Below are 143,143 nucleotides of genomic sequence, written 5' to 3' on the forward strand. Positions count from 1 at the left end.
TGGAGAGAGCGTCAATTCGTTATTAAGAATCACTGAAAAGTTTTGCGACACAAGTGGAAGTTTGATGAATAAGGATAAAAGTGTGGGTTTGTGGCATGGCAACTGGGATCACACGCCCAATTCTTTTGGAAATATTCGGTGGCTCACGACACCTAGCCGTTATCTCGGGGTACCACTGGACAGATATAAAGACAGCGAATCGCTTTGGCTTAGCAAGGCGGAGGAACTGCGTGCGACAGCTGAAACATGGGGTGGTCGAGAATTATCGATTTTCTCTCGTTCCGCAATATGTAACGTTTTTCTGGCTGCTAAAATTATGTACCTTTTGCAAGCACTTAGTTGTACGCGTAAAAACATTCAAAAAATCCACAGGATATTTGCCACATTCATCTGGAGATCTACATGGGAGTGCACAGCAAGATCTAATTTGTTTCGTCGAGTTAAGCAAGGAGGGCTTTCTCTGTGTCATCTGTTTCTCAACCAAGTAGTATCACGTTTCATGCTAATAAGAGATCAAAGAGATTCCTTTTTATGTTGTTTATTTCAAAGAATGTTATTACATCATGTGCCTGACTTCTTTGTATCGTCAGAGAGGGGGGAACGATACTCCTTGTCGCCATTCTTCCGCGAAGTTGTGTTGTCCTATCGATTCCTAAGAGCAAGGTTTCCTATGGATTACTTATCTAACGTGAAAAGAAAGCGCCTTATGAAGGACCTAATTCAAAATGTATTCCCTGTCCCCGTTTATTGGTTAATGTTTAAAAAAGCACACGGCCAAGACGTTCTAAAACGAGCTAAAACATGTGGATACCGCCTAACGTAAGGAGACCTTCTTCTTCAAGCTTCATACAGGAACCTTGCCAGTGAAAACGTGGCTGGAGGATAGAGGGATTTATGTACCATGGGGAAGCATGTGTTTCCTGTGTAATCGGCCTGAAACTATTGAACATGTATTCATTGATTGTAATCATGCCATATTCTTTTGGGACATATTGCAGAGGACCTTAAAGATAGAACTATACCTCTTAATCCGCACGGAATTCGCTTTTTGCCCTTTGAATACTCTGTTGCGCATTTGGATGTTATCTTTTTACTGGGTCTCCATTCGGTTTGGCGCAGCATGTTAGCGTATAGACACTGTGATGTTAAAGTTCCATCTATTCATAAGTGTTTCGTGGAAATTGTCAAAGTTCGTGAGGTGTATAAGACGACTGACTGTGATGAAGATGTGATAGCTTTGTTTGATGCCTTAACGCACATGAAACGGATATGATGTGTGCTTGTTAGACGATCTTGACCTGTAGTCAAGAAGGCAATAAAGAAAAAAAAAGTCCGCGTGGCCTAATGGATAAGGCGTCTGACTTCGGATCAGAAGATTGCAGGTTCAAGTCCTGTCGCGGACGAAACCTTTTTTTTTTCGACGTTTCGCTAGCCACAGGCACTCGCGTCCATATTCGAATGTCATTTTTGTGTCAAACAAAAACAGAGAAGAAACAACAATAAAGATCAGCTTTGTCAGCACCCTAGCATGTTGTCCGCGTGGCCAAATGGATAAGGCGTCTGACTTCGGATCAGAAGATTGCAGGTTCGAGTCCTGTCGCGGACGAAACCCTTTTTTTTTTTTTCGACGTTTCGCTAGCCACAGGCAGGCAATAAAGAAAAAGAAAGTCCGCGTGGCCTAATGGATAAGGCGTCTGACTTCGGATCAGAAGATTGCAGGTTCGAGTCCTGTCGCGGACGAAACCTTTTTTTTTTTCGACGTTTCGCTAGCCACAGGCACTCGCGTCCATATTCGAATGTCATTTTTGTTTCAAACAAAAACAAAGAAGAAACAACAACAAAGATCAGCTTTGTCAGCACCGTAGCATGTTGTCCGCGTGGCCTAACGGATAAGGCGTCTGACTTCGGATCAGAAGATTGCAGGTTCGAGTCCTGTCGCGGACGAAACCTTTTTTTTTTTTCGACGTTTCGCTAGCCACAGGCACTCGCGTCCATATTCGAATGTCATTTTTGTTTCAAAAAAAAAAAAAGAAGAAACAACAACAAAGATCAGCTTTGTCAGCACCCTAGCATGTTGCCGCGTGGCCTAATGGATAAGGCGTCTGACTTCGGATCAGAAGATTGCAGGTTCGAGTCCTGTCGTGGACGAAACCTTTTTTTTTTTTTTTTCGACGTTTCGCTAGCCACAGGCACTCGCGTCCATATTCGAATGTCATTTTTGTTTCAAACAAAAAAAAAAAGAAGAAACAACAACAAAAATCAGCTTTGTCAGCAACCTAGCATGTTGTCCGCGTGGCCTGATTCTGCTTCCGGCAGCCGAGCTGATCGGATCGCAGTGTCATGGGCTCCGGCGGAGCGGCGATAGCGGCCACTATGGGCCGCGGAAACAGGAATACGGATGACAAGGATTATCAGTTTATTTTGCCTCAGCTGCCAAAAGGAAAACTCATTAATAACACCGTGTTTTTACACGGAGACGTCAGGGCCAGGCCTTACAAGGTTGAAGATTTTCGGGATGCGCTGACGCCGACGGGCCTGCTGCCCGATGTGGTGAGCCTCGGCGCGTATCAGATAAACCACTTGTGGGCGGTGACCTTCAACGACGGTGCTCCCATGAAACGCCTACTTGCCCTGAAGGAGCTCCAGGTGAAGGGGAGGCGTTGCGTCGTCGTCGACCCGCAGGACCAGCAGGTGAAGCTTAGGCTGCACTGGCTGCTGCACGGGGTGAGCGACGAAGATGTGCGGGCTTCACTGGCAGCATTTGGAAAGGTGGTGGAAGTGAGCCGGGAGCGGTGGCGGGTCCCGGGCATGGCAGACAAGTGCTCAACCACAAGGACAGTGCTACTGAAGTTGAAGAGTGGTCTCATGGTTGAGGACCTTCCACACCAGATCCGCGTGGACGGGGAGCTGGCCCTGGTTGTTGTGCCAGGACGGCCGATGCAGTGCTTGCGCTGCCAAGGCACAGGGCATGTCCGTCGTGAGTGCAAGGTGCCACGTTGCTCCCGCTGTAGACGCTTCGGGCACGTCGAAGCCGACTGTGTTAGGACATATGCCTCTGCGACAGGACCAGCGAAGAGCGAGGTGGTTGCCGAGCACGTCATGGACGCGGCCGAGACGGAGGAGGCCGCTGAAGGTGCCGGCAGCACAGTGGTCCTGGCGACAGCCGGGGGGTCGGCAGCGACAGACACACACAAGTTGTCGGAGGTTCCTCAGCATTCAACCGCACCTGTCATCACCCCGTCAGCAGCTGAACCGGTGCGGGTCGAGCAGGAAGCGCGGCCAGTCGAAGCGGACGAGGCAGCAGAGATCCAAGGAGAGACGTCCGGAAGCGGGGACGACATGAGTGTCACCACGGCCACACTAAAGCGTGCGCGCGACGAGACCGAGGAAATGGACAAGACGTCGACTACAACCAGCGAGGAGCCGCCTGCAAAGACTCCTCAAGGGAGGCGGTTCACGCTGAGACCCGAACCGAAAATCCCAACTGACAAGAGACCGGCGGACAAGACAAAGCAAAAGAATGCCGGCAAGCAGGATGGTCCTGGAGGCGGCTAGCCATAGGCTAGACGTGAAAGGTAAGCGCCATGCTCCGGGCCTACTCCTTAGAGCGTAGAAGTCACAATGGCATCGTTTCCATCACTCAGCATAGCAACGCTGAACGTGAGAGGGTTGGCGGCTAGGCGTAGGCAAAGTCAGCTCCTACGGTTGGTCACCGACCAAGATATCGACGTCCTAGCCGTCCAGGAAACTAAGGTTGACGGGGAGGAGGAGACCGGGAGCATGGTGCGTCGTTTCACTGACAGATACTATGCAGTCGTGAGCCATGCGTTAGGGACGTCCGCGGGATGTGTTCTTTTTGTAAAAAAATTGCAAGGCCTTCTTGTTCAAAGTGTATATTCATGTCAGTCAGGAAGAGTTGTGTATTGTGATTTTGTGTTTTGTGAAACTGAATTCCGAGTAATTGGCATATACGCGCCGAATGGTGTAGAAGAGCGTACCCTTTTTTTTTCGAATCTTTTCCAGTGGACGAAATGTGATAAGCGGGTTGTGTTGTTAGGGGATTTCAATTGTGTTTTAAGTGCACGGGATAGAGTTAACAATATGGGCATTCGCGACAAAAGCAGTGACGTGTTGTATAAGTTAATTAGCGAGAATGACCTGGACGATGTGTACGAATGTGTTGAAGCGGACCGCGAAGTGATGTACACGAGATTTCAAGGCACTAGCCATGCGCGGTTAGACCGCATGTACTTATCGCTAGACATTATACCATTGTGTCGCGGTTACACGGTTGTGCCAGTGTCTTTCTCGGATCATTGCTTGGTTGTATGTCGCTTAGGTATGAAGAAACAGAGTAAGGCTTTTAACTGGGATTCATGGAAACTGAACGCAATGTTATTAAAAGATGAACCATTTTTAGAAGCAGTGCACGAGACCATTAATGAAGTGCTTATGGAAAAAACGGAAACTGTAGCAGAGAAATGGGAGTGTTTAAAGCAAAAGGTGAAAATGAAAGCGATAGACAGATCAAGCACGCTAAAATTCGAAGCGCAAAAAAAAGAAAGAAGTCTGAAGAAAACACTGCAGCAGCTGATAGCCCTAGAAAGTCGGGAGCCTGGGACTTGTAAAGACGAGGTGCGCAGTGTCAAGGAAAAATTAGAACAGTATGACAGAGAGCGTTACCAAGGCGCCTGTGTTCGCGCTCGAGCAAGTGATCTTGCCGCGGGTGAGACGCCCACTAAAAGGGCGCTTTGTCTCGAAAAAGCGCAAGGACGCCGAAACCATATCGATAAGGTCTATTGCAACGGGACTCTCGCGAGCGACAATGAAATCATCGAACGGGCCTTTTTTGCGTATTATCAGTCACTATTTGCAGTTCGAAAAGCGAATGTACAGGGTTTTAAAGAAGAGTTTCTTAAGCGCATGCCGCGGCTTAGTGACGACACAAAAAAGCTTTTAGAAGGCAAAATAACGGAAGGCGAAGTGGAACGCGCGATTGGTCATCTGAACCCTGGAAAGTCACCAGGACCCGATGGCCTAACCGCTGCGTGGTATAAGACGTTTAGAACAGAACTGTCCCCGGGGTTAGCTGAGCTGTTCAATGAGGCGTACGAACGGAAACTCTGCCGCCCTCCTTTAGCAAAGCGCATACGATATTAATTCCTAAAACGGACGAAGGGGAAAAACTTAAACTGGTGACAGCGTATAGGCCCATATCGCTGACCAATGTTGATTACAAGATTTTTATGAAGGTTCTGGCAGCGCGACTTCAAGGTGTCATTAAAGAAATTGTTGGAGAGCACCAAACTTGTGGGATCAAAGGCAGAACTATTAGCTCAAACATTCACAAGATGCGGTGTGTGCTAGAGTGTTGTGACGAGGAGTTACTTGGCGTTGCTGTGCTCCAGATAGACCTGGAGAAAGCTTTTGATTGTGTTGCGCATGATATTTTGTTTGTCATCTTAGATCATATTAATGTTGGTTCCATCATCAAGGAGGGAGTGGCCTTGGCGTACCAGAACTGCACAACACGTTTAATTGTTAATAAGTCTTTGGGGGCCCCCATTCACGTAATGCGTTCTGTGCGTCAAGGCTGCCCCCTCAGTCCACTTTTGTTTTGTATTTACATCGAAGCGATGTGTTTAGCTATAACTGAAAACGAAAAAATACGTGGCTTCAGCTTGGCGGCAGTGGAAGTTAAGCTGCTGGCATATGCAGATGACATTGCGGTGTGTTGTACGAACAAAGAAAGTGTAGAGGAAACGATAAGTGTTGTGGAACATTTTTGTAGCGTCACAGGGAGTCGCGTAAACTGGGGGAAATCCCTTGGGCTTTGGCACGGAAGGTGGCCTTCAAAGCCGGACCATTTTGCGAATGTGCACTGGACGGAAACACCGACAAAGTACCTCGGTGTTCCCCTTGAATGTTATAACGGCAGCGAGGAGTATTGGTCGCGTCAAACAAAAGAGACGAAGGAAAAAGCAGACAGGTGGAATGGCATGAACCTGTCTGTTTTTGCTAGGGCTACTGTGTGCAACATGTTTTTTATCACTAAACTGTGGTATGTAATGCAGGTGCTACATTGTTCAAGGATCAACGTGCAAAGGCTGCACAGAGTATTCGCAGTGTTTATATGGGGCTCTGAATGGGAAAGGTGCAGACGGACCAATTTGTTCAGGCGCGTGAAGGACGGGGGTCTCGGTTTGGCGCACCTATTTGTGAGACAATTAGTAAATAGATTTTTTGTTTTTCCGTGACGTCAGGGATCCGTTTTTGCGTACGGTATGCCAGCTCAGGTTAGGCAGTGCCTTACCAGATCTTGTTGTCACTACGGATAGCCGGCCCGTGACGTTGCGTGGCTATCTCAAGGAAGTGGTAGACAGTGTACGTTTTTTATCTGTTCGTTTTTCTTTGGATTATCTAGCAAGTGTTAGAAGAAAAGAATTGTACAAAGATGTCTGTGATATGGTTTTGCCAGTACCATTGTACAGGGCCATATACCGTGGAAGACCGGGACAAAATGTACTGAAGCGGGTGAGAAACATGCAGGTACCTACAGGGGTGAAAACATTTTTCTTTAAGTTACACACAGGAACACTATCAGTAAAGACTTTCACAGAGGAACGGGGCTTTTTTACACCATGGGGGTCACACTGCTTGATATGTAAGAAACCAGAAACAATAGACCATGTTTTCTTGCATTGTTGGGAAGGGGTACATTTTTGGGACATTTTGCAGAGGACAATAAAGAAGGATTTTCCACTGGATCCCCATGGGATAAGGTATCTCGCAGTAAAGAATGATGAGGGGGTCCCATTTTATGTAGTGATGTTGACCGGTCTCCACTGCATATGGCGTGCGCGAATGGCCGGATACCACTTCGACCCGGATGCAAAACCAGCAGCAATTTATTTCAGGCAAAGCATGTCTGCATTCATTGAGTGTAGTAAAATACAGGATATTGAGCCAGAATGGTTGTCAAGGTTTGAACCTCTGGCAACCCTTAAGTATTTTTAAGAGAACATCAGTCCAAATGGGACTGATGGCAATGCTTGTTCCTTTTCCATTGTATTGTATTATGTGAGTGTGATATGACTGCCCTGTACAATGTCCAAGCCAGGCAATAAATAAATAAAAAAAAAAGTCCGCGTGGCCTAATGGATAAGGCGTCTGACTTCGGATCAGAAGATTGCAGGTTCGAGTCCTGTCGCGGACGAAACCTTTTTTTTTTTTCGACGTTTCGCTAGCCACAGGCACTCGCGTCCATATTCGAATGTCATTTTTGTTTCAAACAAAAACAAAGAAGAAACAACAACAAAGATCAGCTTTGTCATCACCCTAGCATGTTGTCCGCGTGGCCTAATGGATAAGGCGTCTGACTTCGGATCAGAAGATAGCAGGTTCGAGTCCTATCGCGGACGAAACCTTTTTTTTTCGACGTTTCGCTAGCCACAGGCACTCGCGTCCATATTCGAATGTCATTTTTGTTTCAAACAAACAAAAAAAAAGAAACAACAACAAAAATCAGCTTTGTCAGCAACATAGCATGTTGTCCGCGTGGCCTAATGGATAAGGCGTCTGACTTCGGATCAGAAGATTGCAGGTTCGAGTCCTGTCGCGGACGAAACCTTTTTTTTTTTTTTTTTTTTCGACGTTTCGCTAGCCACAGGCACTCGCGTCCATATTCGAATGTCATTTTTGTTTCAAACAAACAAAAAAAGAAGAAACAACAACAAAGATCAGCTTTGTCAGCACCCTAGCATGTTGTCCGCGTGGCCTAATGGATAAGGCGTCTGACTTCGGATCAGAAGATTGCAGGAGAAGCCGCATCGAACGGCTGTGCTCGGAAATGCTCTCTGCTGGGAACAGCGTATCGGCCACAGGCCGAGGATGATCAACCCCGTTTCTTGACGAAGATTCAAGCTACAAAGTCGTCCTGCCTCGTCTACCAACCGGTAACGATGTTTTGAATTCCGTTTTCCTTCATGCCGACTTGAGTGGTAGACCGTATCGTGCCCCAGACTTCCGTGACGCGCTGCTCGAAGTGGTGACCACTGCAGGCATCATAGGTGTGGGACAATACCAAATGAGCCACGTATGGATGGTTACGTGTTCAAGCAGCGCGGCGAAACAGAAACTTGTCACCCGTGGTGAGCTCCGTGTAAAAGGGCGGAAGTGCATGGTGATAGACCCGGAGACCAAGAACATTCAGCTAAAGCTTCTATGGCTTCCACCTCATCTGGAATCACGGCGTGTGGAAGAGGCGTTCCAAGCTTACGGTGTGGTGAAGTCCGTTGACAGAGAGGCATGGAGATGTGCTGGTATGCAACACTGGATGACAACAAATAGGGATGTTGCCTTGGAGCTCAAGGACACCATCACTGTGAGCTCAATACCGCATATTATGTCTATCTACGGTCACCAGTGCCTAGTACTTATTCCCGGTAGGCCTCCGCTGTGTCTTCGTTGCAAGCGAGTGGGGCATGTCCGTCGACAATGCAAAACACCGAGGTGCATGCAGTGCCATCGATTCGGTCATTCGTCGGATGCCTGCGTGTCGACTTACGCCAGCAAGCTTCGTTCTGGCCAATCTAGCGCAGAAGAGCCGCATCTGGACCATCTCATGGATGCTACTGAGGTAGTTGATGCGACAGGAGAAGCAACGGGAGAAGCAGTAGGTGGCATAAAGGAAGATCAACACTTGTCCATGGAAGTCATGCCCAGCAGCCACAATAACTCTGCTAAAGACATCAGCGCAGACATCAGCGATGAGATTACTGCAGGGGAACACTCCCTGGAAGAACTTAAAAAGCCTCCTGATAACGAGGGAGAAGAAGAGGCAATGGATAGCAGCCAGACCAGGAAACGTCCGGCACCGCTCAGCGACGAAGCAAGAACAACAAGTGCGTCAGACGCAACAGAGCAAATGTCCTCTTGTGGCCCACGTGTCGTCTCGTTTGGGGACCGAGGATCGCGCCGCCTATGCCAGCGTCCTCAAGAAAGTGCTGCTAAAAAGTGCAAAGGAGGTAAAGCCACAGGTGCCCTGTGGCTAAAGGCGACCAACAAAAGCTTTAAGTGAGCAAAATGGCTACCGCACTTACCTTCCCTACGTGTGTAGCGACACTCAACGTACGTGGCTTGAGAAATGTTAGGCGTCAGTGGCAGTTACGCCACGTGCTTGAGCAGTATAACATTGACGTTGCTGCAGTGCAAGAGTCTAAGATTTCGTCTGCTAATGATGCCGACCTTGCACTCGAAATTTTACGAGATTATTATGTATACATAAGCCAAGCACGTGGTGCTTCCGCTGGATGTTTTTTATTAGTAAGAAAGCGGTTAAATCACACTTTAATGTCGGCACATGTGGATGGGGAAGGCCGCATTATTTGTTGTGACCTCTCTTTTCATTCCCATAATTGGAGGTTTGTCTGTGTCTATGCTCCCTCGAAAGTAAACGAGAGGAAGGCTTTTTTCCTCTCCTTAGCTTCGCTGCTGAACACTGACAGAAATTTGATATTGTTGGGAGACTTTAATTGTGTTTGTGACACTAGAGATCATTCATATATAACGAATCGTCATGATGCAAGTGCGGCTTTACTGCAGCAATTACTGAATGACCACAATCTAATAGATGTGGGAGCACATGCGCCCTCCTCGGTAACGTTCACGCACTTTCAGGGTGTCTCACACGCTCGACTAGACCGTGTGTATGTATCTATAAACCTATGGTCTCACATTCATAACTATGCTGTAAAGCCCATATTTTTTACAGACCATTGCTTAGTAGCCGTTTCACGGGGTCCCCAAAAATTTCGTAAGGCTCCTTCAAACTGGGAACTATGGAAGCTTAACGTACAGCTCTTGCGTGAGGAAAGTTTCGAAAAAATAGTCAACGAATTGCTACGTGAGGTAACACAATGTCGACAGCTGCCAATTTTTGCTCAGTGGGAAATGTTCAAAGAGAAAGTTAAGTATGAGGCAATTGGTATTTCATGCGAGTTGACCCATAGAAAAACTGCTTAAAAACGTTATCTTTATGATTTACTTCATAAGCTCCATGCATTTGAAAGTCAAGAGCCGGGATTGTACGTTGATGAGATAAATTCGGTTCGAGCACAGATACAAAAACATGATGCAGAAGTATATAGAGGAGCAATGGTTCGTTCACGTGTTACTCGCTTCACTGATGAGGAACCCACAAAAAGCGCTCATGGGGATGAAAAGCGGTATGCACTTTCTAAACAGATATTGCAAATTGAATCGCGTGGTTCTATTTGCACAGAGACATGTCAAATAAGAGCCGCATTCGAAAAGTATTATAAAAAACTATTTACCGCGGCTGAGCTTCGGGATGATTATGAAGAAAAAGCTGACCACTTTATTGCGCTTGTGCCACCCTTACAAGAGGACGACAGACTTAGTGTTGATGGGCCCATCACTAGGGAAGAAATAAGGTTTGCAATAAGCACGTTGCAGAAAAACAAAACTCCTGGCCCAGATGGCCTTAGTGCGGAATTTTACATAAAATTTCAAGAACTTCTGGTTCCTTTTCTTGAGCAACTTTTTAAGGAGGCCTATGAACGTGGTGAGCTTTCTCCTTCTTTCTATCAGGGCCATACAACATTAATACCAAAAAGTACTGACACTGAAGCGTTAAAGAGAGTTAACGGATATAGGCCTATATCATTATGTAACGTTGATTACAAAATATTTGCGAAATTGCTGATAAATCGCCTGCAGACAGTGATCACTAGATGCGTAGGTGACCACCAAACATGTGGAATTCGAGGCCGCTCTATACAAACAAATATCCATATAGCGCGGTCAGTCCTTGAATGTATCGATGGTAGTATGGACCAAGTAGCCCTTCTTCAAATAGACCTCGCTAAAGCCTTTGACAATTTACAGCATGCTTTCCTGTACAGGCTCCTAAGACATCTGCAGTTGGGTGACGTACTGTACAATGGCATTTCACTCTGTTATAAAAAGTGCACTACAAGGCTCATTGTAAACCGCACACTTTCGGATATAATAGAGTTAAATTCATCCGTACGTCAGGGGTGTCCGCTCTCGCCTTTGCTCTTTGCAATATACCTGGAACCGCTATGTTTAAGTGTGCTTCTAAATTCTAGCATTACAGGATACCGATATGAGGCTGAGGAAATTAAAGTTCTAGCTTATGAGGACGACATCGCCTTCTTTTGCATCGATAAACCTAGTGTTCAAGAAGCAGTAAACACTACTTTACGCTTCTGTGAAATCGCTGGAGCCAGTATAAATTTTGATAAAAGCAGAGGATTCTGGCTGGGAATGTGGACACAAACTCCCTCAGTGTTCTCAAATATCCATTGGAATGCGACTGCTTTGCGGTATCTTGGTGTGCCTCTTGATAACTATCGTAACAGCGGCCCACATTGGACGTCCGCGATAACTAATATCCGTCGAAAGGTGTCAACATGACACGGCCGAGACCTTTCCATTTTTTCAAGAGCTAAAGCGTGCAATATATTTCTTGCATCAAAGCTTGTCTATGTTTTGCAGGTATTGCACTGCTCTCGTGTGCACATTCAAGCATTTCACAGGATATTTGCTTGTTTTATTTGGGGCTCTTCATGGGAACGCATGAGAAGAGACAACCTTTTTCTGCCACTTGAGAAGGGCGGCCTCAGTCTGGTGCATTTGTTTGTGCGACAGTTGGTGTTGCGATTTTTTTATCTCAAAGACGTCTGTCACCCATTTCTTTTGGCAGTTCTTCGAAACCGTCTGAGTTATCATCTTCCTTTTCTTTATGTCACGACAAATGTTGCCAAGGAATCGCAGTTGTCGGGCTTCTTAAAAGAAATACTGTCAACTTTTTGAAAACCAGATTTACATTAGAGTATTTATATAATATAGACAGAACAACGCTAACCGCTGCACTTGTGAATAACCTTTTCCCAGAACCTGTATACCGGCTGCCATATTTGCTTTTGCCTGGTCATGATGTATTATTCCGTGTACGTAGAATGTGCATATCGCCAGCAGCGAAAACGTTTTTCTTTAAACTGCACACATCCACTCTACCAATGAAGAAATGGCTCAATGAAAAAGCAATATATGTGCCTTGGACTGTAAATTGTCGACTCTGTCACCAACTTGAGACGATAGAGCATTGTTTTATCCATTGTCGTGACGAATTTTATTTCTGGGACATTCTAAAGAGAACAATCAGAAAAGACCTTCCTATCACAACTCATGGTATTCGGTTCCTCCCTTTCAAAAAGAGCCCCACCAATAATACACCGTATGATTTATTTATGTTATTAGGACGTTATGCGCTATGGAAAAGTCGCATGATCGACAGGCACGCCGAGCCACCACGATCGACGAGGTCTGTCTTCCGAGAAGAAGCTGCTCAAGTGTGCAGTGTTGTTGAGACTTTTGAGCCCGTTCCGGAGTGGCTTGCACTTCTGGACGCTTGTGTGTGTTTGCCTGACTTTTGAACAGCCTCTCACTGTAGGCAACAATGTGGGTGTTCTGCATGTTAAGATAATTCTAATGTGACGAAGTATGTAGTGTGTGGTGCCTGGTGGGCGACCGATGGCGGCGCTGCGAACGGCGCCTGTATGACGTCAGAGCGGGGATTCGCGCGCTTTCGTCTGCTACGTAGGCCCAGCGCCGTGTTGAAACCACCGTTGTGGTATCTCAACAAAAAAAGCAGTTCAATTGGTTATCTCGCATATGGTGGCTATTGACGCTGTTCGAACAACCGTGGGACTGCTTTTAACGTTCATTTAGAACTACAGCTCTTTGTTTCTTAGAGCTGCGGCCGCTTGTCTGTGCGGCGAGCGCTGCGCAATGGTGAAGTACTGCTCTGTGCCTCAGTGTACTTCGTCCGCTCGTGAAAACGGCGTTAGCTTTCTCAACTACCCTAAGGATCTGAAGCTGAAGAAGGGGTGGATTGTCAAGCTCAGAACGGGGATGCGCCCCACACCTTCATCGACAGTGTGCAGCAAGCACTTCGCGGACAGTGACTTCTGCTACCCACCGTACGCGCCACTCTTAGGTAAGCTTGTGACCATGTCTAAGCGCCTCGCCAATATTTAAGCCGTTTATTACACGCAGGCTATAAGCATAGGCGACTTAACCAGGTGCGGTGCCGTCCCACAACCTGCCGCGAAGGCCCCTAGACAAGGAGCCGACGACGCGGCCTCCGAATCGCCTCGCACGTAAGCGCGCCTCGTGAGCTCAGCTGAGCGGCGCAGGATATTTGAGACTACGGCTGCATTTGGATGGTGTACATACGTATTTTACTTATGAAGGCAAGCGCGCGCCTAGCGGACTGCTTATTATAAAGTCATAAATGAAACCTGTTGCCGCTGTTTAGTGCACATTCTCTAAAAGTTTTCACCTGAGGCAGTGCAGTCACATTTAAAAGCGGAGCTCTTTAAGCTTTTCGTTAGACTGCGTGGCGTGAAACTGGACCCAGCATGCCTGTGACACGTTAATCTCTGTGACCCTGTGCGTGGTATAATCAACAATTAACTATTTGTTATATTCTAATGCCCATGCGACGGCCCTGTGCGGTATTAATATGAACTACGACGTAATATCGTTCTCACTGAACCAACATTACGGGGCAAACTGCGATCATGGGCATCGGCAAGGGGGTGTGCAACAAGGCGGCATTTGCGCACTTGTTTACAGGACGAGAGCTGCGACGGTGATGCGATCTCCTTTGACAGCCTCGACCGCGCATTCAACAACGTGGCCTGCATCGTACACCGCCTCGCCCTCGATGAGGCACCGTGACCTTTCACAGGCTTTATCTACATACTTGTAGATGCTGGAGAACGGCACGCTTACTGAAAAATCGGAAAAAAAACACCAATCTAATTAGTATCGTACGGCGGAAACAAGATAACGAGCGAGAACACTCACACATAGTTTCACTTTCTTACCAGCAATGCGGTTGGTGGCATCGGCGCACTCGTCGGCCATCTGGGTGATTTCCTGGCCCCGTCGATTGGGCCGCAACTGAAACAAGTTCAAGATTACACTCGAAAACATTTCTTACAGGTGTTAGTTGACCGTCGCGAGGCTGTTCGTTCGACAAAGTTCCCGCCTGAAGCAGACGATCCGCATACAGGAGCAGCGGCTGCTGCAGCGCGGTTGAAAGCGGAGTCCCCGCTCTGACGTCACACGCGAGAGGGCGCCACTCCAAGATCTCCAGGCCAATAACGGGTCATCTTTCTATGAATTAAAGAAAACAAAAAAGTCCGCGTGGCCTAATGGATAAGGCGTCCTACTTCGGATCAGAAGATTGCAGGTTCGAGTCCTGTCGCGGATGAAACCTTTTTTTTTTCGACGTTTCGCTAGCCACAGGCACTCGCGTCCATATTCGAATGTCATTTTTGTTTCAAACAAAAAAAAAAGAAGAAACAACAACAAAAATCAGCTTTGTCAGCACCCTAGCATGTTGCCGCGTGGCCTAATGGATAAGGCGTCTGACTTCGGATCAGAAGATTGCAGGTTCGAGTCCTGTCGTGGACGAAACCTTTTTTTTTTTTTTCGACGTTTCGCTAGCCACAGGCAGGCAATAAAGAAAAAAAAAAGTCCGCGTGGCCTAATGGATAAGGCGTCTGACTTCGGATCAGAAGATTGCAGGTTCGAGTCCTGTCGCGGACGAAACCTTTTTTTTTTTTTTTTCGACGTTTCGCTAGCCACAGGCACTCGCGTCCATATTCGAATGTCATTTTTGTTTCAAACAAAAAAAAAAAAGAAGAAACAACAACAAAGATCAGCTTTGTCAGCACCCTAGCATGTTGTCCGCGTGGCCTTTATTATTTATTATTAATAATAAAGGCCACGCGGACAACATGCTAGGGTGCTGACAAAGCTGATCTTTGTTGTTGTTTCTTCTTCTTTTTTTTTTTTTTTTTTTTTAATGGATAAGGCGTCTGACTTCGGATCAGAAGATTGCAGGTTCGAGTCCAGTCGCGGATGAAACCTTTTTTTTTTTCGACGTTTCGCTAGCCACAGGCACTCGCGTCCATATTCGAATGTCATTTTTGTTTCAAACAAAAAAAAAAAGAAGAAACAACAACAAAGATCAGCTTTGTCAGCACCCTAGCATGTTGTCCGCGTGGCCTAATGGATAAGGCGTCTGACTTCGGATCAGAAGATTGCAGGTTCGAGTCCTGTCGCGGACGAAACCTTCTTTTTTTCGACGTTTCGCTAGCCGCAGGCACTCGCGTCCATATTCGAATGTCATTTTTGTTTCAAACAAAAAAAAAAGAAAACAACAAAGATCAGCTTTGTCAGCACCCTAGCATGTTGTCCGCGTGGCCCATTCTGCTTCCGGCAGCCGTGCTGAACGGATCGCAGGGTCATGGGCTCCGGCGGAGCGGCGATAGCGCCCAGTCTTAGCCGCGGAAACAGGAACGGGGATAACGAATACCAGTTTATTTTGCCGCAACTGCCAAAAGGACGACTTGTTATCAACACCGTGTTTTTACACGGTGATGTACTATCGTGAGCAATATGAGCTCGAACACGCGAGCGCGTGGCGAATAGCCTCGAACCCTACATCGGCTGATTCGCAGCGGCTAGTGCCGGAAACAAAGTGGAAAGCGCTCCGCGCTTCCGCTAGCTGTTGACACTCCCGCCTCAATATCGTTGCTGCAAAAACAGCAGCTTATAACGTGTCAGTGACCGCTAGCGGTGATACGAATTCACACCAACGCGCACAGCCACAACCAATGACCCATCAGCTATGTAGCTCCTGAGATATCGGCGGTGATGTAGCCTGCCGTGATGCACTGGCCATGGTTGTATTATATCTAGGTGGTGTTGGATGAGCATATTGATACGCCTCTTTTATTTATTGATGTTTTTCGTGCAATAATTTTTTTTGCGTTTTCATTGCTAGCAGCCGATAGCACGCAGTCAGCTGCCGTTTCGCACCAACGCTATCGAAGCGGGTGTGCCAACAGTCAGCGGAAAAGCGTCCCTGCTTTCCCCTCCGGTTTCGGCAGCGCCATCCACGTATCGCGCTATCTCGGTTTTGAGGCTATCCGCCACGCGCTCGCGTGTTCGAGCTCATATTGCTCACGATAGTACGAGCGAGGCCATACAAGATCGAAGATTTCAGGGACGCATTGACGCCAACGGTCCTGCTGCCGGATGTGGTAAGCCTCGGTGTGTACCAGGTTAACCACGTGTGGGCGGTGACATTGAACGATGCCGCTCCCACGAAACGCCTGCTCGCCTTGAAGGAGCTGCAGGTGAAGGGGCGGCGCTGCGTCGTCGTCGACCCACAGGACCAGCAGGTGCGGCTGCGAATACACTGGCTGCTTTACGGGGTGAGCGACGAAGAAGTACGGACGGCGCTTTCGGCTTTCGGCAAGGTGGTGGAGGTGAGCCGTGAGCGGCGGCGTGTCCCGGGCATGTCAGACAAGTGTTCGACCACAAGAACAGCCCTCCTGAAGCTGAAAAGCGGCGTCAAGGTCGAAGACCTTCCGCACCAGATCAGGATCGATGGAGAACTGGCCTTGCTGGTTGTGCCTGGTCGGCCGATGCAATGCTTGCGCTGCCAAGGCACAGGGCACGTCCGCCGAGAGAGCAAGGTCCCCCGTTGCTCACGCTGCAAACGCTTCGGACACGTCGAGGCCGATTGCGTTAGAACTTACGCCAGTGCAATGGGGCCAGCGATGAACGAGGTGATCGCTGAGCATGTCATGGACGCGGCCGAGGCAGAGGGCGCCGCCAAAGGGGTCGGAAGCCCAGTGGTCCCTGTGACTACTGGAGGGGCGGCGCCGGCAGACACACCCAAGGTTCCGGAGGCTCTCCAGCATTTGACTACACCGGCCAGCGCCCCGTCAGCGGTCGGGCCTGAGCGGGTCGAGACGGACGTGGTTCCAGTGGGGGCAGCCGAAACAACGGAGGGTCAGGGAGAGACGGCGGCGGACAGCGAGGACGAGATGTGCGTGACCAGCGCCACGCTAAAGCGTCCACTCGACGACTCGGGGGAGCTGGACGGGGCGTCGTCCACCAACAGCCAGGAGCCGCCTGCGAAGGCGCCGCAAGGGAGGCGGCTTAGTCTCAAACATAAGCCGAAAGTCCCTACCGACAGGAGACTGGCGGACAAGGCAAAAGAAAACAGCGCCGGGAAGCAGGATGGTCCTGGAGGCGGCTAGCCGCGGGCTGGTCGTGAAAGGTAAGCACCATGCTCCGGGCCTACTCCTTTAGCGAATAAGTCACCATGGCATTGACCCCGCCATTCAGCATAGCTACGCTTAACGTCAGAAGGTTGGCGGCTAGGCGTAGGCAAAGTCAGCTCTTGCGGTTGCTCACAGACCAAGACATAGACGTCCTAGCCGTCCAGGAAACTAAGGTAGACGGAGAGGAGGAGACCGGGAGCATGGTGCGCCGTTTCACTGACCGATATTACGCGGTCGTAAGCCATGCGATAGGAACGTCCGCGGGTTGTGTTCTTTTTGTGAAAAAATTCCAAAGCCTTCTTGTGCAAAGTGTTTTTTCATGCCAGTCAGGCAGAATTGTTTGTGACTGTTTATTGTGCCACTGAATTCAGAGTAGTATGCGTATACGCACCGAATAGTGTAGAAGAGCGTGCTCAGTTTTTTTCCTAACCTGTTTCAGTGGACAAAGTGTGATAAGAGGATGGTTTTGTTAGGGGATTTCAACTGTGTTTTAAGTGCTCTCGATAGTCAATAGCACTGGCGTTCGTGACAAAAGCAGTGACGTGCTAGGCAAATTAATAAACGAAAATGACTTGGATGACGTGTATGAATGTGTCGTAGTAAATCGCGAAGTGATGTACACGCGATTTCAAGGCAATAGCCATGCGCGTTTAGACCGCATATACCTATCCTTAGATATTTTGCCTATGTGTCACGATTTTTCGGTTGAGCCAGTGTCGTTTTCAGACCACTGTATGGTTGTGTGTCGCATAGGCATGAAGAAACAGCGTAAGGCTTTCAACTGGGATTTATGGAAACTGAACGAATTGTTATTAAAAGATGAACCATTTTTAGAAGCAGTGCACGAGACCATTAATGAAGTGCTTATGGAAAAAAGCAGAGAAATGGGAGTGTTTAAAGCAGAAGGTGAAAATGAAAGCGCTAGACAGATCGAACACGCTAAAATTCGAAGCGCAAATAAAAGAAAGAAGTCTGAAGAAAACACTGCAGCAGCTGATAGCCCTAGAAAGTCGGGAATCTGGGACTTGTAAAGACGAGGTGCGCAGTGTCAAGGAAAAATTAGAACTGCATGACAGAGAGCGTTATCAAGGCGCCTGGGTTCGCGCTCGAGCAAATGATCTTGTCGCGGGGGAGACGCCCACAAAAAGGGCGCTTTGTCTCGAAAAAGCGCAAGGACGCCGAAACCACATCGATAAGGTCTATTGCAACGGGAGTCTCGCGAGCGACAATGAAACCATCGAACGGGCTTTTTTTGCGCATTATCAGTCACTTTTTGCAGTTCGAAAAGCAAATCTACATGGGTCTAAAGAAGAGTTTCTTAAGCGCATGCCGCGGCTTAGTGACGTCACAGAAAAGCTTTTAGAAGGCAAAATAACGGAAGGCGAAGTGGAACGCGCGATTGGTCATTTGAACCCCGGAAAGTCACCGGGAACCGATGGCCTAACCGCTACGTGGTATAAGACGTTTAGAACAGAACTGTCCCCGGGGTTAGCTGAGCTGTTCAATGAGGCGTACGAACGGAAAACTCTGCCGCCCTCCTTTAGCAAAGCGCATACGATATTAATTCCTAAAACGGACGAAGGGGAAAAACTTAAAGGAGTACTGACACGATTTTGAAGTGCAGCAAAACGGACGTTTTTGGTTTCCTTGGCATGTAGCGTTAACGCTCTCCCCAGACCGCATCCGGGAAACACGTATAAATATTAAGTTTGATTTTAAAGTTTCATCTCCCAGCACCTGCAAGGCAGCTTCACCGCATGGAGAGCCCTATGACGTTTCAAGTCAGCTCACTTGGTTTGCGAAGTCTGGGTTCTGCATGCAGCCTAAATCACAGAAATCGCTGTCGGAGGCACTGGACGACAGTTCACTCATCATGAACCACGTTCGACTGACAGCAAAGGACAGCAGGTGCATATTTCGTGGGTTGCAGTCTGCCCGTGACGTCACGGGCAGACTTGACACGTCACTATGAAGCCGCCCTCTCGAAACCGAAACTGCTGGTTGAAAGAAGCGGTATTAAAAATATGTGCAATGCATCCCCAGGCACCACGACACTCTTTTTGGGGTTCTCGACACTCGTGCTTTCATTTAGAGGAACAACCCGAAAAATTTTAAAATTCATGTCAGTACTCCTTTAAACTGGTGACATCGTATAGGCCCATATCGCTGACCAATATTGACAAGATTTTTATGAAGGTTCTGGCAGCGCGACTTAAAGGTGTCATTAAAGAAATTGTTGGAGAGCACCAAACCTGTCCATGGAATCAAAGGCAGAACTATTAGCTCAAACATTCACAAGATGCGGTGTGTGCTAGAGTGTTGTGACGAGGATTTACTTGGCGTTGCTGTGCTCCAGATAGACCTGGAGAAAGCTTTTTATTGTGTTGCGCATGATATTTTGTTTGCCATCTTAGATCATATTAATGTTGGTTCCATCATCAAGGAGGGCCTTGGCGTACCAGAACTGCACAACACGTTTAATTGTTAACAAGTCTTTGGGGGCCCCCATTCACGTAATGCGTTCTGTGCGTCAAGGCCGCCCCCTCAGTCCACTTTTGTTTTGTATTTCCATCGAAGCGATGTGTTTAGCTATAACTGAAAACGAAAAAATACGTGGCTTCAGCTTGGCGGCAGTGGAAGTTAAGCTGCTGGCATATGCAGATGACATTGCGGTGTGTTGTACGAACAAAGAAAGTGTAGAGGAAACGATAAGTGTTGTGAAACATTTTTAGCGTCACAGGGAGCCGCGTAAACGGGGGGAAATCTCTTGGGCTTTGGCACGGAAGGTGGCCTTCAAAGCCCGACCATTTTGCGAATGTGCACTGGACGGAAACACCGACAAGGTACCTCAGTGTTCCCCTTGAATGTTATAACGGCAGCGAGGAGTGTTGGTCGCGTGAAACAAAAGAGACGAAGGAAAAGGCAGACAGGTGGAAAGGCTGTCTGTTTTTGCTAGGGCTACTGCAAGGTCGATTCAAATAGGTCGCGAAGCTTCGGGCGAAAAACGGTTCAGAACCTATTGCCAACGACACCAGCAAGGGGAGTTATCGGTGCTGCGATTGAAGCGCGACTATGTTTGGAGAGAACAAACACTAATAGTGAAAAACCAAGTTTTATTGTACACGTAAAGCAATCTTTGTTTTACAAATTACATTTATTTCCCGAACAATAGTATGTAGGTGCAATGTGCCAAGAATGTACGACAGTGTTTAATTCTTACGAAACAACCTTTTTCTTAGCGCCCCCTGAAGAGAGGCGCACGTCATTATCATTTAGTGCAGCCCTTGCGGTGCATGGAAAGGCGCGCTCGTAAGTTCGTCTGCGGCGACACGCCCCCTCAGGTGTTCTGGTGTTTCGCACTTGCATGCGTTCTGTGAATATTGTGGTGAGAATTTGATTTTGGTGTGCGCGAAGTTGCGAGGTGCGTTTCATCGTTGGTGAACGTGTTGGCTACGGTGTTCAACGGACAACGGCACGAGGCGGCTAACATTTAACGCCGAACGCTTTCCTCGGTACTCGCGGAAACGATGTGGTGTTCCAAGGATGCAGTAGCAACACGCGTACGCCTGGCGAGCCCTCTCTTCTAGATAAGACACCGGGGCAATGGTTCGGAGTAGTGAGCTTGCTGGATTTTCATGGATCAGTATTCCTGCTGCCCGGTTTCCTTCGTGAACACGCGGTGCCTACTATATTTCCTGTTATCGGTGAGCAGATCGCTAAGTTATCTGTCGCGCTACAATCACTACAATTCGCATGTCTTGATACGTTACACGTAAGGGTAATTTATCGGAACAAAAGGGAAAACATAGTGCACGTAGTGTACGCACCTTTTGTACTTATTATGACATTTGTTGCTCATTGTGTAGGGTGTGTTAAAGCGTTATTGTGACCATTGAATAAAACTGAAATATCATTATTTTGGCGTGACTAGGCGTCATTTTTTCTTACTGAAGCACACATGCAATGCGCTCTTTAAGTTCCCTGCGCATGTGGGAAGCAAATATGCAACGCTGCTACCTACATTATTCACGTTGCGGAAGATGATACGAACGCAGAATAAAAGCTCAAAGAATAAGGTTTCCTGGTAAAACCAAGGCGAATTGCACGACGGTACGCTTAAACACCGCTGTTTAGTCACGGGTCGATATTAGTTCAGCTAGCGTTTGCTTCAAGCGCATTCGCCAAGGCTCGCCGTAGCGCGAGTCCTTAGCGATCAGGGGCCTAAGAAAAATATTTTGAGGTCAAATTTCGCGCTAGTGCCAACAAAATGATGTCACTTTTTTACCGAATATTGCGTCACATCCGCTTTATTTTTTGTTCCGCCGGAAGTGTTCCCTCCTCACACAGATGGCGCCAAGCCCCATGATAGGATATTCTAGCACATGATTCTAGCCACCCTACCCATGAGCAGCTGATGAGCAGACATTTTCTGAACGTATGGGCTTCTATGGAAGCTTCGCTACCATTTAAATTTACCTTGGCTACTCTATGCAACATGTTTTTTATCACTAAACTGTGGTATATAATGCAGGTGCTACATAGTTCAAGGATCAACGTGCAAAGGCTGCACAGAGTGTTCGCAGTTTTTATATGGGGCTCTGAATGGGAAAGGTGCAGACGGACCAATTTGTTCAGGCGCGTGAAGGACGGGGGTCTCGGTTTGGCGCACCTATTTGTGAGACAATTAGTAAATAGATTTTTGTTTTTCCGTGACGTCAGGGATCCGTTTTTGCGTACGGTATGCCAGCTCATGTTAGGCAGTGCCTCACCAGATCTTGTTGTCAGTACGGATAGCCGGCCCGTGACGTTGCGTGGCTATCTTAAGGAAGTGGTAGACAGTGTACGTTTTTTATCTGTTCGTTTTTCGTTGGATTATCTAGCAAGTGTTAGAAGAAAAGAATTGTACAAAGATGTATGTGATATGGTTTTGCCAGTACCATTGTACAGGGCCATATACAGTGGAAGACCGGGACAAAATGTACTGAAGCGGGTGAGAAACATGCAGGTACCTACAGGGGTGAAAACATTTTTCTTTAAGTTACACACAGGAACACTATCAGTAAAGACTTTCACAGAGGAACGGGGCTTTTTTACACCATGGGGGTCACACTGCTTGATATGTAAGAAACCAGAAACAATAGACCATGTTTTTTTGCATTGTTGGGAAGGGGTACATTTTTGGGACATTTTGCAGAGGACAACAAGAAAGATTTTCCACTGGATCCACACGGGATAAGGTATCTCGCAGTAACGAATGATGAGGGGGTCCCATTTCATGTAGTGATGTTGACCGGTCTCCACAGTATATGGCGTGCGCGAATGGCCGGATACCACTTCGACCCGGATGCAAAGCCAGCAGTAATTTATTTCAGGCAAAGCATGTCTGCTTTCATTGAGTGTAGCAAAATACAGGAGATCGAGCCAGAATGGTTGTCAAGGTTTGAACCTCTGGCAACCCTTAAGTATTTTTAAGAGGACAACATCAGTCCAAATAGGACTGATGGCAATGCTTGTTCGTTTTTATTGTATTATGTGAGTGTGCAATGATTGCCCTGTACAATGTCCAAGCCAGGAAAAAAAAAAAAAAGAAAACTTGTCCGCGTGGCCTAATGGATAAGGCGTCTGACTTCGGATTAGAAGATGGCAGGTTCGAGTCCTGTCTCGGACGAAATCCTTTTTTTTTTTCGATGTTTCGCTAGCCACAGGCGTTCGCGTCCATATTCGAGTGCCATTTTTGTTTCAGACAAAAAGAAAAAGAAACAACGACAAAGATCACCTATCTTAGCACTCCTGCAACTTGTCCGCGTGGCCTAATGGATAAGGCGTCTGACTTCGGGTCAGAATATTGCAGGTTCGAGTCCTGTCGCGGACGAAATATTTTTTTTCTTTGACGTTTCGCTAGCCACAGCCCTTCGCGTCCATATTCGAATGACATTTTTTGTGTCAAACAAAAAGAAAAAAGAAACAACAACAAAGATCAACTATGTCTGCACCCTAGCCTGTTGTTCGCGTGGCCTATTGGATAAGGCATCTGACTTCGGATCAGAAGCTGTGTTCGAGTTCTGTCGCGGACGAAATCTTTTTTTTTTCGACGTTTCGCTAGCCACAGGCATTCGCGTCCATATTCTGATCCCATTTTTGTTTCAAACAAAAAGAAAAAGAAACAACGACAAAGATCACCTATGTCGGCAACCCAGCAACGCAACGCAACGCAACGCAAGAGCTGTGAAAGCGGCCGACGCTGGCTGCGGTTTCTCGTGCACATCGCTGCCCAAGGACTGCCGTTTAATTCTGCCACCGTTGCCATTAGGTGAAGGACTCAGACGCACACTAGTCCTTCACTGCGACATTGCAGGGCATCCGTACGGAATTAATGACTTCCGAAAGCCGCTCAAGGACCTCGGCATCATTCAACAGGTGAGCGGTATAGGAGCGTACCAGATGTCGCATGTCTGGTTTCTCAATATGAAGACAGATGAGGCCAAGAATACGCTTCTGGACGCTGGCCTACTCGCTGTGAAAGACCGGCCTTGCCTCGTCGTGGATCCAGTGAGGCAAGAGGTTCGCCTCAAGCTACACTGGGTAGCCTTTGACGTCAACGCAGAGGCCATACGGCGTGCCCTCCGGGAGTACGGTGAAGTTAGAGAAGACATCAGCGACAAGTGGAGGGATGAGGATTTCGAAGGGGTCGAGTCTACTACCCGATTCGTCCGGCGTTTACTGAGGGAAGGTGTTACCACTGATCGTATACCAAACCAGATGCGGCTCGGCAGCGGCACGGCGTTAGTGGTCGTGCCGGGACGGCCACCGTTGCACGGCCGCTCGATCTCGCCCCTTTGGTGCGGCCTGCCGATTCGTCTCTCGAACAAAAGAGCGCATGTGAAAGGAGAAGTTGACCGACTAGGCCACGACGGGAGGTGAGGGCGTTGCATATTGGCGAGGTAATCGCCCTTGAAGCTACGCACCGCGTCGCGCGAAGGTGTAATGCCACTATTACGCGAATAAATGCGCTCAGTATACCTTTATAAATAAAATACACATTTAGTTCACACTGAAGTCGGAGTCGCTATACCGTTTAATAATCCACAATAGCATTATTATCGCAATACTGAGTTGCCGTACGAGAGAGAGCAAGACGAGGATCATGTGGCTCCTTGTTGCCTCAATCGGACAGCTAAAACTGGCCGCGTGCATCCAATTTAGCGCATGTATCAAGAACAGTCTAAGAATTAATTGTTGGGCTAGTTAGTCGTTGATAACGGGCTCAGACATACCACCGCAAGCATATTATACAATGCTTCACTTCTTACACAACGCCGGTCTAACGACGCACATCTACTGGACATGTGGCGTTTTTTTTTTGTTTTTTTGAAGAGACAAGTCCACTTTAACTGAAACTGAGGAAAAGGCTGTTTTATGCTACTGACAATATCGTCGGGCTTGCACCAACAATGTTTCGCCAGTGTGCTCATGTTACTGAATTCCTCAAATCTATACTGCGGCTAAAATCCACTTGCCCACTATCGTCGGTATTCAGGGGTAAATTTAGATTTGGCTCTTATAGATTGGAACATTTCATTTGTGCTTGAATTAGCTCGTAAAATAAGGCTAAATCGCACCGAATCAACTATATAGCAATATTTAGCGACAAAATTATTGCTGTCTTTGTGCTTCCGTCGGTGCCGTCCTTTCTTGCACCGGCGTAATGGCGATGACTAGACTTGTAGATCAAGTGTTGCTTCCAGGCAAAAGGCGCACCATTCTGGACTCATAAGTTCTGGCAGCGTTTTCTTGTTCTTGGCATCTCTCCTTCTCCTTCTTCTTAGCTCGTTTGATGCCGCACCAGTTCGGATCACTTCTGCTTCAAGGAATAGATCGGTGCCCAATATACTTATGCATTGCTCGTCATTTGTCACGTGTTGCTGTTCTTCGTGGTTTTTGTCGCATACATTTTCGTATTCTTCACAATAAACTCCGTTGGAAGTTAGCGCTCGTCTTTGTGTGTGTCTTCTTATAGTCCTCAGTTCGCGCTATAGCAATCATCATGACATACCAACTAGCCCAAGCCGCCACCCCTCTAAACCAATATCTTCATTTCAGTTGTCATCTATTTCCAATGTACCGTCTTGGAGTGAAGGAGTGAAAAAAGGACATGATACTGTAGCGCAAAACTCGAAAAAGAAACACTAAGAGGCAGAAAGAAGTAGGAAAGTCGGCCTCTTACTCATCATATTAGAGTTTTGCCCAACATCATGTCCTTGAGTAACTACCAACTCACCCAAGAGAAACCAAATTGGAACGAACGCACAATAGCAATGAAACTCGAATACTAATGAAACAGATTGGATGCTGCCATGTTGATCGTTTTGGTCACAATTGCTGACGCAGAGTTGGCTTAATTGGTCTGACTCAGTTTGATTCATAAAGGTGCAGGATATGGCTCATTTTTTATTCGGAACTGCCTTTTTGAGTTCACGTTACGATGAAGAATTGCCCCATTTTGATTACAATTGTTTTAAAAGTGAAAGATACTGAGGCTCGCTTCACACTCCCGTGAAATTTAGCACAGACTTGGTTTCTGGAGTTTGCTCTTAAAAAAAAAAAGAAATGTCATACATATGTATACAAAATATTATGCCTTAAAAGTGTATGTCGCAATGAAAAAAAAAAAAGAAAGAAGCTTGTCGAAGACAAGTGTTATTCATAAGCTACCCGATTCTTGGCCAATCACCCTGAGTGGGTGTGAGCCAGCAGTACAGGATCTACATCTACAACTGTTAATCAGCAGGAAAGGGATCCTAATATATATCCTTTCTTCATGCATGCGCGTACGAGAATAAAGAAACACGTGTACATTAGAGGTGGTTGCGCATAAATTCAAATTAGGAGTCCAACAACGCTAGGCGAATTATTAGTGAGCCATCTGTATGTCGCTTTGCAGGACCCCTAGTTTGATTATATGCGTAAACGCCTCTGATGTATACGTGGTACATTATTCCTTTATGCGCATGCGTGACGAAATAATATATATGAGGAACCCGTCCCTGCTAATAAACAATTGCGAGTAACGCTTGTCTTCGTCTTGTTTCCTGCGTTCGTCGTTTTATTCCTTGCGATAATATGTCTCAGCCAGTCATCTGCCTCTATTCCAGCTAAAGTTACTGCAGCCTATTCACGAGAGGGTCTCAAGTGAAGCATGACAAAACAACGAGAAGAACCACATGAAACTGCCCGCGCAGATATCTCACTGTGGCCGAAGGGAGCTTTGCGAAAAACCCCCGCGTCGCCGATAGCGAGCGCCATAGCCGAAGCAGCGGGCTGAAAAGAAATTACAACATCTCCCGCTAAAGGGGACCATGAGGCGATGCGAAGCCGGAGCACTTGCACTATCGCGTTGCGTTGGCGATCGTTTCGCATGCTAGCAACGCTTGCATGCGAAATGGGCATGCTACCGACCTCGCGTCATGTCTTCCCTTTAGCCTGGCCGTTAATTCTCACAGGGCGAATGGGGAACGCGGTCGACAGGCGCGCGAGAGGGGGGAGCGTAGGAGGGGACACGCATGCGCTGGCGCTCATCGTGGCGTTGCGCAGGAGAGAATGAGGCGCGCGAGAGGGGGGGAACGTAGGTGAGGATAGGAGTTGGAGGAGGATGCGCATGCGCAGTAAGGGTGTTCACGCCGCACACCACCACCACCGGATTGAACTCGGCCATAAGATTCTTCGCATCTAAAACTACCGCTTTCACAGGCGGAGAGGAGCATTCGGCGGGCCGCACCAAAGGGGGGAGATCGAGCGGCCGTGGCCGTTGTTGATTGTGCCTGCGTTGCCGGAACACCGGACACATTCGACGAGACTGCAGGGTGCCCAGGTGCGCGGGATGCCGTGCATTTGGACATGAGCAGACGGATTGTGCTCGTTCGTACACCCGCGCTGCGGGCCGTGGAACAACTTTCTCTAATCAAGATGGCGACTATTCGATTTGCGACGCTTAATGTACGCGGTCTTTCTGCCAAACGGCGACAAAACCAACTGTATCGCCTGGTCATAGAACAAGATCTAGACATGGTCGCAATTCAGGAAACTAAAGTAGAAAGTGAAGACCAAGTTCAAGAGCGAAAGGAATTTTTCGAAAAACTTGATGTGTATTTAGAATGTGAACGTAAGCTCATTTTGGCGGGAGATTTCAATTGTGTGCGTTCGGGATGTGACAAGACCAGTTCGAGGCCGTACAATGACGCTAGCACTTCTTTTTTAATCGATGTTTTAGCGAAGGTTCAACTGGAAGACGTGGGCGAGTGTCTTTGCTTTGGAAAAGGCGTCATGTTTACCCACTTTCAGCGTACGAGCCATGCTAGACTTGACATAGTATACGTGTCAGCTGAAGTAGTCCCTTCGTGTCACGATTACAAAGTCCCACCTGTTTCGTTTAGTGACCACTGTGTGGTTTCGTTCTGCATGGGGAAACAAAAAAGGAATAACAAACCCTTTTGTTGGGAGCTTTGGAAATTTAATGTGAATTTACTGAAAGACGAAGTGTTTGACAACTTCTTTGTAGAGGCTATAGAAAACGTTGCGAAAAGAAACTTAGAAGGTTGAGGGCAGAAGTGGGAAATGTTTAAGCAGACCATTAAAATGAAAGCACTCGAGAGAGCCACTATCGTGAGACATGCTGAAAAAGAGCGCGAGTTCCTTCTGCGTGAAAACTTGCAGCAATTGGTAGCAGAGGAATGTGCGCACGCAGGTACCTTATTAGAGGACATAAAGAACGGTAAACAAAAGCTTGAGTTAATTGACCAAGAACGATACCGGGGAGCAATGATTAGAGCTCGAGCTGAACACTTAAGCGCAGGCGAGACGCCAACAATACGAGCTCTGGGAGCCGAAAAGAAATACGCTTCAAAAAATGAAATAAGAGCAATAGAATATAAAGGAACGTTATACACTAGCAATGAGGCAATAGCCGGCATCTTTTTCGAATATTACAAAGATTCATTTTCGTTTTGTAACGCAGAAGCTGACCTGTTTAAGAGTGAGTACATTTCATTGATGCCAAGGCTGGACGACGAAAGAAAGGAAATTTTAAAAATGCCTATAACAGAGGGAGAAATTAGAAACGCGATTGATAGTTTAAATAATGGCAAGTCTCCGGGATCGGATGGCTTAAAGGGGTCATGAACCACTTTTCCAAGTAATAATCTAATGGCCTCAGTATCGGAGTGTACTGCCTCCTGAATCGATTGCCGCAAAAATTTCTCGAATCCGTCAAGAATCAGCGGAGTTACGGGGGTTTGGCGCACGCTCCCAGCGCTTTCTCTCTTTTCTCGTGCCGACGAGCGCACTGGAAGCTAGACAGGGAGGGATGGCATGGGGGAAAGAAGTTGCGCCAGCGCGTGTCATGAAACGCGATCGCTCTCCCGCTGTGATTCGCTTGCGCGAGTGCGGCTACCGTGTACTGAGGAGTGCGGCGCCGGCAAGTGGTGGCACCCCGCGGCAAGAAGCGCGTCTGATCCGAACGCCGCTCTCGATTTACGTCGGCTATCGGCCAATAAGCATGCTATGTCTCTTGCGACGTACAGCGGACAGACGCCCCGCCCACCGACGAGAGTGAGAACCGGCCTCTGTTTGAAAAGAGGGTGCCTGGGGAAACGGCAACTTCGCGCTCCGCTTGTGGCCATTACGCGGCGCGCACGACTGTAATATTTGGCAGAGCAGTTCATAGCCGTGTCAGCTTTCCGCAGGATGTGTTTTTTCAATCAGCCCAAGGGGTGCTTCATGACCCCTTTAAGTGCTTCAGTGTACAAGGCATTCAAAGACGTGATCGCGCCTTTTTTGGCGGAGGTATTTATTGACGCTTTTGAAAATAAACGTTTAACGCCATCCTTCTTGTCAGCTCACACGGTTTTAATACCAAAAACAGAAGATCCGATGTAATTACAAAGTGTGACGGCATATAGACCAATTAGCTTAACTAATGTAGACTATGAGATATTAATGAAGGTATTGGCAAAGAGATTACAGACGGCTATGAAGGAACTGGTTGGCCCCCACCAATAATAATAACTAACATACACAAAGTACACAAAATAATAACTAACATACACAAAGCACGATCAATCCTTGAGTGCTGTGACGCGATGAATCTCAATGTTGCCATGTTGCAAATTGACCTTGAGAAAGCATTTGACCGTGTGCCACATGACCTGCTCATTTCAATACTCGAGAATGTGAACGTAGGCAGTTTGATATGCGATGGAGTGCGAATGGCTTACACAGGATGCACAACAAGACTGGTTATAAATAAATCAGTGGGTGAGCGTATACCGGTGCTTCGATCAGTAAGACAGGGATGCCCACTATCGCCCCTACTATTCGCTATTTTTATTGAGCCATTCTGTTTAAGCGTAATTAAGAACACCTCGATACGCGGATTTAATTTACATAAGGCCGAGGTTAGCTTTCTTGCTTACGCTGATGACATCGCAGTTTTCTGTACCAGTTATGACAGTGTAATGCATGCCGTCGATGCGGTGAAAGGTTTCTGTCAAGTAAGCGGTAGCGCCGTAAATTGGCATAAATGTCTTTTTGGTTTTTGGCATGGGGAATGGGACGTCACACCAAGGTATTTTATGAATATTCAGTGGCAAGAAATGCCAGCAAAGTATTTAGGAGTGCTGCTGGAGAACTGCAGTGACAGCGAGTCATATTGGAAAAAAAGAAACAAAGGTGTTACGAGATAAGACAGATAAATGGAAGGGTTGGGGTATGTCAATATTCGCGCGGGCCACAACGTGCAACTTGTTTCTGGTAAGCAAGCTATGGTACGTAATGCAAGTGTTACATTGCAGTAGAATAAACGTGCAAAAAATACACAGAGTATTTGCGGTCTTCATTTGGAGCTCTGTCTGGGAAAAATTAAGTCGCACGAATCTTTTCAGGAAAGTACGAGATGGAGGGCTTGGTTTAGCTCATACGTACATACGTCAACTAGTTAATCGTTTTCTTTTCCTTCGTGATTCAGATGACCCTTTTCTGAGGACAGCGATACAACTGAGGCTGTGTAGAGTCTTACCGGGTTTCATAGTTTCGTCACAAAGTGTGCAAGGACCCATAAGGGGCTATCTTAAAGAAGTTGTTTCATCATTCCATTTCTTGTCAGTGCGTTTTTCGTTTGAATACTTGACGGAGCTGTCACGTAGAAAATTGTATAAAGACCTTGTGGATGTTTTATTGCCTGTGCCGTTGTACCGTGAGCTATTTTCTGCAGGCCCAGGCCAAGATGTACTTAAACGCGCGAAAAGAATGCTCGTAGCGCCAGGAGTTAAAACGTTTTTCTTTAAATTGCACACCGGCACTTTTCCAGTTAAAACATGGTTGAAAGATGAAGGATTATTTGTACCATGGGGCCCAGATTGTTTCCTATGCAAAAAACCGGAGACCATTGAACACGTTTTCATAGACTGCTGGAGTGGGGTGTTTTTCTGGGATATATTACAAAGAACTCTAAAAAAGAAGTTACCGTTAAATTCACATGGAATCCGGTTTCTCTCCGTTCAAAATGAAGATGGCGTACCTTACGACCTTACTATGATCCTGGGCCTGCATAGTATATGGCAAACCCGAACGCCCTTTCACATTGCCGATGTGGAAGTCAGACCAGTTCGCGATTACTTCCGCGAATGTGTGTCTCGTCTTGTCGAAATGCAGAAAGTGCAGATGGATGTATCGGAGTGGGTTCCCAGAGTGGAGTCGTTGTTGCACATGCCAATGTTTTAACATGCAGTCAGCTAACAGGTGATGGTGTATCATTGTGCTGTTCCCTGGTTTACGATTAGTGTGTGAAAATACTTGTGTGAGGCAATAAACCAAAGAAAAGTCTGCGTGGCTTATGGATGAGGCGTCTGACTTCGGCTCAGAAGACTGCAGGTTCGAGTCCTGTCGCGGACGAAATAATTTTTTTTTCGACGTTTCGCTAGCCACAGGCATTCGCGTCCATATTCGAATGCCATTTTTGTTTCAAAAAGAAAAAGAAATAACAACAAAGATCAGATATGTCAGCACTCTAGCCTGTTGTCCGCGTGGCCTAATGGATAAGGCGTCTAACTTCGGATCAGAAGATTGCAGATTCGAGTCCTGTCACGGACGAAGTCGTTTTTTTATGTATGCGGATTTATGGCAAAGTATTAAACGGGTGGCCACGTCGGAGGAAGACCGCATAGCTTGCGTTTGCAGAAAATAAATAAAAACAAAAGCGGTAGTTTGTGCGTGAATGGACAGAAAAATCTTCAATCTGCGTCGCTTTTAGTCCTTTTGACGCGTTTTAATATTTTTTAAATGTAACATCTCACACTGTTACGCGGCAGTGAATGCCTGATTACTTCGTTTCATGTTGCTGTTCCTTGTTCTCTTTCAGGGTTCATTATTTTGCTTGTCTGTGTACCCCCGCGTTCTCGTTCACGCGAACATGTGCGAAATAAAATTTCAGCAAGAAACGTAAGGGGTGATCAGTTTTAGTTACTGAACTCCCGCGTAGTTTCCCCAGTAATACCCAACCAGTATGAACATAGGCGTGCGCACACAGGGGGGGGGGGGCAATCACCTAAGAGGGGGGGCTCAAAATCTGCCCCGTACATTGACCCTTCCAGTCACCTAAGAAAGGGGGGGGGGCGCGCACAATCTACCCCATACATTGACTTAGTAGGGTGGGGGGCGCTCCGATGAACCTTTGCCCCCCCCCCCCTGATGGGGAACCCTGCGCACGCCTATGAGTATGAAGCGGAGTGTGAAACGTATACGGTGACACACTCTGGTTTAGGAGTAAGAACGAGCCTTGTGCCTGGGAGTGTATGATGGATATAATATACCACGGAAAATGAAATCTCAAAAGTAAAATGATCTTTACTCGTGTGTGAACACATGACCCCGCAGCTGTAATATGATATGTTATTAGGTAGCAGCTGCAATTACTGCATCTAATCAATCTCCAAAATTGACCGGCCGCGTCATCGCTGGCTAATTACCCCGGCGTTTAATTGTCGCCGCTTGCAGAGGTAGGAAAACCGGCTGCACTTAATGTTCAACGCAGAGCAGTAGATGAAGGGAAAAAATAATGTCGAAGGTGTGCCTGTCTTGAGAAGCAATGTTCAGTCGTAAACCATTTACGCTTGTCTGAGTCATAATGGTGGGGCACTTCCTCTTTCAGAGGACGACAATCAGAGCAAAACGGCTCGACTGGCCATTAGACCTTTTCTCTTCGCACTCACAGCAGTGGGGAAAAGTTTGATTTGTAAAACGCGAAATAACTGCAAGAACATTAGGGAACTAGGAAAAAGTAATTTATTATTATTAGGGTTTTACGTCCCAAAACCACAATATGATTATGAGGGACGCCGTAGTGGAGGGCTTCGGAAATTTCGACCACCTGGGTTTCTTTAACGTGCACGTAAATCTAAGTACACGGGCCTCTAGCATTTTCGCGTTCATCAAAAATGCGGCCGCCGCGGCCGGGATTCGATCCCGCAACTTTCGGGTCAGCAGTCGAGCATAATAACCACTATAGACAACCACGGCGGGTGTCGGCAAAAGTAAGTGGTGTGCATGACGGGCTGTGGCCGCCCTAACAGCGCTGTCGGCGACGACGTTTGAATATATACCTGTATTTCTTCGACGACAGGCTGTCATTGGAGGTGGACGTAAAGGAACGGCGCGTCCCGGCGAACTATTTTTGTCTCGTGTTGTAATGTTTTCGAAGACGCTTCCACGGCCTATTCTACCTGCATTCTTCAACGGGGCACGATGCGCGACCTCTTACAAAACCTGTATGGGCCGATCCCGAAGGCAGTGCAGTGTAACAGAGTCTCACCAAGTCAAACGTCTTCAACTACGACATTTGCTTACATACTACCCGCAATCTTTAGCACCAACTAATGTTGCTTAAGATTGGGCCATTCGACGTTGTAAAAGCAACGTTACTTTCATTAACTGCCAGTGCACTGATTGAGGTTATCTTCTAATTTTTATTTGCAATTTGCAGGTTTGCGGCTTATTATTTGCAGGTTTGCGACTGTAGTCACGCGAGTGAAAAATCCAGCAGCGATCAGCGATTGAGCCAAAGCATTCGCTTTGCGACCAAAGCTGCCATGTGCGACCACTTACACCTGCGACTAACCTTGTCGCGCGACCGGTGCTAGTTGCAGGTGTAAACGAGCCACTGCCGTATCGGTGTGTGGTACCAAGTTCGTTTCATCGGCGTCATCTTCTAACTATCGGAGATGCATGACGTTGCATTAACGAGAAAATTATTGAACATAAGATGCCGTTAACCGGAGGATCACTGACGTATCATTCGTTGCATTGTCACAATTGTAAATGCACGCATATATGAGAGGACTGCGCAGTTTTATAGCGCTACAAGAACGAAAAAACGAGTTAAATGGTTGCGGTTTGACATATCAATAGTAGTGGAAATGCACGCGTTAACCAGCCTTCGATTAACTTGCATACAAAATAAATAAATGCCTAAGCAGTGACCTCTCGCGCAGACCAACACGCGTGCCTGAACCACGGGTGCCGCTGCCATACTTTGGCATGCGCAGACGAGTTTCGTCTCCGAGGCCGAACCACATGCAGCGTTCTTGCCAGCGTTTCGTTCCCCGGCGTCACTCGGCGTCGACGCTACAGACGACGGTGGCCGAAACTTCCACCTCAGGATGGTCCAGACATCACTGGCGTCAGCGTCGGCGCCGGAAACAGTTCGATAGACGCCGAACCAATCAGCGTGCGGCTGGCAGCGAGTTCCGCTACGTAACGGCGTCGTCGCTGCTGCCAAAATGGCTGCCGCCCGCCTCGGATCTATTAAGTCGTCGCCGTGCACTTGTGTGGCCCGTAAGTTCTCAACTGATGCTTGTATTTGACTTAGCTTGTTCCCTAGAATCTTCGACAGCAAAGCGTTCGTGGTATCTTTGAAGTGATTCCAGAAGTCATACACAAGCTCATCGGTAGGCTTGGCAGGAATGAGTGTATTGGCTGAATACGTGGTCTCAGAGATGTGCGACAACTTCGAGCTCAGAGGCCATATATTACGAGTTTGTGGTTCTTAATGCCAATAGCTGGCGCTACAAGTCAAATAAAGGAAAATAATCCTTTCGGCGGCACTGTGACTCGTATTTTGCACTAAAAAACTGCAAATGAGACATAAAAGCTATAGTCAGGAATATATCTTGTTGATACATTGACGGAAACTGCACACTGCTTTGCGAGGTGCCAGGTTCATTCCCTTTGGTCACAATGCACTTTAAGAACTGTGACTCTCTTTTTATGCATGTGAGAGTCATATGTGTAGCACTCCCTTTAGAGAGGCACGTTAACCCTTTTTAGGAAAGTCGCGGAACGCACGACTTTCCAAAAGAGAGTCAATGCACGACTCTCCTAAAGAGCGTCAACTTGCCTCTCTAAAGGAAGTGCTACACATGTGACTCTTACACGAAAAAATAGAGAGTCAAAGGACACCTGTTTTTTTCTTAGAGTGTACGGCGCTGGGCTGGCGCTGGCCTCAGCACTTATCATGTGGTCGCAGCGTTTATGTGGCGACGCCACGATGCGCAACGCCAGAAAACGCCGGCAAAAACACTGCATGTGGTTCGGCCTTTAGGCCAGCGTGTGCCCCTTCTGTTGATATTAAGCGTTCGTGTTGTCTGGTTGTTTGATGACTGCGTCTGCACTCGTTACATTTTTCCTGATTACTGCCCTGACGAAGGAAAGTCACCTTGTAGAAACGCTGGTTCCAGCGGCATTTTCTGTTCAGTGACTTCTCGTCACAGTGGTTTACACACCATCATTTCCCCTACTTTTTCCATAAGACCGCACAGAGAGATAGAGAGGAGCTCTCAATCTACTGCCCCAACGACTTGGTGTGTGCTGACGTCGGCGTGGCTGCCACGTTCGCGTACTAGCACGGTTCCCCCGCCACGGTAGTCCAGAGGTTGTGGCGCTCGACTGCTGACCCAAAGGTTGCGGAATCGAATCCCGGCCGCGGTGCCTGCATTTTCGATGGAGGCGAAAATGTTTGAGGCCGGCCGTGTACTTAGATTTAGGTGCACGTTAAAGAACCCCAGGTGGTCGAAATTTCCGGAGCCCTCAACTACGGCGTCCCTCACGATCACATCGTGATTTTGGGACGTTAAACCCCAGATATTATTATTATTTACCAGCACGATTCATCACGTGCAACCTATATGTACGCGTCAGAGTTATCTCAGTTTTCCACAGGTACGCGCCATGTGAATCACCTACCATGTTGAACAAAACCGCTGCTTTACAAACCCTTCAACGCAGGGCCAAAATATGTTGACAAAAATTCATGTACGTACTTACGCATAATAAAGTAAATATTAACGCTACACTACATATCCAGCTTACAGAGGCGTCCCGCTCGACACAGGCATAAACAAGTGCTCGCTGAATACTGCGCGGATTGTTGGCAAAATTTATTTCTACCACTGACTATAAGAATATGGAATGACCTTCCCCTAAGCATACCATAATACATTGCTGACCCAGTTTTTTATATTCAGCTGAAAGCGAAACACGCGCACTGTATGATAGATAATTGGAATTCGATCGACGGGACCGAAAGAAAACAAAAAAGACGCCAGGCCTGCGCAGAAAGCGCAGCACAGTCACAGCGAAAGCTGGAAGAGTGACATTTCTAGAGCCCGTTGTAAAATCTCTTGGGGCTACTAATACATGTACACTGCTAGTTACCCACTACGCCATAAATCATAATTTTGGAAAGTTGGGAAGCACCCTTTACGCCTTTATTCGTCATTCTGCGGAGAAGCCAGGTACCCGCTACACGTCTGTAAGGCTGTTAGGCCGCATCAACGAGGTGCACATAATGCATTATGTGCACTTCGTTGATGCGGCCATGGGCGTGCGCACAGAGGGGGCAGGGGGGGGGGGGGGGCTTTTCACCTAAGAGGGGGGAGGCGCAATGTCAGTCCCACACATTTAAATAATAAGGAGGGGGCGCTGCGACTCGGGGAGGGGGGCGCAATGTCAGCGCCATACATTGACATAATTGGGAGGGGGGAGTGCTGCGATGAACCTTCGCCCCCCCTCCCCTGAATGGGAACCCTGCGCACGCCTATGGATGCGGCGGCTGATGACGATGAAAAATTATTGCTGAGCCCCTTGTAATGGGGATAGTATTGTTTTATTTATACTTAACTGATCCATAGGAGGGAACCCTACAGGCTTGTTCACTCGTTTGTTTATATGATCTTTTTTTTGCTATTTTGTTGTTCCGCTTTATTTTTTTTTTCACCCGCACTTGAGGAGTCACACTATGCATTTTTGTTTTACGGTCTAACACCCCTGTTCTAAAATTCTTACAGCCTCGTGTTGTAATGAATTTTTCTCCTCTGGGAAATCTTTCGAGCTATAATTTATGGCTTATTACTCTGTTTACATTTACATCGTTAAATAACGCCTGCTTTCTCTATCATTGTATTGATTTGTTGTTGCATTAGCATATAGCACAGGTAGTACTAGTTGTATAATTACTAATCTACTGTGTATGTGCACCTGCTAAAATCCCTTTGAGGTTCGCAGTGTATTCAAGTGAGTGAGTGAGTGAGTGAGTGAGTGAGTGAGTGAGTGAGTGAGTGAGTGAGTGAGTGAGTGAGTGAGTGAGTGAGTGAGTGAGTGAGTGAGTGAGTGAGTGAGTGAGTGAGTCAGTCAGTCAGTCAGTGAGTGAGTGGGCCAGTCAGTCAGTCAGTCAGTCAGTCAGCCCGTGAGCGAGTGAATAAGCAAGCAAGCAAGCAAGTATGCGAGTGAGTGAGTAGGTAGGTGAGTAAGTAAGTGAATGAGTGAGTGAGTGAGTGCTGGGTGAGTGAGCGGCAAAGTCCGTCCGAGAATGAGAAAGTAAGGAAGTGAGTCCGTGAGTGAGTGGATAGGTGAGTAAATGAATGAGTGAGGGAGGGAGGTCGGTCCTCACTGTCTGGCATGCGTAATCATGCGAACGGCAACTAAACTTTGCAGTTCGATATCTCGAAGCATTAATGCGGTAGAAGGATTCTGCCAAATGAAACTGCGTAGAAATACGACGGCGTCCAACCGTACTAAAAACATGCCTGCTTATACTAAAAGGCTAATTATTCATTTTTAGCTAATTAAGTCACATCAATAATTACCAGCTCATTCTGTGTCCCACTGGGCGCATGCATAACCTTACTGTAGAGGTAGTCTCCACGTACACCTAAGCGCCTAATTAAAAAAAAAAAACTGTCGACTTAACTTTGATCACCTTGTACATAGCTGCCGTGGTGGTTTAGTCGCTACGGCTTTGTGTTGCTATGCTTGAGGGCGCGAGTTCTTTTCCCGCAATAGTGACAGTGCCTTGATGAGGGTGCAACGCAAAATCGCCCGTGCACATGTGTTTAGGTGACCGTTAGGGAACCTGAGACGGGCGTTCATCCGGAGACATTCCACTACAGAAGGCTTGATAATCACATCATGGTTCTCGCAGGTAATAAACTGCAATAATTTAAGTTAAAACTAGTCGCTTTCTTTTCATGCACCCAGCAGCCGTGTTTGGGCCGTCGACCGCCCATATCCGAAGTGCGCTACACGTCTCTTCTCGTGGTGAGCCGTTTTGTCTTATTTGGTGACCATAGTTTCGTTTTGTCTCCCACACTGGGTGAATAAGGATGATGTTACACTCTTTTACACTTAAGCAATAATTTCGAACCTTCGGGAATCTTATCGTCCCACGATTAAAAATCTAAGCCTCCTTCTTAAAGAAAGATGGTTGAACGAGAAGTTTTCTCCCATACAGACGGGATCAAAGTCCAAAGCAAACGACCACGCAACAAACCCAAGAAATGCTGAGCGACCCGATGCGATGCATATGTGATTTGATTGAAGTAAGATGACAGACTGGGTGAGTTGGTTGAAATGCATGGTAATTGAACCATAGCACAAAAGACGCGACCAAGAAAGAGAAGCCCCGAGAAAAAGAATACATCTACAGCGTTCGATGTGTCTTCTCTTTCTTGGTCCCGTATTTTGCACTGTTCTTCAAGTAACGTGATTTGATTCTTTAGGATTGTATTTTTTGAATGTTGAATTTGAATGAAGACACATTTCGTTAAGTTTCATAGCCTTTATATTAGATCATGTAGCCGTTGATTACACGCACACACTTTCACGGACGACTGTACACTTGCACAGTATTGCCTTGTGATCACTGCGGTAGACACGTCAGAGGCTCTGCCATCGTAACGTGACCAACTCCCAACGAGGTCAACGGCAACCTACCTTCCTTTAACACTATGCGAACGGTTACGCGTATACCCTCCGATGCCCGGAGGTCTACCCACGCTGAACGTCGTGGAGGAGCGACTGGTTGTGCCTCGACTGTCGTTCATGTGCATCCGGCGCCTGACTCACAGTCGTGGTCAGTACGGCATCAAGGGACAGATCGTCCATCATTCACACACACGCACGGACATACATGAACGGCCGTCGAGGCGCAACCAGTCGTTCCTCCATGGCGTTCAGCTTGGATAAGCCTTCGGGCATCGGAGGGTACACGTAACCATTCGCGTTGCTGATTTGCAATAATATGTGTCCATGTGCTTCGAGTTATCGATGAATGCGCCCTCGCGCTGCCCATTGCTAGCTTCCTGTTTAGCTCAATTAGTATATAGCGACCGCCCCGTAATGGCGCTGGTCCCGGGTTTGCTCCCCGGACCAGGAAAAATTTTTCGGTGACTATAGGAAGCTTCCTTTCTGAGAAATCCGTATAGATTTCCTTATGGCTTCGTGCTACTAACGGGTGGTTGTTAATTTCCCTTTTATATATGTGACTGTTCTTACAAACTTACACAGAGGGCTAAGTAAGCTATTCAATGCGTTGCCAGCGCTTGCCGTTCTTTGGCAACATTGTGCGTTCACCGGAAACGTACCCTAGAAAACTTCCTGTTTACCTTGTTTTAGCGTGGTTTTAGTCTGCGTTGCTGGCCGCGGCTGTTGTGTTTCGATGTTTTATGCGCATAGAACTATTCCGATGAAGTGCTCGCGACTCGGACACTGCTGTGTGGCGGTGCCAGGATGCAGTCTGCGATTCTGAACTAATTTGCTATCCCAAGTAAAAATGCAACTGTTTCCCGACAGATGAAGGCAGAAAGAGCGCCTGGATTGCAGCGATCAGGCGAGAAACCTGCATGCCAACAAAGAGCGCGTATAGATTTGTTCTGCCCATTTCATCAAAGGGAAGTAAAGCTCAACGCATCGCTACTCTATGGCACACAGGCGATGCACAGACGTTAGTCGAAGGTCCTTAATTACAAGGAACACATCGGAAGCCGTCGTCTTTCACCGACGACAGAAAACTGCGCTGACGCCTGAAGTGGAGAGCAAAACGTGAAACCTGGCTGACGCCGAAGATCCATCGTAAAGGCATTTCTTGTAGTAGGAGCCTCATCAGTTATGTGTACTGTTCGAAGCAACATTCGGGACACCAAAGCAGCCGCGCTCGACATGAATCGCCGCACAGTGTACGTCGCGGTGTCCACGTTTTGTTGCCAATTGCAGTGTACGCCGTTGCATTTGCTTTTTATGAGATCGACACCTGCGAGTGGGTTCGCATCGGTGCGAGCAAATTACTCATATGTTGCCACCAATGCACATCGTCACACTCTAGATAATTTATCTTTCGGTGTGAGCGTGGACTGTAGATGTAGGCCGGTTAACTTGAAAGTTTGGTTCACGAATAGTGTACTCGTGAGTAAACCATAGTAGTTCGCCTGACTCAGCCGCACCTGACGTCATCACATGATGAGTACGTTTTATATTATCTCAGTAACACCGAACACTTTGGATCGCGATCGATTCAGATTAGCGCCGATCTCTATCAAAAGTTCCCGGTGTGACACAGGCGCAGTAATAGGCGTTTCATCGTGATGTGGTGTGCCTAGACCAAACTACATATATATGTCCACGGATGTGACAGGCGACAGGTTTTTAGCCCCCAGTCGAAAAGCTGAATTAACACAACTTCCCTATCCAGCGGATCAAGCAACTGTTCTCGCCACTGCAGTTTCTGCTTGTACCTTTCCCGTGCGACGTCGTCGAGCCCCTTCATGTAGTCGTTAGACATCGCTCTAAACACATCTGAAGGAATGCGCCAGAAATAATAGCGCAACATACTGAAACACACCAGGCAAACACCGCCGCGACTGTTGAAAAATATTACCGGAAGTGCCACACCGGAAGCCTTCTTGGGCAGACCTTTCGGCGCATGCCAGTTTGTTTACAAACAGCGAAACCGTCTATAGTGGTTGACTAGCGAGTGACTTCACTCGCATGGTGTAGGACTTCCTATATGATGCCGTGCCCTCAGGCGTTCATTCAAATGCAAAGAATTCCTAAATACCTTCTCATATGTTTATTTTCGAGGTATTCTGCATTTATGCGTAATAATTACACGACATGAGCGCTCTGCGCTGGCCAAAACATCACCACCAGCGCTGAAGCTGACGTCAGCGAACAGGTGCTCACTAGCGCCACACAACTTATACATTCTGTCCCTAGCGGCAGAAGGAATGAACTAGCACATGCGTGCTGGAGAGGAGACATCCGTCAAGATCGGGAGTTCCAGTAGGTCGTGAGAAAAACCGCATGTGCGGTGTTCCGCCCACTTGTCAGGATGGCCGAGTGGTCTAAGGCGCCAGATTTAAGCTCTGGTCCTCGAAAGAGGGCGTGGGTTCGAACCCCACTTCTGACAATTTTTTTTTTCTTACTTTTTTTCCACATGTGCCTGCAATAGCTTCAATTTCTTCGATTAAGCAGTAAATTGAAATATCCGTGATTTAATAAAATTGTGGATGTTTTTTCTTTCTGCTCTTTCTTTCTCTTTCTCGCTCTTTTCATTTTTATTTCTCTTTCGTTCCTTTCTTTCTCTTTATGTCTCTCTTTGTCTTTCTATATATTTCTATCTCTCTCTCTCTTTCTGTCTTTCTATCTCTTCATGTCTTTATTTCCATTATTTCTCTCTCTCTCTCTCTCTCTCTATATATATATATATATATATATATATATATATATATATATATATATATATATATATATTGTCGCGGTGCAACGCGGACAAACGAGAAGGACAACTTGCGACAGAGAAGGAGCGTGTTGAAATCAGCTGAACAGAAAAACGTCTTCCTTGTCTTTCCCACCGAAAGCTACTGTCTCACTAGCCGGAGTCTGTGAAGCCTCACCATCGTCATCGTCGTTTATGTTTAAACACGTGTCACTTGCCTCTCCTTAACAGAGCATCGGCCCGATGCTAAACCAGAACCACCGTTTTACGGAAGCGCACAGTCAGTCGGTGGCATAGGGCTTCATGCGTACCACATGCACGAGTTCTGGCCGGTGCTGGCGACGCCTTGTGCAATAGGGACTGTCGGAGACGACCTCGTAGGTTACGTCACTCAGCTGTCGCGATACACGATATGGCCCGAAGTAACGCCTTAACAGTTTCTCGGACAGTCCACGTTTTCGTATGGGCGTCCAAACCCACACTCGGTCGCCGGTTGCGTAGGTTACTATTCTGCGGTGGGCATTATAGCGGCCTGCATCGTAGTCTTGTTGCTGGCGGGTTCGCAAGCGTGCGAGCTGCCTAGCTTCTTCCGCGCGTTGAGTAAACACGTCGGCGTCCGTGTCGACGTCGTCCCATTCGTGTAGTAACATCGCATCCAACATCGTCCGTACCTCCCGTCCGTGAACGAGGCTGAATGGAGTCATGCGAGTCGTTTCTTGTTTAGCTGTATTGTATGCGAACGTGATATAGGGCAAGATTTCGTCCAATTTTTATGTTGGGCATCCACGTACATCGAAAGCATGTCCTCAATAGTCTTGTTTAAGCGCTCTGTTAATCCGTTCGTTTGCGGGTGGTAGGCAGTTGTCTTACGATGAGTCGTGCCACCTAACATCAAGACATGGTCTAAAAGAGCTGCCGTAAATGCGGTTCCGCGGTCTGTAATCACGACGGCTGGGGCACCATGTCGCAGTACACCATTCTCTATGAAAAATCTCGCAACTTCCGCCGCTGTACTTCTTTGGATTGCCTTTGTTTCGGCGTACCGGGTCAGATAATCCGTTGCGACGATAACCCAGCGGTTCCCTGCAGTAGAAGTAGGAAGTCGACCCAAAATATCCATTCCGATGTGGGCAAATGGTGTTCGTGGGACTTGAACAGGTTGCAGCAGGCCGGCCGGTTTCGTCGGAGGCGACTTGCGTCGCTGGCAGTCGAGGCAAGTACGAATGTGGTGCTTCACGGCTGTGGTGAGCCTTGGCCAGTAGTATCCTTGCCGAACTCTTGCCAATGTGCGTGTGTAGCCTAAGTGACCAGAAGTCACCTGGTTGTGACATGCTTGAAGCACTTCAGTACGAAGGTTTGCAGGAATGACGAGCAAATAGGGAGGTCCGATCGACGAGAAGTTTTTGTAAAGGACGCTGTTCCGTAAACAAAACGACGGCAATACTCGTGCAAAAACTCTGGGTGCATTCTGAGATTGTCCGTCTAAGTAATTAATTAAACCAAGCAACTCAGGGTCGTCACGTTGTTGTTGGGCGATCGTGGACGTGTCGAGGACACCAAGGAATGCAGTTTCATCCTCATCGGGTAGAGAAGCCGACTGTATTGGTGATCGGGACAGGCAGTCGGCGTCCATGTGTCGCTTCCCCGACTTGTGTACGACCGTCAGGGGCGTAGCCAAGGGGGGGGGGGGGGGGGGGGGGGTTGGGGGGGTTCAACGCCCCCCCCCCCCCCCCCCGATATTTTTTAGTTTTGCTTGCGTATATAGGCATGTACACATACAAACGCACGCACGAACAGACATAAAGTATGGCTGAACCCCCCCCCGAAAAAAATTTCTGGCTACGCCCCTGACGACCGTCATATCAAATTCTTGCAGCCTCAGACTCCAACGCGCTAATCGACCGGTGGGATCTTTAAGATTAGTCAACCAACAGAGTGAATGATGGTCGCTAATAACTTTGAAGGGGCGGCCATACAAATACGGGCGAAATTTCATAACTGCCCATACCACGGCGAGGCATTCTTTCTCTGTTGTTGAATAATTAGCCTCTGCGCGTGTTAGCGTTCTGCTTGCGTAGGCGATGACTCTTTCCGTGTCCTCTTGCCGCTGCACTAGCACAGCTCCCAGACCCACATTGCTAGCGTCTGTGTGAAGCATCGTGGGGGCTTCCTCGTCGAAGTGGGCAAGCACGGGGGGTGTTTGAAGACGTTGGCGCAGATCATTAAACGCAGCTTCCTGTTCGTCATTCCACTGAAAGGCGACGTCGTCCCTCGTGAGCCGAGTTAAACGTGACGCAATGCGTGCGAAGTCTGCGATAAACCGCCGATAATAGGCACAAAGGCCCAGGAAGCGCCTGACAGCCTTCTGATCGGACGGTACCGGGAACTGTGCAACGGAGGCAATTTTTTCAGGATCGGGCCGAACGCCTGCGTGGCTGACGACATGACCAAGAAATTGTAGCTCTTCAAAACAAAAGTGACATTTCTCTGGCTTTAACGTCAGGCCCGCGGACCTTATGGCTCGTAAAACAACTTCCAGTCTCTTGAGGTGCTCGTCAAAAGTTGCGGAAAAGACAATGACGTCGTCAAGATAAACCAAGCAGGTTTTCCACTTCAACCCCGAAAGGACGGTGTCCATGAGCCTTTGAAAGGTAGCGGGCGCTGAACACAAACCGAATGGCAAGACTTTAAATTCGTATAAACCATCTGGTGTCACAAAAGCGGTTTTCTCCCGGTCTCTTGGATCTACCTCGATTTGCCAATATCCGCTCCTCAAGTCCATTGAAGAAAAGTAGCGAGCGTGTCGAAGTCTGTCAAGCGAGTCATCGACACGTGGAAGCGGGTACACATCTTTCTTGGTCACTTGATTCAGCTTCCTGTAGTCCACGCAAAAACGCAGGGTGCCGTCCTTTTTCTTGACTAGGACTACAGGTGATGCCCAGGGGCTCTGTGATGGCTGAATCACGTCATCTTCAAGTATTTTCGCTACTTGTTGCTGTATCACTTCGCGTTCCTTGAGAGCCACACGATAGGGATTCTGGTGAATAGGTCTCGCCGTGTCTTCGGTAATTATTCGATGCATCGTTAGCGGCGTACGGCCAACTCGTGATGTCGATGAAAAGCAGTCCTGGAATTCGGCTAGCAGCTCAAGAAGTCTCTTTCGTTCGTCCTTTGGCAAGGTAGTACCAACGTCAAGAACGGGTGCCGATTCTTGTTTAGGCGCTTCGTCCAGTATCGATAAACAGCCTTGGACTTCTACAATATTGTCAAAGTAAGCGACGGCTGTGCCCTTAGGAAGGTGCCGGCGCTCAGCACTAAAGTTGGTGAGGAGCAAGTTCGTGCGTCCAGCAGTGACAATGACAATACTTCGCGCAACTGAAATGCCATGGCTAAAGAGCAGCGAGCTAATTTGGTCTGCAATGCCTTCGCCGTCGAACGGTGCGTCCCCTGCCACCGAAACAAGAGTGCATGACCGTGGCGGGATGACCACATCATCATCAGTTAGACGCAGAGGTTCATGTGTCGCCCCTGAACAATCGACTAAACCAGGGCTGTTGCGAAACGTTATTAAACTGTCCGGGATGTTGATGACGGCGCCATATTCTCTCAAGAAATCCATCCCAATAATTAGGTCTTTGCAACATGAGGCGAGAACAACGAACGCCGCCACGAAAGAAGAACCACCGATGTTGATTCTCGCTGTACACCTTCCGATAGGCATCAGTCACTGGCCTCCTGCGGTCCTTAGGTGAGGTCCCGTCCACGGCGTCTTTACTTTCTTGAGGCGTACGGCGAGGTCTTCACTTATAATAGAAAAGTCGGCACCGGTGTCAACTAATGCGGTCACTTGTTGTCCGTCCACGAGAACGGCAAGGTCTGCGGTCACAGTTTCGTCGTTACGTCGTGTCGGCTTTACGGCGTCCTGTGGTGAGAGTAATGGGGGCTTTTTTTCGTCGTCTTGACGGCCTGCAACCTTACCGCCAGAGGTCGCCGCCTTCAGTTTCCCCGGCGTGGGCTGGGTGACCTCCTTCCTCGGACGTCAGCAAAAGTGCGGCGGTGTGATGAAGGCGAGTGGGCAAGAGACGGAGAGCGTGGTCGATGTCCCAAACCCGGCTGGTAACCAGGCATGCTCTCGTCGTCATTGGTACGTCGGTCGTCAAAATGGGGTCGAGGCGCTGGAGGTCCTTGAGAACCAGTGTCGTCGCGGCGCGATACGTAGTCGTCGTTGGCGCGTCGACTGTCAGACCAGGGCCTCAGAGGGCGAAACGAATCGACGCGGTGCCAGCAATGACGGGAAATATGGCCCACACCTCCGCAGTTAAAACAAAGTGGACGCCTATCTACGGTGCGCCAGGCGTCTGTTTTGCGAAGCTGTGTGCGTCGCAACGGCTCCTCTTGTGAAGAAGGCCATGGCATGCCAGCGGATGGCTGGTCGTATGGCGGCAGGACGGCAGGTCGCCTCGATGTGTCCTCCTGCGGTGGTGGCCAAGGAATGGCTGCAGTTGGCTGGCGGTACGACGGTGGAACGGGTGGTGGGCGTCGAAGGGCGGCGGCGTAGCTCATGGGACGCTGATCTTGAGGAGTATCAGCCGTCGAGAATGCTTGGCGGATTTCGTCGCGGACGATTTCAACGACAGACGCTGTGGGCGCTTCCATTACCGGAGTCCGCAACTTCTGCAGTTCCTCGCGAACAATCTCCCTGATCAAGTCACGCAAGGAGCTATGATTGTCAAACGTCATGGCGGCGGCATGAAGTTGGGCGCTGCTGGATAAGCGGTCGTACTGTCGGCATCGTTGGTGAAGTGCCCGCTCGATAGCCGTAGCCTCCTTGATAAAGTCCGCCACGGTGCTTGGCGGGTTGCGCAGAAGTCCGGCGAACAACTGCTCTTTTACGCCGCGCATGAGGTAGCGCAACTTCTTATCATCGGTCATATGGGGGTCAGCTCTACGAAAGAGACGGGCCATGTCCTCAGCGAGCATCGCGACTGTTTCATTGGGTTTTTAAACCCGTAACTCCAGTAGTTGCTGGGCGCGGTCCCGTCGATCGACATTGGCGAAGGTGTCAATCATCTGCTGTTGAAAGTCGCGCCATGTTGACAGAGTGCCTTCGCGGTTTTCATACCAAGTACGAGCGCTGTCGTCAAGGTAGAAATAGGCGCGGGAGAGCTTTTGCTCAGTAGACCACTGGTTGATCTTGGCAACACGTTCATAGTGCTCAAGCCAGTCTTCAACGTCTTCGTGTGCGCCACCACCAAAGCGATCAGGCACCAGTGGTTGAAAAAGCGTTACCTGAGATGGGTTGGGAGGAACGCTGGCTTGGAGTACCTGTTGCGGGCTGGCGTTGGCCATTGGTAGAGGTAGGCGGCGCCTTGTGGAGGGTTCCGGCGAAGGGGTGAGCTCGGGAGCAAGGCCGCGCAGCCGACGACTAAAGCGATGCACGGGAGTTGCGATAGGTGCGTCCGGGCTGGATGAACGACTCCCAGTGGGAGTGTGGAGCATCAGGCAGGGTTGTGGTCCAGCACCTCCACCAGTGTCGCGGTGCAACGCGGACAAACGAGAAGGACAACTTGCGACAGAGAAGGAGCGTGTTGAAATCAGATGAACAGAAAAACGTCTTCCTCGTCTTTCCCACCGAAAGCTACTGTCCCACTAGCCGGAGTCTGTGAAACCTCACCATCGTCATCGTCGTTTATGTTTAAACACGTGTCAATATATATATATATATATATATATATATATATATATATATATATATATATATATATATCTTTCTATAGCTTTCTCTATCTCTTTCTCTTAGTGAACCAGTCGTGAGTAGTGGGATTCGCCAATTTCTGTGGCACGTACCCGTTCATGACGACGATAGTTTTCTGGTAGGCCGCACAAATTACGGCTAGCTGTCAGAAAAGTCACAGTTTTGCCTCAAGGGCGAAGCAATGAATGCGATAGCAAGAAATTGGAATGTCACAGGAAGAACGGCAAGCAGCTAGAAACTTTCTGCGCGCTGCTCAAGCACAAATAACGCAGGAAGAGAAAACGCGCAAGGCGAGTGTGAACTAACAGTCCCAGCTCGACACTTGTAGCGCGCTGCTCAATACAGAAAAAAGGACACACGAAAAAAACGCACAGGTATAGACAAGATGAGAGCTAACTGTCACAGTTGTTACTTCAACTAGCCCCTATTTTTGGCTCTTCTATCTAGCAACTCACTCCCTTCACAAACGCGGCCGCTGCAGCGAGCAAAGTGACCTTCGTGCGGTCTATAGCTTCAACGCAAACATTGCGGTGACAGCACAAGACGTACAAAACTCCCCCTCAAGAGATAAGCGCGCGAGCACGGTCGGCCACGCCCTGTTTGTCAAAGTACAAGTCGGAGGCGCACATCCCAACTCCGGCGAAACACTAGAGAGTTTCAGAATTGGGGAACCAAGAAATCTGCAAGCTGCCAGGACGCATGTGCAGAACGCAAGCCACTCTCGGACTCTTGCGCTCGCGTTGTCCCAAGACCCTGCAGCGCCTTCCTTTGGGCGGCGAACAAAAACGGAGAGTGCGCGAGCTAAAGAGAAAAAAAATAAAGACGGCGCTTGGCAGTGGCACGTGAAGCCCCGGCTCGCGTTCCCCGCGGGCGTCGATTCTGGTCACTAAGATAAAACTTCATTTGGGTCTAGTTGGTACATATTGCTGAGGCTAAAATTACAGCACAAACGCACATCTTTGTCCTTCTTACTTCTTCTTTACTTCTTTGTCCCTGCACCCATCTGAATATTATTTCATGTCTTCGCGTATTTAATACACTATCATCCTTGTTAACGTTTTGGTTTAGAGTTATTGTGTGCGCATGGGCAGTAAGGCTGCCTTGGGCTTACATATATGCGTTGGCATATGAAAGAGTAAAGCAGTTGTTAGTCAGCGCTTGTGTCGTACGTTTCTTTTCTTCGTCGGTGTCTTGTGCGTTCGCGCTGTAATTTTAGCCTCAGGATTCTGGTCACAGTGTAAGAAATATACTGTGATTCGGGTACAGCCGTCTCGTTTCTTCCTTCCTGTGGCATAAGCCTACAAGGGCAAAAGCGTTCACTTGCTCGTGCCACCACGGGACGCTCTTCTTTCCCTGGCGGACTCCACGAGTGGCGCGGCGCTACAAGCCCAAAATGGAGAACTAGCGAGCGTTGCCAGCGATACGACGCAAACGCAGCGCGGGCAACGATGCAGCATGGCCCGCGTTTCCCATAATTTTAATTTCACGACGTGTGGCGTCCCGTGCGTTTCACCCAACGCCGCATGCATTTGTATTCTACCGTTGGTATCTTGGGGAACGAATGACGCATGGCGTAATTGTCAAAGCAGCGTGCTGCGGAGCGAGAGGTCGCAGGTGCGAATCCCCGGTCGCGTACTTCGTAATTTATATATATATATTTATATTTATATATATACGGGACATGACGGCGACGTCGACAATCCGCTGCTGAGAGTGTCCGTATAATTGCTTTCTAAAAAAATTCGGCAGATCACGCGTACCGTGGGAATCGATGTTATGCGAAGCATGCGCAGGAAGGTGACTGTGTCACATTTTTTTCACATTGAGCGAAACGTTACGGAACCACGCTGGAGAATTGTGCAAATGGTATACGCACACACATCTTTTGAAGAGCTACACATGTGTTACATAACCAGTTCAGGCCCGTAGCCAGGAATTTTTTTCGGGGGGGGGGCGGCACTTGCTGAAAACCTTGACTATTTGAGAAAAACACCTTTTTATTATTTATATTTTTGGTAAAAGCACCTAATTAACCAAAATTTCGGGGGGGGGGCTACCCCCCCCCCCCGGCTACGGGCCTGTACCAGTTGTTTACTTTTGCTTAACGATGCCAACAGCAACATAGGTGTTACCAACACCAGACGCAGTAAGCTGATATGTAGTGCTTATATTCTTCAATACTGGATAGCACGAATTCGAATAGGACAATGAAGGAACACAGATGCACAGCACAGGCGCTACTCGCAACTAAGCTTTATTCAGAAAAGTTTACCTAGATATATTATCATATATACAGAGCCGAGTGGCACGCGCAGGCGCACTGCACGTACGTTACAGTCACAGTTGCAGTTAGAGTTGGGTTACACTTGTTATGCTTATACTTATCAGTTATGACGGAGAACGCACGAACGTTTCACGAACCCGTGTGCATGTGTGGAAGGGGTTCTTGGCAGTTCTTGAATAAGGTCATCATCACCGTGATCAGTGAGCACCAGCAGCTGGACAGGACTTGTTATCGGATCCGTTTGTGATCGCGGCTGCGAACGGTCTAAGTGTACTGAAGTGCGAGGTATAGTAGAGCTGGCGGAAATCGCGGATGGCTTTTACGAAGAAATGATCTATGATGCCTCCTGTCCTGGACGAGGCACTGACCTGTCCACATCCAAGCCGTCTTTCATGCCGTCTAAGAGCCAGGCGTTGTTGGATTTTGATAAATAAATGCTGAAGTCACCGGTAATCATGAGAGACATGGTCCTCTCGGCAGAGTTATTGCAGGAAGCATTGACCCCGGTTTTTGCGTAATCCACGTGGTCGACGTTGCGGACCACGTGGACGAGTGGATGGTAGCCCAGCGTCTTCCAGGGGTGCCCTGTCTTCAGCTCCCAAACTTTCCTTGCGTCGACCGCTGTGGTGTAGAGGTTACGGTGCTCGGCTACTGACCCGAAGGACGCGGGTTCGATCCTGGCTGCTGCGGTCGCATTTCGATGGAGGCGAAATAGTAGAGGCCCGTGTACTGTGCGATGTCAGTGACGTTAAAGAATACCAGATGGCCAAACTTTCCGGCGCCCTTCACTACGGCGTCTCTCATAATCATAGCGTTGTTTTGGGACGTAAAAGCCCAACAATATTACTATTATTATCACTTTCCTTCCGTGTCAATGTGTATGTTCGGGGTTACTGCGTTGATTGAGACTCTGTTATAGCCAGGCCCGTAGCGAGGAATTTTTTTCGGGGAGGGGGCCCACTTGCTAAAATCCTTGACTATTTGAGAAAAACGCCTATTTTCATTATTTATTTTCGGTAAAACACCATGTATCATAAAAATTTCAAAGGAGGGGGGCGCCCCCCCCCCCCTCCCCTGGCTACGGGCCGGTTAGAGCCTGTGGCACATACCCGCATAGTATGAGATCTCTGCGGGTATGTACCGCACATGACTGGGAGAAAGGGTTTCATGACGCACGCGACAGGTATTTTGCCTTATTCATGTCATCACCAGTGAATCGTGTTCGTCATACACTCATCCTGTGCTGTGCAAATTTTGGTATATTACAATCTATGGAGACGACCGGGACAGTGCCCAGACGTAGGCGGATAGATAGATAGATAGATAGATAGATAGATAGATAGATAGATAGATAGATAGATAGATAGATAGATAGATAGATAGATAGATAGATAGATAGATAGATAGATAGATAGATAGATAGATTGAAACGCCCAAAGTGCCTGAGGTTCGCTAAGAAATGCTTCGCATTTAATAAAAATATCCTGACGTGCTCTATATGGATCAGAACAAGACTGCATATACATATACATATACATATACATATACATATACCGCACATGACGGTGACAGAGACGGTAAAAATCCACCGAGGGTGTCCACATGCTTGCTATCGCAGTAAAAACAAACATAGGCTCTACGCGTCTCGAATTGGTGAGTATTGTTCTGATCCCCATAGAGCACGTCAGGATATTTTTTCCAATCCGCCAAGCTCGGTATTATCGAAGATTACTGAATTAACTTTTTAAATACTAACTTTAGCGAGAAATCTTCAATACAAAATTTCTAGCGCTTGTTCAGAAACATCGGATTTTTTAATCTGGGCCAAGATAACTCCCCTGCCTAACCTTCTCACAGCCTTTCTTTAAAGGGACCGACAACTGATTTTTCTCGACCCATTTTTTTACGGTGCGACAGAAAGCTCACCCTTCGCAGTGTTTGTAGCTGCAGTAGTTAATCACAAAAGCACGTAGTTATCTTACAAGCAGTATTTTTCGATCTGAAAGGATCTGAAAGCAACGCTGAGAATTGATAGCGATGCCGGCAGCTCTTCTCGCGATTTGTGAAAGCTACCGTTGTTCTGCTTTCGCAGGAGTTCCTGTAACTATGCTTAACCACCTTTATTTATAGCTTTTCAACTATTTTTGAAAATAACGAGCTGTTACAATGAGATGATGTGGCATTATACACCTTCCCTGTATTTGTACCACGTTGTGTGCGCATGCGTCCAAGGTTGCCTGCGCCTGTGTCATGGGTGGCTTGTCCCTGCGTCGCTACTTTCTAGATGCACGAGTCAACAGGGTCTCTGAACGAAATATTTTTCGTTTCAGTTTTAGTTTCGTTCCGCCACAAAAAGTTCCGTTCTGTTTCTGTTCCGGAACGAAAAAAAATGTTCCGTAACGGTTCGTAACAGTTTTTCTTTTTATCCAAATATTTGAAGTTATGGTAACCATAAAAAAACATTGGATTTGTGATATAGTTACTTGCCCTCCTCTTAACTAAGAAAGATGGGCAAGGGTAAATTCTTCCCACGTTCTTCAGAGAAGCGGAAGTAACCGTACCACGACTTCCTACAAACTAGCACAAACCAGTATACACTCAAAGTCATAGTATTTATTATCTCAAAAGTCAATTACGACTTTTTTTAGCGGGATCAATGCTTTGTGTCAAGGGAGTGAGCACGATCTCAGAAGCAGCACGTCATTGAGTGTACTCTCTGATGTGCGAGACCGCTGTTCTGATTTTAAAAAAAAGTCACAGTTTCGCCGCAAGGGCGAAGCAATGAATGCGATAGCATGAAATCGAAATGTCACACGAAGAACCCAAAGCAGCTCGATACTTGCAGCGTGCCGCTGAAGCACAAAGAAGGACGCCCTAAATGAACGCACATGCATGCACAGGGCAGGCGTGAACTAACAACTGTCACAGTTGTTACGTCTATGTGCCACAAGGTAATATGTTGGGCGAGTTGGTTTCTAGCTTCCATATTTTACAGCGCAAGACGACAACACAGTAAGGAACACAAGACACACGGAGCGCTGACTGACAACTGATATTTTATTGAAACCAGCCCGTCATTTATACCACTGGTGGCGAGGAGAAACGGGCAAGAAACATGCACGGAAGAGACATTAGTGCCGGGAGAAAATAGACATGCATCAAACTTCACAATCAAGATATTTGATTTCTTTTTGGGACAATGCTACTGAGGGTGCGCTTATACACTTATCTTGCAACTTCGCTATCACATGTGCCTCCTGTATTTCTCTTGTTAGAGCATCACGATGCTTGCCTATTACTTTGCTGTCTCTGTACATCGGTTCACATGGTTCGCTGTCATTTTCGTCAGATCGACAATCTCTGCAGTGTTTGGCAACGTGACCACAAGTGGCTACGCGTGCGACATTGTCATGGTGCTCTTTGAGTCTTTGGTTTATGCATCGTCCGGTTTGTCCCACGTACTCTTTCCCATAGAGTTTCCTAAAATGACCTAGAGGGAACTCTGGCGCTGCGATCGTTCAGCCACCATGGGAATGATGGGTAGTACACGGATTTGCCTAGTCTTCGTGCTTGTGGGCTTCGAACGCACTTGTGGCTTTGTTTATTGCTATGTTTTGGCTTTCTTTCGGATAAAAGAATGGATCGTTGTGAACTTCGTGACCAGATTTGAATCGGTGAGCCTAAAGAAGTTAAAGTGGTGAAGTGAAACTGCTGACTTTTGCTCAACCTCGTTTTGCGACAAAGCGGATGCAGGCCACGCGGAGCCAAACGGAGCCGAAAGAACGAAGTTTAGACAAATCCGTGTACTACCCATGATTCCCATGCTGGCTGAAGCGCGATGCATTGCAGCTCCCATAGACACTAGCGCCAGAGTTCCCTCTAGTAAGTATTGTAGGAAACTCTATGCTCTTTCCCACACGATAACGGCAGGGAATAAATTACACCTTTCTTGCACTCGACAAACTGCTTGACATGCCTGACTGTACATCCACGTGATTCTCCATTCCTACGGTCAACCTTTTTGCACATGCCAGCCAATTTTTTGGGAGCCGAGAAGACGACTTCCACACCCGCGCGTTTTCCAATTCTCTTGAGGTTGTGTGATACCTGATGGAGGTAGGGCATGACAACAACTTTTTTTCTTTTTTCTCTCAGTTGGATTGGCTCGCTGCCATCGTGAGTTCTAAGGCTATGCTTCAGTTTCTGTGCAACAGCGACCATAGGCTCGGAAGGGTAGCTAGCTTCCGTGAGGCGACTGACTTGTTCCTTAAGGCTTTGTTGCATAGTGTGTTCACAACACTTCTTTAAAACATTATTAAAAACAGAATGAATAATGGCTCTTTTAACAAGTTTCGAATGGACTGAAGCGTAAGGGAGGATGGGTTTTTGAGCTCGGGGTTCGTAAGACCAGCATACATGAGAGGGTGTGAAGTGAAGTGAAAGGTCTAAAAATCTAATGGTGTCATGAACTGGTGTTTCATGTGTTAGAACCAATGGTTGAAGGTGCTCAAGAAAGATGGGGTGAACATTTGAAAACAGCCCCTCAAACTTGAGGTTGTCACAGTGTAAAAATACAAAATGATCGTCAACAAACCTGAAAGTGCGGCACACATCTAGCCTTTCCAAATGGCCTTGCAACCTTTTCTCCTCGCCACCAGTGGTATAAAAGACTGGCTGGTTTCAATAAAATATCAGTTGTCAGTCAGCGCTCCGTGTGTCTTGTGTTCCTTACTGTGTTGTCGTCTTGCGCTGTAAAATATGGACGCCTATGTGCTTGAGCAACACGCTGCAAGTGTCGACAATGGAGAATCAGACGCTCGCTTGCTTGTTTGCTTGCTTGCTTGCTTGCTTGCTTGCTTGCTTGCTTGTTTGACCCTTAATTCTTGGCTCTTAACCACTACGGTGGATTGGCCATGAAACCGGCGGTTAATATAAGTGGGGAAATTTAGGATTTAGACGCTCTGAGATATTTCTTCTTCTTTTAAACTGCGGTGCGTGGAGTGACGCTCTGCGTCGCCTACCACAGGGGGCGTCTGATGCAAGGTGTGCCCTGTGTTCTTTGTCTTTTTTTTGCTTCCACATCCCGAGTGGGTACAGAAAATGGCCATGTTGTCGTGCGCGTCTCAAGGGCGGTATTCGAAATGAAAGAAAATTAGGAGCGCTGCGTCAGCAAGTGTCAACAATGGAGACTCAAACGCTCTTAGATATTTATTTTTCTTTTTAAACTGTGCGGCGTGGAGTTACCCCCTGCGTCTCCAGCCACACGGGGGCGTCTGATGCAAGGTGTTCCCGGTGTTCTTTCTTTTTTTTTTTCCTTCCACATCACGAGTGGATACAGAAAAGGGCCACTTTGTCGTGCGCGACTCAAGGGCAGTTTTCAAATTAAAAGAAAATTAGGAGTGTTGCGTGACAGAAAACACGCTCTCGCTCCTCCGAGATGTGCTTACCACCAGCTGTACATGATGTATATAAATAGCTCGCCGTTATTTCGCCGGCGCATCCATGGCGTGTATCTGAGTTGCATAACGCAGCGCGCTGGGTAGCGAAGTTTGTTGCAGCAAAACTTCTTTGCAGACTAGTTGGTTCATACTTGTAAACTCGCCCTTACTGCGCAACCAGCAGGAAAGAAGAAGGGAGACAGAAAAGAGCGCAGACTACCAACTGTTTATTCTCAGTTCACGAAGCCAATATATAGGCATGCCACGCTGCGTTGTAAAAAGATTAGAGTAAAAAGATTAGAGTTGTAAAAAGATTAAATAGTAAAGAGATAAAGTAGAGATGTACACCCCGTGATTATGTGACAACAAAAAAAACGTGGCGCTCGGTAAAAATGAGGTGTTTTTTTTCACAGCTCTGTCCACGGTGCAGTGTTGTAAGTGAATCTTGGTGTTGTGCGCATCGTGATGGCGCAGCGTGGCATGCCTATATATTGGCTTCGTGAACTGAGAATAAACAGTTGGTAGTCTGCGCTCTTTCCTGTCTCCCTTCTTCTTTCCTGCTGGTTGCGCAGTAAGGGCGAGTTTACGGGTAGCGAAGGGTTGCTGGTTCGAATCGGCAGTCGGGTACTTCCAATTTTTTTCTTCTGCTTTATTTTTCTTTGTGCCTTATATATATATATATATATATATATATATATATATATATATATATATATATATATATCCGGGACATGACGGCGTCGACAGACGGCGACGGCAAAACTCAGCCGAGAGTGTCCATATAATTGCTATCGCAATAAAATCGCCAGGCCTGCGCATAACACGCAGCACAGTCACAGCGAAAGCTGAAAGAGCGGCCTTTCTAGAGCTCGTTGTAGACTCTCTTCGGGCAATTAATACAAGTGCACATGAAAGGTACCCACTACGCCATAAATCATTTTTCTGAAGTAGCGAGCACCCACTATGCACCCACTAATTTTTCTGAAGTGGCGAGCACCCACTATGCCATCTTTCGTCATTCTTCGGAGAATCGTGGTACCCGCTACACATCTGTGAGGCATGATGTGCACTTTGTGCTGTGGCTGATGACGATGAAGAATTATGGCTGAGCCCTTTGTAACGGCTTGAAAGCATTCAATGACTGACTCGTTGCGCAAGTCACATTGTGTGACGCCAGGTTGTTATTTTACTCTTCTGCCGCGCTATATTAGACATATGTTAACTGTTAACACGATTCCTTGCCCGACATGACGCCTGTATAGAGTATTTTTGCGAATGAGTTACAAGCACCAGCGTGGGATTGTGGTTGAATACGTGACTGCCACGCAGAGGGCCCGCGGGTTCAAATCCCATTCGATCCTGGGTATTTTTTCTTATTTTATTTTTGTTTTTATTCCGCGCGATAGCGGTTACGGACACCGGTGGCGGCGGCGACGGCAGACAACTACGGCGCCAAAATCGGCTTTTGTTGTGATCTCATAACAGCTTTCGCTGTAACGAACTTCAGTGCCGACAATGCCCTCCCCGCGCTGGCCTGCGTGACAGGCGCGCAAAAGTCCACTTGCGTTATTATAAATATCTCTGGTTGCCACTGTTTTCGTTTTTAGCACAATTTCAACATATCTTTGCTTTGGAATTCCTGCCTGAGGTACGCGCTATGTACCCTGAGATATGCATAATTGCTCACGTTGCATGACCTCAGTTGTTCCGGATTGAAAGTGTTCTCGTGAACCGAAAAACGTCCCCTCCCCTTCTCTCTCCTCTCCTACGCTGCCCCCCTCTCGCCCGCCTGTCGACCGCGTTCCCCGCTCGCCCTGTGAGAATTAACGGCCAGGCTAGATGGAAGATACGACGCGCGTAGCGTCCCTCTTCCCGTTCCACGATGCGAGGTCGGTAGCATGCCCAACGAACGCCAATGGAACGCGATCGTGCAAGTGCTCCGGCTTCGCATCGCCTCATGGTCCCCTTTTATTTTATTCACCCGCTCTTGAGGAGTCACACTATGCATTTTTGTTTTACGGTCTAACACCCCTGTTCTAAAATTCTTACAGCCTCGTGTTGTAATGAATTTTTCTCCTCTGGGAAATCTTTTGAGCTATAATTTATGGCTTATTACTCTGTTTACATTTACATCGTTAAATTCACTATCATTGTATTGATTTGTTGTTGCATTAGCATATAGCACAGGTAGTACCAGTTGTATAATTACTAATCTACTGTGTATGCACACCTGTTAAGATCCCTTTGAGGTTCGCAGTGTATTCAAGTGAGTGAGTGAGTGAGTGAGTGAGTGAGTGAGTGAGTGAGTGAGTGAGTGAGTGAGTGAGTGAGTGAGTGAGTGAGTGAGTGAGTGAGTGAGTGAGTGAGTGAGTGAGTGAGTGAGTGAGTTAGTGAGTGAGTGAGTGAGTGAGTGAATCAGTCAGTCAGTCAGTCAGTCAGTCAGTCAGTCAGTCAGTCAGTCAGTCAGTCAGTCAGTCAGTCAGTCAGTCAGTCAGTCAGTCAGTCAGTCCGTGAGCGAGTGAGTAAGCAAGCAAGCAAGCATGCGATTTAGTGAGTGAGTTATTGCGTAAGTGAGTGAGTGAGTGAGTGAGTGAGTGAGTGAGTGAGTGAGTGAGTGAGTGAGTGAGTGGGTCAGTCAGTCAGTCAGTCAGTCAGTCAGTCAGTCAGTCAGTCAGTCAGTCAGTCAGTCAGTCAGTCAGTCCGTGAGCGAGTGAGTAAGCAAGCAAGCAAGCATGCGATTTAGTGAGTGAGTTATTGCGTAAGTGAGTGAGTGAGTGAGTGAGTGAGTGAGTGAGTGAGTGAGTGAGTGAGTGAGTGAGTGAGTGAGTGAGTGGGTCAGTCAGTCAGTCAGTCAGTCAGTCAGTCAGTCAGTCAGTCAGTCAGTCAGTCAGTCAGTCCGTGAGCGAGTGAGTAAGCAAGCAAGCAAGCATGCGATTTAGTGAGTGAGTTATTGCGTAAGTGAGTGAGTGAGTGAGTGAGTGAGTGAGTGTGAGTGAGTGAGTGAGTGAGTGAGTGAGTGAGTGAGTGAGTGAGTGAGTGAGTGAGTGAGTGAGTGGGTCAGTCAGTCAGTCAGTCAGTCAGTCAGTCAGTCAGTCAGTCAGTCAGTCAGTCAGTCAGTCAGTCAGTCAGTCAGTCAGTCAGTCAGTCAGTCAGTCAGCCCGTGAGCGAGTGAATAAGCAAGCAAGCAAGCAAGTATGCGAGTGAGTGAGTAGGTAGGTGAGTAAGTAAGTGAATGAGTGAGTGAGTGAGTGCTGGGTGAGTGAGCGGCAAAGTCCGTCCGAGAATGAGAAAGTAAGGAAGTGAGTCCGTGAGTGAGTGGATAGGTAAGTGAGTAAATGAATGAGTGAGGGAGGGAGGTCGGTCCTCACTGTCTGGCATGCGTAATCATGCGAACGGCAACTAAACTTTGCAGTTCGATATCTCGAAGCATTAATGCGGTAGAAGGATTCTGCCAAATGAAACTGCGTAGAAACACGACGGCGTCCAACCGTACTAAAAACATGCCTGCTTATACTAAAAGGCTAATTATTCATTTTTAGCTAATTAAGTCACATCAATAATTACCAGCTCATTCTGTGTCCCACTGGGCGCATGCATAACCTTACTGTAGAGGTAGTCTCCACGTACACCTAAGCGCCTAATTAAAAAAAAATCACAGCATATCCACGGGGTGAATGATGATGAGTGGGGCGAAGCTACGGAGGGAATCATCTGTAAACCGTGAAACTCTTCCGTGAAATGCGCCCAGTACATAATATAAAGAGTGTGAAACATCGTGTGTATATTAAACATCAAACTTTTATTGTACTGTTGGTTTACGTGGTCCCTTCATTATCACTTGTGATCGGTGAAATGCAAGGAAGAAGTCCGCTCCCGAGCGAAAGAGCGCCAAGAGCGACCGCATTCCCCGCTCGCCCTGTGCGAATTAAAGGCGAGGCTAGAGGGAAGACAGGACGCGCGTTCCACGACGCGACGTCGGTAGCATGCCCAACGAAAGCCAACGGAACGCGATCGTGCAAGTGCTCCGGCTTCGCATCGCCTCATGGTTCCATTTAGCGTCCCAAAACCAAACATATTGCTCAAGGTGTGCCTTGCGTTTTTCGTAGAAATAATTTCTTTATCATGTACATTAAGACGAAAAGTTGAAAGCTCACTAGAGTGTATCGCCCGCAAAGTATGTCTTTTAGTGTGATTTAACTCTCGTACGGCAGGGTCCTCGCGCCGTTGCCGGTCCACCTCGCCCGTTGACGATCGGGCGAGGTGGCTAAATACAACTACTACTACTACACTTTAAGAAAAACATCTGGCGTTCTTTCGTTCTGCTTTTACAAAACATCTGGCGTCTTTCGTTGGTTTATTTCATCAATCAACGGCGTTTTGAACAAAATTTTATTGTTTAATCACGCACAGGAGAAATCTCACCAGGCACTACCTTGGAGGTAAACAATGGCTGCTAATGGCAATGAGAGACAGAAGAAGTCGGCTTTTAGCTAACACTTACACTTCTACTTCTACTAACGTTTCCTACTGGAACATGCCAATGGCTACTAATGGGGAATGAGAGACAGAAGAATTCGGCTTTTAGTTAACGCGCACGCTGCGAATTTTTTATTGTTCAACAACGCACAGGAGAAATCTCCCACCGGCACCACCTTGGAGGTCAAAGCGTAAGACTTGTTACTCACTACTACGATCACGACGACTACGAGGGACGAACGGGTGCCGCCTTAAGGAGCTTCGCCCCTAAAAAAAACTGTCGACTTAACTTTGATCACCTTGTACATAGCTGCCGTGGTGGTTTAGTCGCTACGGCTTTGTGTTGCTATGCTTGAGGGCGCGAGTTCTTTTCCCTCAATAGTGACAGTGCCTTGATGAGGGTGCAACGCAAAATCGCCCGTGCACATGTGTTTAGGTGACCGTTAGGGAACCTGAGACGGGCGTTCATCCGGAGACATTCCACTACAGAAGGCGTGATAATCACATCATGGTTCTCGCAGGTAATAAACTGCAATAATTTAAGTTAAAACTGGTCGCTTTCTTTTCATGCACCCAGCAGCCGTGTTTGGGCCGTCGACCGCCCATATCCGAAGTGCGCTACACGTCTCTTCTCGTGGTGAGCCGTTTTGTCTCTTTTGGTGACCATAGTTTCGTTTTGATTGTCTCCCACACTGGGTGAATAAGGATGATGTTACACTCTTTTACACTTAAGCAATAATTTCGAACCTTCGGGAATCTTATCGTCCCACGATTAAAAATCTAAGCCTCCTTCTTAAAGAAAGATGGTTGAACGAGAAGTTTTCTCCCATGCAGACGGGATCAAAGTCCAAAGCAAACGACCACGCAACGAACCCAAGAAATGCTGAGCGACCCGATGCGATGCATATGTGATTTGATTGAAGTAAGATGACAGACTGGGCGAGTTGGTTGAAATGCATGGTAATTGAACCATAGCACAAAAGACGCGACCAAGAAAGAGAAGCCCCGAGAAAAAGAATACATCTCCAGCGTTCGATGTGTCTTCTCTTTCTTGGTCCCGTCTTTTGCACTGTTCTTCAAGTAACGTGATTTGATTGTTTAGGATTGTATTTTTTGAATGTTGAATTTGAATGAAGACACATTTCGTTAAGTTTCATAGCCTTTATATTAGATCATGTAGCCGTTGATTACACGCACACACTTTCACGGACGACTGTACACTTGCACAGTATTGCCTTGTGATCACTGCGGTAGACACGTCAGAGGCTCTGCCATCGTAACGTGACCAACTCCCAACGAGGTCAACGGCAACCTACCTTCCTTTAACACTATGCGAACGGTTACGTGTATACCCTCCGATGCCCGAAGGTCTACCCACTGTTGCGACCGTGTATTTTGGATCAATCCCACTGCTGACTCCAGTTGTCGAGCCGGTGTATTTGAATCCGTCCCTTCTCGGCAACCAGGCTGTTGCTACGAGAGGGCAGCGTCGTACCCGGACTCCGTTTGGTAGCGTAGTCGAGTCTCCGGGTTGAGGAACTGATGCTAGCAAGATGGAAAAACAATAGCAAGTTTACTAGCACTTTTTGAAGACTCAATTTACATCGTGACAAGGTCAGAGTTCAACGACGAGCGAATTGGATGAGCCTGTTACCGAGGGCTCAGAGCCCCATTTCTCACTCAGCACCGTCGTTTTAACCCCTCAGTTTGGCTCCTCCCTCTTGAGGACCGCCAATCACACACACGACACCTCCCACCATGGCACAGTCTATTTCACTGTCGCGGAGGGGTCATGGCACACTTGATGCGGCAAGAGTCCGGCGGTTGACGGCACGCAGGTGGGGAGAAGCAGGATAACAGGTTCCTCGTGCTTGCCCATGCAGATCTTTTCCCGACGGCAGCAAAAGGGTAGCGGAGACTCCCGTCCAAACTAAAGTCCCTAGATTTATATCTAGGGACTTTAGTCCAAACATACCCGTCAGGTGGCTTCGGCAGCGTACCAAGCCAAGTCCAGGTGGTCCATTGTCTCTGGCTTTGCCGTCCCAGACTTTTGAGGCCGAGATTCTGTCCATTGTTGGTCACTCGCCGTCACAGGAATTCCGTTTCTCACAGGAATTCCGTTTCGTGGAAGGATGCAGGTGTTCTAGCAGTGTGAGAACGCCTCGTCCGCCGATTCTCATGGCCAGTGCTTCGCCACCGACTGCCGGTCATAACACCACGCTGAACGTCGTGGAGGAGCGACTGGTTGTGCCTCGACTGTCGTTCATGTGCATCCGGCGCCTGACTCACAGTCGCGGTCAGTACGGCATCAAGGGACAGATCGTCCATCATTCACACACACGCACGAACATACATGAACGGCCGTCGAGGCGCAACCAGTCGTTCCTCCATGGCGTTCAGCTTGGATAAGCCTTCAGGCATCGGAGGGTACACGTAACCATTCGCGTTGCTGATTTGCAATAATATGTGTCCATGTGCTTCGAGTTATCGATGAATGCGCCCTCGCGCTGCCCATTGCTAGCTTCCTGTTTAGCTCAATTAGTATATAGCGACCGCCCCGTAATGGCGCTGGTCCCGGGTTTGCTCCCCGGACCAGGAAAAATTTTTCGGTGACTATAGGAAGCTTCCTTTCTGAGAAATCCGTATAGATTTCCTTATGGCTTCGTGCTACTAACGGGTGGTTGTTAATTTTCCTTTTATATATGTGACTGTTCTTACAAACTTACACAGAGGGCTAAGTAAGCTATTCAATGCGTTGCCAGCGCTTGCCGTTCTTTGGCAACATTGTGCGTTCACCGGAAACGTACCCTAGAAAACTTCCTGTTTACCTTGTTTTAGCGTGGTTTTAGTCTGCGTTGCTGGCCGCGGCTGTTGTGTTTCGATGTTTTCTGCGCATAGAACTATTCCGATGAAGTGCTCGCGACTCGGACACTGCTGTGTGGCGGTGCCAGGATGCAGTCTGCGATTCTGAACTAATTTGCTATCCCAAGTAAAAATGCAACTGTTTCCCGACAGATGAAGGCAGAAAGAGCGCCTGGATTGCAGCGATCAGGCGAGAAACCTGGATGCCAACAAAGAGCGCGTATAGATTTGTTCTGCCCATTTCATCAAAGGGAAGTAAAGCTCAACGCATCGCTACTCTATGGCACACAGGCGATGCACAGACGTTAGTCGAAGGTCCTTAATTACAAGGAACACATGGGAAGCCGTCGTCTTTCACCGACGACAGAAAACTGCGCTGACGCCTGAAGTGGAGAGCAAAACGTGAAACCTGGCTGACGCCGAAGATCCATCGTAAAGGCATTTCTTGTAGTAGGAGCCTCATCAGTTATGTGTACTGTTCGAAGCAACATTCGGGACACCAAAGCAGCCGCGCTCGACATGAATCGCCGCACAGTGTACGTCGCGGTGTCCACGTTTTGTTGCCAATTGCAGTGTACGCCGTTGCATTTGCTTTTTATGAGATCGACACCTGCGAGTGGGGTCGCATCGGTGCGAGCAAATTACTCATATGTTGCCACCAATGCACATCGTCACACTCTAGATAATTTATCTTTCGGTGTGAGCGTGGACTGTAGATGTAGGCCGGTTAACTTGAAAGTTTGGTTCACGAATAGTGTACGCGTGAGTAAACCATAGTAGTTCGCCTGACTCAGCCGCACCTGACGTCATCACATGATGAGTACGTTTTAAATTATCTCAGTAACACCGAACACTTTGGATCGCGATCGATTCAGATTGGCGCCGATCTCTATCAAAAGTTCCCGGTGTGACACAGGCGCAGTAATAGGCGTTTCATCGTGATGTGGTGTGCCTAGACCAAACTACATACATATGTCCACGGATGTGACAGGCGACAGGTTTTTAGCTCCAGTCGAAAAGCTGAATTAACACAACTTCCCTATCCAGCGGATCAAGCAACTGTTCTCGCCACTGCAGTTTGTGCTTGTACCTTTCCCGTGCGACGTCGTCGAGCCCCTTCATGTATTCGCTAGACATCGCTCTAAACACATCTGAAGGAATGCGCGAGAAATAATAGCGCAACATACTGAAACACACCAGGCAAACACCGCCGCGACTGTTGAAAAATATTACCGGAAGTGCCACACCGGAAGCCTTCTTGGGCAGACCTTTCGGCGCATGCCAGTTTGTTTACAAACAGCGAAACCGTCTATAGTGGTTGACTAGCGAGTGACTTCACTCGCATGGTGTAGGACTTCCTATATGATGCCGTGCCCTCAGGCGTTCATTCAAATGCAAAGAATTCCTAAATCCCTTCTCATATGTTTATTTTCGAGGTATTCTGCATTTATGCGTAATAATTACACGACATGAGCGCTCTGCGCTGGCCGAAACATCACCACCAGCGCTGAAGCTGACGTCCGCGAACAGGTGCTCACTAGCGCCACACCGCTTATACATTCCGTCCCTAGCGGCAGAAGGAATGAACTAGCACATGCGGGCTGGAGAGGAGACATCCGTCAAGATCGGGAGTTCCAGTAGGTCGTGAGAAAAACCGCATGTGCGGTGTTCCGCCCACTTGTCAGGATGGCCGAGTGGTCTAAGGCGCCAGATTTAAGCTCTGGTCCTCGAAAGAGGGCGTGGGTTCGAACCCCACTTCTGACAACTTCTTTTTTTTTTCTTACACTTTTTTCCACATGTGCCTGCAATAGCTTCAAGTTCTTCGATTAAGCAGTAAATTGAAATATCCGTGATTTAATAAAATTGTGGATGTTTTGAAATAGTTATTCGCAATTTATGGAGATTGCCGATATTGACGTTAAAATATGGAGCACTCCATGAACATGATATCATAATAATTAAGTTATTATTCCGTTATACAGGGTGTTTCAACTAACTAGCACCAACTATTAAAAATGGCGAAGCTTGCACTAAGTCGCGCAAGGCTTGAAACAGCGAAACCGGCCGATTCTGATGTCTAATCTGGTTCCTTCTAGGTCGTTTCTAGGCTTTAGCTAGGTTAGTCACGACATATGTCCAAACCCTAGAACCGAGCGTTCGCACCTCTCGTAGATCTGCGGGCACGTCGTCGTTGGCGCAGGGCTTCCATCGCTTCGGGCTCTTCTCGCAGCCGCCGTTGCCTTTCCCGTTCCCTAGTATGGCAGCTTCGCACTAGCCGCGCCAAGCCTGAACGAAGAGCGCAGCTGGGGTGGCCTTCTTTTTTCCTCATTATTTTTTCTTTCTTTCTTCTCTTTCTTTCTCTTTGTTTCTTGTATCTCTATTTTGTATCTGTTTCTTTCTATTTCTTACTTTCTATTTTTTTCTCTTTCTCGTTCTTTTCATTTTTATTTCTCTTTCGTTCCTTTCTTTCTCTTTACGTCTCTCTTTGTCTTTCTATATATTTCTATCTCTCTCTCTCTCTTTCTGTCTTTCTATCTCTTCATGTCTCTCTCTCTCTCTCTCTCTCTCTCTCTCTCTATATATATATATATATATATATATATATATATATATATATATATAATATATATATATCTTTCTATAGCTTTCTCTATCTCTTTCTCTTAGTGAACCAGTCGTGAGTAGTGGGATTCGCCAATTTCTGTGGCACGTACCCGTTCAATACGACGATAGTTTTCTGGTAGGCCGCACAAATTACGGCTAGCTGTCAGAAAAGTCACAGTTTTGCCTCAAGGGCGAAGCAATGAATGCGATAGCAAGAAATTGGAATGTCACAGGAAGAACGGCAAGCAGCTAGAAACTTTTTGCGCGCTGCTCAAGCACAAATGACGCAAGAAGAGAAAACACGCAAGGCGAGCGTGAACTAACTGTCCCCAGCTCGACATTTGCAGCGCGCTGCTCAAACACAAAAAAGGACACACGAAAAAAACGCACAGGTATACACAAGACGAGAGCTAACTGTGACAGCAGTTACTTCAACTAGCCCCTGTTTTTGGCTCTTCTAGCTAGCAACTCACTCCTTTCGCAAACGTGGCCGCTGCAGCGAGCAAAATGACCTTCGTGCGGTCTATAGCTTCTACGCAAACTTTGCGGTGACAGCACAAGACGTACAAAACTCCCCCTCAAGAGATAAGCGCGCGAGCACGGTCGGTCACGCCCTGTATGTCAAAGTACAAGTCGGAGGCGCACATCCGAACTTCGGCGAAACACTAGAGAGTTTCAGAATTAGGGAACCAAGAAATTTGCGAGCTGCCACGACGCATGTGCAGAACGAAAGCCATTCTCGGACTCTTGCGCTCGCGTTGTCCCAAGACCCTGCAGCGCCTTCCTTTGGGTGGCGAACAAAAACGGAGAGCGCGCGAGCTCAAGAGAAAAAAATAAAGACGGCGCTTGGCTGTAGCACGTGAAGCCCCGGCTCGCGTTTCCCGCGGGCGTCGATTCTGGTCACTAAGATAAAATTTCATTTGGGTCTAGTTGGTACATATTGCTAAGGCTAAAATTACAGCACAAACGCACATCTTTGTCCTTCTTACTTCTTTACTTCTTTGTCCCTGCACCCATCTGAATATGATTTCATGTCTTCGCGTATCTAATACACTATCATCCTTCCTTATGCTTGGCTTTATTAGATGATACCATGCTTAGCTAGGCTTAATTAGGTTCGGCTGTACTTACCGTGGCTTAACTAGGTTCATCTAAGCTTAACATGGCTTAACGCGGCACAGGCAAGTTGGGCTGAGTTTTCTGGTGATGCCGTGTGGCGTCAGCAGAAAACCTAATCAATTATGCTTGACTTTACTACGTTAGATGATGTTCGCTATGCTTAGTTAGGCTAATTGACTAGTGCGAAAAGCGATGCGCGCCATTCGCTCGAGCCGGCCCCGTCGCAGCCGCTACGGAAAACAACGGCACAGATGCGATAGAGCAAAGCAAGCGACACCCAGTTGATGTTTTGTCTACGAGCGCTGTCACCACGTCAGACAAAGCGAGATGAGAGGCCACCTGATATGACGGGGCGCGCATGCGCACCGCTGCTTCTGTTGTGCTCTCGACAGCAGTCGCCGGGTCGGCAGATGGCGCGGCGATGCATTTTGGCACGCGATCCCGTGGTCCGTATGCTTATGCTCACGCCTTACATGGTGTATATAAATAGCTCGCCGTTATTTCGCCGGCGCATACATGGCGTGTGGCTGAGTTGTATAACGCAGCGCGCTGGGGAGCGAGGGGTTGCTGCTGCGAATCCGCGGTCGGGTACTTCCGAATTTTTTCTTCTGCCTTATTTTTCTTTGTGCCTTATATATGTATGTATATATATATATATATATATATATATATATATATATATATATATATATATATATATATATATCCGGGACACGACGGCGTCGACAGACGACGAAGGCAAAAATCAGCCGAGACTGTCCATATAATTGCTGTCGCAATAAAATCGCCAGGCCTGCGCCTAACATGCAGCACAGTCACAGCGAAAGCTGAAAGAGCGGCCTTTCTAGAGCTCATTGTAGACTCTCTTGGGGCAACTAATACAAGTACACATGAAAGGTACCCACTACGCCATAAATCATCGGAATTTTTCTGAAGTAGCGAAGCACCCACTATGCCATTTTTCGTCATTCTTCGGAGAATCGTGGTACCCGCTCGACATCTGTGAGGCATGGTGTGCACTTCGTGCTGTGGCTGATGACGATGAAGAATTATGGCTGAGCCCTTTGTAACGGCTTGAAAGCATTCAACGATTGACTCGTTGCGCAATTCACATTGTGTGACGCCATGTTGTTATTTTACTCTCTGCCGCGCTATATTAGATATATGTTAACACGATTCCTCGCCCGACATGACGCCTGTATAGAGTATTTTTGCGAAGTTACAAGCACCAGCGTGGGATTGTGGTGGAATACGTTACTGCCACGCAGAGGGCCCGGGTTCAAATCCCATTCGATCCTGGGTATTTTTTCTTATTTTATTTTTTTTCTTATTCCGCGCGATAGCGGTTACGGACACCGGTGGTGGCGGCGGTGGCGGCGGCAGACAACTACGGCGCCAAAATCGGCTTTTGTTGTGATCTCATAACAGCTTTCGCTGTAACGAACTTTAGTGCCGACAATGCCCTCTCCGCGCTGGCCTGCGTGACAGGCGCGCAAAAGTCGACTTGCGTTATTATAAGTATCTCTGGTTGCCACTGTTTTCGTTTTTAGCACGATTTCAACATATCTTCGCTTTGGAATTCCTGCCTGAGGTACGCGCTATGTACCCTGAGATATGCATGATTGCTCACGCTGCATGACCTCAGTTGTTCCGGATTGAAAGTTTTCTCGTGAACCGAAAAACGATTTTAAAAATGTTGGTTTCGCTCCGGAACGAAATAATAAATTGTTTCGGTTACGTTTTCGTTCCGGTCAAAAATGTCGTTTTTTTCGTTTTTGGTGTTCACTCCGTTCCGACACACTGCGAGCAAAGCCAAGACATCGAAAACGTCACTACGCATATGGGCGGCCGTGCCGAGTAGCAGCGCGCGTCATTTCTAAGACGAAGTGTAGGTAGCAAGACTATGTCGCTCCAAAATCTTAGCGATCTGGAAACTGCGTGCACGGTTGCATGAGCACGTTGAAAAGTTGGTCAAGACGCGCTGACGAGCATGGGATCATTACGTCATGCGAAGGCAGCGCCACTTTAATGCATACTACTAACGCAGGCCTATATGTACATTTTTATGGAGTAACACCTTTTAATATAAAGAAACGAGCAATATTTCAATACTAACAAAAATATCGCATACCACGTACAGCAATCAACGGTCACGTCGCTGGGTTCATCGGATCGTTCATGTTTTTGCCGCCAAAGGCGCCACAGGTCATTTCTCGCGACTTTCAATTAAGAAATTAAAATATAAATCCATCTCACGAAAAAAAACAAGGTTGGTTTGAGTCAATGCGACGGACAATCTTTCCATCAGTGGAGTCATCTCATTTCATGTTCTGGGCAGTTGTCGGTCCCTTTAAAGCGCACGAAATAAATAAAACTACCACGGGACTGCCGCCTAACACGCAGCGCTTTTATTGCCCTCAAATGTAAGTTGAACGAATTATCAAAGACTGCTCCGCACACAGAGGGCAAGTAATAGCAGGGGCGTACCGTCTAAAAAAAATATTCGATGAAAAAGCTGCCATCACGCGTGAATCTTTTATCTCCTTTCTTCATCACGCTGTCATCCTCGCCACCTCCATCGTGTTTCTTCATTGGTGCGAAAATAAAAGAAAAATGCCTACGCTGCATGCCTAGCTCAGAAAGGTAACAGCCGATTCGTTTAAAAAGATCGTCCAGGGGATTTCCCCGGTGAGTATAAGTATGGCGGAGAGAGCAACCGAGGGAGAGCTAGTACTTGAGAATTTCAACTGGAAAAAGGCCGAAGGAAAAATTCCAAAGCGCACTGCCTCGGGTTTAGATGGGGTTACCGTTAGCCTCATTAACGAACTAGGACATAACACTAAAGAAGCACTGCTGAAAGCCGTAGAAAAGTGCTTACAGGAGAGGGAAATACCAACAAGCCCGCATCGCTACCCTCGGAAATACCAGAGTTGGCGAAAAAGTAGAATGAACTTAATCTCTCTATAAAGGCAAGGGAGAAAAGAATAAGATCCGCTCAGATAGACCACTAACCATTGCATCGGTACTACACGGCGATGCAGGCAGCAAAAATAAAGATAGAAACGTGGATAGACCGTAACAATATTTTGGGAGAACTTCACAATTGATTTCGAGTCGACAGGCGGTTAGACAATAACCTGTTTGTTCTTACTCAGTGTGTAGAAATATCTAAAATAGAAAATAGGCCCTTGCACGTGCCTTTCCTGGCATCACTGGGGCGTACGACGACGTTAATCAGGAAATTTTGTGGGATATATTGAAAGGAATGGACATAAGCGACGACTGTGTACAGCTTTTGAGGGAGATATACCGATAAAATACAGTTTGCATAGAATGGGAAGGAATGAGTAGCAAAGAGAACGTTGATATTAGCAAGGGGCTCAGACAGGGATGTCCTTTGTCCGCGCTGTTGTTCATGCTGTACATGGTGAGGATGGAAAAAGCACAACATTGGTTTTAATCTGGCACACAAACAGGGCGGCGTGATGATTGAGCAGAAGCTTCCAGGTTAATTTTATACGGACGATATTGTCTTATTTGCGGACAGTCGAGATGATATACAGCTGCTGGTGGACATATGCGGAAGGGAAGGTGAAGCTCTTGGACTAGGATTTAGTGTATCGAAGTGTGGATTGATGGTATTCAATGATCCCTGTGATCAGACGGTGTCAATACAGGGCCAAGAAATACCGAGGGTAAGCGAATACAAGTACCTCAGAGTATGGGTAAATGAGGGTGACAGGTACATGGAGCTACAGGAAAAAGCCTCGGCAGCAAATGGAAAGAGGAATGCTGCAATAATGAAGCACAGAGTGTTTTGGGGATACTATAGGTACGAGGTGCTTCATGGTCTGTGCAAAGGTATAATGGTTCCGGGGCTTACTTTTAGGAACTCAGTGGTGTGCATGAGGTCGGAGGTGCAATCAGGAATGGATGTAAATCAAAGGACTGTGGGACGCGTCGCGTTGGGTGCTCACGGGAAGACGACAAATGAGGCTGTAAAGGGCGATATGGGATGGGCAGGTTTTGAGGCGAGGGAGGCTCAGAGCAAAATAAGGTTCGAAGAAAGGCTAAGGAATATGAAGGAGAGTAGATGGGCAGAGAAGGTGTTCCGTTATTTGTATAGGAAGAGCGTGGACACACAGTGGAGAAAAAGAACTAGGAGGCTCACTAGTAAATATACGGCTGGTAGTGTAAGCAATATGTCAACAAAGAGCGTTAAGCGAAAAGTCAGAGCGGCGGAGAGGATTTACTGGACGGCAGCTACAGAGAAAAAAAGCGGCTCTCAGTAACTACCGAAAGGGCAAAAACGAAATAAGGAGGGAGGGATTAAACGATAACTTCGAGGGGAAGCGCTTTACTGTTTGAAGCAAGGTCGGGTTGCCTTAGAACATGTAGTTATAAAGCGGGATTCAGTAAAAAAGAAGAACAATGCACATGCTGTGGGGAAGATAAGGAAACGGCGGAGCATGTTCTGATTGAATGTGGAGATAGCCACCCAGGTGTACGTTTGGGCACGCGCCTACATGACACCTTGGGTTTTAGAGACAATGGAAAACTGGACACACCCGCGATTGAAATAAGTAAGAGACGGTTAGAGTATTGGTGGCAGAAAATTAGAGAGAAAGGACAAAAATAAACATTGGAAAAAATAAGGTCATTCTGCCGTAAAAGGCCGAGAGCTGGGCTGAGAATTTACGTTTTTTTTTTCCTGTAGTAAGACAGATTTAATCGAGGTAGAGGCATTAGGCCAACATTAAAAAAAAAAAAAGTTCTTTATTCTATTTTTCGAGCCTGGTGGCACACTTGTCACCGACCCGTTATGAAGGGGACGCTCATAGCATCCATCCTCGCGCGTGATTACACTAAAAGCTTCTTCAGCGCGGGCTGGAACGAAAGAGAGTGAAAGCGCTTAAAGCGTGCGACAAATCCCTGTAGCTCCGCTCGTACACTCTTAATCGGGTCCTGGTTAAATGCCGGCTATATCCAGGAAACCCGAAGAAAAATGTCCCGTTTCCTGGCTATATCTAGCACCTTAAGCTGGACCTGATTAAGAGCGTACTTGACGGTTCCTAAAATTTTTTGTGGCAGTCGTTTCGCGAGAGAATAAACTCCTTGAATGAAGTCATTCGATGATTACTTGAAAAAAGTGTTGCATGGCCCCTTCAACAGCCCCAATTGCGGTTAGGTCATCGACAGGGCTACTGGTGTCCACAAATGCGCCTTGTAAACAAAATAAATTATACTAGCTCGAAGCAGACAAATCGCTTATAGGCAAGCTTATAAAGCAGGCATCGTTTTGAAGAATTTGTCTGCTCTCAATGAATGGCACCACGAGGGGAAGAAAACGCAACAGGCGACTCTTCAAAGAAACTGCGATATGTCCTCTAAAGCAGCGTAGACTGGCGCGACAAACTTAAACCCGAATAAAAACCTTATAAGTATACTGTATTATAATCAAAAGAAAGGCGGTAGACCAACTTAACATCCTTGTAAAAGGAAGAAGACGTTACAAACTACCGTAAAGAACAATTCTTTCGCTGCAATACAGCCAACAAAACACGACTGGGGGTATGTGCAACGTTGACCGAAGGTGCTTGCAAAGTTGGAACAGAGTACACGTTGCATCTATACTACATAAGATATATATGAAATATAAGAAAAAACAATGAGTGTCCCTATATTCTTGCCTCATGCAGCATCGTTAACCACTGGATCTGCCTCCATAAGCGTTCCTAAAGTATGTAGGCCCGCGTTCTCAGACACTGACAAGCTCGCCCTATATTGGAGTGCACCTCTCTACCACAGCCTTTCTAAGAAGCACAATACAATAGTAACCCAGTGCCATAGGGTTGCGTGCGAACCAGCTTACACGACAAGACAGGGTACAACAACGGAACGGCGTAATAGGATATAGTTCGCTGCAGGAAAAAAAAATGCAAAAGGCATCAACCGTGCGAACATTGAATCATTCATGCCGCGATACGGAGGAAAGCCGTTACGCAGCTGCTCCTTCGTCATGCGACGCGGGGAAGAGATTATTTGGCCTTCGGTGAGTGATGGCTTTCGCGATGTGCGAGCTTCCTTCCCCGCTGAATAGAAAAAAAAAAGAACAATTCCGAGATCAGCGACACTTTTCCGCCTTTATAATGACACGCCGCAACTTCCGGTAGCCGACTCGACACCGTTTCATTTATTATGGCGCCAAATACGGACGCCGGCGGTGAGTGCGTGCTCCTCCGTGCCTCGTATAGATGGGGCCACGCCGAGAAAGGAGAAAGAGGGAACGCCCAGAAAAGGGGTTCAGAGATGCACCCGTTCCTGAAGTTCCGAGCCGCGAAGGCGACGACAGAAAAGGAAAATAATATTAATAAAATAAAATAAAGCGCAACGCAGAAGTATAGCGTATAATTGAGAAGAGTTCTGCATTCCCCTCGCATCTTTCTCGCCTAGCGCACAAGCGCCCGACGCTGGAAGCCGCATTCCCGAGTTTGTCGAACCGGGCATCAAAATAGGACCGACCCAGTTCTGGCGGCGCGGGCTGGGCTGGGCTGAACGTTTGCTCGAAGGCAGCAACCGACGACGCCGAAACGACAGTCGGCGACCAAACGAACGAACGCGCTCTCCGCACCCTCCGACGACCCGGTCGGCGGCCTTACCCGCAACGTGCGTTTCTGGGCGCCTTTTTTTTTTTTTTTTTTTTCGCGCTCTCATCGCGAGCGCAAGAGAGCGGCGCCGAGGACCCCTCGCGCGACGCTGCGCGTACACACGCCGTTTGTAGGCCACGCCGGAGGAGAAGCGCGCGCCGGACAAACGCGGCGTCTTCTTTTTCTTTTTCCAGACACCGGCCGACCGACGCGCGGAGGCCGGTGTGAGCTTGTTCTCGGCCAAGACGGCCACCGCGAAGACCTCCGGCAGTTGCAGCCTCCGCGCCCACGTGGTGAGTCCGAGGGGAAGCGAGCCCCGGGTGGCCAGGCCAGGTGGGTTCCGGCGTCCGCCTCAGTTCTTTCTTTTCTTTTTTTTTCGCGTTTGAAGGTGTTATTGAAAAGCCCGCGGTGCGGCGAGCCCACTGCGATCCATACCTATTGAAAGGCGCAGTCTAAATATGACCTCGGCAAGCGTTGACGTTCGATTTTAAAAACTCGCCTGCGCTTAAACATTCTTAGCTATATGGTAGACCAGCTGTTTATGCATGTCTCTATGGTAACGGCGCACAAAAGTATCTTAACACGGACCGACAGAATGATATCTACTGTGTCCGTGTTGAGAGGTTTTGGTGAACCGTCGTCATATGGATTCCGAGGTGTGTCGGATGTGAGTCCCTCACGTTTTCTCATACCGTAGCTTCAAGTGCTGGCTGATATTTTAGTGGATAGCACGTATATTTCTATAAAAATTAGTGCGCATTTTGCTTAACCGACGAAAAAAAAAATGCCCACTACCTTACGCTTACGTACTTATCTTTAACAGTGGATCACTCTGTAGCTTGTTGTGAAGCGCTTTTCTACGTTAAAATAACGCATGCGAAGTGAGCCACGAAGTCGTACTAATTAACGGCGATTGTACGCTTCGCTTCGTGTTGTTCGTTGTCGTGGTCCCAATACGCGCCGTGTATACGCGTTCAACTGTCAACGCACCTCTTCGAGTATCAGTCTCAAAACAATATAGAGGAAGCTTCTCTCTTTTCATTGCTCGTTGTGGAGAACTCAAAAGGTGTGCTAATCTCAATTACCACGCCTCTTGAATGACCTTTCAAAGGTGCCTGCATGCTCCACACCTGGTATCTTATATGCGAGCTCATTCTCATAAGCTCGTCTCTTTCTCATAAGCTCGTTTTGTTCTAAATAGCTCCGACAGGTTGGCCAAAAATTATGGTTCACATTATTTCATACATAGCTGACCCACCAACGGTGTAACAAAACGCTAGTGTGATTTTATATTTGTTTCTTCATGTGCGCCTGAACAGCGTCCGACTGATGACTTTGCGAGCGCATTTCTGATGCTTGTTGCAAAGTGTCGGCATGTTCTGAAGTGAATAGCAGAGAAATGATTCCTTTTTTTTTTTCCACCTTGCTTTCCACGAAATGTTTTGACAAAATAAAGGAAGACATTGGGGAGGGTATAGCCAATAGCTTTCGTTAGGTTGTTGGTCATTTAGACACATATATGTTTCCACCTGCAACGTCTTTTGCTCGCCTTGAAATGCTCATGATATCATGTTGTCGAGAAGAAAAGCGCATTAGCCTGGCGAAACAAGTTATTGGTTCCCACGCTATGTTAAGTTCAACGCGTATGGTATACTCCGTGAAAAATTTATATATGTATTCGTGTGATAAAAAATAAGATTCAAATATTTGATAAAATTAGGCAGTGACAAGCACCTGAAATCCAGCGCTGTTATGCGGCCACGAGGTCACACTAGGATACGACGATTCTCAATATCAACCCGCTAATCAAATGAAATCGATTAATGAACATTTTAGCGACTGCAGTAAAGGGGCATGCTTGTAATATACAAATTCAGAGGCAGTCGTATTCCAACAGAACTGCGTTCGGTAGAATTCTCGTAGCGCGCCCATCTTCTGAGACATGTGCCCGCATATTTTCATCTGACGTCGTAATCATAGCAATAATTGCTGGGGTTTTACATCCCAGAACCATGATGTGATCATGAGAGGTGCAGTAATGCAGCGCTCCGGAAATTTCGACCACCTGGTGTCTTTAACGGGCGCCTAAACCTAAGTAGACGGGCCTCTTGCATTTCGCCTCCATCGAAATGCGGCCGCCGCGGCAGGGATTCGATCCCGTGACCTTCGGGTCAGCAGTCGAGCTTCATATATCCCACGTCGTACCACACATGCAAAACTGTGACGGTTAGTTGGCAAAGCTTCCGCCCGGTGTGATGAGGCTGTTGCGTGAGGTATGACGACGGGGCACCGCCACATGTGAACACTGTAAACGACGTCTTCAGTTTGCGTACTTAAATAACGCCCGAACTTTTTCCCGGCAAAACGGGATATTGGAGAACCGGGAATCGCTCGTAAAAGGCGTAACCACAGAGTCCCTGCTTGATTTTACCAGTTGATAGCGAAAGGAGAGCAGTTACCAGCTTTACCTATATTATATGCCTCTCCCCCATCGTCAGACAACGCCAGGCGCAACGGCCGTGTCATGCCGATCCTGTCGGTCTTGCACGCTCAATACGAATCGAGCTGAAAATTCGCAGGTTGATATCTCGGAAACGAGGGCACGCTAGAATAATCCTCTTAAAATGGAATTGCGTAGGAATACAGCTGCCTCTAAGTTTCCAAACAAAGCAAACGCGCCCGCTTATGCGGCGGTCACTGGAAAGTTTATTAATTGGTTGCGATTACTTAGGCGAATGACGGTGACAACTAAAATCTCCCCCTTGTGTACCCTTGGCCGCATAACTCCTGTGCAGAGGTAGACTTTACGCGCCTTTCGGTTTTAGTATTAAGAGAGCAGTGAAGAAGAATTTTGATCACTATATAAATCGATACATAACCGTATCATCGTGTTGTAAACATGCGTAAGAAGAATAAAGCTAGGTGCCTTCTCGCAGCAGGACGAAGTAACAACAGCGGTATAGTGGCGGCCAAGTGAAGACCAACCTTGCGCACTGCTTTTAAACACACGACCTAGCAATCCTATTCGCTAGGTCATGTGAAACGGTACATTGCAACAGAGCTGCTGACAGCGTCCTTGACGCGTGACAGTTGCATGGATGCCTTTTTCGCACGGATGTCTATCTGCTTGGTTCTGTCGTTAGTCATGTATAAGCACTAGGAACACTATACGGCGTTGGCAATGCTTTCGCAGCAAGTATATAAAGAAATGTGTCCGAAAATCCTGAAAAATAAGGCAAATGACATATTTACTCGCTGCCTTCATAATTACTTTTTCTGTAGCGGCAGACGTCTTAAGATGACAAGACACATCAATAACGGCAGTAATTAAAGAAATTAAATTATTTAAAATTTTCAATTAGCGGATTCAGGCGGTCGGGTAAAATGGGAGTACCACAGCCTTTCCTGCGAAGAGCCCTTTAAGGCTTTTGAAATTTATAGAAAGCGGCTGCTGGTAATTTTAACAGCAGAGCGTAGAAAGATGACTCATTTCCGCCGTCGAAACAGAAACCAAAGTGCGGAAGAGCGCAGCTGCCACATTTTACGAGACGCCCAGAAGAAGCGAGCGTCGTTATGTCGACCATAGATGGACCTCGCTTCGTGTGTATGCGGGCTGCGCTTGGGATTATAGCACGTACGTTAACGAATGTAGAAGAACTAACACCGCTGTATTCGTGTCCTGAACAGTGGCGTCATTCTGGTCGTCTGCTAGTTGCGCTCAATGGCGCTTCGGTTTCGGTTGCGCCGGTGAATCTGGTCGAATTTCATTGCTCCGAAAAAATGACCAGATACCGCTCTTTCGAAATCTCAAACCAGCAGGGAAGACTTCAATTCGCCCGTTCGACCCGACCGCGTGTCTCCACTGATTAAAAAGTGAATTAATTTAATTTCTTCAACTACTGTCGTAATTGATGTCTCCAGTCATCTTAATGTGCTTTCAGCTGCAGAAGAAGTAATTATGAAGGCAGCAAGTACATATTCCACTTCCCTTATTTTTTACGCTTTTTCGGGTACATTTTTCGAAACGTCCTGCACAGGGCGTTGAAGCTATTTTTAGCCATGGTTTTATTTTTTGTTATTGTTATTGAAATGCGTCTTTAGAGGAGTACCGGCTACTCCGAGTTGCTCAGTAAATGATATAGAAAGAAAGAAAAATGTCACAATATATGGCACCCAGAGGAACACTAGATGAGTAACACAACAAAATCCAACAGTTGATAAATCACAAAGCTTTGTGCACGAGTGCTGTTATAAAAAAGTACGCATATTGATATAAAAAGTCAAATAATTTTTATGGTCTAATGGCCTATAATGCACAGCAGAACACGCAATACAAAAAATACACAGAAGGTAAAACGCGTGAACATGACATAACGCAATTTTTCTTCAAAACAAAACATCTACATTACTCGATTCGCTTTTAGGATAAATTAAAATTTAATATTTTCATAAAATACTTGTCTTTTCTGAACAGCTTTTCTGAAGGTCCATGTTGGCAGTAGACCAAGTAGTTTTTTAGGGTGAATGGCCTTCTATCTAAATGTAACCATTCTTCTCAAAATATACTTCGTGGTGAGTCATGTTTCGTTCACTCAAGGAGGAGTTGATGTACATCTTCGTCTGGGCGGACACAAGAACGCTGCAGACTAAAAGCATGTTTTATCCTCTATATATGAAGTATCGCGTGGATGCTGTATTCAAAGCAGCAGGTGTCGCAATGATGTTTCAAACTTTCTTTTTCTTTTTTTCGTTGATATTCGACAGGGCTGATAGTTGTATATCTAGGTCTGTAAAGAATAACTCCGAACTCTTAAATTGTTGATCAAACCAGATGCTTTTACTGAGACACCGTACATATGTTTACTAACTCTCGTGTCTTAAAATTAAGCTTGGCTAAGCGTAGCTGGGACACATATAGTGCTAACTGGGAGTGATATCAAAACAGCTCTCGCGGTGAAATGAAACTATAAAATAAAAGTGGTCTCGTTCGACATGCGCGGACCAGTTTCGTTATCTTGGTAAAAAGGTAGGCGTCTTCCGGCTTCTGTTCCTGGTGCATAGTCAGAGGATATGTCGTAGGTCGCAGTAATCCCTCCTTTTTTTTCGGCAAGCATCACACACAAACCAGCGGAGCACTGCATGTCTAGACTACGCATCTCCTCCCTTTCTAAAGTGCAGCCTCGAAAGATACCTGGTTTTCTTCGGTATTACGTCAAACCATCTTGATTGTATATAGAGGGCAGCGAATGAAACGGAAGAAGAACAAAACTATCTTCATCGCACGTCCCCAACACCGACACAGTTTTACAATATCTATTACGAACAGGCGCACTTTGTTCTGCCCCAACCTACTCTTAGAAACAGCGAGGTAATGCTATTACACCAGTGCCATCTTTTTGGGAACCTTTTTATTTCTTCCGTCCATTGTGTTGCATCATACCGACTTCTGCTTTGTCGAAAAAAAAAGAAAGAAAACACAGCCACTGGCGCGTTTCCTTGTGCACGGAAATAGGGCGCCCCGTAATAGACTATCGGCCGACAAAAAAAGAAAAAGTAAGTCAGGAAAGGCACACGGCGGTTATGCACGACTTTCCGAGCGTCCTCGAGGCGCGGTGCATTGCATAGCGTTCGCCACCACCCAGAAAAAAATTTACGCGACCAATAAATGCCGGGGCCAGAAGGGGGGGGGGGGTAGTGATTTGGGGAGAGGGTAGGGAGGAGAGCATGCAGCAAAGAAGGGAGCCCCAGGTGCCAATACGCTTCGACTAAGGTAATTGCTTCAGTTAAACGAAAAAATCGGCTTGTTAAGTGGCATTCCTTCAGTGAATCCTCTGGACCGGTAACCAAAGACACACAAACACACAAAAAAGGAATTTACGTATTATTGCATGCAATTCGAGCCACTTGTGATTTCACCTGATTGTAGAATATGGGGAAGATAGCCCACAACTCAATACCTGCAGCGTGGGCCTATGTCAGTTTCTCTGGAATTCCCACGGGCCGCATTTTAGTAAAAAAAGCATTTCATGTTTTTCCAGCGGAGATGACTGTATATGCTATCATCGCAATCGTTGTTGACTTTGAGGACGTCTTGTAACGAAAGCCGTAAAAGGCTTCAGAGCCGTAAAACAAGGTGTGCCCGCAGACGCAATGCCTCCGACGAGGGAAGCAAGTTTCGTAGCATCGTGAACTCTGTTCGCGTATTTGTTCACATCAAAGATTTTATAAAATCTATGGAAACGCTTCTACGTGCCTCTGAGCTCCAGCGAAGTTTCACTATGGGGGTTTTGTCTTAGGTGTCATTAAGAAAAAATCTTAAAAACATGGTCACTATATGTTTGTCATCTTCGAGTAAACTCAGGCGCTGCTGGAAATGCGTCAAAAGATTCACGGGTGTTCGAAAGGTCAAAAAGGTCCAACGTTGTGCGTTTTCTTCTTTTTTTCTCTTCACAAATGCGATCATTGATGTTTCAATGCAAAAGTGTTACCTGAAACTAGAGCTCCGCGAAGAATAAAAGGAAAGGCCATGACCACTACAGAGAGTAAAACCTTGCGCCTTTTGTCGTTATAAGAGATGAAAAGTGACTTTCCCCGCTTAAATACCAAGTGCGTAGACAGGGGGGGGGGGGGGGAGTTCAACCCCCCCCTAAGATATTCAATTTTGCTTGCGTATATGTACACGAACACATACACACTCACGCACGAACATACATAAAGTATAGTTAAACGCCACCCCCCACCCCCCCCACCCCCACCCCGAAAAAATTTCTGGCTACGTCCCTGTTAAATACCGATGTTGCGAGTCCGCACTGCTTTGGCCTGCACTGATTTGTCACTTAGTTTTGTTTAAATATTTTCATAAATAGCGGCGTTAAAGTTTTTCAGATTTTCCAAACGGCATCGAGCCTGTGTTGATATAAGACTCAACAATTTATCGCGACTCAATATGTGAGCAAGTACTTGCGAACATTAATAATTGGCAAGCTCCTTAATAAAACAAACGTGCATTCGCAAGCGCTGCCGGCGGTCGCCGTCCAATCGGAACATGCAACAGGGAAAATCGGGTTCAATTACACGGACACTACTATGGTGTCGTCGCTGGTATACAGCTTGACGTGTGCGTTCGATTTACAACGAAAAACGAAAGATCGCACAGTTTCGTTCTTTTTCGCGTTCGCTTTAACTTAATCGAGACCACAAAAATGGCCGATTCGTCACGTGTGTCGGTCGTGTTTTGCGAAGGAAAAAATGTTTTTTTTTTCTTGTTATATGACCATTGTACGAATTACAGCTCAGTGCACCATCGAATACGCAAGAAAAAGGAGTCATTTTACTCTTTCTGGTGACTCCTAATTTGTCCCATAATAGCCTCTCTAAAAAACTACGCGTGAAATCTTTTTCGCGATCATTGTGCTCTCATCGGATAGCCGATGGGAAGAGATTTCACGCGTATCTTCATATACAGTCATATATGTGGCAAATATGGACTCACCAGAAAGAGTAACAAGTACTCTTTGTTTTTTCTTATAGTGAAGAAATTATCCGCGCAGCTAGTGTGCCATTAAAAATCCCATTCCGAGCTGTATAGGCTACGCAGCCCTGGCCTATGGCGACGATACCATTCAGTATATTTCAACAGCGCGCATAGCGTATCGCTTGCCGCACCGTTTGCCGTAACGCCGCGAACTTTCCGGGGAGAGAATTGTCGTTTAAGAAATTATAATAAAATAATAAATTAAAGGAAGTTTTCGCAGATCAATGTCGCTTACACAAGTTATGTGTAGATAAAAGGCAGCGAAAACAAATCAGCGAGTTTTTACACCCTTTTTGAAACACCCTACTATCTCATGGCCTCGATTGCATGCAGTAGCAATTGGTGAAAACTTGTTCAAGCGCGGTTCTGACAGCCTGTTCTTTAGCGGCGGCTTCAGCGCCAGAGCCGTTGGGGCACAACATTGTCAGGCTTTGCCGCCACAGCCATTAAACTTCATTGCTAACCTCCCCCTAAACGTGTCGCTGTAAGAAAGAAAAAAAAAGCTTCTATAGCTTTATTTGCGAATATAGGTTGTATATGTGCCGCTGGAGACGCCATATCCCAAAGAGTGGTTTTATCGCCGGTTGTTCTATAGAGTTAGCAGAAGCAGGGGTAGGTAGATTCCAGAATCCATCTATGAGCTCCAATACTTCCTATTGCTGTAATTAAGTTCGGCATAAAAAAGTAGGTCTTTGAATTTTCCGCTCCCGTTATGTACGACGTCGCGAACGAAAGCATTTGGTACAGGGGTGATAAAGAGAAAACGGGATTATCGCCAAGCACGAGGATATTTCCTATTAACTGGTACGGCAAACTTGGACGCACTGCGTTCGAGGAGGCAAAAGAAAAAAAAAGGCACGCGCAGGTTCAAAAACTGAGTCTCCATGGGAACGCAAAGAGGTGCCGGCAACAAATTTCCATGATATTGGAAGATATTGGAATGACAAAGTGATAACAGCGGTAAAGCAGTCATGGGCGCCCGTTGAAATATTGAGACATAAACGTGATCTCATTCTTTCTACTGAACCAGTAACTCAAAGATGACAGCGTTACGACTTGTAACAACAGCTACGAGGACGTACTCACCTGTTCACTGCCGTAGTCGAACCGAAGCAAGGTGTGGGACCGAGCTAGTTGTTATTCCTTGACAATGAACACAGCGCGACAATTGTTTCTTACCTTTCTAACAGTCTTTTTTTTTCCAGTCATTTCCGTCATTTCTCCGCTGTCGCGCTGTGATCATCATCATCGATGATCAGCATGAAAAAAGACACTGGACAAATATAGCTTTGCGGCTCGTAAAGGTTTGAATTTCCTGCATGTCCCAGCAGCCCTCAGTGAATAGAACGAGACTATAGTTGGTCACAACCTAAGATGAAATACACGCGCCGCCCCCAGAACTGCGACGCGCCCGCCACCATTAATGTGCGCAAGTATTTTTTTTCGCTGAAAATAGTAGGCATAATTAAAATTTAGTCGTCCCTACTTAAAATATTATCTTTCCCCGACTAGTGCTGTCGGAATTTTAGGTGAAATTTGTCAGAAAGATTTTTTTTTACCGAAAGCGAGCCGCACGCACATGTGTCTTTATGGAAAAATCACCTACCTGCAATACGTAAAAGGTGCTTGACGTCACGAAAATGAGCAAATACAATTGGTTGGAACATCTATGCAAATATCCTCTGGGTGAGACATTTAACCTTAGGTTGTTCACATTCGACTTTCATGTTTCGGGCGTCGATCTTGTTAAGCTGGCCGTCCTATATACAGTAAAACCTCGGTGATACGATCACGGCTCGTACGATTTTCTGGGTGATACGAATTTTTCTGTGGTCCCGGCCAAGGCCCATTAGCCTGCAATGTATTTGAGTACGGTTGTTGCGAACCGATTTGCACCCCGCAACGTTTGATACGACAACAGGGTAGCTGCTTGGGCTGGTTGGTACTGCATTCTTTAAAGGAACCCTTTTTTGTGCGCAAAACGTTTGAGGAAAAAACTGGAGTGCGCTCTGTCCTATCTCCAGTTTTTTCCTCAAACGTTTTGCGCACAAAAAAGGGTTCCTTTAAAGAGTTTGATACGAACGTACGCAGCGCACAGGTACGAACAGGTGCGGCCCGCGCTGTCGCGGAAGACGCGGCAGTCACGCGCGGGCGCGGGCAGGCGCGACCATCAACGTTGCGTCGTTGCCTCCGAGATAGTGCGCGCGAATATTGGAGGCCTTTAGGCGCCTTCGCGTTTAGGTTACAGATGACGTTGTCGTCGCGCTTTCTTTTTTTTTTTTCGACGCGTTGACGCGTGCTCCTGTGCTGGAGGCAGCAGCGTCTTTGTACTGTGTTAACACGTGCCTGCCACGTCGATGCAAGCCATGTCCCCGCAATCAGACGTGCTATGAAACAAGACTGAAACTTGGGCTGCGCGTCCGCCATGAAGTCCCACTAAAGGTGGACGAAGACCCCAAGAGACGAAGCGGACGCTCTTGAAGGAGCTTGGCCTCCATCTATCGTGTGCAAAGCGCTTCTTAAGTCACTTTCGCCGCAGTACTTTGGTGTCATGCAGAAAAGCGTAGTAAGATCAGGAAGGGGCTACTAGCGGTCTCGGGGCACAACACATCTGGTTCATTAATTACACACGCGCGCGTGCACCTTATATACGAGTACAAGTATGATAGTTGTCGTTTAAAAACTTTACTGGCAACCATTCAGAGCTGTTCATGACGTCGCTGCGGCCCTGAAAAACACTGAATCAAAAGGTATGCCAACTTTCTTTTGTCGCATACTAATTTTATATGTTTTCTGGTGATACGAATTTCAGATGATACGAATATTTTTGGTAGCCCAGCGAGATTCGTATCACCGAGGTTTCACTGTATGTGTTCCTTTATTGGTCATACGTGTTCATTGCAGCCTTTTCTCTTTGCGAGATAAGTATTCATAATTGCAGACACTAATGCCAATATGCCGCCCTGCATCCAGATAAACCGTTGCCATGGCGGCTACGTATGCCAGCATGCTCAAGTTCTGCCTACTAACAGCCATTCTTATTGCTGGATCGAGGTCGGGTAAGTGCTCTCCACGTTCCGTTTCCGCCGCCGTGATCATTATTATTTGTCTCGCACCTTCACTCGTCTGCAGAAGAATCGGACAAAGAAGACGCAAGTGCCCACAAGTACAACATTCGCCTGGCCAACGGGACCAGCTTCGAAATTACCACGCATGGCTTTCAAGAGTTCTCAAAGGTACCGTAGCTGCTCTCGAAGCTTGGCGCTCTGTAGGTGACGCCAAGCGTATACGTGTCTCACAGGTTCAGTACGTGTAGCTCATGAAACGATGCATCCAACAGACAGTCATTTAGCTTTAGATAGAACTCCAGAAAAAAAAAGCATAATTTCTGTAGATTGCGCAATCGCGTAATAGTCGACTGCCACACCGATTTTGTTGTTTCTTAACAATTTTCCTTTTTTCTCTCGTGTGGTCATTTTGTGTCAATCAATTTAACCATAACCCGTTGTCATGATTATTGAATTCCTTGCAGGCGCATGCGTAGTTGAAGTCTGTATTGAGTCGTGTCGGCAGTAAATTTTCCATTTTATTGTCAGCGCTTGTGATGTCTGTACCTCTTCCTTCGTCTTCGTTTTCAGCGCGCAGTTATTATTGGCAGTAAACCAACGGACGCATGCATTTCGCCTACGGTTCATAACAGAGGCTTGTCGAATGATAACAAAATCCTCTTCTGTGTCGTCACAGTTCTATTTTTGCCTGCAGAGGCTGTTTCCACTCATATTTCGTTTTACGCGAAATTATCATTCCAGAGAAGTAGGCCGCAGTTCGTAATTTGTTTGGTGGGGTCCTGATAGAAGAGTCGCTTAAAGTATTCACAAAGTGAACAGATCAGTTAAAAGTAATGCCACCTGAAGATGTTAGCTACTGCTATACGTGAGATATGAAGTTTTGAAAGGGCCTCCATTCTCTTTGTCTCTCGTTCGTCATACCGTTGACCATTTTGCGGCTTTGACCAAGTGCGGCCATTTCTTTACATGGAACAGGGCCATTTCCAATATAAGTTTCGGTTGATACATGCAAAAAACGACGTTAAACCTGGTATTATAACGGGTAAACTCTTGACGTCTGTCCAGTGATGCGCTTGTTCGAAGTCTTATCCGTATCTCTGCCGCCGCTGCTAGGACGCGACTCATTGGCATCTTCAAAGAGTCATCCTCAGTGCCTCACGTAGCAGACGAAACACCTGCAGCATTAAAACTCTTCAGTGATAACGTCCGAAGGGTCTGCACAATGTACCACGCGAAACCTAGCTGTTCACACTTTGTTCCTCAATCCAGGAAAGGGGCGCGGCCCTTAGTTGACTATGTGACGTACTTGCTCAGTTCAGTTTATTGCTTTAAAGCAGGGTTGCCGTTGGACAGATTTGAAAAAGAGCCAAAACTCAAGCTGAAAGTACCCAAAGTAGCCACCTCAGTTAATCTTAGCGCCACATTTATAGCCAAATAGAACAAAAGCGATATTATGAATAGAGTTTTTATTATCGAACAATAAACAATATAATTTTGCATAAGTCAGAACGTAGAATAAAGAGCACAATATATTTTCCCTCTTGCTTGGCCACAGGCAAGTTGCAAATAAATTGATAAATTATTTTAAGTTCAGGTCGCCTGCAGTCTGTTTGTCTACAATAGGGAGAGTTCTTGCCAAAGTAATCTTGGGCCAACGACTCAGTCGGAACATTAAAAAAGCTGAAGCTGTTTTTCCTTGAAGCCGTAGAACGAAGTACAAGGCCGGCTTCAAGTAGTGAAATCTGGTTGAAGATGAACAGCCATTTTGTTGCGTATAACTCTTTTTTGTCAAGTTCACACGCGAACAAGCGCTATGAATCAGCATTAAAAACTGGTGCGCAGCGTCAGCAGTGTGCTATAGCCACGCGCTTGCATGCGCGCAACTTCGTCACTGCAGCTTTAGTCCTGCCGCGTGTTGGGTACCTCGATGAGCAGCAGCCCGCTCGTGAGGGCAGGACATGCGCGCGCATCGGTTAACACGACAGAAAAGCTTGGAGACGACGGCTACGCTTTAGGGTTTCTTTCTAGTTTATCTTCAAATAATAAAAAAATGGCTCCAGTTTAGCAGTTAGAAGTAGCCAGAAAGTAGCCATAGAGCCAACATGAAATTTTCATCGCCAGACAGGGTTGTGAAGCAGCCAATTTGGCACAAATTAGCCACCAGCGGCCACCCGGCCTTAAAGGCCCACATTGTAAATGGAGAGAATGTGGACCTTTTAGGTTGGGGTTGCCGTTACTCTGTGAAATGCTTGCGTCACTCCAATACGAAGATCGTGAACATTCACTAACACGTTCTGTTTGCTTTTTTTTTTTCTCTCCTCTATACGCAGTGCCTACAGCGTGGAGCAACAAAGGTGAATAGCTGCTTCTATTGACGTGCTTCCAATTGAAGTTTCCGAGGCGCAATGGTATCAATGTATATGTCAACCTCTTTCTGCAGGGCAACAACTCCGTAGAAATTGTCAAGTTCAACAAGGTAAGCTTCGTTGATTTGCTTCTGCTGACAACAGGCTTGAAACTACATGCAATTTTACGTTTTAATGCCTTGCTCGCCCTCTTTAAAAGTGCGGTTCTGGAAGCTAGAGTGGGCAGCAAAAGTGTGAAGTGAAGCCTGCTTTAAATTTCGAAGCCTCTCGAAGGTACATGGCTGGCCCCCAACCCTTCGCTCCTGTATGCAGACACCATGTGGTCTGTACCTACATAATTTTTACAACAGAGCTCTTAAGCTCGAGGTTTGCCGCGTGTCGTAGATGGAAAATCATCATCATCATGAACAGGCACGTGCTCAATCACTGCCCAAGCACTCTGTACTGATGGTGAACAAGAGAAGCTGAAACGTGCGGCGCCTAATCGGTATTTGCGCGCCCCGCCACGGTGGTTTAGTGGTTATGGCACTCGACTGCTGACCCGAAGGTCGCGGGATCGAATCCCGGCCACGGCGGCTGCATGTTCGATGGAGGCGAAAATGTTTGAGGCCCGTGTACTCAGATTTAGGTGTACATTAAAGAACCCCAGGTGGTCTACATTTCCGAAGCCCTCCCCTACGGCGTCTCTCATGATCATATTGCGGTTTTGGGACGTTAAACCCGAGATATTATTATAATCGGTGTTTGCCTACCGTGGGTTCCCTTGTTAATTTTAAGCGGATCAATGTGGTGAGTAGTGGGATATGCCGAATTTCTGTGGCACATACGAGCTATAGGAGTTTGACAGCAGAGCTGTTAAGGTCGATGTCTACCGTGCGTCGTACATCGAAAATTACCATCATCAGGAACCGGCACGCGCTCGCTCTCTCCGTCCTCTTCTTCTTCGTTCCCGGAGCACGTGCATGAATTTGTCCGGCGTGGGATGTAGTAACTCTGATGGGTGAGAGAACGAGTACAGAGAGAGAGGGAGAGAGAAAGATAGAAAGAGAGAAATTCTTGGCGAGGCCAGATTCGACCCCGCATCCCTACCATCCGATGACGAGCGTCGTAACCACACAGCCATCCAGGCACGCTAGCAGAGCACAGCATAACCTTGTGTAGTATAGCATAGCAAGGAGGTGGCAAAGGGATGCGAGGGTGTGGAGGAGGGAAAGGAGGAGGGGAGAACGAGCATATACATAGAGAGAAACAGAAAGAGAAATAGGTGTAAAGAAAGGGAAGAAAAAGTGAACAAGAAGGCGAGAGAACGACTGCAGAGAGAGAGAGAGAAAGGGAAGACAGGCAGAAAAACATAGAAAGACAGAGAAACAAATAGACGTAGAGAGAAAGAAAAAGACACAGACTAAAAAAGGCAAAAAAGAGAGCATGCATAGCCATTCAAAGTATAGAATAGCAAGGGGTGGGAAAGACACAGGTCAGAGGGCAAAAGCCTAGCCAAACCAGGACCATCCAGGTGCCCACCAGCTCTTGTGTGACCATCGCTGCGCGACTCAGTGGAAGCTGCGCTATTTTTTTTTAGTGTTTTCGACGTTAACGGCTGTCATTGTAAACGTGCCCGTTATGCCAAGCGATAGAGGGTACGACGTTGGGCTGGGTGGTGTTGCATAGTTTGAAGTGAACGACAGCGCGTAAAACAAGGACGAAGAGAAGACGAACGACACCAGCGCTGATATAGGGGATGTTATTTTGTATAGTAATTATGACGTAAATGTGAAGAAAGTGGATGAAAAAGCTTGCCGCCGGCAGGGACCGAGTGACGCCAGCAGGCAGGAAAAGGATGTTCCACACTCGCCGTCATGGCTTATAGCGGCGCTTACTAACACTCCGAGGATTGAATGCACATATACTATACGCCATAAAGTGGACGGGAGAACGACCGCCGCCGTAGCTCAGCGGTATGGCATCGGACGCGTTATTTGAAGGTCGCAGGTTCGGTTCGTGGCGGTGGCAAGTTATCTCTTCGTCCACTCTACTTTCTTGATATTTACATCATAATTATTACAAAATAACACCCCCTATACATTCGCTGGGTTTCTTGCCTGTTGGTTCTAATTAATGTTGTGCCTAGCAAAGAAAAACGAGCCCTTAAAATGCCCCTTCTTTCGTTTATTCACCAGCGCGGATGTCTTTCGTGCTGTCATCGCCCTTGTTTTACGCGCTGTCGTTCACTTCAAACTATGCCAAGCGAGCTGAAAAAAAAAAAAAAAACGCGCTGCAATGATCTAAACAACATGCGCAATGAAATGGATTATTCAGGAGACTATACTTCAATACTAGCGCACGCGTACTGATTACGCCAACATTAATATGCCTTTTTACCTTGGAATCAGTTTGTAAGCTCTTCTATAGAAAGATACAATTTGGTGCTGTACCTGATGCGCTGAGATGTCAGATGTTCACTGGTTGGTTCACTGTGCAGAAATTTAAACAGTGAAATAGGCACCGTATAAATGTAATTTACAAACTTTGTCATAAAAAGTAACCACCATATAGTATAACACCACTTATTTTCCTTTTATGGGGCCGCCTGTGGGCGAAAGTGGCGCTTTCCAATTAACATCTACGTGCCTGTATTCCACGAAAGGGTATCTTCGAACGCTATTAATGCCGAAGGCCTTAAATGGTGCGGCTTCTGTGACTATAATAAAAACTAAAGAATAACATGCGACCTACTAAATTCAGCCTTCATTCTGCGCAAACTATACCAAGTTAGCTTCCCAACTCTGACCGATAGCCTAATCATCGTTCATGGCATCGCCTGTTATTGTTTCGATCGCAGTGCGCTAGGGACCTGTACGACCGCGTCCAGTCGAATATCACAGATCACCTGCGCATCAGAGACGTCGGTGAGCTGGGGCCTGCGTTGCGAAACCTGTCTTCGCTTCACCGGCTGAACGGCAACATCGTCAAGAACCTCGAAGCTTTGCAAAACAGCTTCCAGAGGCTGCGCCTGCCACCTTCCGGTGGCGCGTCAGGCATCGAACCCTTGCAGCGAACACTGCAGTCGGCCAGCGAAGCCTTCCGCAACATGTCCAAGTCGGTGACGTCGGGCGCCGCTCTGCAGACAGTGGTGCATAACTTCAACCGAACGTTGCAAACATTCAACAGCATCGCCACGGCAGGCGTGAATGCCATGACCCCCACGGCCAATCAGCTCGTGCATCGCTTCCAGGTTGGTGACACGAATGTTGTAATGCTGATCGGAGAGGTCATACGGATTTGCTGGCCGAAAGAAACACTTGCAGATACGATGAATCATAAACATCATAACATGATCACAAAGTGCGTGCATGTATGGGAATTGTTTCTGTATAACTTTTTGTTATGCGCTCACTATATGCGCCCGACGTCAGCAGTAATTTCTAGTTTGCAGAAATATGGGTATATATGGCAGATGTAACAAGCCTTGGAATCAAGCAAAATTTTAGCGAACGTCTTATAAAGAACTGTCTGCCATATGCAGCGTAGGGCCTGCTAACTAGGACCAATTTAATTTAAAAAAAAGTGCAACGAGGTACGAAGATGCGATCAATGGCATTGTATAGGCTCGTGCATACTGGCAAGCGGGTTTACTTATCACCGCTTAGATAAGTAGCCAATATATATTACTTAAACATTTAATTACTATCATAATTGCGGCAATTCCTACATGAAATTCTGTGTTGCATTTTCAAAAACTAGCGCCCAAAAGATGACGCGGCCCGCTACATGATTCCTGATTACTTTTTCTGCGTTTCGAGCTTGTAGGTGCAAAAGGCGATGAGACATGGAGACGAGTGCTTCGAGAGCTAGCTTCTCAACCTCGCAACAGCGAACGCTGCTGTCTCGCGTGCGCGACAGCAGCGCTCGCTCGCTTCGCGTCTTTGCCTTTTATGTGACAAATTGAAAACGCATAAACAAGCGTGTTATAAGTATTAACGAGGATGGATATACAAGAACTTACCTGAGAGTTACGCACTCGCATGATCCTTAGCATATAGCTATATAGCTATAGCTGCGGACGCAAAGCAGCGTGATGTAGTCGCTGCAGCTCGGATACATACCGGCAAACTAGAAAGGTTAGTGCTATTTAGCTTCAACAATTAGGTAGCACTTATTGCATTTTGCTTATTTCGAGCGGACAATAACGCTTTATTGCTTGCCGTTGTGCATCTATATATACTTGTGATGTATGGTTTCATACTTGCATTCCTCTTCCAAGCAAATTACCACTGTGGTATCATCTCACATTAATTAGATTCCTTTATCGCTTTCTCTTGCCGCACAAGTAATGTCAATATATTCAACGCTTCGATGAAAGTATTAGTCGTCAGGCAATCAGCTGCTTTCGTGAGCATAATTTGTGCATACGTATGCCTCACTATGGAAAAATTGGGGCTGAATTCAGCAGACTTCTTTTTCATAAATGCTCTTTTTTTTCTCGCGTTAGATTGCCGGCTTCGCTGTCCAGCATTGTGATCGGCTTAAATATTGTCTTGCGAACATTATTAGCTTAACCCGTTTTTGTGAATACGGGCCTGGTGCATAGTATAGGGTGCGAAGAAAGTGAATGCAAAATAGGAGGCGCAGTACACTGGAAAGGAAGGCGATAGCTAAGGTTGCTAAGTCCTGGAACATTGGATCTGTCGGTCTCTTCAAGCCTTCATCTTTCTTTGAGCTCCTGTCTCGCGTAGATTCCTGTTTTAGGGTTGATATAATCGACTTAATGCCTTCCCCTGGTCACACGCAGGAAGACTTGAAGAACATCCAAAACGTCACCCGGTCGTTGCCCAGGACTGACGTGGCGCGGCTCACGGAGCAGACGAGGGGCAACCTGACCTTGCTGGTGCGCAACCTGACCGGGGCTCTGCCTATGCTCATGCGAAGGATGGCCACACAGGGAGCCGAGAGCACGCGGCCACTGAGGGAATTTGTGACCGCGCTATCACACAATCTCAGGAATGCCTCGTTGGCTCTCTCAAACAGTGGAAACGCGAGTGGAAACTCCACTGGCAGCACCCTCCCAACGGCCAGTCACGACCTCCTGCAGGCGTACGACGGCTTCCAGTTGGCCGTCAACAACGGAATGCTCGCGATGTCCGACTTGGTGCGCGGATCGCTGAAGCTCGTCAACCCGGCCAACTGGCACGTTGGCCGCGTCGGGCTTGGCGCCGGAGATGGACAAACGCCACAAGCTGGCATCAACAAGTTCATCGGGCAGCTCTTCAGGAGGAGAGGCTAGGCGTGTGTAGCATAGTTTCAGGTGTTTACATTTTTTTCTCACGTGACGTAGGTGGGGACCACGAATTGCGAAGTCGAAGCCAGCTGCCATGCCCGGAATCATCAAGTTCATTCGCCAGCTTCGTCAGACAGAAGCTGACTTTGTGTTCGTACAGTTAATCTGTAGCCATTTCATCGGGAAGACACGTGTCGGTATACAGGGAGACGTAAACGCAACGATGTAGGCACCTAAACGCTGCCGTTGGGAAGAACTTGGGTGCGTGCGTTCCTTCTGGAGCTTTTGTGACAGGATGTACAGTGCTAACATTATCGACGGAGTATGTTCTTGTCGCTTGAGAGCGCACTTTTCGTTGCTTTTTTAATTTTATTATGTAAGTGAGGATTCTAATGAAAATTAATTGGGGACCAGAAATAAGGCGCCGAGGAATTTGAAAGATGCCTTTGTCAACGAACGTTTGTACGATATGTGAATACTCTCGAAACGAGTCTCCTCACGGTAGGTGCGGGCTCGACACCTGATAAAAGGCCATAATATCGGACAATTATTTGAGGGAAGTGCACTCGTTACCATAATAACATAAGCGTATGGGTGGCACTGCCAGCCACGGTACATTTGTTTAGTTTTATGCAAACACTCCCCAACACTAGAACGTCTTGCCTTATGGACATCTCTAAGACTAATTTCGGTCTCCAAGGCCAAGAAAAAGCTACATGTGCTTTTGCTACATGAAGCGCACTGGCGTACAACGCTTCATTTTGAATATATATATGTAAATAAACACTGAAGCACATAAACTATGCTCATATATGTAGGTTTATCTTCACGCAGACGGGATATATTTATGAGGTAAGTTTAGTCTAGTTCTGTATACATTTTGTCCCAGGGCGGATGAAGTTGCGTCCGCAAGCCTTCTGTTGCACGCCTGTACTTTTAGCAGTCTGCATATGCCAATAAGCGTGTTGAAGTGCGTCCCACATGGCGCATTATCCTAAGATTTTTCTGTTCTCGTGACGTTACGAAACATAGTAACACTTGTAAAGGCGTTTACTGACGGCTGGATTGACGGCGACGATGCACAACGGTCACGACGGAGCGCAGACTCTCACGAGCACGAGCACGAGGGGCGTGCTCCCCGAGAAGAGGCGAAGAGGGCGACCCACTAGAAGGCGCTGGAGAGGACGGCCCATTACAACGTTCCAATGCTTCTCTACAATTACCCCGGGTACGAAAAGGGAGCCGTCTGGCGACCTAGCAGCTGGTCACTATGAGCGGGTCATGGTAGGGCTTGAGGCGCTCCACGTTGACAATGTCGCGCCCTCGACGGCGCATGTCGGAAGATGGGTCGATGGGTTCAATCAGGTAGTTGACCGGGGATGTGCGTTCGACGACACGGTAGGGGCCTTCGTATTTGGGCAGCAGTTTGGAAGAGAGGCCAGTTGCAGTGGTAGGGACCGAGAGCCATACGAGTGATCCAGGTAGGTACGTGGGTGCAGAAGTGTTGGTCTCACCGCGGATGCTTTTCTGCCGCTCTTGGTCCTGCGTAGTAAAGGTCTTCGCAAGCTCGCGACACTCCTCGGCAAGTCTGGCTGTGGCAGAGATAGGCGCACACTCAGATCGATCCGGCTTGTATGGAAGGATTGTGTCGATTGTGTGCGACGGGTGCCTGCCGTACAATAGGAAAAATGGTGAGAAACCAGTGGTGCTTTGAGGGGCGGTATTATAGGCGTAGGTGACGAAAGGTAGAATGGAATCCCAACTTGTGTGATCGGCGGCGACATACATCGAGAGCATGTCGCCGAGCGTGCGGTTAAAGCGTTCCGTGAGCCCATTCGTCTGCGGGTGGTAAGCAGTAGTTTTGCGGTGAACAACGTTGCACTCTTTGAGGATGGCTTCGACGACTTCCGACAGGAAGACACGGCCTCGATCGCTGTGCAGCTCCTGGGGTGGACCGTGGCGCAGCATGAACCGGCGGAGCAAAAAGGAGGCTACATCGCGCGCTGTAGCCGCTGGGAGGGCGGCAGTTTCGGCGTATCGCGTAAGGTGGTCTACAGCGACGATGGCCCAGCGGTTACCAGCCGAAGTCAGAGGGAGTGGCCCATACAAATCGATGCCAACGCGCCCAAACGGCCGGTCAGGGCAAGGTAAAGGTTGCAGACCTGCTGGTGACTGGTGCGTTGAAGTTTTGCGGCGCTGACAATCGATGCAGGAGCGAACGAACTTCTGCACGTAGCGGTACATGCCTCGCCAAAAGTACCGTTGGCGAATGCGGTGGTATGTTTTCGATACCCCAGAGTGCGCACACTGCGGATCAGCGTGGAGCGATTCGCATATTTCAGAACGCAGACTGCGGGGTATTACTAGTAGCCACTGGCGGCCGTCGGCGTTGTAATTGCGTCGGTGGAGGAGGTCGTCGCGAATGGCGAAATGGTGGGCTTGACGACGCAACGCGCGAGTGGATGGTGTTGCCGAAGGATCAGTGAGCAAATCTAGCAGTGAAGCGATCCATTGATCCTTGCGCTGTTCGGTAGCGATAGTGTGAATGTCGATGGAAGAAACGGCATTGTGATACATTGAGCTGTGGGTATTGTCGTCAGGCAAGGGGGAGCGCGAGAGTGCGTCGGCGTCTAGAGTCACTGCAAAAATTTCAGAGTATCGCATCTGTTTTCCGCGCGCCGCCGCCGACGCGATTGGCTTACTCGCATCACGTGACCTCTCGCCGCCATATCCCTTCCAAGCGCTTTGGGTGCAGGCGCGTTCAATGCAGAGCGTGGCCGGACATTTAGCATTACCACGGTTCGCAGAAGTACTTCGTCGCTTTTTGAAACGCGTCATGCAGGTGCAGACGGGCGTAAGCAGACATTTTTTTCGGGGGGGGGGGGGGGGGGGCACGGGCCAGGTGTGCCACCCCCTGGCTACGCCACTGCATGCAGATGCCAGAAGAGAGTAGCTCACCATCAATCGAACGTGACTGGTGAGCTACTCTGGGAATCTCGTTTGCCGTGTGGAAAAATTAATGTCAAAAGAGCGCCGTTTACGTGGCTGCATAGTTGGCCTGAACGAATTCGCCCCCCTCGAATAACACTCCTTCCTGCAGTGAACTACACTAACTTTGCTGGAAAAGATCTTATGCGACAGGATACTTCACCTTTTCGGTTCGCTGTGGTCAGCGATATTGAAAACTACATACCTTTCTATTTGCTCGGCTGTTTAATCTCCATCTGTTGAACAGATTACGCATGCTATCCGAGTTATAAGCGTGTCGCGCACGAGAGCGAAAACGAAGATTTATTAAAATAATAACTGTTTACTGGTATACCTTGAAGGCAATTGTGGCATGATCTTTGGCATTGCACAAAACAGAAGCGTGGAACTCTGTTGATAAACTTGGTATAAGGCAATGTTATCAAGCGTACTTTTACATTTGTTGCAAAAAAATGCTGCGAATGCTGCATTGCACCGAGCGTACCCTTAAAATACTGTATAGTTGGTGAGAAATGGTCACAGCAAAAAAAAAAAAAAAAGCAGATCACACGCATTGAGGGAGTCGACTTTATGCGAGCTCTAGCTCTATATATATACATACTGTGTTGCAGTAGCATGCGCTTTAAAAACTTCGGGATGTTCTATTTCTGATCAAAAGAAGATAAAGCACCGTGCCGAGGAAGTTTTAATAAGAGTGCATTATGAAAAAAAAAGTGCAGCAATGCAGAAACCGAACCCCAGCTGTTTACGCGCTGGCAACGCCAAAAAAAGAACTGTTTGTCGGAACACAGCAAAATATTTGCAAATTCATTGCAACGTTGGGAATATTAAGGAGACAAGAAATAGGAAATGAAACAATAAAACTTTGACTTGGGCGAGTTGGTACATACTCGGATAAATGCAGCGCGACTTGGACGAAGACAGGAGACACATAAAACACAGACGAGCGCCGACTTACAACTGAGTTTATTTGCACTTCGACAGGCCTTTTTGTATGCACAAACCCAGCCTGTATGTGCAAACCCAGCCTGTATGTACAGGCTGCATTTATGCATACAAAAAGGCCTGTCGAAGTGCAAATAAACTCAGTTGTAAGTCGGCGCTCGTCTGTGTTTTATGTGTCTCCTGTCTTCGTCCAAGTCGCGCTGCATTTATCCGAGTAGGAAATGAAACAATTAAGTAGTGATGTCAATAATTTTTGATGATCATTATCTACGTATCGTAAGATAAGATGCACCTTACCTACCGCACGCCGATTCGCCCGTGCGTTCGGCTGCTGGCGTTCCGAATCAAGACGTCGCGCACAACTTCCAATTACCGTACACACACAACTTCTACAACATATATATCAACCAGATGAACAGCAAGCACGGTGCGCAAGCAAGCTATGCGTCAGCGATCAGTCGAAGGACGCAATGTTGAATGTTCTCGATGTTGTTCGATAACGTTCTCGAGTGCAGTGAACCTGAACACCGACTGCAAAGCTAGCGCAAACAGTCAAGATTCACCAAATGTCGAAGTAGATGGCATCTCGCACGATGTCACTGCGCTAATGCAACTATGTTTACAGATCCGGACCTAGCGAACACGCCCGGGCGTGACACGAAGAGACCGATGAAGCCATGAAGAGAGTTCGCGAGCACATATGGCAACATTCGCCGTACGTTTCATTAGTTACACCGCTAACCACGCAGTCGATCCATACCTGTCGATGACTCGAAATCACTTCTAATATCCTCTTGAAGAAACACACACATATAATGCCGTTCTGCCGAGCGTAACACGGCGCTGAGGCTAAAAGATCGGTCACTTCTCAACACACGCTAGCAACGCGCCGGACGGTCTGGAAGGGAAGTGGCCGCGGCCGCCCAATGTTGCCCGTGTGCAGCCTACCTTTGCGGTACTCTGATTTTCCAGTGACTCTATCGGCGTCAGCATGCTGGCGACCGTTGCGGTACAGCACGCGGATATCGTAGTCCTGTAGGCGAAGTGCCCAGCGGGCGAGGCGGCCTGATGGATCCTTCAATGATGACAACCAGCAGAGTGCATGGTGGTCGGTGATGAGATCAAATGGGCGACCATACAAATAAGGTCGGAACTTCGTAAGGGCCCAGATGATCGCCAGGCATTCCTTTTCGGTGACGGTGTAATTGGTCTCGGCTTTGGTGAGCGTACGACTTGCATATGCCACGACATATTCAGGGAACCCTGGTTTGCGCTGCGCAAGGACAGCGCCAAGGCCAACACCGCTGGCGTCTGTGTGTACCTCTGTAGGGGCCGTAGGGTCGTAGTGGCGTAGTATGGGAGGCGAGGTCAACAGACGACGGAGCTTCGCGAAAGCGTCGTCGCACTCTGACGACCATGAATTGAGGGACCCGTTACTTCCGAGGAGCTTCTTCAGCGGCGATATGACAGTCGCGAAGTTTCGAATGAAGCGCCGAAAGTAGGAACATAGTCCTACGAAACAGCGCAGTTCTTTGACAGACTTAGGTTTGGGGAACTCGGTCACGGCCCGAAGCTTGGCTGGATCGGGAAGAATACCGTCCTTGGACACGACGTAACCGAGTATTGTCAGCTGCCGTGCTGCAAATCGGCACTTCTTTAGATTCAGTTGTAGACCGGCGTCGCTCAAACGCGTCAAAACGTGCCGCAGGCGTTGAAGATGCGTGGAGAAGTCCGGAGCGAAAACAACGACGTCGTCGAGGTAGCACAAGCACGTGTGCCATTTCAGGTTACGCAGAACAGTATCCATCATGCGCTCAAAGGTGGCGGGCGCATTACACAGCCCAAACGGCATGACGTTGAATTCGTACAAGCCGTCGGGCGTGACAAAGGCGGTCTTCGGTCGAGCGTCACCAGCCATGGGTACTTGCCAGTACCCTGAGCGCAAATCGAGAGATGAAAAGTAGGGGTGTGCGAATATTTGACTTTCGAATTCGAATCGAATAGTAACTAATCGAATAATTCGATTCGCCTTTCGGATAGCTAGTATTCGAAGTTTCGAATAATTCGACTGGTCGAATATCTAAAACGCGACAAAGGCCAATGGTGCAACTCGGTTAGGGAGTGGTGGCTAAAACTAATGCTAACGTCATCACAGCAGGCCTTTCGTTAAATCTTTCACCGGCATCCTGGTTCAAAAGCGAGGACATGCTGTTCTTAAAGGACAATATGTCATTTCCGCACGTAGAAAAACATGAGAAAACTGTCAAGCCCTTCACAACTTGGTTCCCGAAACGAAGGCACGGACTTCTTGTGTAGTTTGGTCGCGTATTCCGCAAACACCGTAAAACGTCCTGACTTTGGCATGCGAAACCCTCGGTCATTGGCTTTGCATGTAACCATTTGTTCACGCTGGGCAGTCACCACTGCCGCACCGAATCACTGGTTGAGGAACTGTCATCGTTCTGGCACTCAGTTAAAACGTAGGGACCGCCAAGCCGAGCCGGGTGGCGCGGGGTCTCCCCTGCGTCTTCTCTGGACCCCAATAAAGTTTGCATCATCATCATCATCATTATCATCATCATCATCATCGGTTAAAACGTTGCTGTGAATGGGCACCCGAAGATTTTTTGGCCTGGAGCGCCCATGGCGATGAAGCACAACATAACAGTTGTCAGATGAACCGTATTGCACTAACATGGGGGAAAAAACTAGCTACCGTACCCCCCTCTCTTAGTCGTTAGGTTAGGAGTGGCGCTGCTGACCGGAATGGCGGCTCTTCCATCAACATCATTGCGTGCCTATAAAAGCTGAAACAAATGCCACACCGGAACAAATGCGTGATAAAACTGTCGGCACGCCGTAGCGTCCGTGATTTTTCTTTTGTCTTGCCGTAACTGGCAGAACACAATTTGTATAAATATAGTATTCGATATTCGATATGTTTGGCCACTATTCGGCACTATTCGATTCGAATTCGATTCGAGGTTAAATTTCACTATTCGCACACCCCTAATGAAAAGAATTCTGCTCCTTGCAGGCTGTCAATCGCGTCGTCTATTCGCGGTAGTGGATACACGTCCTTACGAGTGATCTCGTTGAGTCGTCGGTAGTCCACACAGAACCGCACAGAACCGTCCTTCTTCGCAACAAGAACGACAGGAGACGCCCAGGGGCTGTTAGAAGGTCGAATAACATCTCGTCGAAGCATGTCGTCGACTTGCTCGTTGATTACACGGCGTTCTGTGGGAGATACGCGATATGGACGTTGACGCAGTGGCGGCTGGTCGCCAGTGTCGATGCGATGCGTAACGGCCGACGTGCGGCCGAGAGAAGTTTGAGCGACATCGAAAGAAGAGCGAAATTCGTCCAACAGGCCCAGAAGCTGGGAACGCTGGACCGGTGTAAGGTCGTCAGCAATGGAGGAACCAAAGACATCAGCGGGTGATGAACCAGACGTCGAAACAGCGCCGAGCGTAGTGGAACTGTGGCAGTGCATTTCATCTGGTTCGTCCATAACTTGTGCGTCTTCGAGGGGTTCCACGCTGCCGAGACATTCCCCTCGGACCAACATAACACTGTACGGAGATGGGTTGATAACAAAAATTGACGTACTGCCCTGAGTGACTTGCACGGTCGCGAAAGGCACCAGCATGCCTTTCCTCGTGCAAACACGGTCAGACGGCGAGAGAAGTGCAACGGTGTCGGAGAGACTGGCGCAGTACACTGACACCGCCGTCGACGAGTTTGCAGGCACCTTGGTGTCGTCTTTGACAAGTACCTTGCCCGCAGCCGATCGACTGTCTGCCGGCGCCAATTCAGAGAATGGTGAGAGCTCTATTTCGGCTGGTGCGCAATGAATGACGGCGTCGTGGCGGGACAGAAAATCCCATCCTAGGATGACGTCGTGAGAGCAGGCAGGAATTACGATCAATTCGACGGCGTATTCCTGAATAATGACGCGAGCTGTGCACACCGCTGTTGGGTGAATACATTGGGCGCTGGCAGTACGGAGGGAGAGCCCGGAAAGCGGCGTCGTCACTTTTCGCAGTAGTCGGCTAAACTTGGCGTCCATAACAGATACGGCGGCTCCAGTGTCGATAAGGGCAGATGCGCGAACACTGTCCACAAACACGTCAATCACGTTCGAGGGGCTTCGCTGAGGGCTTTCACAGTTCGATAGCGTCGCAGCCCTTGCCTCGTGGACTGCGACGACTAGTTTTCCTGGTCGCGTGAGCCCGTACGTGGCCACATCCGCGACAGTGAGCGACGTCGTGGAGATGGTGAACGGCGGGTAGATGGTGCGGGGCGGGACGTCGGTGACATAGGCGGCGCTTGGTCATAATAAGGGCTGCTTGATGAGCTGGTGAGGGTTGATGCGACCCGAGGCGGCTGCACGCGATTGCAGTAGCGTGCGACGTGACCGGCGCAACCGCAGGCAAAGCAAATGGCGCGGTTGTCGGAAGTGCGCCAGCGGTTCGCGGGTCCCATCCATGTCGCAGAACGGGATGGACGAGGCGGCTGCTGATATGAGTGCATTGTGGGCAGCAGTCGGGGCCTGGGGACGACGTCGGCGTATGTAGGCGGCACAGCCGCGTCGAAGGCCTGTGGTCCGACGACGGCTTCGGCGTAACTCCGCGGGCAAGCCACAGGAATCGCTGGGGGCGGCCTGGCTACAGCTTGCGCGTAGCTTAGTGGCGCAGGCACTAGAGGCGGATGGTGGTATTCGGGAATGACCTCCGCGATTTCTTGCTGAATCGCTCGGCGGAGAGGAGGCAGAAGTGTAGTTGGCGGCTGGTCAACATGCTGCGGTGGAGTGAAAGCCAGTAGAGAGACCTGGCGGGCGATTTCCTCACGCATGAACGACTTGATTTCGGCGAGCAAGGTGGAGTGGTCAGGAATTGCCGACAAGCCTGCGAGATCAGCATCGCGTGATGGCGGTCGACGGGTCATCAAGCGCTGCCGGCGCAGCTCCTCGTAGCTTTGGCACAGGGTAATGACCTCTGCCACTGTGCGAGGGTTTTTGGCCAGCAGCATGGTGAACAGAACATTCCTGATTCTGTCAGACTCCGACATGCTCGCGTCGGCTTTCTTGCACAGGTCAAGGATGTCTTCGATGTAGCTCGTGAACGATTCCCCTGCCTGCTGAGCTCGTTCACGTAAGCGCTGTTCGGCTTGAAGCTTACGAACGGCAGGGCGGCCAAACACGTTGACGATGGCGGTCTTGAAATCGGACCACGTCGGGAAGTCGGATGTATGGTTGTTGTACCACATGCCTGCCACACCCGCGAGGTAGAAAACCAAGTTGGTCAGCTTGCCTGCTTCGTCCCATTTATTGGGAACACTCACCCGTTCGTAAATCGCGAGCCAGTCCTCCACGTCAGTGCCATCCGCGCCGGTGAAAACAGGAGGGTCGCGGATACGGGGGACACCGGGACAAGCGGCCGCGGCTGGAGGCGGCGTTTGCTGAGCGGCGTCTTGCGGCATGGTAGATGGCACGGTACGGGATCGGAGCTCCAGGGGCATCGAATGGAGACCGAAGTTGTGGTGACGGTACAGCACTCTCCACCACTTTGTAAAGGCGTTTATTGACGGCTGGATTGACGGCGACGATGCACAACGGTCACGACGGAGCGCAGACTCTCACGAGCACGAGCACGAGCACGAGGGGCGTGCTCCCCGAGAAGAGGCGAAGAGGGCGACCCACTAGAAGGCGCTGGAGAGGACGGCCCATTACAACGTTCCAATGCTTCTCTACACACATATAAATAATAATAATAATAATAATAATAATAATAATAATAATAATAATAATAACAATAATAATAATAATAATAATAATAATAATAATAATAATAGTTGGGGTTTAACATCCCAAAACCATGATATTATTATGAGGGACGCCGTAGTCAAGGGCTCCGGAAATTTCGACCACCTGGGGCTCTTTAATGTGCACCTAAATCGACGACGAGCTTCAAACATTTTCGCCTCCATCGAAAATGCGGCTGCCGCGGCCGGGATTGGATACCGCGACCTTCGGGTTAGCAGTCGAGCACCATACCAACTACACCCAAATGGCGGGTATAACACTAAATAAGGCCATCACTCTAAAAAACTTAACAGAGTACCTGTCACTCTCTTTGGGGGAGTATTTTCTTGTCCCATATTTAACTCCCGCTTACTGAGTAAATCAACTCTTTGTGAGGCAGAGTATAGTAATGCACGCAGACTGGGTTATAATACTCCACCTCAACAGAGAAATAGAACTCTTGCTGAAACAGAGTAGCAGGACCCCTACGAAGAGAGTAGTAGTACACTTCCAGAAAGAATAGCAGAACTCTTTCAAGAATAGCAGCATTACTCTTCTAAGAGTTGTGATACTCTCCCGCAAGTAGTAGGAGGGCTCCTCCACAGGAGTACTGGTACTCTTCCAAGGAGAGTAGTGCTCTCTCGCAGGAGTACTTACATTCCCACAAGAACAGTACGAGAATTCGTGAACACGGGGTGTCGCTATGCAGCCGACGTTTCGACAAGCGGACTTGTCTTCTTCAAGGCTCCAACCTAGAAGGGGACAATTCCGCTTGTCGAAACGTCGGCTGCATAGCGACACCCCGTGTTCACGAATTCTCATCTTTTCAAGCTTCCACCTTCCCCTGAACTTCTGCCTCTTACGAGAACAGTAGTAGTACTCTTCTTCAAAGTCTGATAACACAGTTTTGCTTGAGCACTAGTATTCTTTCAACGAGAGTAGTGATACTCCTCCAGATGAGTATTGTGATCTTTTTTAGGAGAGTAGTGATGCCCTTCCACCAGAGCACTGGTACTCTTCCAAGAGAGTGTGCAGTACCATTCTTTGAGAGCACACGTACGACAGGAAAAGACTTCCTTCCCACATCAGTTCCAGCATTGCTTTAGAGTTCTAATGCTCCCGAACAGTTGTATCACTGCACCTAAACAACTTATGAATCCTCTCAAACGCGCCATTCTTAACAAGATAATGGCAGTGTCGCAGCCCTGAAGCAAAGAATCACGCTAATTTCCCTGCAAAATCTCCTTAACAGGGAAGTTCCAGCAAACCATCTTGTGCTGGGGTTGCGATTTACTTTATGGTAGCAGGGTTGCTGACATTAAAGAGTTTCTCCACGAAAGTTAAATTTTTTACTAGGGACAGAATTTCAATCGTGGCTCTGATAAAGAAATATCTTGATACTTGAATATGGCATATCCATCTGCTAAGCTTCTATGAATTGAGTGCAGGTGACGTCATTAAAAGTTGTTTAGCTAGAGCAAAATAAAAATATTTCCAACTTTCTATTGAAGAATATACATGATAAAAAAAGAAATCGAAATATGCTTCTAGCCCAATAAAAGCTACAAGATAGACAGATTACGCTTTCGTGTGCGTCAAAGAAACGAAGTTGGAAACGTTTTGACAGGTGTGATGGATGATCAATGTTAAAGGGACCGTGACTAAAGGCAAATAACATTTCATGTTAGGGTGAAATGTCAAGGCTTGAGAATGTCTAAGACAACAACACTGTACACACCACCACTTTAGTAATCAAGAAGTTAAGCCGAAACAAATGCCAGTGCGCTATATTCTAAAAGATCGAACGGGCCCTCGCCAAAAATCGTGACATGTCCTTTCCAGCGTCACAACAAACAAATGCCGTGCTCTTTACTAGATACATGTGTGCTTGATCAAGAGTTGCCATCGCCTGCTGTCCCCTTGATGCCGCCTCATCGAGACTGATCAGGAGAAAGAGTATAACTGCGCTTTACTCATGCCACAAGAGCATATGGACATTCCACTCTTTCTGAGGAAGATGGAGTGTAAAGCACATTTCGCTCTCTCTTTTCACACAAAGTGAACAGTGCATTTCATTCCATCTGTTGTTTTGCGAGAGTAAACAAAAAAGAAAACGCCCTGAAGAGTAACTGGGTACATTTACTTCTGCGATACCCTCCCCAGTTTTAGAGTGATGGCGTCCTTGAAAAGTTATCTGCACAACTGTATTCTGTCGAACTATATAACAGTGTTACATCCGCTATTATTACATAAATAACAGGACTGTGAACGTCTGTTTAAAACTTAACATAGAGGTATTGTGTCAGACGTTACCGTGGCAACCTCAAGAGGTACGCCAGCAGTTTCCTCTATGTGAAGACCAAGTTTTAGATACCTCAGCGTTTCTAAATTTTTGCAATATTGTTTAACACTGTCACGTACTACTGTCGTTAGTACGTCAAAGATTTGTCTACACGTCCGATTCCTTCAACAAATTGCCCCGTAATCAGCCAAAGAGCAACACTCCTGTTGGAAGGCAGGGTAGTTATCGTATGAGCTTCTTCTAAACCAGTGCAGTTAAGCAACTGCGTAGCGGCAGTTTTACCGCAAGAACTATACCACCTGGTCTGAAGTATTCATTGTACACGAGTATGACATCTGCATAAGAGCCTTTGGCTCCAGTGCGCGCTACCTTACATCGACGTCGCAGGCTTAATTTTTTTTTAGTGACGCGATCTTTAGAAAACGCTTTGCTTTTTGTCTTTCCGCCTCCGCTCACTTCTTTCTCACTTTAGGGTGACAAACTAGATGTCTTTCTTCCTGTAAACTTTAATGTCTATGTCACTTCTATCCTCTTTCTTAACCTCAAATCAAAGAATATGGCGACTAAAACAATACGCATTTCGTTGTCCTATGCACGACATACCACTGCAATGCACTCTATACATTATTGCCCTATAATAATAAGTCAGTTCGTCTATAAATGTACTTCGCCGACTGTAGCAGTACAATACTGGGAAGTGAAGGTCACGATCATGCCGCGGGCAAAACAAACAAGATGACCACAAACAGCAGTAGCAACTTGCGGCCGGAACAAAAAAAATCACAGCATATCCACGGAGTGAATGATGATGAGTGGGCGAAGCTGCGGAGGTTCATCGGTAAACCGTGAATCTTCCGTGAATTCTGCCCAGTACATCATCACCGACGTGAGATCGCTTTAATTTTAATTTTAATTTTACTTTAATTTTACATGTACGCTGTGAATTTTCATTGTTTAGAAAACATCTGGCGTCTTTCGTTAAGCAGCTGGCGTCTTTTCGTTTTGCTTTAGAAACATCTGGCGTTCTTTCGTTTTGCTTTTAGAAAACATCTGGCGTCTTTCGTTGGTTTATTTCATCAATCAACAGTGTTTTGAACAAAATTTTTATTGTTTAATCACGCACAGGAGAAATCTCACCAGGCACTACCTTGGAGGTAAACAATGGCTGCTAATGGGAATGAGAGACAGAAGAAGTCGGCTTTTAGCTAACACTTACACTTCTACTTCTACTATAGTTTCCTACTGGAACATGCCATTTTCTGCTGATTGGGAATAAGAGACAGAAGAATTCGGCTTTTAGTTAACGCGCACGCTGCGATTTTTTTATTGTTCAACAACGCACAGGAAAAATCTCCCACCGGCACCACCTTGGAGGTCAAGATCTGGTACTAGCGTTACGACTGGTTACGCACTACTACGACTACGAGGGACGAACGGGTGCCGCCTTAAGGAGCTTCGCCCCTAAAAGAGTTAACTTCTGAACAACACTGAATTTAGGGTGTGGCATACTTTTCTTCTTCTTCTGGCACGACGCACTTGGGACATAGACTAGTAGTGGGTAGTCGGCTGAGAAAAAAGAAGAAGTAGTTGGAACAATGGCGGAGATACATTAATAAACCGCGCTGTGTTTTCGGAACCGCGTTTCAGAGTGCTATATTTATTGGTGACCCGGACTACGAACGCGACCTTCCATGGAGCAGCGTGAGCATCTCGACGGCCTCAGCCCTGGTACCGCTGCCACTGCACCTGGCCATGTACCCTCTTCCGGTGTTGTTGGAGGTACTACTACTATAACGCTACCACAGCTGTGGCTTGCCGATCCCTCCTTATGGTTCATTCAAGTCGAGAACAAGTTCCGCATTCATCGCATCACGTCAGAAGTTCGCAAGCATGAGATGCTCGTTGAAGCGTTGCCGCCACAGGCAATGGCCGAAATACGCGACATCCTCGTGGGCCCGCCTGGTGACACTCCATATACGACAGTCAAACAGGCTCTTCTTCACCGACTCGTTCCGCCTAAGCATCGGCGCATTCAGCAACTTCTGTGCAACGAAGAGCTCGGGGACCGCCGTCCTACACAGTTTCTACGTCACCTGCAGCATCTACTTGGGGACCAGCCGGACGGCTTGGAAACATCCATACTACGTGAGTTGTTTCTACAGCGTCTTCCACCTACCGTGCGAATGGCTCTTGTCCCAGCTCAGGATAAGACGCTGTCGGAGCTGGCAGAAATGGCCGATGACATGATGGACGTGGCTCCGGCAGTCATAAACGCTGCCCACACCTCTCCGGTTTCCGAAGCAGATTCCCTTCGAGAAACGGTAAAAGATCTCGCAGCTGAAGTCGCCAACTTGCGTCTGCAATTGCTGAGCATTCGCAACTTAAATGACCAGCCTCGTCCACACCGACCATCTCTCACGTCGCCTGCTCCGCAACGGCCCCGCCACCAGCCCGAGCACCGCTTTTCACCGCGGAACACATGCTACTATCACCGGCGTTTTCGTGCCGCGGCTCGCAGATGTGTGCCACCCTGCTCATGGCGCATGGGAAACGCTCCGGCCGATCGTCAATAACAGCGGCGGGCGATCAAGGCCAAGCATCAAGCCGCCTCTTCCACATCACCGACAGAACCACAGGTCTTCGCTTGCTGGTGGACACTGGAGCAGAAGTCAGCATAATTCCAGCGTCCAAAACTGACCGGCGTCTCCGCGAGAAGTCAACTCCTTTACAAGCGATCAATTCTTCGGTCATCGCAACTTACGGACAGAAGTCTCTGACCCTTGATCTCGGTCTCAAGAGGAAACTGCAGTGGTTATTTTGGATAGCAGACGTACGCTACGCAATCTTAGGCGCCGATTTCTTAAGGCATTTTCATCTGCTCGTGGATATGAACCGCTGTCGCCTGGTGGATAGCTATACCGGCTTATCGGTCAATGGTTTTCTGTCACGCGCTACGGCCCTAAACCCCACTTTCGTGAAACCGCCTACGTCACCATATACAGCTCTGCTCAACGAGTTTCCGGAGATTACAACTCAGTCTCCAATGGATAAGACCCCCAAGCACACTGTGACCCACTGCATCGTAACCACAGGCCCACCGGTTCACTGCCGCCCTCGCCGACTTGGCCCTGATAAACTTCGCATTGCTCGCAACGAGTTTGAGCATATGTTACAGCTGCAGATCATTCGTCCGTCATCAAGCTCGTGGTCGTCGGCGCTACACATGGTTCCCAAGAAGAACAATGACTGGCGGCCCTGTGGTGATTATCGGGCTCTCAATGCAGTCACCGTTCCAGATCGATACCCGTTACCCAATATTCAGGACTGTACTGCCTTTTTAACCGGCACAACAGTATACTCGAAGATTGATCTCGTGAAAGCTTATCACCAGATCCCCGTTGAGCCTTCTGACATTCCCAAAACTGCAATAATTACCCCATTTGGACTCTATGAGTATTTACGAATGCCCTTCGGTTTGAGAAACGCAGCTCAGACATTTCAGCGTTTTATAGACGAAGTCACAAGAGGCTTGCCGTTTTGTTTCGCCTATATCGACGATCTTCTCGTTGCCAGCAAGGGCGCTGAAACGCACAAGGCACATCTACGTGAGCTTTTCACTCGACTGCGTGATTACGACCTTGTCATCAATGTAGAAAAGTGTCAGTTTGGAGTCTCGGAGATAGCATTCCTCGGACATCAGATCACTAAAGATGGCATCACTCCTCTACCTGACAAGGTTCAAGCTATCCTCCAGTACCCGCCTCCCACGTCCATACGTAGTCTGCGACGTTTTCTCGGACTCGTCAATTTTTATCGCCGCTTTATCCCTACATGCTCTACACTGCTGCAGCCTCTGGAAGCACTACTCTCGACTTCGCAAGCCGAGTCAGCCGCACTTCCCTGGGACACGGTCGCGGATCAAGCTTTTTCCGCCGTTAAGACCAAACTCGCCCAGGCCACCCTCCTGCATCACCCTTCACCAACTGCTCCCACTAGCCTCATGGTGGACGCTTCTTCAGAAGCAGTTGGAGCCGCTCTTCATCAATGGATCAATGGTGCATGGGCTCCAATTTCCTTCTTCTCCCGCAAGTTACGCGACACTGAGCGCCGATACAGTACTTTCGGACGGGAGCTCCTCGCGGCCTACCTTGCGGTGAAGCATTTCAGGTACTTCCTTGAAGGGCGACAATTTGCCATTCTCACCGACCACAAGCCACTTGTTTCGGCTTTACGTTCCTGCAGTGCCACGCACACTCCTAGAGAACTTCGGCACCTTGCTTTCATTGCCGAATTCACCACAGACATACGTTATGTAAAAGGCAGCTTTAACAGTGCAGCGGACGCTCTCAGTCGTATTACCATAAATGCCACGACAGGCACCACCGACCTTTCATTGTCTTCGCTCGCGGAGGCACAGGCATTAAACGATGAGCTTCCACGACTCCGATACTCTACTTCCCTCCGACTGGAACAAGTTAACTTTCCCGACGACGACGTTACGCTCTGGTGCGATGTTTCACACAACTGCACTCGTATCTATGTTCCTTCACAGCTGCGTCGTGCTGTTTTTGACACCCTCCACTCCATCTGCCATCCAGGCGTAAGAGCTACGCAACACCTGGTCACTGAACGCTATGTCTGGCCGCGCATACGCGCTAACATTCGTGACTGGGTTCGCACTTGCACAGCGTGTCAGCGTATCAAGGTACAACGGCACACCAAGCCTCCATGGGGAAAATTCCCTCTCCCTGATGCACGTTTCGACACCATTCATTTGGACATTGTCGGGCCTTTACCTCCATGTCGGGGAAATACGTATTTGCTTACGTGTATTGACAGGTACACTAGGTGGCCTGAAGCAGCTCCAATGCCTGACATCACGGCAGAAACAGTTGCTCGTACCTTTCTTGCTACCTGGATTAGCCGTTTCGGTGTACCATCAACGGTGACTACCGATCGAGGCAGACAGTTTGAGTCAGCGCTTTTCACCTCTGTCACATCTCTACTGGGTTGTGCGCGTATTCGCACAACTGCGTATCATCCAGCATCAAATGGCTTAGTGGAGAGACTCCACCGTCATCTAAAAGCAGCACTCGCCTCGCAGCCTCACGCCGAAGATTGGGTATCACACCTCCCCATCGTGCTTCTCGGCCTGCGTTCAACACTTCGGCCAGAACTTGCCTGCTCTGTAGCCGAGATGGTTTATGGCTGCACACTTCGTTTGCCTGGTGACCTCGTCAGCCCCGTTACTACGCAGAGTGTTTCGGATCCATCTTCTTTCGTCCAGCGTCTGCGGGTCTTCATGCAAAACTTGCGCCCATCACCAACTTCAGCTCACACTAACAACGACGTTTTTCTGCCGGCAAACCTACAGACATCTTCACACGTTTTTGTTCGTGTCGATGCGTCTCGCCGTGCTCTTCAGCCTCGCTATGACGGTCCTTTCCCAGTCATCAAGCGTTCTGAACATCATTTTACAATCCTGCGTAATGGGCATGAAGACACAGTCAGCATTGAAAGGATCAAGCCGGCACCCATTCTGACAAGTTCCGTCTGATCATTTTTTTTCTTCAAGTGCCCACGGCCACTTGTCTGCAGGGGGGGCCTATCTGTGGCATACTTTTCTTCTTCTTCTGGCACGACGCACTTGGGACATAGACTAGTAGTGGGTAGTCGGCTGAGAAAAAAGAAGAAGTAGTTGGAACAATGGCGGAGATACATTAATAAACCGCGCTGTGTTTTCGGAACCGCGTTTCAGAGTGCTATAAGGGCTTGCATTCATTGCATTAATTCGGCGATAAACCTCGCTCGTATCACTGCATCATTCTAGGCAAGAAATATTGCAGCAAATAACGCGAACATGATAATGCTTATGGCAGGCTTCAGTTACCCGCTAGCGCACTGAAAACGACCGTTACATTGATTACAATAGGGTTCAGCGAAAATAAGGTAATCCTACAGAAATCACATGTGCTTTCGGTTTTAATTTTTACCGGCACTACAATCGTCATCACGTCCACCAACCAGTGTTGCGGGCATGTTTCACGCCAATGGAAGAAGACCGAACGCAGATCGAAAAATTCTGTTTTAAAAATTTCTACTCGCTTTCCAGAGAAACCGCTGCAAGGTTGGACACTTCAGACGGTACGCTTTCTATTGCGGTACAAAACAGAAAAGCGATGAAGAACGGTAGACAGTCCCTTTAACGTTTCTAGTGTGTGGGCATCACCTTGCTCTGGTGCAGCAGCTGTAAAATCTTCCTGGCAGCGAGGATGACCAAGCATTTGAAGTGCCATCTTCGTTTCTTGTGAGGCTTTCCTACGCCTGTAAGACTTCTCCTTGACCTTGGGCATTGTGATATACATTTGAGAAAATATGCAAAATTATTAATAAATAAATAAAAAAGATTGGTCGTGCTTTTTGATGTACAACGGGATATCTGCTCCCAGCTGTTCAATGCTGCAACTTGTGAAAAACTTGAACTTGACCCCTAATAGAAAATGGAACCAAAGACCGTGCTACGTCAGTTGTGTTTACTTTGTCTCCGTCTTTTATTGGCCAATAACATATCACAACACGAACAACAAGCTTTCTCAATCTCTCCCCAGGGCCACTCTCTGTACCATCAAGCGGCTCCCTAAACACATTAAAATACCCACACCTAAATGGACGCTGCCCTCTCCGATGGCCAGGCCATCATACAGCATGGGTTTGCACGCAGACCATCTACTACACGACGGCATATTGGCCGCAAGATCGAGCGGAGTCGCCATCTGGCGGCTTCTGACTGAACCGCGCCTAGTGTGGATTGCTCCATGCGTCGTCTGCTAGCCACGTTGTGTTTGCATGTGCGCGTACGTCATGCAGGTCCTCAAAAGGCGGTTTGTTCCGTTGCGTTAGTGCAACTTTAACCGCTCATACGTATGCCTAACGCGACGTAAAGAAGAATTTGGCCTTGATCGGTTGTATATGTACAGCTATAAGGTCAGTGAGTGCACTTGTCAAGAGTGCTCTGTGCGGTCATCGTACCCTCCGTTCACGAGAATTATATCAGTCTAGGTGCCGCTCTGTGGTTCAAGCGCATTGCAAAGTGCACTTGGCGTTGTCCTAAGGATGAGAAGTAATAAATCTCATGTGAATATAGCCTTTTAGCGACTCAGTGGTAAAAAAGGGCTCTCATGCACTTGCGGGTTGTGGTTAGGTGTATAACTTCGGGACTGTCGTTTATAGGTTACATGACGAACTTTAGTTGTGTATGGTCCTGGTCCCACTACACAGAAATATTTTTGTCAAGTCACGTCTGACACTTCGGTACTTAAATTGTCCCCTAAAACGAACACAAAATGTAATGTACGGAAATCGCAAAACTGAGTTGCCTTGCGCAATTTTAACATGTGGCGAAATTTATACAAGAACACCCATGCACTTAGATTAAGGTACACGTTAAAGAACCCCAATGGTCAAAATTAATCCAAACGGCGTACTTTATATTTATGTCGTAGCAATTTCACGCGAAGCCACATCTTTTTTGCTTTACATTATCTTAAACGTTTGTGTTGCGTTGTAATAGATTGACGGAAGGCATCGGACATAATTCGCGTGAAAAAACGTACTTTTGTCCCGTGAAATAACCGGGCTTTTGTTCCATTACTGTCGTGCAAGTAATTAATCGAAGAAAGTTCCGTACTGTATAGTTACCTTTGTGCACTGTTACTAGAATAAAAACAAGCGTGTGCGTGTTAAACGCTTCTGCAGCGCTAAAGCGCTGTCAGCCACGTAGCTTTCTTCAGTAAACCTATCAACTGTCCTACATTGGAGAAGTGAATAAGAAATGCAGATGAATATTTGAGCACGCAGTGCACGAAGTGCTATTTGAACTCATCGTGCAGGAATACGGGCTTTCTTTTTGTTGGGGGGCATCCAGATGAACAAGAAGTAAATATTTGATTCAGTCGCGCTACAGCAGCGCGTAGTAGGTGGAACACAAGCTGAACATGTACAAATGAATGAATGTCCTACATTGGAGAAAATGTACAAATGAATTAATGTCCTACATTGGAGAAGTATTGGAGAAGTACATTGGAGTAGATGGTAAAAGATCAACGAATCCATGCAAGCAGATTACACTCCACATCGGTGGTGCAGATATTACATCTTCAAACAGACAAATCAGAATTCTCGGGGCACAAATAACATGTACAAATAAAACAAGAAAACGTCATCCATTGCGAAAACGCCGACTGTTGCCGAAGGAGAGCAACCCCGTTCGTTGGCAGAATGCGCTTCTCTCACAAGTAATAGTAACATTCGGCGAGCTTCGTGCTTTAATTCGGGAGTGAAGAGCGCACATATTATTAGAAAGCTGCAGTCAACGGATTTTGTTTGCCGGAAATCGGGTCAAATCGTTTACAACGAAGCGCTGTTGTGTGCGTTTGTATGCGCGCCGACGACCGCCTATCCACACTGGCGCCGCGACGGTGCTGCCACCTGTAGCCCGATCTCGCGGCGAATAGGTGCCATATTCAGTGCGGTGCCCCTGTGCATGCCTTGCTGCCTTGGTGGTTTAGGCAGTTTAGGGGCCTGGCTTTTCCCGCATCGACGGCTTCCGTAACGACTGTTGTGAGTGCAGACAGTACGGAACGTTCGACTAGCCATATCGTTCGGTTGGCAAACTGTGCTTCGGCTACGAGAGTAAACAAGCATAACAAAGTAAACGCTTTCGCTTGCATAACTGGACCTAGCCGAGCTAAATCGCAGCCATTATTTTAAACCAGTGGCGTAGCCGGGGGGGGGGGGGGGGGGGGCACGGGCCCGGTGTGCCCCCCCCCCCGCCGAATTTTTTTTTTCAATGACATACACAGCAGAAAATGACACTCGACCACATCTGGCTGCCCTGCACACACTTCAGACCATGGAGGTGCCCCCCCCCCCCTCGAAAAATATTTCTGCCTACGCCCCTGTTTTAAACGCTTTAGTTTTATGCTGCTGCTTTGTTTTCTTCTGTTCGGGCTATCAGCCACAACGCGAGCTCAACCATCCGCACCATCTCACGGCACTTAAGAATGCGATGACCGACAGAGCTCGTAATTCACGTACGTATACGTACATCCCGACATACAGACCCATGGCTAAACCAACGGAAGTTTACGAGCACAAACACGTATTTTCGTCAATGCTTGAGGAATCCAGTGATGCTACCGAGGACTTCTGATTTGCAGCAATTTTTGCAGCAGCAAAATTTCCGGTTTGGAGCACTTTGGAGCAGCAAAATTTTCATCTTGCAGCACTTTGGAGAATATAATTTTGCATCTGGGAGCACTCTGGAGAAGCGAATTTTACATCCTGGAGTGCACTAGAGAAGCATATTGCAATAACATTCAAGCACCAAAATATTACTATGGGTCTATTGTGAAGGCTAGAAATATTTCGATTGATTGCAAATCTCATGGAAAAAATCATCTCAAGAGGACTCCATACTTCACTCGCTAATCAAAAAATAAGGGCTCATGCAGTTGAGTGTTCTGAATTAACCTCTTCGGCGATTATTTTCGACACTAGCAAATCAACAGAATATCAGATCAATAAAATTGCACTTTATGAAATAACACTCTAAATACATCTATGTGGTTATCAGCAGACATTGTAGACAAACGCCGTGATGTACAGCAGTGCCTCAATGCCAAAGAGCCACACTGTCCCTAATGCATTCCCCTAAGACAACTCCAAGGCGAAAGCCAGGTTCTTTTTCTTTTCGATCGACGGGTTGATCCTCCCCCTCCTTCTCTGCAAGCTATCTGCACCTCACTTGGTTTTGCGCCAGCTCCATCATCGGCGCACCGATTACGGAAGAGGTGTAAAGCGAGATGTCGTGATGGCGTCATCACGTGACATCACGATATACTACGCCATGATGACGTCACAAGTTTTGACGATCTATGACGTGATGATGACGCCATCACATGATTATTTTTGCATCAATCGATTGACGCCGCCGACGGTCAATTTTCGTGTCTGATAAAGCATCTCACGCTTTCGCATTAATATTGCGTATTGAACGTTAACAACCTGGCCTTACATACCAAACTGTCCTCCACCATGTCACCTCCTTGCCATGCGCGAAACAGCTTCGCTTATCATCCACTTCACAGAGTGAAATGGTTCAACATTTTTTAAATGTTTATTGTGATAACAATTATATGGACGCTCTCCGCGGATTTTTGCCGTCGCCATTGCCGTAATTTTCTGCATAAAGACCAAAATAATAACATCACCACGCGCATTCTAGCCGCGGGTAAAAGCTCGCGAGCGCTGGCGACGAACGCGGCTGAAGCAGAGATTAAGCTAGCAGGCCGTCTGTCTCCGTCGCACGGACAGCGCATGAGATAACATCTTCCCGCGTGCGGGCCTGCCGTCGATTGCTCATCAAACAGAGAGGAAACGCCCCGCCCGTCTTTCGTAAGGAGCATGAAAGGACGCCAGGGGAGCGGGGGTGGAGGGGCGAGGGGACCGCATCGTTCGAAGGGCGCCGTCGCTTGCGCGCGCGCCATCTCGAGGCATCAGGAGACGGATCGTAAACTTGCTGTGCTCTCAACGCTTACATCGTGTTTAGAGAACTCAGAGCAAGAAAACGCTTCGGTTCCTGGAGCGGCCATATTCCCTTAAACCAGTGTTTTGTTGAGTTACGCGAGACCGAATCCAAAAGAGTTAGCTACTAGCCTTACTTCGTTTAACAATACAATTTGTTGGTATCGCATTCATTGCTTCGCCCTTAACCGAAACTGAGTTTTTTTACCCGTCAGCTCTTGACCACCGAAAGCGAGGGGCGGACGTGTAACATGGGGTAGCCGCTTCACTGTGGGCCGTCAGCGACGGGCCCGCTACTGACAGCTGCGTATTGGCGGCTGCTCCGACCAGGATATATGCTTTTATTAATGAGATGACATTTTTAAAAAGCAAGCAAAAATTCGAATTGGAACCCTAGCACGTGAGCTCGAAAGGGCAGGGCCTTTTAGGGGGTATTTTACCGCAGAGTGATTAAACTCGGACGTGCTGGTATAAGCAATTACGAAAAAGCTCTTCCGAATGAAGATCCATGGATAAAGTATATCTGAGGAAAAGTGTGAACGCGTTTCCACCGTTCGCGTGCTCTTCCATAAACGCGAAGCAAGGAAAATTCGATATTGTTCCATATATATATACTGCTAGCGATCCCAGATTTCATTCCGCGATGTCCGGAAACAGAAGTGACAGACATTTTAGCAGCACACATGTAGTTATTACTGAACATTGCTTTCCTTACGTGCCGTGCGACGCTTGAAACGAGCTATCAGCAGCGTTTCTAGAACAGACGACGTCCGCCGATGAATCGCCGTCGCACTTTCTCGCTACCGAGAGGCCTAGACGTCACGAGCCTCTGCGGAGAGCGCGTTTTGCTGTCGAGCCGACTTGCAGAACAGAAGATGCGTCGGCACCGTGCATGGCATCGTGGCTTATTCGGGACGCACGCGCGAGCGCTATTTATTCAGCGGAAGAATTCTTGGTCCATGGTTGCGACTTTGGCAGCCCCAAGATCAAGCTGCACATGTTCTGACGCGCCGGCCGTGCGATTGCCGGTGATAGACGCCCCCAAACCCGAGACTTTGGCGCAGTTTGGCGCAATTTTCGTCGATATTATCAGGTTGGCGCAGTAAATACAATTTGGCGCACTTTGAGAGCAGGAGTGGAATCACTGGGAATCTCTTTAACTTACTCAACAAGGCGGCCACGCACCGGGGAAATGTGGCGAGCAACAGCACAGCGACAATTAAGGAGGCAAGCACAAGAGAACACCGCGAACTAGCTGACTAGGGCGTGTGTGTAAATGTATTTACGACATCCATTCACGCACTGTACAGAAAACACTACCGGCCGTGCGCCGCTTTCAATGGTTGCATTCCGTCTCTCACGCGCCGCCCGGCCGGTCACCGTGCCCGTGTTCCGCGTAAAAGCTCACCGGCGTCAGCATTATGCGACCTACGACCTTGTGCACGGTGCAGTTGTGCGAATGACACCCGAACGCGGTTGTTCTAGTGCAGTAAGTACTGTTAGAAGCGAGCATCGCAAGCAAAACAGAAAATGTGTTTTAATGCGCACAAGCAAGTTCTTATTTGTGGGGCACGAATGTTTCGTCCGAAGCAGGAACACTGCACAACCGTCACTGACCTGCAAAGCGTTCGTCGTGGTTCCGTTCTGTTGGCTCCATTTTGTCATGGTGGCTAAGCCCTAAGCGCTTCAAATACGTACATACGTACTTCATCTGCTTTATCCGCTGCACGTGGATACGCGCTCGTTCCACGCACTGTTGAGGCCCCGTGGCTATCAACAGGATTTGTAAACGTTGCTCGGTACAATAACCACCGGTTGAACACTGCGTAGCGAACAACGCGGCACAAAAGATGGATATCCGTCACGGTTCGGTACGAAATACACGGAAGCGATCAAGCCGCCGCCGCGAAGCTATCTACGCTGCACCACACGGCGCGCCACGTAACCATAGCAACGCCGCCATTGTGCCCAGTGGATATGGCCGCTGTGACGTCATTTCTTCCACACTTTTCTGCCAGCGCGCCGGGGGCACCCTCCTGAGTTCTTTTCTTTCTCCGTGGCTACTCCATTGATATTAACAGTACCATTGTTGCCTGTTATTGAGGTAAATGGAGCGGTGTTTGCCTTTACATTTTCGCATACTTTACAAAAGCAGTGTCGTTGAAGTTTTAGATTGTAGAGGACTTGCACGTCAATTTTCTTTTTATTGTGATAGGTTACTAGTTTCATTGGTCCACTCGTTCTTGATAAGTGGCCAGATCTCCGTGCTAATTAGTTCTCAGGGTTACTAGACTTCCGTTTGTTTCTTTAATTCAGTAAATGAAATGCCCTGGCATCACTTGAAGAATGTTACGCTGTGAAAATGTTAGCATATGTTAGCATAGCATAGGATTTAACACGACAAACCTAAATTTAGCACAATGTTGCCAAGTTTTACTGCTGCTTATAGTTCAGTGTTGCCAGTGCTCCGCGTCAAATTTGTACGCGCTCTTTGGCATTAGAATTTCTAACTGCCTTCATAAAAATATATTCGTGTCAGTAGTACGAAAAAAAAAGGGGGGGAGGTTCTTGTCTGGGGCTTAACTACTTCAGTTTTGTTAACAGAGTGGGCGCTGGCGGCGGTAGCGTTATGCCTACCTTTAAGTAGCAGAGTTGCGCATTCGTCTTCCAAACGCCGCTAGCAACCATACGTGGCGGAGAAGCGGACGCTCGGGCCAATTCTTGTATTTCTCGATCGCGCCGCTGCAGCGAACTGGACTGGCACTAGTCATTCACAGTAATGTTAATCACCGGTCTTGCCAAACTTGCCGATCGGTGACCCGGTAGGCATGTCACCTGCAAAAACGGAGCGCGTCTTCGCCGCATAGCTGTGGTTGCTAGCCAGACCTATGCGCAACTCTGCTACCTAAAGGGAGCATATACAGTAACTCTAGCCTGGGGCGTTTGTGTCCCTGTCATCTGGTACAGTTGAGTTCGGCGATCATGCTTTATTTAGAGATTTACTTTCATCTGCTGATCGGAGCGTACGGTGGCGTATATACTCAACGGCAGACGTGCAAGATGATTGGTTGGTTGTTCCCACGGAGGAAAAATTACACCATCTCCCGCTAAAGGGGACCATGAGGCGATGCGAAGCCGGAGCACTTGCACGATCGCGTTCCGTTGGCGTTCGTTGGGCATGCACCGACCTCGGGCATGCTATCGACCTCGCGTCGTGGAACGCGAAGAGGTACACTACGCGCGTCGTGTCTTCCCTCTAGCCTGGCCGGTAATTCTCACAGGGCGAGCGGGGACAGCGCCTCCTCTATCTTTCAGTGCCTCCTCTATCTTTCACTGACCGAACGTTTACTGTGCGCGTGGGCGGGGCGACAAGTGCGCCGCGATCTGTCAGCTGTGGCGTCCCACAAGGCAGCGTCCTCGGCCCGTTTTTGTTTAATCTGGTACTCGCGCCGCTCGTCAAGTGCCTACCAGAAACGGATGTGTTCCCTGTTCGCGCAGTGGTGTACGCTGATGACGCTGCATTGTATGTGCGTGGTCCGACCCGAAAGTGCTCGGTGGTGCGCGCTTGCATGCAGGAGACCCTCCAATGTGTGGCCGCCTTCGTGAGAAACATCGGACTCGCGATCTCGGCGCCGAAAACCGAGGCCCTCGTCGTCCACCCTCGTGCTGAAGCCCGACGACGTCTTCCGTGCCTTCAGCTGGATGGTGCACCAATAGTTTGGAGTAGCAACGTCCGCTACCTCGGCCTGACGATAGACAATCACCTCCGATGGTTACCGGTGGTGCGACGTGTACGACAGACGACGCGTCGCGTGGAATCGGCCGTGCGCCAACTACTCTCAGGCGGCAACGGCTGCCCCGCTGCCTTCGCCTGCACCATCTACGAGGCGATGGCTCTGTCTGCCATCCACTACGCACTGCCGATCTGCAAACTCCAGGCGCCACAGTGGCGATTGATCGACCAGGACCACCGCCGAGTCATCCGCATGTGTCACGGAATGCCTCGTGGCTCTCGTGTGGCCGAGACCCTCGCGGAGGCTCGTGCGTGGCCTGCGTCGCTCACGGCGGACCTGCGCGCATTGCGCCACTTGCAGCGTCTCCACCGAGCGCCTGATGCAGGTCCCCTCCTCTCGCGGTTACGTGCTGTGCCAAACTCACGTGTCGGCCAACTTATCGACGTGTAAACGGTGTTGTGGCTGACGACCCCGCACGCCTTTCGCGCTGGCCACCCCCTCACCGTCGAGTGCCCCTTCGAGTGAACTTGCACCTGCCGGGCATTCGATCCAAACGCCACACCCCCATCAGTGCCATTGCTCAGGAGGCCGCGGCGCGGATGTATGAGAACCTGGCTGGGAGGACGCAGGAGGACCAGGGTAGCTTCTAATGAGGAAAACAACCAAGGGGACTCTTTGACAGGCATTATAGCGAAAAACCAGAGAAAAGGTAAAATAAGGGAGAAGGCGCGTGTTGCAATTAGTTACATTAACATACAGGGTGGCAGAAAAAAGGCAAAATGGTTAGAGATTGAGGGACAGTTAAACAAGGAACAGATAGGTGTTTATGCGGTTACAGAAACACACCTTAGAGACTTGGAAGAGCCACCACATATTGACAATTATAATTGGGCAGGGTGTAACAGGATCACATCAGAAAGAAGAGGTGGGGGTGTTGGAATGCTAATTCATAGCAGAACAAAATGGGATAGAGTGAAACAGACGTGTTCAGAGCACCTCTGGGTTTCACGCACAGTAGGTGGAAAGAAAACGTGGCTAGGTGTAGCTTACTTGTGGACGGGGAATAACTGCAGAGAAAAGAATCTGGAGATAGTGAAATGCATAAGCACCGATATTAAAGAATTTGGTCATGATGCCGAAATAATCCTTCTAGGGGACATGAACGCTCACATTCATGACCTTGACGGATATTCAGACACCAATGGCAAGTTATTGCTAGATCTCTGCGAGCAACATAGTCTTGAAATAGTTAACGTGGGGCCTAAGTGTGAGGGGCAGATCACGTGGGAAGTCGGAAACAGGCAGTCGAGCATTGATTATTGTCTTATGACAGAAGGAATATATGACAAACTTAGAGAGATGAGGATGGACGAGGAAGGCATTAACAGCTTGGGTAGTGATCATAAACGCATAATATTACAAATGGGATATAAAACTGAAAATAAGAACATAGAATCAAAGTTTGGCAGCTTGTATCTAAATGACAAACAAATAACAAATATAGCCGCCAGAGTCGAGGAAAAAGTAGACGAACTACCAGGCAAAGACTGGAAGTATAGTGAGCTGCTACATGTAATCACGAAAGAAATGGAAAAAGAGAAGAAAACTATTTGTTGGAAACGAAAGAGAAAGCCAAAAAGTTGGTGGAACAAAGAAATCCGAGAGGCGATCGAGAAGTGACGTGAGGCATCATGGGAGCACAGACAGGCAAAAAAGGAGAAGCGGCCACAGGACGAAGTCAACCAAATATGGGAAATATATTTAGAGCAAAAATCCATTGTGCAGATATTAGTCGAGGCAAAAATTAAAGGTGGGAGTGAACGCTGGATGACAGAGATTCGCGAAAAGAAGAAGGCAGCGCCTAGGATATTTTGGAGCCACCTAAAAGCGCTAGGTAGGAAGTCTGTCACAATGCAACAACGTTTGGTAGGTGAAGGAGGAAATCAATTGGAAGGGTATGAAGCGCTAGGTTACATCCAAAAGATAACAGCCGATTCGTTTAAACAGGTCACCCAGGGGATTCCCCCGGAGGGTAAAGGTACGCAAAGGAGTGCAACTGACGAAGATGTAGTACTAGAGAATTTCAATTGGAAGAAGGCCGAAGGAAAAATTCCTAAGCGCGCTACTCAGGGCTTAGATGGGGTTCCCGTCAGCCTCATTAACGAACTCGGACATAACACTAAAAAGCACTGCTGAAAGCCGTAGAAAAGTGCTTAGAGGAGAGGGAAATACCAGACAGTTGGCGAAAAAGTAGAATGAACTTAATCTATAAAGGCAGGGGAGAAAAGGATAACGTTCGCTCATATAGACCGCCAACCATTACATCGGTGCTATACAGGTTGGCGATGCAGGCAGTAAAATTAAAAATAGAAGCGTGGGTAGAACAAAATGATATTTTGGGAGAACTTCAGAATGGATTTCGAATCGACAGGCGGTTAGACGATAATCTGTTTGTTCTTACCCAGTGTATAGAAATATCGAAAATAGAAAACAGGCCCTTATACGTAGCTTATCTAGATATCACCGGGGCGTATGACAACGTTAATCAGGAAATTTGGTGGGGTATATTGAAAGAAGTGGGCATAGGGGATGACTGTATACAGCTTTTGAGGGAAATATACCGATAAAATACAGTTTGTAGAGAATGGGAAGGAATAAGTAGCAAGGACAGCGTTGAAATTAGCAAGGGGCTGAGACAGGGATGTCCTTTGTCCCCGCTGTTACTCATGCTGTACATGGTAGGATGGAAAAAGCGCTAGAAGGTAGCAACATTGGATTTAATTTGTCACATAAACAGGTCGGCACGATGGTTGAGCAGAAGCTTCCTGGTCTATTTTATGCTGATTATATTGTCGTATTTGCGGACAGTCAAGATGATATACAGCGACTGGCAGATATATGCGGAAGGGAATGTGAGGCTCTAGGACTAGGATTTAGGGCAACAAAATGCGGATTGATGGTATTCAATGATCACGAAGACCATGCGGTCTTCATACAGGGCCAAAAATACCGAGGGTAAGCGAGTACAAGTACCTCGGAGTATGGGTAAATGAGGGGGATAGATATATGGACGTACAAGAGAAAGCATCGGTAGCAAAGGGAAAGAGGAATGCTGCAATTATGAAGCACAGAGCTTTATGGGGATGCAATAGGTACGAGGTGCTTCGAGGGCTGTGGAAGGGTGTGATGGTCCCGGGGCTTACATTTGGGAACTCAGTGGTGTGCATGAAATCAGAGGTACAATCAGGAATGGATGTAAATTAAAGGACGGTGGGCCGCCTCGCGTTGGGCGCTCACGGGAAGACGACAAATGAGGCTTTAAAGGGTGATATGGGATGGACAGGCTTTGAAGTGAGGGAAGCTCAGAGCAAAATGAGATTCGAAGAGAGGCTGAGGAAAATGAAGAAGAGTAGATGGGCAGAGAAGGTTTTCAGGTATTTGTATAGAAAAAGCGTTGACACGCAGTGGAGAAAAAGAACTAGGCGGCTCACCAGTAAATATACGGCTAGCAGTGCGGGCGATATGGCAACAAGGAGCACTAAGCGGAAGGTCAGAGAAGCGGAGAGGACTTATTGGATGACAGGGATGGAAAAGAAGCCGGCTCTGAGTAACTACCGAAAGGGAAAAAAGTGAAATAAGGAGGGAAAGGTTTTATGATAATTCAAGGGGAAGCGCTTTACTGTTTGAAGCAAGGTCGGGCTGCCTTAGAACGCGTAGTTATAAAGCGAGATTTATTAACGAAGAAGAACAATGTACATGCTGCGGGGGAACTAAGGAAACGATGGAACATGTACTGATTGACTGTGGCGATATTCACCCAGGTATACGTGTGCGCACAAGTCTACATGAAGCCTTGGGTTTCAGGGACAACAATGGAAAGCTGAACACGTCCGCGATAGAAATAAGTAAGAGACGGTTAGAGTATTGGTGGCAGAAAAGTAGAGATAAAGTACAAAAATAAATAATGGGGAAAAAAATAAGGTCATTCCGCCTGAAGAGGAAGAGAGATAGACCGTGAATTTATAATTTTTTTGGTATAATAACATAGATTTAATCAATGAAGATAAGGTATCAGGCCAGCATGAAACGAGGAAGTTTTTTTCTTTTTTTTTCTTCGAGCATGGTGGCAGACAATGTCACCGCCCCGTTATAAAGGGGACGCTCATAGCATCCATCCATCCATCCATCCACGGGAAGCTGGCCCTGAACGGCTGCGCGTATCACGAAGCTCACGAATTCGTGTATGCATCCGAATTTAATTGCATTTGTGCTTCTTGCAGGCTTTCACGGGTACAGAAACGCGAACATAACGCCGCGGGACAGACCCCCGAGCAAGAGATGCCTTCGCATCTAAAAATGGTTGTTCTGAAAAGGTTGTTCCTCAGCGCCTATCTCCGCGCGAGAAATCAATGAGCGTCGTCGGCTTTGTATACGTACGCGTGTGTTCATCTTCATCTCTGGCAGCGCTTCCGAGCAACATACCGGGTGAGCGTTAAACTTACAAAAAGAAAGCTTCTTGCAGCAGAGTTTTGGCGAAAAAAAAAAGATAACATTAGCGGCGTCCAGCTGGAGCAATAGTATCAAGAGTGTCAGCTAAGGCTAAGGGAGAGGTGTTTTGACCCTGCTTCTGGCGACGAGAAAGCGTGCAGTATTCTCTATTAACGCGAAAGCCTTATGTGCCTCATAGAACGCGAAAAGTGACCGTCGGCGTCAACAGGATTGATGCAAAAAATCATCATGTGATGGCGTCACCATGATATCAGAGGTCGCCAAAATTTGTGACGTAATCGTGAAGTCACTATGACGTCATATCATTTCGTAATCACATGACATTTTCGCTGTCTCAAAGGTGGGCCGATCCCGGAGGCACTGCAGAAATAACTATGTGAGGTGCAAAGATATTTGTGTTGTGAGTGCAATTCATTCTTTTGCGTTCTGGAACATGCTGCACGACTGCAGTGTTTGCAGAATGCAGGGGGAAGGGAAGATTAAGAAGATAGCTTTCACCTTCGAGTGGTCTATAGTCATAAGAAGTAAGAAGTCCGGAGAGGCCCTGCCCAAATGACCGAAGCGCAGCAGCCGATCGCCTCCGCGACTAAATAAATAGTTCTTCTTATGCACTCGGCAATGACGCCAGTCTGGAGCACGCGCCCATTGGTGCAAGCTTGTGCGCATCTGCCTTTGAGGAGGAAATGCTGCTGACTTCTGAAGTTGTATCCGACTATAGGCAAATGCATAAGGGACCTTGGGACTTTGAACATCAGATGTACGTGCAAGAATTCAAAATTACTCTTTCTCCATCACTCATTGGGCAGCGCTCATCGAAACAGCCAGCGACGAAAGGACTTTCCCATCAACAACGTCAAATGTTGATCGCGCGAATGTGGCGTTTCACACAGTCCCTCACGTTTTCTCACACCGTATACCTTCAAGTGCTGGCTTATATTTTAGTGGATATCACGCATATTTCTATAAAAATTTGTTCGCAATTTGCTTGTCCGAGGAAAAAAAAAATGCCCGCTACCTTATAGTCTTCCGTACTTATCTTTAACTGTGGATCACTCTGTAGATTGTTGTGAAGTGTTTTTGTACGTTAACATAACGCATGCGAAGTGAGCCACGAAGTCGTACTAATTAACGGCGATTGTATGCTTGTGTGCGTCGCTTCGTGTTGTTCCTTGTCGTGGTCCCAATACGCGCCGTGTATACGCGTTCAACTGTCAACGTACGTCTTCGAGTATCAGTCTCAGAACAATATAGGGGAAGCTTCTCTCTTTTCATTGGTAGTTGTGGAGAACTCAAAAGGTGTGCTAATCTCAATTACCACGCCTCTTGAATTACCTCTCAAAGATCCCTGCATGCTCCACACCTGGTATCTTATATGCGAGCTACAGGACGAGTCGATGTCGGCGTCTCTTTCTCGTAAGCTCGTTTTGTTCTAAATAGCTCCCACAGGTTGGCCAAAAATTATGGTTCGCTTTATTTCGTGCATAGCTGATCCACTGACGGTGTAACAAAACGCTAGTGTGATTTTATATTTGTTTCTTCATGTGCGCCTCAACAGCATCCAACTGATGACTTTCCGAGCGCATTTCTGATGCTTGTTGAAAAGTGTCGGCATGTTCTGAAGTGAATAGCAGAGAAATTATTCCTTTTTTTTTTCCTTGCTTTCCTCGACGGCTAACCCGGAGGTCGCGGGATCAAATTCCGGCCGCGGCGGCTGCATTTTCGATGGAGGCGAAAATGTTTGAGGCCCGTGTACTTAGATTTAGGTGCACGTTAAAGAACTCCAGGTGGTCGAAATTTCCGGAGTCCTCCACTACGGCGTCCCTCATATTCATATGGTGGTTTTGGGACGTTAAACCCCAGAAATTATTATATTATATTCTTGTTTGCCACGAAAGGTTTGACAAAATCAAAGAAGACATTGGAGAGGGTATACCCAATAGCTTTCGTAATTTTGTTGGTCGTTTAGACATATATATGTTCCACCTGCAACACATATTATGCTCGCCTTGAAATGCTCATGTTATCATGTTGGTTGGTTGGTTGAAAAAACTTTATTTGGGTCCTGCAAGGCGCGCGTCAGCGCGCGGCGGGCGACTCCCACGTCGGGACCGTCAGACCAAGCCTGCCGGCCGCTCCGCGGGCCTGCTGGACGGCCCAGAGCTGGTCAGCCAGGAGGGAGCTGCGGAGGGCCGCCTCCCACCTGGCCGAAGCAGTATCGGGGTTAGTGTGCGTTGCCTTGCACTCCCAGAGCATATGCGCTAGCGTGGCTACGTCTCCGCATGCGGGGCAAGCGTCACTGGGGAATACCCCATGTTATCACATGTTCGACAACATGTTATCATGTTGTCGAAAAAAAAAGCGTGATCGCCTGGAGAAACAAGTTATTGGTTCTCACGCTATGTTATGTTCAATACGTATGGCATACTTTGTAAAATTATTGATATATGCATACGTGTGATAAAAATTAAGCTTCAAATATTTGATAAAATTAGACACTGACAAGCACCTGGAATCCACCGCTGTTACGCGGCCACGAGGTCACACTAGGATACGACGATTCTCAATATCAACCCGCTAATCAAATGAAATCGATTAATGAACATTTTAGTGACTGCACTAAAGGGCCATGCTTGTATTATACACATTCAGAGGCAGTCGTATTCCAACAGAATTGCATTCGGTGGAATTCTCGTAGCACGCCCGTCTTCTGAGCCATGTGCCCGCATATTTTCATCTGACGTCGAAATCACAGTAATAATTGGTGGGGTTTTGCATCCCAGAACCACGATATGATTATGAGAGGCGTGGTAGTGCAGCGGTCCGGCAACTTCGACCACCTGGTGTCTTTAACGGGCGCCTAAATCTAAGTAGACGGGCCCCTTGCATTTCGCCTCCATCCGAAATGCGGCCGCCGTGGCCGGGATTCGACCCCGTGACCTTCGGGTCAGCAGTCGAGCTTCATATATCTCACGGCGTACCACACATGCAAAACTGTGACGGTTAGTTAGCAAAGGTTCCGCCTGGTGTGATGAGGCTGTTGCGTGAGGTATGACGACGGGGCACCGCCACATGTGAACACTGTAAACGACGCCTTCAGTTTGCGTACATAAATAACGCCCGTAACTTTTCCCCGGCAAAACGGGATATTGGAGAACCGGAAATCGCTCGTAAAAGGCGTAACCACACAGTCCCTGCTTGATTTTACCAGTTGATAGCGAAAGGAGAGCAGTTACCAGCTTTACGTATATATGCCTCTCCCCCATCGTCAGACAACGCCAGGCGCAACGGCCGTGTCATGCCGATCCTGTCGGTCTTGCACGCTCAATACAAATCGAGCTGAAAATTCGTAGGTTGATATCTCGGAAACGAGGGCACGCTAGAATACTTCTCTTAAAATGTAACTGCGTAGGAATACAGTTGACTCTAAGTTTCCGAACAAAGTAAACGCGCCCGCTTATGCGGCGGTCACTGGAAAGTTTATTAATTGATTGCGATTATTTAGGCAAATGACGGTGACAACTAAAATCTCCCCCTTGTGTACCCTTGGCCGCATAACTCCTGTGCAGAGGTAGACTTTACGCGCCTTTCGGTTTTAGTTTTAAGAGAGCAGTGAAGAAGAATTTTGATCACTATATAAATCGATACATAACCGTATCATCTTGTTATAAACATGCGTAAGAAGAATAAAGCTAGGTGCCTTCTCGCAGCAGGACGAAGTAACAGCAGCGGTATAGTGGCGGCCAAGTGAAGACCAACCTTGCGCACTGCTTTTAAACACACGACCTAGCAATCCTATTCGCTAGGTCATGTGAAATGGTACATTGCAACAGAGCTGCTGACAGCGTCCTTGACGCGTGACAGTTGCATGGATGCCTTTTTCGCACGGATGTCTGTCTGCTTGGTTCTGTCGTTAGTCATGTATAAGCACTAGGAACACTATACGGCGTTGGCAATGCTTTCGCAGCAAGTATATAAAGAAATGTGTCCGAAAATCCTGAAAAATAAGGCAAATGACATATTTACTCGCTGCCTTCACAATCACTTTTTCTGTAGCGGCAGACGTCTTAAGATGACAAGACACATCAATAACGGCAGTAATTAAAGAAATTAAATTATTTAAAATTTTCAATTAGCGGATTCAGGCGGTCGGGTAAAATGGGAGTACTACAGCCCTTCCTGCGAAGAGCCCTTTAAGGCTTTTGAAATTTACAGAAAGCGGCCGCTGGTAATTTTAACAGCAGAGCGTAGAAAGATGACTCATTTCCGCCGTCGAAACAGAAACCAAAGTGCGGAAGAGCGCAGCTGCCACATTTTACGAGACGTCCAGAAGGAGCGAGCGTCGTTATGTCGACCATAGATGGACCTCGCTTCGTGTGTATGGGGGCTGCGCTTGGGATTATAGCACGTACGTTAACGAATGTAGAAGAACTAACACCGCTGCATTCGTGTCCTGAACAGTGGCGTCATTCTGGTCGTCTGCTAGTTGCGCTCATTGGCGCTTCGGTTTCGGTTTCGCCGGTGAATCTGGTCGACTTTCATTGCTCCGAAAAAATGACCAGATACCGCTCTTTCGAAATCTCAAACCAGTAGGGAAGACTTCAATTCGCCCGATCGACCCGACCGCGTGTCTCCACTGATTAAAAAGTGAATTAATTTAATTTCTTCAACTACTGTCGTAATTGATGTCTCCAGTCATCTTAATATGCCTTCAGCTACAGAAAAAGTAATTATGAAGGTAGCAAGTACATATTCCACTTCCCTTATTTTTCAGGCTTTTTCGGGTACATTTTTCGAAACGTCCTGCACAGGGCGTTGAAGCTATTTTTAGCCATGGTTTTATTTTTTGTTATTGTTATTGAAATGCGTCTTTAGAAGAGTACCAGCTACTCCGAGTTGCTCAGTAAATGATATAGAGAGAAAAAAAATGTCACAATATGTGACACCCAGTGGAACACTAGATGAGTAACACAACAAAATCCAACAGTAGATAAATCACAAAGCTTTGTGCACGAGTGCTGTTACAAAAAAGTACGCATATTGATACAAAAAGTCAAATAATTTTTATGGCCTAATGGCCTATAATGCACAGCAAAACACGCAATACAAAAAATACACAGAAGGTAAAACGCGTGAACATGACATAACGCAATTTTTCTTCAAAACAAAACATCTACATTACTCGATTCGCTTTTAGGATAAATTAAAATTTAATATTTTCATAAAATACCTGTCTTTTCTGAACAGCATTTCTGAACGTCCATGTTGGCAGTAGACCAAGTAGTTTTTTAGGGTGAATGGCCTTCTATTTAAATGTAACCATTCTTCTCAAAATATACTTCGTGGTGAGTCATGTTTCGTTCACTCAAGGAGGAGATGATGTACATCTTCGTCTGGGCGGACACAAGAACACTGCAGACTAAAAGCACGTTTTATCCTCTATATATGAAGTATCGCGTGGATGCTGTATTCAAAGCAGCAGGTGGTGCAATGATGTTTCAAACTTTCTTTTTGTTTTTTTTCGTTGATATTCGACAAGGCTGATAGTTGTATATCTAGGTCTGTAAAGAATAACTCCGAACTCTTAAATTGTTGATCAAACCAGATGCTTTTACTGAGACGATCGGGTATCTCTCTTCACTGCGTGAAAAAGGAAAGCCATTTGTCTCTAGGTTATTGTGCGCCCGATTCGCTGCCGCGTCTGCTGCAGCGTTCCCGAGAATACTGCAATATCCTGGTATCCAGTGAAATGCAATTATGTCATTCATCGCGCTTGTTTTGGTGTGTTCTTTGAACGTCTCATGCAATAAAATACCATTTAAAGATTATTTTTCAAAAATAACCGTTATTGGGAACTTCCTACTGATGTTATCACGCACAACACACGTAGAATGGCGAACAGTTCTGCCAGGCTGAAATAGGTTACTCGGAATAATCTAAACGTTTGAACTAGCGCCAAATGTTGTATGACGAATGCTGAAGCAGAGGAATTTTTTATGACACGAACTGTCTGTATACACGTGGACGTACTGAGGTTTAACTCTCAAACAGTGCCAGTTGCTGTGCGGCTGTCATGGACATACCGGCTTGAGATGTTATCCCTTGGAAAGAAGGCCCATTGTAGGCCTTAATTGTTAAGCCATTTGTAATTAGTCGAGTTGTTGGTGCACAAACATAGTGTTGTCAGTAAAAGCGGTAATATGGCCAAACACCGTACATATGTTTATTAACTCTCGTGTCTTAAAATTAAGCGTGGCTAAGCGTAGCTGGGACACATATAGTGCTAACTGGGAGTGATATCAAAACAGCTCTCGCTGTGAAATGAAACTATAAAGTAAAAGTGGTCTCGTTCGACATGCGCGGACCAGTTTCGTTATCTTGGTAAAAGGTAGGCGTATTCCGGCTTCTGTTCCTGGTGCATAGTCAGAGGATATGTCGTAGGTCGCAGTAATCCCTCCCTTTTTTCTCGGCAAGCATCACACACAAACCAGCGGAGCACTGCATGTCTAGACTACGCATCTCCTCCCTTTCTAAAGTGCAGCCTCGAAAGATACCTGGTTTTCTTCGGTACGACGTCAAACCATCTTGATTGTATATAGAGGGCAGCGAATGAAACGGAAGAAGAACAAAACTATCTTCATCGCACGTCCCCAAGACCCACACAGTTTTACAATATCTATTACGAACAGGCGCACTTTGGTCTGCCCCAACCTACTCTTAGAAACAGCGAGGTAATGCTATTACACCAGTGCCATCTTTTTGGGAACCTCTTTATTTCTTCCGTCCATTGTGTTGCATCATACCGACTTCTGCTTTGTCGAAAAAAAAAAGAAAGAAAACACAGCCACTGGCCCGTTTCCTTGTGCACGGAAATAGGGCGCCCCGTAATAGACTATCGGCCGACAAAAAAATTGGCCGCGTATCTGCGTGCTTCGCTGCAAATGTCGTGTAAAGACGATAGAAGAGGCGCTGTGTGAGATATGGACGCCATCGGGCAATACGTCGGGAAACATGAGTGCTGTGTTGCGTGCTGGTAGTCCCGGAGCAGCAGCAGGCGAAGACCGGCGGTGACCAACACGACCGGCGGGGACGCCAGCCAGCCCGAAAACGCGGTTTGGCGCGAAGCGCTGAAGCAGAGAAACGTCCGCACTCAACGAGTACTCTCCACACACTTTTATTTACACGTCGCCTGGGTAAAACAGGTACGCCAGAGCGGCGCCCACAACCGGCAGCCTGAAGGCCGCCCACAACGCTGCTTTTTCATTTTTAAATATTTTTTTCACCTTCTTGGCCTTCTCTAAACTAAAGTTTTTCAACACCAACCCATGGCATTCGTACAGTGCAATACAGAACCGAAACCGAAACACAACAATGAGCTCGTGCGAAGGGCACGGAGGAAGGCAAATTTCAGCGCAGTCGCATTTTCAGCTTTGTTGAAACAGCGCTCACTAGACGACGACGAAGTAAAAGAAGGCACAGGACAGGCAGCGCCTTTCCTGTGCCTTCTTTTACTTAGAATAACAGAGAGCTGAGCTAGTTGGTAAGTATTCATTCTAAAAAGACAGGGCGTGCAAACAAGGACACAAGAAAGAAGTCAGGACACCACAAACGCCGACTAACAACTGAGGAGACGCACAACGGCTGAAAAGAAAGAAGGCACGAAAACTTATCTGCGCATGCCCATGCAACAGGCGAACCTATCAATCCTGCACGCGTGGCGGTCTACGTTGAAGATAACTGTTAAGGCATTTGATTTCATCTTTATGCAAGTTAATCGACGGTTGGCTCACGCATGCGTTACCACTATTCTCGATATGCCATGCTTCTATCATCAGGCGCGTTTCTTCATTTCTATGACGGTACAACACTGCGCATTCATCGAATTTTGGCGTGCACTTACAATCTCGGCAATGTAAAGATAGATTAGAAGGTGAGCCTCCTGTTAGCGATCTCTTATGTTCCAACAATCTCTGGTTTATGCACCGGCCCGTTTGTCCTACGTAGAAGCGACCGCAGCTGAAAAGGATCTTATACACCACACTCGTACGGCAATCAGTGAATTTGTTGGTGTGTTTTACGAAACAAATATCGGTCCGCTTCTTGTCTTTTACTCGCTCATTCTTCCTCTGCACAGCGGCGCAAATCTTACCTAGCTTATTGGCAGCCGTGAAAACAACATTAACGCCGTATCTACTTCCTACTTTCTTTAGCCTGTGAGACACGCAATGAATGTACGGTATACCTACGACACGTTTCTTCTTATCGCTTTCTGCAACCATGCTCGGACTTAACACAATAGACTTCTTTAAACGTTCAGCGACCGTGGCCACTGCATCACGAGGATACCCTACATCTAAAAGACGCGTAACCTGTGCGTTAAAGCTATCACTCATTTTGTGCTCACACGACTTGGTGAGGGCTGATTTAAGGCAAGACATGGCGATACCGTTTTTTACAACCTTCGAGTGCTTCGACGAAAAATTTAACAGCGGTTTCGAAGATCTAGGAGAATACTGCCAGCACACGTGGTTCTTCTGGAACGTTAAGGAAATGTCTAGAAATTGTATTCCATTATTCTGTGGCACCTCTTTAGTAAAGCTCAGCCCACCTCCATTAATTTTAAATTTTTCGCTCACGGAAGTTACCACCTTTTCAAAGTCCTCACCACTACAAAAGATCAAGTAATCGTCAACATAACGAAAAACCTTAATAACCGAATTTCAGACTGCATTTCAGACTGCGTTGCTAGCATCAAGGGTTCTAATATGCATCTTAAGTGTTCTGATCCTGTCCAGCCTTTGGTTAATTACTGTGTCGAAAAGAAACTCAGGCCAGTAATTTCAGATAAGGAAAGGTTTTTTGTAATTATGCCGGACAGTTGTTCTCAGAAAAAGCATTAACAGCCATAGAAAAGAATTTTAGGACGGTAAAACTTAAGCCATCGGTAGTTAGGCAGGTTCGCCTGTTGCATGGGCATGCGCAGATAAGTTTTCGTGCCTTCTTTCTTTTCAGCCGTTGTGCGTCTCCTCAGTTGTTAGTCGGCGTTTGTGGTGTCCTGACTTCTTTCTTGTGTCCTTGTTTGCACGCCCTGTCTTTTTAGAATGAATACTTACCAACTAGCTCAGCTCTCTGTTATTCTAAGCTTCATTTCTAGTACTCTGAGCCCTTTTCCGTGTTCTCCTACTTATCTGAACAATCCTGCCTCTTTGGCTTCTTTAATTGCTATTTGCTTGGTCCGTGCTAGAACTTTTTCATGGTTTTCTAAGAATAGAGGTTGCCCAGTTGAAGTTCAACTGTTGTGCGGGTTTCTGCAACCATCTACCGGACATGCCAGGAGGGTATGTGCCATATTGACCGCGGAATCATGGCGTCAAGTGAGATTTTACCAGGAATGCCTCAAGGTCCGTTGTTCGACTTCGCGTGACGATCGCCGCCAGAAGCAGATGTACGCCGACTGGATGAGGGTAGCTAACCAGCATGCGGAATTCATATGGAGGGTAAAACTTCGAGAACTTCAACCATGTAAGAGGAAGATTATTTCTACTGTTTCATCACAAAATAACTTGCTAGTCCTTGGAGGAGCTGTCTTAGATGATAGTCACTGTAAAACCCTAGCCTTAGGTCCTAAATACTGTTTTAAGCCGAACCTGAAACCAATAGAAGTTTTAAGTTTGCCGCGTACAATCGCTAGACTTGTTCCTGAAGAAGAGCGTTCCCACTGCATTTCAGACTGCGTTGCTAGCATCAAGGGTTCTAATATGCATCTTAAAGGGGCCCTGCAACACCTTTCTTAATTATATTGGAATAGTCTCATTATTGACGTATGACTCTTCACGAGTCATATGCCGCAAAAATTTTTCGAATCCGTCAAGTCTAAGTGGTGTTACCAAATTATAGAGATCACGTTCCGCAGCTTTCTCTCTCAACTCAACGCAGCGAGCGCGCGGAAAGCTGCGCGCGGCGTGAGGGTAGGGAGGGAGGGCGGAGGTGCGAGGAGGCGACGTCAGCGCCGGCGGCATTTTTTTCATTTTTTTCTCTCTGGCGTCTCGGCGCAACCACGTGGTCTGTGCCGCCACTTCCGGTCGGCTTGCGTCGTTCTTGTCGAGCGGAGTCGAACGCGCTGTGTATCGCGCGTGCTTGAAAACTGCGCGTCGGTTTGGTAATGTTGGGTGTGCACCTCGAACGCCGTAGTGTTTTCATCACTCTGCCAACCATGGAAGCAAACGTGCGCGCTCGTTTGGAACGAATGACAGCTGAGATCGGTTTCGGCCCATACTCCGATACACCGCCTCGTAAGACGGCACTGGCAGACGACCCCGAAGCGCCGCCATTACCGGACGCCAGCATTGTTATCGGAGGCACGCTGCGCCCGTGCCTCGGTCGGTCGTGAGAACGTGCCGACGATGCAGTTCTCAGCTGACGAGGCAACACTCGAACGGCTGCCACTCTCAACGGCAACCGGCGATGGTCAAAAGCACAGAAATATTCACGTTTTCGGCACTGCGCATGGCGAAGAAAACGGAACCACGCAACTACGAGCAGACGAGCTGTCGGTGAGACCGGAAGTGCTAATATTAATGTTTGTTCGGTGTTTTTAACGCGATAACATAATATAAACGTACATATTATCTACTTATTGAACTCAAAATTAACAACGAAAGTAATAATGAGGGTGTTATCGTGATTATAACATCAGCCAATGGTGGAACTGCCGACAATCGCGTCATATTTTGCGGACTAATACATCATTTGTCGAGAGAAGAGGGAGCGATTTTCAGCTGACTTTGAGAATTTATTGCAAATTCCAGGCCGTGCGCATCGCTATAATATTTGGCTCGCGTGTTCTCGAGAGCCTCGACTACCGATCGGCTGCGCTTTTTGAGCATGCTCGAAAAGTGTTGCAGGGCCCCTTTAAGTGTTCTGATCCTGTCCAGCCTTTGGTTAATTACTGTGTCGAAAAGAAACTCAGGCCAGTAATTTCAGATAAGGAAGGGTTTTTTGTAATTATGCCGGACAGTTTGTTCTCAGAAAAAGCATTAACAGCCATAGAAAAGAATTTTAGGACGGTAAAACTTAAGCCATCGGTAGTTAGGCAACGTGCTGTCGACCTTTTGTTAAGACATAATCTTGAGAGAATAGCTTGTAATGTCAAGAAGGCTAAATCACTTACTTTAGAATTGTTTTTTTCAGCCAAAACACATAAGAACGAGATCCCATTTCGAGCAATCGTTTCAGAGCAAGGCACCTGGCAAGTCGCTGTATCTAGTTATTTGCAGAACTGCTTAACCTCTTTGAGTTTTTCAGACCCTTTTCGTTTGCGTAATTCTCAGGCACTAGTTCAGTTCCTCTCCGAGGAGAACCCCGGCTGTTGTAAGGCTTTTAGTATGGATATTGAAGACCTTTATTATTCTTTGCCGCATGAGGAGTTGTTAAATTGTGTTAATGAATGTATTAACGAACAAGCGCACCAGACGGTTTTCACCGATAAATGTGGTGTTTCTACCGGGGCATTTCTAGAAATCCTTTCCATGTATTTAAAGTCGACGCTTGTAGGTTGGAAGGAAGGCGTTTATGTGCAGAAATCAGGGATATGTATTGGTTCTAAGGTTGCTCCGGTTCTTAGTGATTTATACCTTAGCAAGATTGACAATCTTTTGGAGGGCGCCTTAGGTAATTCGGTTATTAAGGTTTTTCGTTATGTTGACGATTACTTGATCTTTTGTAGTGGTGAGGACTTTGAAAAGGTGGTAACTTCCGTGAGCGAAAAATTTGAAATTAATGGAGGTGGGCTGAGCTTTACTAAAGAGGTGCCACAGAATAATGGAATACAATTTCTAGACATTTCCTTAACGTTCCAGAAGAACCACGTGTGCTGGCAGTATTCTCCTAGATCTTCGAAACCGCTGTTAAATTTTTCGTCGAAGCACTCGAAGGTTGTAAAAAACGGTATCGCCATGTCTTGCCTTAAATCAGCCCTCACCAAGTCGTGTGAGCACAAAATGAGTGATAGCTTTAACGCACACGTTACGCGTCTTTTAGATGTAGGGTATCCTCGTGATGCAGTGGCCACGGTCGCTGAACGTTTAAAGAAGTATATTGTGTTAAGTCCGAGCATGGTTGCAGAAAGCGATAAGAAGAAACGTGTCGTAGGTATACCGTACATTCATTGCGTGTCTCACAGGCTAAAGAAAGTAGGAAGTACATACGGCGTTAATGTTGTTTTCACGGCTGCCAATAAGCTAGGTAAGATTTGCGCCGCTGTGCAGAGGAAGAATGAGCGAGTAAAAGACAAGAAGCGGACCGATATTTGTTTCGTAAAACACACCAACAAATTCACTGATTGCCGTACGAGTGTGGTGTATAAGATCCCTTTCAGCTGCGGTCGCTTCTACGTAGGACAAACGGCCGGTGCATAAACCAGAGATTGTTGGAACATAAGAGATCGCTAACAGGAGGCTCACCTTCTAATCTATCTTTACATTGCCGAGATTGTAAGTGCACGCCAAAATTCGATGAATGCGCAGTGTTGTACCGTCATAGAAATGAAGAAACGCGCCTGATGATAGAAGCATGGCATATCGAGAATAGTGGTAACGCATGCGTGAGCCAACCGTCGATTAACTTGCATAAAGATGAAATCAAATGCCTTAACAGTTATCTTCAACGTAGACCGCCACGCGTGCAGGATTGATAGGTTCGCCTGTTGCATGGGCATGCGCAGATAAGTTTTCGTGCCTTCTTTCTTTTCAGCCGTTGTGCGTCTCCTCAGTTGTTAGTCGGCGTTTGTGGTGTCCTGACTTCTTTCTTGTGTCCTTGTTTGCACGCCCTGTCTTTTTAGAATGAATTCTTTTACTTCGTCGTCGTCTAGTGAGCGCTGTTTCAACAAAGATGAACGCATACCAACTCGCTCAAGCTTCCATTCCTATGCATTTTCAGCGCAGCTTAAGAAACTAGGGTCCTTAAAATTACGTATGTATGCATTTTCTATTAAAGGAACACGCCACCTAATACTTACCTAATGATGTTGCACCTCAGATATGCATGATATTTACTTTTTGATCGACAACGTTCACAAGTATGAACAGCCGTACCAGTTCAAGACGGCTGGCCCTTGGGCAAGTGGTTCCACTATGGCCGAGAGGCTGAATCGAGGGACGTGCCGACAAACAGAAAGACAGAAAGACAGACCAAAATTTCTGCGTTTAAGTTCCCCAAGAAAGACTATCGTCTTTAAAAAAGAAAAAGTAAGTCAGGAAAGGCACAGGGCGGTTATGCACGACTTTCCGAACGTCCTCGAGGCGCGGTGTATTGCATAGCGTTCACCACCACCCAGAAAAAAATTGAGGCGACCAATAAATGCCGGGGCCAGAAGGGGGGGGGGGGGGATAGTGATTTGGGGAGAGCATGCAGCAAAGAAGGGAGCCCCAGGTGCCAATGCGCTTCGACTAAGGTAATTGCTTCAGTTAAACGAAAAAATCGGCTTGTTAAGTGGCATTCCTTCAGTGAATCCTCTGGACCGGTAACCAAAGACACACAAACACACAAAAAAGGAATTTACGTATTATTGCATGCAATTCGAGCCACTTGTGATTTCACCTGATTGTAGAATATGGGGAAGATGGCCCACAACTCAATACCTGCAGCGTGGGCCAATGTCAGTTTCTCTGGAATTCCCACGGGCCGTATTTTAGTAAAAAAACCATTTCATGTTGTGCCAGCGGAGATGACTGTATATGCTATCATCGCAATCGTTGTTGACTTTGAGGACGTCTTGTAACGAAAGCCGTAAAAGGCTTCAGAGCCGTAAAACAAGGTGTGCCCGCAGACGCAATGCCTCCGACGAGGGAAGCAAGTCTCGTAGCATCGTGAACTCTGTTCGCGTATTTGTTCACATCAAAGATCTCATAAAATCTATGGAAACGCTTCTACGTGCCTCTGAGCTCCAGCGAAGTTTCACTATGGGGGTTTTGTCTTAGGTGTCATTAAGAAAAAATCTTAAAAACATGGTCACTATATGTTTGTCATCTTCGAGTAAACTCAGGCGCTGCTGGAAATGCGTCAAAAGATTCACGGGTGTTCGAAAGGTCAAAAAGGTCCAACGTTGTGCGTTTTCTTCTTTTTTTCTCTTCACAAATGCGATCATTGATGTTTCAATGCAAAGTGTTACCTGAAACTAGAGCTCCGCGAAGAATAAAAGGAAAGGCCATGACCACTAGAGAGAGTAAAACCTTGCGCCTTTTGTCGTTATAAGAGATGAAAAGTGACTTTCCCCGCTTAAATACCAGGTGCGTAGACAGGGGGGGGGGATTTCAAACCCCCCCTAAAATATTCAATTTTGCTTGCGTATATGTACACGAACACATACACACTCACGCACGAACATACATAAAGTATGTTAAACGCCACCCCCAACCCCCCCACCCCCACCCCGAAAAAAATTTCTGGCTACGTCCCTGTTAAATACCGATGTTGCGAGTCCGCATTGCTTTGGCCTGCACTGATTTGTCACTTAGTTTTGTTTAAATATTTTCATAAATAGCGGCGTTAAAGTTTTTCAGATTTTCCAAACGGCATCGAGCCTGTGTTGATATAAGACTCAACAATTTATCGCGACTCAATATGTGAGCAAGTACTTGCGAACATTAATAATGGGCAAGCTCCTTAATAAAACAAACGTGCATTCGCAAGCGCTGCCGGCGGTCGCCGTCCAATCAGAACATGCAACAGGGAAAAGCGGGTTCAATTACACGGACACTACTATGGTGTCGTCGCTGGTATACAGCTTGACGCGTGCGTTAGATTTACAACAAAAAAACGAAAGATCGCACAGTTTCGTTCTTTTTCGCGTTCGCTGTAACTTAATTGAGACCACAAAGATGGCCGATTCGTCACGTGTGTAGGTCGTGTTTTGCGAAGGAAAAAAAAATTTTTTTTTCTTGTTATATGACCATTGACGAATTACAGCTCAGTGCGCCATGGTATACGCAAGAAAAAGGAGTCATTTTACTCTTTCTGGTGACTCCTAATTTGTCCCATAATAGCCTCTCTAAAAAAATACACGTGAAATCTCTTTCGAGATCATTGTGCTCTCATCGGATAGCCGATGGGAAGAGATTTCACGCGTATCTTCATATACAGTCATATATGTGGCAAATATGGACTCACCAGAAAGAGTAACAAGTACTCTTTGTTTTTTCTTATGGTGAAGAAATTACCCGGGCAGCTAGTGTGCCATTAAAAATCCCATTGCAAGCTGTGTAGGCTACGCAGCCCTGGCCTAGGGCGACGATACCATTCAATATATGTCAAGAGCGCGCATAGCGTATCGTTTGCCGCACCGTTTGTCGTAACGCCGCGAACTTTCCGGGCACAAAATTGTCGTTTAAACATTATAATAAAATAAAAAATCAAAGAAAGTTTTCGTAGATAGATGTCGCTCACACAACTTATGTGTAGCTAAAAGGCAGCGAAAACAAATCAGCGAGTTTTTACACCCTTTTTGAAATACCCTACTATCTCACGGCCTCGATTGCATGCAGTAGCAATTGGTGAAAACTTGTTCAAGCGCGGTTCTGACAGCCTGTTCTTTAGTGGCGGCTTCAGCGCCAGAGCCATTGGGGCACAACATTGTCAGGCTTTGCCGCCACAGCCATTAAACTTCATTGCTAATCTCCCCCTAAACGTGTCGCTGTAAGAAAGAAAAAAAAAGCTTCTTGCTTTCTTTGCGAATATAGGTTGTATATGTGCCGCTGGAGACGCCATATCCCAAAGAGTGGTTTTATCGCCGGTTGTTCTATAGAGTTAGCAGAAGCAGGGGTAGGTAGATTCCAGCATCCATCTATGAGCTCCAATACTTCCTATTGCTGTAATTAAGTTCGGCATAAAAAAGTAGGTCTTTGAATTTTCCGCTCCCGTTATGTACGACGTCGCGAACGAAAGCATTTTGTACAGGGGTGATAAAGAGAAAACGGGATTATCGCCAAGAACGAGAATATTTCCTATTAACTGGTACGGCAAACTTGGACGCACTGCGTTCGAGGAGGCAAAAGAAAAAAAAAAGGCGCGCGCAGGTTCAAAAACTGAATCTCCATGGGAACGCAAAGAGGTGCCGGCAACAAATTTCCATGATATTGGAAGATATTGCAATGACAAAGTGATAACAGCGGTAAAGCAGTCATGGGCGCCCGTTGAAATATTGAGACATAAACGTGATCTCATTCTCTATACCGAACCAGTAACTCAAAGATGACAGCTTTACGACTTGTAACAACAGCTACGAGGACGTACTCACCTGTTCACTGCCGTAGTCGAACCGAAGCAACGTGTGGGACCGAGCTAGTTGTTATTCCTTGACAATGAACACAGCGCGACAATTGTTTCTTACCTTTCTCATTTCCGTCATTTCTCCGCAGTCGCGCTGTGATCATCATCATCGATGATCAGCATGAAAAAAGACAGTGGACAAATATAGCTTTGCGGCTCGTAATTGTTCGAATTTCGTGCATGTCTCAGCAGCCCTCAGTGAACAGAACGAGACTATAGTTGGTCACAACCTAAGATGAAATACACGCTCCGCCCCCAGAACTGCGACGCGCCAGCCACCATTCATGTGCGCAAGTATTTTTTTCGCTGAAAATAGTACGCATAATTAAAATTCAGTCGTCCCTAATGCCAATATGCCGCCCTGCATCCAGATAAACTGTTGCCATGGCGGCTACGTATGCCAGCATGCTCAAGTTCTGCCTACTAACAGCCATTCTTATTGCTGGATCGAGGTCGGGTAAGTGCTCTCCACGTTCCGTTTCCGCCGCCGTGATCATTATTATTTGTCTCGCACCTTCACTCGTCTGCAGAAGAATCCGACAAAGAAGACGCAAGTGCCCACAAGTACAACATTCGCCTGGCCAACGGGACCAGCTTCGAAATTACCACGCATGGCTTTCAAGAGTTCTCAAAGGTACCGTAGCTGCTCTCGAAGCTTGGCGCTCTGTAGGTGACGCCAAGCGTATACGTGTCTCACAGGTTCAGTACGTGTAGCTCAGAAAACGATGCATCCAACAGACAGTCATTTAGCTTTAGATAGAACTCCAGAAAAAAAAAAGCATAATTTCTGTAGATTGCGCAATCTCGTAATAGTCGACTGCCACACCGATTTTGTTGTTTCTTAACAATTTTCCTTTTTTCTCTCGTGTGGTCATTTTGTGTCAATCAATTTAACCATAACCCGTTGTCATGATTATTCAATACCTTGCAGGCGCATGCGTAGTTGAAGTCTGTATTGAGTCGTGTCGGCAGTAAATTTTCCATTTTATTGTCAGCGCCTGTGATGTCTGTACCTCTTCCTTCGTCTTCGTTTTCAGCGCGCAGTTATTATTGGCAGTAAACCAACGGACGCATGCATTTCGCCTACGGTTCATAACAGAGGCTTGTCGAATGATAACAAAATCCTCTTCTGTGTTGTCACAGTTTTATTTTTGCCTGCAGAGGCTGTTTCCACTCATATTTCGTTTTACGCGAAATTATCATTCCAGAGAAGTAGGCCGCAGTTCGTAATTTCTTTCGTGGGGTCCTGATAGAAGAGTCGCTTAAAGTGTTCACAAAGGGAACAGATCAGTTAAAGTAATGCCACTTGAAGATGTTAGCTACTGCTATACGTGAGATATGAAGTTTTGAAAGGTACTCCATTCTCTTTGTCTCTCGTTCGTCATACCGTTGACCATTTTGCGGCTTTGACCAAGTGAGGCCATTTCTTTACATTCAACAACATTCAACAGCATCGCCACGGCAGGCGTGAATGCCATGATGCCCACGGCCAATCAGCTCGTGCATCGCTTCCAGGTTGGTGACACGAATGTTGTAATGCTGATCGAGAGGTCATACGGATTTACTGGCCGAAAGAAACACTTGCAGATACGATGCATCATAAACATCATAACATGATCACAAAGTGCGTGCATGTATGGGAATTGTTTCTGAAAACGTTTTGTTATGCGCTCACTATATGCGCCCGACGTCAGCAGTAATTTCTAGTTTGCAGAAATATGGGTATATATGGCAGATGTAACAAGCCTTGCAATGAAGCAAAATTTTAGCGAACGTCTTATAAAGAACTGTCTGCCATATGCAGCGTAGGGCCTGCTAACTAGGACCAATTTAATTTAAAAAAAAGTGCAACGAGGTACGAAGATGCGATAAATGGCATTGTATAGGCTCGTGCATACTGGCAAGCTCGTTTACTTATCACCGCTTAGATAAGTAGCCAATACAAATTACACAAACATTTAATTATTACCATAATTGCGGCAATTCCTACATGAAATTCTGTGTTGAATTCTCAAAAACTAGCGCCCGAAAGATGCCGCGGCCCGCTACATGATTCCTGATTATTTTTCTGCGTTTCGAGCTTGTAGGTGCAAAAGGCGATGAGACATGGAGACGAGTGCTTCGAGAGCTAGCTTCTCAACTTCGCAACAGCGAACGCTGCTGTCTCGCGTGCGCAACAGCAGCGCTCGCTCGCCTCGCGTCTTTGCCTTTTATGTGACAAATTGGAAACGCATAAACAAGCGTGTTATAAGTATTAACGAGGATGGATATACAAGAACTTACCTGAGAGTTACGCACTCGCATGATCCTTAGCATATAGCTATATAGCTATAGCTGCGGACGCAAAGCAGCGTGATGTAGTCGCTGCAGCTCGGATACATACGGGCAAACTAGAAAGATTAGTGCTATTTAGCTTCAACAATTAGGTAGCACTTATTGCATTTTGCTTATTTCGAGCGAACAATGACGCTTTATTGCTTGCCGTTGTGCATCTATATATACTTGTGATGTATGGTTTCATACTTTCATTCCTCTTCCAAGCAAATTACCACTGTGGTATCATCTCACATTAATTAGATTCCTTTATCGCTTTCTCTTGCCGCACAAGTAATGTCAATATATTCAACGCTTCGATGAAAGTATTAGTCGTCACGCAGGCAGGTGCTTTCGTTAGCATAATTTGTGCATACGTATGCCTCACTATGGAAAAATTGGGGCTGAATTCAGCAGACTTCTTTTTCATAAATGCTCTTCTTTTTTTCTCGCGTTAGATTGCCGGCTTCGCTGTCCAGCATTGTGATCGGCTTAAATATTGTCTTGCGAACATTATGAGCTTAACCCGTTTTTGTGAATACGGGCCTGGTGCATAGTATAGGGTGCGAAGAAAGTGAATGCAAAATAAGAGGCGCACTACACTGGAAAGGAAGGCGATAGCTAAGGTTGCTAAGTCCTGGAACATTGGCTCTGTCGGTCTCTTCAAGCCTTCATCTTTCTTTGAGCTCCTGTCTCGCGTAGATTCCTGTTTTAGGGTTGATATAATCGACTTAATGCCTTCCCCTGGTCACACGCAGGAAGACTTGAAGAACATCCAAAACGTCACCCGGTCGTTGCCCAGGACTGACGTGGCGCGGCTCACGGAGCAGACGAGGGGCAACCTGACCTTGCTGGTGCGCAACCTGACCGGGGCTCTGCCTATGCTCATGCGAAGGATGGCCACACAGGGAGCCGAGAGCACGCGGCCACTGAGGGAATTTGCGACCGCGCTATCACACAATCTCAGGAATGCCTCGTTGGCTCTCTCAAACAGTGGAAACGCGAGTGGAAACTCCACTGGCAGCACCCTCCCAACGGCCAGTCACGACCTCCTGCAGGCGTACGACGGCTTCCAGTTGGCCGTCAACAACGGAATGCTCGCGATGTCCGACTTGGTGCGCGGATCGCTGAAGCTCGTCAACCCGGCCAACTGGAACGTTGGCCGCGTCGGGCTTGGCGCCGGAGATGGACAAACGCCACAAGCTGGCATCAACAAGTTCATCGGGCATCTCTTCAGGAGGAGAGGCTAGGCGTGTGTAGCATAGTTTCAGGTGTTTACATGTTTTTTTCTCACGTGACGTAGATGGGGACCACGAATTGCGAAGTCGAAGCCAGCTGCCATGCCCGGAATCATCAAGTTCATTCGCCAGCTTCGTCAGACAGAAGCTGACTTTGTGTTCGTACAGTTAATCTCTAGCCATTTCATCGGGAAGACACGTGTCGGTATACAGGGAGACGTAAACGCAACGATGTAGGCACCTAAACGCTGCCGTTGGGAAGAACTTGGGTGCGTGCGTTCCTTCTGAAGCTTTTGTGACAGGATGTACAGTGCTAACATTATCGACGGAGTATGTTCTTGTCGCTTGAGAGCGCACTTTTCGTTGCTTTTTTATTTTATTATGTAAGTGAGGATTCTAATGAAAATAATTGGGGACCAGAAATAAGGCGCGGAGGCATTTGAAAGATGCCTTTGTCAACGAACGTTTGTACGATATGTGAATACTCTCCAAACGAGTGTCCTCAAGGTAGGTGCGGGCTCGACACCTGATAAAAGGCCATAATATCAGACAATTATTTGAGGGAAGTGCACTCGTTACCATAATAACATAAGCGTATGGGCGGCGCTGCCAGTCACTATACATTTGTTTAGTTTTATGCAATAACTCCCCAACACTAGAACGTCTTGCCTTATGGACATTTCTAAGACTAATTTTGGCCTCCAAGGCCCAGAAAAACCAACATGTGCTTTTGTTACATGCAGCGCACTGGTGTACAACGCTTCATTTTGAATATATATATACATATATATATATATATATATGTGTGTAAATAAACACTGAAGCACATAAACTATGCTCATATATGTAGGCGTATCTTCACGCAGATGGGATTTATTTATGAGGTAAGTTTAGTCCAGTTCTGTATACATTTTGTCCCAGGGCGGATGAAGTTGCGTCCGCACGCCTTCTGTTGCACGCCTGTTCTTTTAGCAGTCTGCATATGCCAATAAGCGTGTTGAAGTGCGTCCCACAAGGCGCATTATCCTAAGATTTTTCTGTTCTCGCGACGTTACGAAACATAGTAACACTATATAAATAATAATAATAATAATAATAATAATAATAATAATAATAATAATAATAATAATAATAATAGTTGGGGTTTAACATCCCAAAACCATGATATTATTATGAGGGACGCCGTAGTCGAGGGCTCCGGAAATTTCGACCACCTGGGGCTCTTCGATGTGCACCTAAATCGATGACGAGCTTCAAACATTTTCGCCTCCAACGAAAATGCGGCTGCCGCGGCCGGGATTCGATACCGCGACCTTCGAGTTAGCAGTCGAGCACCATAACAACTACACCCAAATGGCGGGTATAACACTAAATAAGGCCATCACTCTAAAAACTTAACAGAGTACCGGTCACTCTCTTTGGGGGAGTATTTTCTTGTCCCATATTTAACTCCCTCTTCTAGAGTAAATCAACTCTTTGTGAGGCAGAGTATAGTAATGCACGCAGACTGGGTTATAATACTCCACCTCAACGGAGAAATAGAACTCTTGCTGAAACAGAGCAGCAGGACCACTATGAAGGGAGTAGTAGTAGACTTCCAGAAAGAATAGCAGAACTCTTTCAAGAATAGCAGCATTACTCTTCTAAGAGTTGTGATACTCTCCCCGCAAGTAGTAGGAGG

General features: G+C 47.3%; 3 protein-coding genes, 1 long non-coding RNA gene and 15 other non-coding genes across 19 annotated transcripts; all 19 read left to right on the forward strand.

Moving 5' to 3' along the window:
• The first annotated feature begins 1,330 nt into the window (after window positions 1-1,330).
• On the forward strand, window positions 1,331-1,403 carry Trnar-ucg (transfer RNA arginine (anticodon UCG)). The gene has a single exon. It is a non-coding gene; the product is annotated as a tRNA-Arg (tRNA).
• Window positions 1,404-1,533: 130 nt separating this feature from the next.
• Trnar-ucg (transfer RNA arginine (anticodon UCG)) lies at window positions 1,534-1,606 on the forward strand. The gene has a single exon. It is a non-coding gene; the product is annotated as a tRNA-Arg (tRNA).
• Window positions 1,607-1,667: 61 nt separating this feature from the next.
• Window positions 1,668-1,740, forward strand: Trnar-ucg (transfer RNA arginine (anticodon UCG)). The gene has a single exon. It is a non-coding gene; the product is annotated as a tRNA-Arg (tRNA).
• Window positions 1,741-1,871: 131 nt separating this feature from the next.
• On the forward strand, window positions 1,872-1,944 carry Trnar-ucg (transfer RNA arginine (anticodon UCG)). Its single transcript has one exon. It is a non-coding gene; the product is annotated as a tRNA-Arg (tRNA).
• A 132-nt stretch (window positions 1,945-2,076) lies between these two features.
• Trnar-ucg (transfer RNA arginine (anticodon UCG)) lies at window positions 2,077-2,148 on the forward strand. The gene has a single exon. It is a non-coding gene; the product is annotated as a tRNA-Arg (tRNA).
• Window positions 2,149-7,143: 4,995 nt separating this feature from the next.
• Trnar-ucg (transfer RNA arginine (anticodon UCG)) lies at window positions 7,144-7,216 on the forward strand. The gene has a single exon. It is a non-coding gene; the product is annotated as a tRNA-Arg (tRNA).
• Window positions 7,217-7,348: 132 nt separating this feature from the next.
• Window positions 7,349-7,421, forward strand: Trnar-ucg (transfer RNA arginine (anticodon UCG)). Its single transcript has one exon. It is a non-coding gene; the product is annotated as a tRNA-Arg (tRNA).
• Window positions 7,422-7,551: 130 nt separating this feature from the next.
• Trnar-ucg (transfer RNA arginine (anticodon UCG)) lies at window positions 7,552-7,624 on the forward strand. Its single transcript has one exon. It is a non-coding gene; the product is annotated as a tRNA-Arg (tRNA).
• Window positions 7,625-14,460: 6,836 nt separating this feature from the next.
• Window positions 14,461-14,532, forward strand: Trnar-ucg (transfer RNA arginine (anticodon UCG)). The gene has a single exon. It is a non-coding gene; the product is annotated as a tRNA-Arg (tRNA).
• Window positions 14,533-14,594: 62 nt separating this feature from the next.
• Trnar-ucg (transfer RNA arginine (anticodon UCG)) lies at window positions 14,595-14,667 on the forward strand. The gene has a single exon. It is a non-coding gene; the product is annotated as a tRNA-Arg (tRNA).
• A 451-nt stretch (window positions 14,668-15,118) lies between these two features.
• On the forward strand, window positions 15,119-15,191 carry Trnar-ucg (transfer RNA arginine (anticodon UCG)). Its single transcript has one exon. It is a non-coding gene; the product is annotated as a tRNA-Arg (tRNA).
• A 7,605-nt stretch (window positions 15,192-22,796) lies between these two features.
• Trnar-ucg (transfer RNA arginine (anticodon UCG)) lies at window positions 22,797-22,869 on the forward strand. The gene has a single exon. It is a non-coding gene; the product is annotated as a tRNA-Arg (tRNA).
• Window positions 22,870-23,000: 131 nt separating this feature from the next.
• Window positions 23,001-23,073, forward strand: Trnar-ucg (transfer RNA arginine (anticodon UCG)). The gene has a single exon. It is a non-coding gene; the product is annotated as a tRNA-Arg (tRNA).
• A 17,829-nt stretch (window positions 23,074-40,902) lies between these two features.
• Window positions 40,903-40,986, forward strand: Trnal-uaa (transfer RNA leucine (anticodon UAA)). The gene has a single exon. It is a non-coding gene; the product is annotated as a tRNA-Leu (tRNA).
• A 5,783-nt stretch (window positions 40,987-46,769) lies between these two features.
• On the forward strand, window positions 46,770-85,437 carry LOC119389213 (uncharacterized). The gene is made up of 3 exons (XR_007415625.1): window positions 46,770-46,785; window positions 83,165-83,250; window positions 85,413-85,437. It is a non-coding gene; the product is annotated as an uncharacterized LOC119389213 (long non-coding RNA).
• On the forward strand, window positions 63,791-63,874 carry Trnal-uaa (transfer RNA leucine (anticodon UAA)). The gene has a single exon. It is a non-coding gene; the product is annotated as a tRNA-Leu (tRNA).
• Window positions 85,438-85,725: 288 nt separating the features above from the next.
• On the forward strand, window positions 85,726-89,300 carry LOC125756252 (uncharacterized). The gene is made up of 3 exons (XM_049415448.1): window positions 85,726-85,752; window positions 88,288-88,680; window positions 89,256-89,300. Exons 1-3 carry the CDS (start codon window positions 85,726-85,728, stop codon window positions 89,298-89,300), a joined length of 465 nt encoding a protein of 154 aa, XP_049271405.1.
• A 913-nt stretch (window positions 89,301-90,213) lies between these two features.
• Window positions 90,214-90,777, forward strand: LOC125758375 (uncharacterized). Its single transcript, XM_049415487.1, has one exon. The coding sequence runs from the start codon at window positions 90,214-90,216 to the stop codon at window positions 90,727-90,729; it is 516 nt and encodes a 171-aa protein (XP_049271444.1). The 3' UTR covers window positions 90,730-90,777.
• A 47,518-nt stretch (window positions 90,778-138,295) lies between these two features.
• Window positions 138,296-141,474, forward strand: LOC119389310 (uncharacterized). Its single transcript, XM_037656551.1, has 4 exons — window positions 138,296-138,368; window positions 138,442-138,550; window positions 139,363-139,426; window positions 140,983-141,474. Exons 1-4 carry the CDS (start codon window positions 138,296-138,298, stop codon window positions 141,472-141,474), a joined length of 738 nt encoding a protein of 245 aa, XP_037512479.1.
• The last annotated feature ends 1,669 nt before the right edge of the window (window positions 141,475-143,143 follow it).

The sequence above is a fragment of the Rhipicephalus sanguineus genome, chromosome 1 (genome assembly GCF_013339695.2).
Source record: "Rhipicephalus sanguineus isolate Rsan-2018 chromosome 1, BIME_Rsan_1.4, whole genome shotgun sequence".
NCBI classification, from domain to species: domain Eukaryota; kingdom Metazoa; phylum Arthropoda; class Arachnida; order Ixodida; family Ixodidae; genus Rhipicephalus; species Rhipicephalus sanguineus.

Bases quoted from the DNA above. Each gene is read 5' to 3' on its own strand.
- LOC119389310 (XM_037656551.1), top strand. From the start codon at position 138,296: ATGGCGGCTACGTATGCCAGCATGCTCAAGTTCTGCCTACTAACAGCC. The intron at 138,551-139,362 runs GTAGCTGCTCTC...AACATTCAACAG, and splicing joins CAAGAGTTCTCAAAGGTACC to CATCGCCACGGCAGGCGTGA. The intron at 139,427-140,982 runs GTTGGTGACACG...GGTCACACGCAG, and splicing joins AGCTCGTGCATCGCTTCCAG to GAAGACTTGAAGAACATCCA.
- LOC125756252 (XM_049415448.1), top strand. From the start codon at position 85,726: ATGGCTGGCCCCCAACCCTTCGCTCCT. The intron at 85,753-88,287 runs GTATGCAGACAC...TTTCGATCGCAG, and splicing joins GCCCCCAACCCTTCGCTCCT to TGCGCTAGGGACCTGTACGA. The intron at 88,681-89,255 runs GTTGGTGACACG...TCGAGCTTGTAG, and splicing joins AGCTCGTGCATCGCTTCCAG to GTGCAAAAGGCGATGAGACA.
- LOC125758375 (XM_049415487.1), top strand. From the start codon at position 90,214: ATGCCTTCCCCTGGTCACACGCAGGAAGACTTGAAGAACATCCAAAAC.